The sequence below is a fragment of the Lynx canadensis genome, chromosome A2 (assembly GCF_007474595.2).
Source record: "Lynx canadensis isolate LIC74 chromosome A2, mLynCan4.pri.v2, whole genome shotgun sequence".
NCBI classification, from domain to species: Eukaryota; Metazoa; Chordata; class Mammalia; order Carnivora; family Felidae; genus Lynx; species Lynx canadensis.
The window spans coordinates 126056974-126200521 of NC_044304.2; the positions used below are offsets into that span (position 1 = coordinate 126056974).

Here is a 143548-nt window from a genome sequence, read left to right on the forward strand (position 1 = left end):
CTGGCCTCTCTGCTCTGGGAATAGAGAAATCGTGTATCTTCCTCATCAACATGTTTCTAGTGCCATGCATGTTGAAATTTTAAATTGAAAACTTCTCTCCCTTCTTCCCTTCCATCACCTCTCCCTTCCCCTGAAGCGCCATTTCCCTTTGAAACTGCTGACTCAGAAGCAGGCCAGCGACCTCCCTCACTCTGTCTCTCTGGCCAAAGCCCCAGGTGAGATCTCTGTTGTAAGGAGCAGTGGCCACGGGACGTGGCACTCAGAGGGGATGATGTGACCCTTGCTCTTTGACATACTCAGGTAACACAGGTGTCAGCCAGGTCCGCACTTCCTGTCCTTCTGACAGGAAAATGACACTGGCTCAAACTTCCATTCTTTGTGGAGCAGGACCTCTCTCCCCACCAGCCAAGCTGCCAGTCTCAGTAGGGATTCTTGAAAGTCAGACATGTCACCAGGTCACTCAGGCTGTGAGTTTTGCTTGCAATGAATCCTGGATCTTTCATCTGACAGCTTGCCACTGGCCCCTTCTCACTATCCCATATCTCTCCAGAGAGACTCAGCTTCTCTACCTTATGTCCCTGATAGCACTCATTCGAGGCCATTACATTTCTTATTAAAGATTCTGGGTGTGGGGGCCCCTGGTTGGCTCAGTCAGTAGAGCGTATGACTCTTGACCTCAGGGTCATGAGTTCAAGCCCTATGTTGGGAGTAGAGCCTACTTAAAAAAAAAAAAAAAAGATTCAGAGTATAAGTGTGGGGTTATATCAGAGAATAGCACATTGGATAAAATAGACTGTCAGACATGATTAGTCTTTTTTTAAGTTTATTTATTTATTTATTTATTTTGAGAGAGAGCACACGCATGAGCAGGGGAGGGGCAGGGAGAGAGGGAGAGAGAGAGAAGGAATCCCAGGCAGGCTCTGTAGTGTGAGATCACGGCCTGAGCTGGATGCTTAACTGACTGAGCCACCCAGATGCCCTGAGACATCATTAGTCTTAAAGCCTTCAGGTGTCCCCTCTCCTGGGGCCCCGCCTTTAACTGGGACTGTTCACTGGTCTTCTGTTGGCTCCAGACTCAACTCCTTCCTGGGTCCCTTTGTTCCCCTTCACCTCCCTCCTCGTCACCCTGGCTCACCTACTGCTTCTCCCAAAATAATCCCATCTTCTTCTTCCTCTTATTTTCCAACTTCTCCTCCTCTTCCTCCTCCTCTTTCTTCTTCTAGTTCAAGCAGCATTTCTTTTTATCTTTTGAGGATTTTTTTCAGTTTTATCAAGGTGTAATTGAAGTACATTAAACATCACAAAAAGTGTGTGAGTCTCTGTTTTGACTTACATACACCCATGAAACCATGACCTCTCAAACATTTCCATCATTCCAATGGTTTCCTTGTGCTCTTTGGCCAGTTTCATCCACTCCTCCATGCATCACAACCCCAAGCAACTGTTGAGCTGCTTTCTCGGTATATAGATTAACTTGTATTTTCTAGAGTTTAGTATAAATGGAATCAAGCATCATATTCTCTCACTTTTTTTGCCAGGCTTCTTTCATTCGGTGTGATGATTTCAAGATTCTTCAATCTTGTGTGTATTAATAGTTTGTCTTTATGGCTGAGTAGTATTCCGTTGTATGGATATGCCACTATTTGTTTATCCATTCACCTACTGGTGGATTTGGGTTGTTTGTGATTTGGGGCTATAACAAACTCCTAGAACATTCACTACACATCTTTGGGTTTCATGCTCTCATTTCTCTTTGGTAAATACCTAAGTGGAGTGGTTTGGTGATCCGGTAGATGAGTGTTGAACTTTTTAGGAAACTGCCTAACTGATTTCCAAAGTGGTTACACTGCCTTGCATTCCCACCATCAGTATCTGAGAGTTTCAGTTGCTCCATACCTCACCAACATGTGGTGTGCCGGTCACTTTCAATTTAGTCATGTTATTGTGGTTTTGTTAGTTTGTTTCAACACCCAGGGGTTTAGCTACCTCTTGGCTTCATTTCTACTAAGGGGGAGCATATGCTTCGATTTACAGAGAATAAAACCAGGTTATGCCTCTTGTGCCAGTAAAGTTGGCAGTGACCTTCTTACCCTCCCATGTGTCCTGGTTTGTATTATAAAATATGTAGTTTCTCTGCTTCTAATCCCACTGGCCGTGCCCCCAGGCTCTTCGAGGCATTCTGCTCAACAAAGACTTTTCCTTCCTCTACAAGGGATTTTCCTGCTTTTCTTGAACATGTTTTTCCTTATCACAACAGGATTTCAGGAGGAAAGGAATGGCATAATGTAGTTTAGTACTGGGGTTGGGGAGTAGGGTGGCAAGTGAAGGGGATAGAGGGAGGGAGTCAGATTAGGTCCTGATGACATCATTTGAGCTGGGTGCAGCCATTCTTGACATAAGCTCTCTTCCTTAGTTTTAGCACATAAGAACCTGGAAATCCCTCCGTCCCTTCTTTTCGTCTAAGCTAGTGTGACTGGGATTTCTGTCACTTGCAATTAAGTCCTGACCCGTATACACAGTAGGGGAATGTGCCTCAGAAAGGCAATAGCATTTTGCCAAGCCCTGGCTGCCTCTTACTTCACATCTGAAGTACTTTGTGCCTTCCCTGAGAGTTACTGTTTTTGCTGACCTAGCCCTGGGAAATTTAAAGCAGGAACATTGGTCACAATGGTTGGGACGAAACTTCAGAGCACACCAAATGCCCAGGGTCAAAGTATTCAAAACCATCACCACATGGTTTGTTTAATCAAATACTCTAGCTCCATGTATCTGCTGTACTTCAGCAGGTTCTTTAATCGTTAACTGAGTTGTCATTTAGTGGTTATGATCCAAGGACTGTTCTGAATTTTGGTAAGCAATCTTCATTTCCAAGCAGCATTTCCTGTCTCTTTAATGACTAGATTTAATACTTATAGAAACATATCGATATATACTCAGAGCGCTATACGTGCCAAAGAGCAACCCTATTAAGTGTTGTGTGCGAACATATCTCTGAATAATCGGTGGTGCGTGACCTCTCCCAGCAGCAGGAGTTACTAGCATTGTTTGAGGACATCTCTGTGATCGCAGCGCAAAGGCAATACTCCAGTGAAAGAAAAGAGGAGGCCAGAAGTGGGGGGCAGAAGTAAAAAAGATCCCATTCAGTCCCCTCTGGGAACGTTCTCAGACTTGACCGCAGAGCTGAGCGAGACCCTTGACACGCAGGGGTGCCCCCCCCCCCCCACAACTTGGAGTGCCGGGACCTTAAGCCACGCCCCAAAGATGATCTAAACTCAGACTGGTGGCCTGGTAGTATTTGCGCCCATGGGCGCCTTCTCTTCTTTCGGGCTCCTCCTGCGGAAAAGCAGCTCGGCAGGTCTCGCCTCGGTCAAGACCAAACACTCTCCACCTCACACATATAGCCTTAAGTCTTTGGTAGTATCTCCACTCAGGAGCTGCAGGCCCCAGGGCAGGCTCTTCAGGACCCGACACTGCAGCAGCGATATCGGCCCCGCCCATTCACTCCCTAAATCCCGCCTCCGCGCCTCCGTGGCCCGCCCCCTTCCGCCATGGCCCCGCCCCTGCGCTCCTGCATTCCATCTCCACGCCCACGCGCTCGGGGCCCTCCCCCCGCGCAGCAGGGCCCCGCCTCTCAGATTTGCCGGCCCCGCACTCCACCCTCTCGCGTTCTGGCCCCGCCCCCGCGCTCCGTGGCCCCGCCCCCCGCACTCCAGGGCCCCGCCCCAACGCTCTCTGGTTCCGCTCTCCCGGGCTCTGGTCTGGCGCTCGGCCCCGCCTCCACGTTCCCTCTGGAGTCCCCGGAGGAGTTGCCGCGCGGGGGGAGGCGTGGCCGTGGTGCCGGCGGAGGCGCGGGCCGAGCCGCCAGGACTTTGGCTTTGACACGGACGGCGAACTGGAGTCGTGGCTTTGGTACTCGGCACCGACGCGGTCCTGGCGGATCCCGCGTCCGAGTCGGGCGCAGGACTTTTTGCTTCCATCAACGCAACTGCGGCGACGCCGCAAGTCCTGGTGCAGCCTCGGCGGCCGGATTTCACCGCCGCTGCCGCCTCCGCGCAGCCCTGCAGCTCTTGCTGGCTCTGGGAGAGCGACTCTAAGAGTTTCTCCCGCAGAAAGAGCCGGGACGCGCGGCTCGAGGCGGCCCAGCCACTGACCCACACCTGCGCGGGCACCAGAACTGGAGGCAGGGGGCCCGCGCAGTCGCGGGTTGAGCTCAGGCTTCCGAGCCGCAGGTGGAAGGACGCCCCGGGGGAGCAGCGGAGAGGTGGGGCGCGGGGCCGGCGGCGGGTCTGGTGGGGGTCCGTAAACCCCTTCTTGGTGCCTATACTAGTGAGGACGGGATTCCCAAGTTGCAGGTGGTGCTGAATGTCCGGCGGCGGGGTGGGCGTGGGAGATACACCCTCTCTGCTGCCCGAGCCCTGGTAGGGGCGACCTAAGGGGGGATGGTGGTGAGAGGAGAGTAGAGGCAGGGATCAGAGGTGTGGGCTGATGAGGATAGGTCTCTTTCCAAGAGAAGAAGCTCATAGCCTTTTTGGACCCGAATGTGATAAAAACCAGACCTCTTCAGAGGGAAATCCATACGGGCCAGCCTCGCTGTGTGTTCAGGGGTTCACGGACAGCCATTAGCCTGAGACTCCTGGTTAAGAACTCCTGCTCTAGGTAGGGAATGCTAATGCAAACTGATTAACTGATCCAATCGATTTGTGTGTTTATTAATTTGTTTTCCAGGTGGCCAAGTGAAAGGTACTTTTGGACACCCTGGGCATGGAGATTTAGTGTTTGTCTTTGGTAACCGTTTCATTCCCTGCATCGTGCACCTTCCCTCCTTCTGTGCCTGTAAGGTTTGTTGGGCTTCCTCCCTAGCCAGAGAGTTCTTCTGCGGTGGTGAGGCCTCCCTGGGCCACTGACCCTGGCCGGCATGGGGAGCACCCTGGGCTGCCACCGCTCCATACCGCGGGACCCCTCGGATCTATCCCATAGCCGCAAGTTCAGCGCGGCCTGCAACTTCAGCAACATCCTGGTGAATCAGGAGCGGCTCAACATCAACACGGCCACAGAGGAGGAGCTGATGACCCTGCCTGGTGTGACGCGTGCGGTGGCACGCAGCATCGTGGAGTACCGCGAGTACATTGGTGGCTTCAAAAAGGTGGAGGACCTGGCGCTGGTCAGCGGCGTGGGTGCCACCAAACTGGAGCAGGTCAAGTTTGAGATCTGCGTGAGCAGCAAGGGCAGCTCCGCGCAGCACTCTCCCAGTTCCCTGCGGCGGGACCTGCTGGCCGAGCAGCAGCCTCACCATCTCGCCACCACTGTGCCCCTCACCCCACGGGTCAACATCAACACGGCCACCCCTGCTCAGCTCATGAGCATACGAGGCCTCACGGAGAAGATGGCTGTGAACATCGTGGACTACCGCCGCGAGCATGGGCCCTTCCGCAGCGTTGAGGACCTGGTGAGGATGGGCGGTATCAACGCCGCCTTCCTCGACAGGATCCGGCACCAGGTGTTCGCGGAGCGGTCCAGGCCCCCCTCTACCCACACCAATGGGGGCCTGACCTTCACCGCCAAGCCTCACCCCAGCCCAACCTCGCTGAGCCTGCAGAGTGAGGACCTGGACCTCCCGCCAGGGGGGCCCACCCAGATTATCTCCACTCGTCCTTCCGTGGAGGCCTTTGGAGGCACAAGGGATGGGCGGCCGGTGCTGAGGCTGGCCACCTGGAACTTGCAGGGCTGCTCAGTGGAGAAGGCCAACAACCCCGGGGTGCGAGAAGTGGTGTGCATGACACTCCTGGAAAACAGGTGAGGACAGGAACCATGGAGGGGGTGGGGTGTGAAGACAGTTCTTGCGTGGCCTCATCTGTACACGCAAATGAGTGGACTTTTGGGGGGTAGGGAGAGGGCAAGATTATTTAATCAGTGTTCTTGAGGCCCCAGCCAACATTGTCACCTGCAGCTGAGCTCTCTCTCCTGCTCCAGAATTTTCTGAATACAGCTATCTGGGCTTGTGGCCCATGTCTTAAACCTGGCGTATCTGAGATCAATTCATAATTTTGGGGTAAGTTGAGATTGTGTTGGTGTTATTGTTCTGGAAAATGTTGTTGGACTTAGAGGACTTCATGGGGTTTACACCAGATCAGACACTCAGAACCTGGGAAGCGTCGCACAGTTTTGCATATGAGAAAGAGCTAGTTGGGATTTTTTAAAAAATGAGACACAAAGTCACTTTTGTTTCACCAAATATGCCTATTTGTGTGCACAAAATCAACTTAAAGGCCACGTATTTGCAAACACATACACGCTATATATTCACCAAAATGCTGTGAATGAATCACTCCTCATTCTTTTTCCTTATTTAGCCTGAAGTTGGTGTTCAGGCCCACAACTGCAACCCCAAATGTATGTAACCTCTCCTGTCCCATAGCCAGGAAAGGTCAGGCTGACATGTGGTGACTGTTGGCCAGATTTTCCCATTTTGAACCACAGGAGAAGAGACTTGTAGGATGGGCTCTTATCGCAGCGTGTTTACATTATTCACAACACTGCTTTCTGTAGGAGCTTCCATTAACCCCCTGTGAAACAAAACAATATTATTGTAGCAGTAACTCCTGCTGTTAGTAAAACAGTGTGGTGTATAATGTAATCAGCTTGGGGAAGGAAAGAAATATCTTTAATGGTCTCTTCTTGGCCAGAAATCCTCTGGTCCTGGTGTTGAGGGATTACGCCCTGCCACCCACCAGACAGACATGTAGTGTATCTGTGGCCACTAGCTACTTTCCTTTGCACTGGATTGTTGGTGAGCCTGACAGTTCAGTAGCAGCAGTTTAGTGACGCGAAGTGAGTTCTCAGCGGGCAATCACAGTGCATTGTGGCAGAGCATCAGGATAAATGAGTGAGGAGAAAACCAGGTCACACCGTTTCCCTGGCACTGTCCCCGTGGCACACTCTGATCACAGGACTGAGGGATCACGCACCAGGTCAGAGAACTGGACCGGGAGAGCTCCCCAGCACTCTGCCTGCGCTGCTGTGTCCTCTGTTTTGCACTGTAACTCACTCCTTTTGCAAAATCATCTTGTTCACAGGTGAGAACTGAACTTGATGCTGGGTGATATTTATCAGGAATGGCTTGATAGTTGTTTCTCTTCATCCATAGCAACTTGGGTGCATGTATGGGAAAGGGGAAGGGAGGGTAAAGGACGGATGGCTGTTTAATTCTTATCCTCAGTTTTCTTTTTTTTCTTTTTAAATTTTTTTTTTTAACGTTTATTCATTTTTGAGACAGAGAGAGACAAAGCATGAACGGGGGAAGGTCAGAGAGCGAGGGAGACACAGAATCTGAAACAGGCTCCAGGCTCTGAGCCGTCAGCACAGAGCCTGACGCGGGGCTCGAACTCACGGACCGCGAGATCATGACCTGAGCCGAAGTCGGACGCCCAACCGACTGAGCCACCCAGGCGCCCCTCCTCAGTTTTCTTAAGGCTCAATTTGCGGGGATGAATCAAGATCTGAAATTGCCCAGGGGGAGTGACAGATCGGGCAGCTCTTGTCCATTTACTGTGACAGTGGTTTTTAAAGTGTGCTGTCTGGACCAGCATCAGCGTCAGCTACTGACTCAGAAACTCTGGGTTTCTGTGTGTTCACGCATCCTCCTGGTGGTTCCGATGCTCACTGAAGTTTGAGTCCCATTGTACTATGTGCTGGGTGATCAGCTGCCCCCTGGTTTAGTCTGTAAAGCACCACCTCCCCCTTACTGGCTTTTCTGACAAGGCCAGTGAATCCATGCAGAGCCTTCCAGGTATTATGTTTTCTTGGATTGTTCTGATCATCCCTATAGTTGTCCAACGTAAGATGTTCTTTCTGGCCAGAGTTAAAGGGCTTATTCCGCTTTTAGAACAGGTGAATGTGAAGGCTAGAAAATGGGAGAGAGAGCAGGGGACAGCTGGCCTCAGAGAGGGCTCTGCTCTGCAGTGTGGACCTGGGTCAGCCAGGGAAAGCACTAGCAAGTCGAATCCAGCATGGGGTTAGGGTTTGTCCTAGAAGGATGATGATTTGTTGAAGACATTTAATTGTTGTCCTCAAGTGAGAGTGCTAGAGCTTACCCAGACCTAGTAGGGTGTAGAAGTAGCCAGGGCGGTGACCTAGGTCCTCGTCACATATCTCACATTTGGCCCCCTGTGTCGTCCTGTGTCTTGGTTTCTTTTGCGTGTTCACAATGTGTTCGGAGTGTTCTTGGCACTCGTACCACCTTATTAGCATCTGGTAAACATATAGTAATGGGCTTAGGGCTTGATCCCCTATAGAGCTGGAGTGGATCCATTTGCCTTGTGTGGCTGTCCTAGGGTACCAAAAGATGGCTGGCTGTTCCAGAGTGGCTCACATGTCCTCAGAACAGCAGTGCACATTCTCCAAGGGCTGTGTGTTCATCCTGATTCACAGAAATCTCTCACCATCCAATTGATGCCTTCATTAGCAAGAGGAAATACATTTAGTGTGGGCAAGAATGGATGCAGGAGATTTTCTAGGTGATTCTTATTTTCACACCTGTGTGTGTGTGTGTGTGTGTGTGTGTGTGTGTGTATGTATGTATATATGTGTATATATATGTATATATGTATACATACATATATATAACACAAGTATTCTGGCTATGTCTTTTTTTTTTTAATTTTTTTTCAACGTTTATTTATTTTTGGGACAGAGAGAAACAGAGCATGAACGGGGGAGGGGCAGAGAGAGAGGGAGACACAGAATCGGAAACAGGCTCCAGGCTCTGAGCCATCAGCCCAGAGCCTGACGCGGGGCTCGAACTCCCGGACCGCAAGATCGTGACCTGGCTGAAGTCGGACGCTTAACCGACTGCGCCACCCAGGCGCCCCTCTGGCTATGTCTTCACAGTGTCTAACGCTTCCATATTCATTTCATTTCCCCATTAACCTTGGATGTAGGTAATGCTTGCTTTTAGCAATGATTCTCCATCTCTGTGTGAGGAAACTAAAACCAAAGAAGTTAAATGACTTGCCTTCATCCCATAGCTCATTAGTGACTCGGCTGGGACTAGAACCCAGACCTTCTGACTTCAGTCCCGTGCTCTTTGCAAGCGTGCTGTGTTTTGTAAGCAAGCCACGTTGATCCTACCTCTTGTTCAGGCATCCCGCCCTCTGCCCAATCAGGGGCACTTGCTGATTTGTGTGCTAGTCACATTTAAGAAAATAAGTCCATTGTAAGGGCATTTAAAAAACCCATGGCTCCACCTTTTTCGGTGTAAAATTGGTGAAATTCCTTAACATTTCCAAGCCTCAGTTTTTCCATCTGTTAAATGTAGCTAATGAAAGAAAAAAAAAAGAACCCTTGAAAAAACATAAGAAAAAAATACTTCTTTTGCAAAGAGAATAACTAACTGGCTCTTCGTTTTCCTTTCTGTGGGTTTGCTTTAGCAGGTGTGTTTTCTTAGGCCAAAGGGTACCTGTGTGGGACCCTAAAGAGTTAGAGTCCCTTTTTGCCTTGAGATGCTACTGCTGGGTGGATAAGAATGTGTGAGTAATAAGAAACCGTGTTTTGCAGGAAACTGAGGTAGGACAGCCGAAAACTAGATAATCATCCAGTCACCAGTAGCCTTCAGGGACATCACCCTATGGCACAGAACAGATGGGTTTCATCAGATTCCTTTGCCAAATCTCAGTCTTGGGCAATGTTTTCCCTTGTTCAGTGTTTATGGAGCAAGGCAGAAAGAGGAATACTTCTGCTAAACATCCTTACAAAATCTGGTGGCAGCCCACATATGGAATGAAGATTAATTTTTAATTTTTGGTTTTTGCTGAGTAGTTGTCCTATTTTGAAAAGTCCCTTTGGTTTGTGACAATATAAGCCCTGGAGGCGCTGACTTTGGTAATCTCCAAAAAAAAATTAATTAATAAATAAAGAGATTTAATATCCCACTGCACACTGGGGCGCCTGGGTGGCTCATGTGTTTGAGTGTTTGACTTCAGCTCAGGTCATGATCTCACGGTCTGGGGGTTTGAGCCCCACGTCAGGCTCTGGGCTGACAGCTCAGAGCCTGGAGCCTGCTTTGGATTCTGAGTCTCCCTCTGTCTCTTTGCCCCTCCCCCACTTGTGCACACATGCATGCTCTCTCTCTGTCTCTCTCTCTCTCTCTGTCAAAAAAGAAATAAACATTAAGAAAATATCCCACTTGCAAATTCCCCCCATGGCCTCTATCAGAAAGGAACATGTCAAAGTCTTCGGCCTTATAATGGTCTCAGTCTGTTTTCTTGCTACATGTCTGTCTGCAGTATCCAAGCACAAGGTGAATTAGTGCCTGGCAACATGTACTGATTGTGAGAAATGGGATTTTAGTTGATCTGACTTGATTAGTAAGATCAATATAGACACAAGCCATCTTGTCATTTGATTCATTCATTGAAAAATACGTATTGAGTAGCTGCTGTGTACATGCATATGCTAAATCCAGGAATCAGCCTGGCCTATTATTTAACACAGTTAAGTAAATGTGAATCAGCTTGTGCGGCTCAGCCTCAGAATAGTCTGAGAAACCCAGATTTTGGGGGGAAAGTGACTGAATGTGATTGATTTCTGGTTATATTTTTCCTGTATGAATAATGGGCTGATCCTGGGAGATTGAAGGGTGGGGAGATGCAGCCGGACATAACGTCTGGGGCAAAACGCCCAGCAGTCTTCTTGCAGTAGAAATTGGGAGAACTGTTTTGACTATGGAAACCGAGGCTCAGAGAGATTAAATAGCGTCTGTGTGGCCTTCAGAAATGTTGATCGGAGTCAGGATTTGAAGCCAGGCGTTTGTCTGATTTTCGAGTGGGGAGTGTGAGTGTCTCTTCCCAAACACCATGTCCTTTCACTGACCCCTGGCACACCTGCTTTTTCCTCTCCGTCTTGGGTCTTAGGCTGGCCAGGCATCAGGGCTTCACCTAGACTCCTAGGACCATGTCAAGCCTCCCGAGGCCTCTGCTCCCTTCCTGTTTTTGTTCCTCTGAAGGACAGGGCTTATGGCCAGAGGTAGAGCAATCCGGAGGGCGTCAGGGCCTCTCCACCCGGCCCCTCAACTCTGAGTCTGTGACCTTGGCTCAACTCCAAGGTAGAGTTCCGGTTTTGTGAGCCAACGAGCTCTGGGTGGTTTCCAGAGGGAAAGGTGGTCAGTAACAAGACTGCTGTGTATTAATAAGAGAAGATAGCGTGAATGAAGGGAAATCCTGGTGTGTGCACCATGCAGACTTTATTTCACCAAAGGGGAAGATGTTAGTTTATCTTCCAAGAAAGATGGGCCCATTTGGGATCTGATTTTGGAGGCTTGATAGTATTGCTTCTCCCAAGGGACATTCATTCCTTTATTATCTGTTCATTCGGCAGATATTTTTTGAGCTCTTACCAGGGTACTAGGTTCTGTGTCTGACTCCTAATAACAAGACACGGTCCTTGCTCTCATGGAGCTTCCATGTAAGGTGGGGAAATGGACAAGTCAATGCATAATAGATAATTACAGATAGTGGTAAATGCTGAGGAGGATGGTGGCCAGTTGAAGAGAAGCCTGCTGAGGTGGATGGGGGTCAAGGAAGGCCTCATCTAAAGCTGATGGATGAGAAGGAGGCATAGGAAAAGTTGGGCGAAAGGGTACTCCCCTAGAGGAACCAGCAAGTGCAAAGGCCCTGAGCATGCTTGCTCCAGACAGAAACCAGAGTTCTGGGAGCGGTGGGTGGCTGGGGGTGCAGGGGGAGGCAGGGACAGATGGGTGGGGCCTCCAGGGCTCTTATTTTCCCAGGAGGAGGCCACAGAAGATTAGAAGCAGAGGTTAGCGACTTAACCTGTTACCAGCCTGTTCTAGCTGCTGGGGTTGGGGGAGGCACTTGGAGCAGGTCCTGGAAGGTGGGTAGTGGGTACAGATTGAGAAAGTTAGATTTCAGAAGAAAGGCTACAGAGGATAGTGAGTGGGAGAAGGGAGAGTGGGGTGGAGATGAGAGCATCCTTTAGTGGCAAAGACTGGAAAGCCTTGCGTGTATTCAAGATATTGTGGGGATTAACCATGTGGATCCCTAGAAAACAGGCTCAGAGGTGAGGAATCCCGGGCTAGCTCACACACCTCTATGTTGTGATGACATGATGCAACTTGCCGGCCTCACCCCTCCCCTCTATTCTTGCCTCACTCTGGACAGGTACACAGTGCTGCTTCTGGACAAGGCAGGTCTCAGTCCATAGTGGATAGAGGAAGAGGTCTTGTGGTCTGTCCTCTGTTCAGACCAGGTGTCTAATGGGGCCACTTTCTTTTTACTATCAATTATACATGTAACAAGGGCATATTTGGCGGGTTTTGGGTAGCTATTTGTATTAAGAGACATTTAAATGAGTTTAATTCAATATTGATTGAACACCTACTCCTTGTCTCTTCCCCAGTTGGGTTGGGGACACAGGGAGAGCCTACCCTGTCATCAAGCCTACCCTCACAGTCTTACAAGGGGATGCATTCACTGGCACTTACCAGGGTGCCACGTGCTAGAAGGGAGGAGGTGAAGCTTAATCACAGGGATCTGGTACCTGTCTGCTCGGCTCTGGAGGTTATGTGAAGTCCTCAGTAGAGAGGAAAGATGAGGGGATAGAACCAAGGCAGGTGGTTGGGAGGGAGGGTGGTTGAGAGGAGGGTGGGATCTGAGGTGTAAGAGCGTCATGGCCCTCAGGGTGAAAGTCAGCAGCCCCCCCCCCACCCCCCCGCAGTTCCTGACACTCAGGGGTCCAGGCTGGCTCACTGGCCAGGCTTATAATCTGAAATATTCAGGCGGGGAACACAGCAGGTTTCCATGAACGGTGCCTCACAGCAGAGAATCGTATTGAGGTATGTGTTATTTGCAGAGTGTTATTTTTATCTCAGAATTCCCCTACTTTACAAAAAGATTTTATCTCAGAATTCCTTAATAACGGTCTCTGCCAATAACAAAATGATGCGTTTCATTCAAATTTGATGTGCTCATCACAGACACCCGGTCTGAGTGCAGGGATGAACAGTTGAGTGGAAATTTCACACCAGTGACTGCCAGCATCGAAACATCCCACAGATGCCACAAAGATGCCCTGCTCTGCTTTCAGGCACGTGGTCCTCAACAAATACTTAGGAGGCTCGGAAGCTCCCTGACTGTTGCCTGTGACTGTACATAGGTGTGGTCTGGACAACAGCTCTTATTGTAATATTTGGATTGACAGCTGTCAAACAGCCGGATAGGAACCCTGGGGAGGTATGCTCAGAGTAAACGTTTCATTTTAAAGACAAGGCTTGAATTCTTCCACCAAATTCCTGGGTAGAGAAACCCTGGGTTTTCTTTACTGAGCACAGATCCCTGCCTGTGTTGCTTTGTCATTTGTTTCCAGCAGCCTTGTTTCCTGGGAATTCTATTTTGGCTCAGCCATTACCTGATTAAGCTGTTAAGTTGGGCCTTCAATGGTTTTATCTAGAGGCCACCATAAACTCCCGAAACATAGTGGTTCAGCCAAGAGAATATCGTTGCCGCATTGAAGGCTGTGTGCATTTTGAGCGTGGTTTTATCACATTCCAGGGATCTGAATCCTGTTTGCTCACCCAGAAGTCAGTGAGTGAAATCTGTACTTTATCTTTCTCAGCCTGTGCTAAAAAACACGGTGCCTTTTCAAAAAAAATTTTTTATGTTTATTTATTTTTGAGAGAGAGAGCAAGTGAGCACGGAGAGGGGCAGAGAGATAGGGACACACGGAATCCGAAGCAGGCTTCAAGCTCTGAGCTCCAATGCAGGGCTCGAACTCGTGCACTGCAAGATCGTGACCTGAGTCGAAGGGGGACACTTAACTGACTGAGCCACCCAGGCGCCCTCACGATGTCTTTTAAAGCAGGAGATCTCATCGGATGGATTGTTGTGGGTTGTTTTGTTTTACTTTGTTTTTGGACTGTTGTTTTTAAAAATACTGATCCAATACTCTGTTAAAAAAATATAACTTCAGAATATATTTTCACTAAGCAAATCTAGTCTGAATTAAAATTGTTTGCAGTATTCTTTTAATTAAGTGGCGAGAAAGTAAGCATTTTAGTGGCCTTGAAGTACCATGAGTGGCATTAGGCTGTGGACTCTTCTGCCAGTAGACCCAGGGCGCTGACCTTCTGTGCTTGGCGGGCAGCCTCTGCAATGTCAGGTCACTGTGTCACGTTACCGGTCAGTTCTTTGCAAAGTGGTTCCCCGTTGTTTTTAATTTGAAGACTCATTGTTTTTTGTTTTTAAAAAACAGCAAAATACTGCATGTCCCTCCTATCACCCAATGATGGCTGTACTTAGTGTCCATGTGGTAGTGGTCATTGTACCAAGAACAGAAACAATGATAACTAACGCTGACGACTCCTGGGACTGAGGTCACAAATGGGTATCATCACTACCCCTCTTGTACAGATATAGAGAGGTGATTCAGAGAAGCTGAGTGATTTTTTCCAAGATCGTACAGCTTTTAAGTGGTAGAGCTTGGATTATAACCCAAGAAATTAGACTCTAAAGTTTAATGATAAAAACAAGTCTGAGTTCACTAATGCTTTTCCATGTACCTGTATTTCATTCATTGCCCTAGCCTGCCTGCCTGCATCCTAGACTAGACGTTCTCCTTCACCAACTTGGTTTGAATTCCCTAGGTCATGATCTTTCATAAATATACTGATCTATAATGATACCTGTGTGTGTGTCTTATATTTGTTTCTTCAGAATGGAGCGAGGATATTTGCAAAGCAATCTGAGTGCAGGATACTGTATTTTTATGACTTTTCAGTCTTTAACAGTTGTCTTGCCCACACCTATTATGACAACAGTTTCTTTAAACGACTTGCTCTTATGCAAGCTTCCCAAGCATTTGTCTTAGTTTTCTTAGAAACCACTTCTCGTTCTGCTTACACCCCTGTGTCATCAGTTGATGTCACATTTTAGAAGACCACAGTAACACATACAGCTGACATAAACAAATCTGGGGACGGATACAGATGACCCTGGGTAAACACATGATGCACAGTTGATCTAGCCAGGAGTACTCCATGTGCCATGGGCATCCGTCCCTTGGCATGTTTTCCAAAGGGACTAAGGATAGTCTGGTGGGTCCCCTCGAGTAGAAGTTGGTTAGGAGAATACTTGTGTTGTTTTAAAAAATACTGGTATCTGGGCACCTGGGCCCAAGTTACATTATTTATGTAGCCTAGAGACAATATTTGCACTGTATGTATATTGCAGATCTCTGGCAGTGACTACAGGTTGTTACTGACCCACTATTCTTTTCTCTAGAAGATGGACTCAAAAACCGTTACTAGTTATAAGGTCAAGGGCTCATCATCCCCAAATTCCCACACCCCCCAAAACTCTCTTGCAACTTTTAGAAATAAAAGAGGTGAAGAAGTAATGAGCTTTTTTTTTTTTTTTTTGACTTAAGACCTGTACTAGTCAGCATTTTCTTCTGTGACATAGATGGGCTGCTTATGAAATTCATGAATAACAGCAAGCTGGGAGGGATTTAAGCAAATGGACTGGACTAGATAAAGTATCTTATAAAGTAAAAAAAAAAAAAAGTACCTTATAAAGTTAAATACATGTCCATACATGTGAACCTGTGTAAGAGACCGTTGTATTGCAGTACCCACGTGCTGACCTCAGTTAAATGCCAGGCAAGACTGTTTGGGGTTGACTTGTAATCTTCAATTATGTTACTATTAATGCTTCCAACATTTCTAATAAAAATGCAAGTAGTTGTTAGGTATCGTTAGAACTTCAACTTAGAAAGAGAAGTTGCTTCTGTCTTTTAAACTCTTGACTAAATTTAATTGAAGAGTTTCTGAGATCATGAGATGGTTGTTCAAAACGGCCATTCTCAACCGTTTATCAAATCTTTGAAAATCAGGCATTTCTTGTCACTGATCTACCAAAACAAGGTATAGAAATAAACTAGGTGATGGGAACTCCCCTCTGCTTGCTAGATGGGGTACTGCCCAATTCACAGATAGATAGATCTTCAGGAAAAAAAGAGAAATAAACTGGATGGAGAGTGAGAGGTGATGACAAGATCACCCATAACCCCCGATTTCAAATGCAATGTTTGCATTCATCAAAGCAGCTGCAGTGTTTTTATTGATTGGTTGTATAGGTAAAGGTTATCCATTTAAATGTATACATTTCTTCTAAATCACAATGATCTCTTCCAATCCTGAGGCTTTTTCCACAGAGAGGGAAAATGATCACCATTTCCGCCAAATGTGCCCTTCAATTCTGAGAAGAAAAAGTGGTTGTTCCTATGGGTAAGATGTATATTGGTTTGCGAGGGCTGTCCTAACAAACTACCACAGACTGGGTAGCCTAAACAACTGAAATTTACTTTCTCCCTATTTGGGAGGTTGTAAGTCCAAAATCAAGGTGTTGGCAGCTGTTTACTTACCCCCTGAGGTCTTTCTCTTTGGTTTGTAGATGACACCATCTTCTGACTGTGTCTCAAAGGGTCATCCCTCTGTACCTGTGTGTGTCCAAATTTCCTCTTCTTATAAGGATGCCAGCCATATTGGATTGGGGCCACGCTAATGGGCCTCTTTTAATTACTTCTTTAAAGACCCTGCTTCTAAATACAGTCACATTCTGAGGTGCTGGGCGTTAGCATTTCAACGTATGACTTGTGGAGACACAATTCAGCCTATTACAACAAAGTGATGTAAGATATATTGCCCAGGGATTCCTTCTTGGCTATTTGTGAGGAACCCACACCTCTGGGTTTTTCCTGGAGAGATGATGATTCAAGGTAGTTGTTTAACCATTTAAATGCTAGAGATCATTGTATTAGAGTTTCCCGATGACAGTCTGCTCTATTAGAGAGATGGCTTTCTTGCCAGCCACAATCAGCATGGATCAGCTCCTGTGGGCTGTGATCTTTCTCTCTTTGCAACTTGACAATGCTTGGTTTTCTCCTGAAACGCAGCAGTGACCTGAAACCCTTTACCCACCCTACCGAGGCAGCAGCTCCACTTTGCCGAGTTCCTTGCTTGCCCTTGGCCCGCGAGTTTACCCCTTAGAATGTAGCGCCCTTTAGAATTGTTGAGGGAAGGTGAGATTCAGAGGGACCACCGTGAAGCCAACTCAAGTTCAGCTCTCCTTGGCTTGTGTTGTTAAGCGCTGCAGCTGTGGACTCCCCTGGCTCATGTTTCCCTCCAAAGTGGCCATTCTGTTGTAGTTGCCCGTGTGATGCCATCTGCACGCCTGGACTATATGAACAGCCTGCTTTCAGCACAGTAACAATCAGGAATTTGTGGAAAGAAGAGACCACCCCTGACATTTATTGACCTATTTACTTTGCCCCAAGTGTGATTGCTAAGCCTTTTACCTTCACACCATCCCAGTGAGGTAGGTAGAGTGTCCCCATCTTACATATAAGGAAACGTATCTTAAGGAATTTAAGTAAACTTGCTTAAGGTCAGATGGTTGGTGAGCATGGAGCAGAAATTCAAAGCCAGGAAGAATTGCTCAGAGCCCAATGTCTTTCATATTCACAGGCAGAGAGTCCATAAACTTGGAGATTTCCTAGATTTTTTATATCTAGAAAGCATGAAGAGACAAGTTTAATCGGAGGGTACTCCCCGGAGTGGGTCCCAGCTGGTATTGAGGAAATCATCCCATTCTGTCATCTGGTGAAGTCAGGAATGTGGGACTTTGGCGTGCTGGATTTTTTTTTAAATGAGATGTAATTTACATGCCATACAATTTAGCCTTCTGAAGTGTACAATTCAGTGGCTTTTTGGTATATTCACAAAGTTATTCAACCCTTACCACTATACTGGAACATTTTCATCACCCCCGAAGAAAACTCCATATTAGTGATGCATTAGCAGTCACTCCCCTCCCTCCCTCAGCCCCTGGTAACCAGCCAGCTACTTTCCGTATCTTTGGATTTCCTATTCTGGATAGGTTATATAAATGGGATTATATAATATGTGGCCTTTTGTGTCTGGCTTCTTTTACTTACTAGCATGTTTCAAGGTTCATCCATGTTGTAGAATGTATATTTCTTTTTTTTAATGGCCAAATAATATTCCATTATGCGGATACACCACATTTTCTTTATCCAGTTGTAACTGATGGACAGTGGGTTGTTTCTGCTTTTTGGCCATTATGAATAATGCTGTGAATATTCATGTGCAAGTTTTCATGTGGGCCTGTGTTTTAATTTCCCTTGGGTATATATGTAGGAGTGGAGCTGCTGAGTCATGCGGTAATTCTATGTCTAACGTTTTGAGGAACCGCTGGACTGTTTTCCAGAATGGCTGTACCATTTTATATTCCCCTCAGCAATATATGAGGTCTCCTATTTTGCCACATCCTCTCCAGTACTTGTTATTCTCTTTTTGGTCATAGCCATCATGGTGGGCATGAAGTAGTGTATCATTAGGGGTTTGAGTTATATTTCCCTAATGACTAATGATGTTGAGCATCTTCTTGTGTGTTTATTGCCATTTGTAGATCTTCTTGGAGAAATGTCTGTGCAGATCTGGGTGGGATGTTTTCACACCTGTTTCCAAGCTGATAAAATACAAGATATTTTTATACTGACTCCCTTTTTATTCCGTATTCCCCCCTCTTCTTTGCCCCTTAATCATGGGGTCATTATACTGGAACCTAAACTAGAATAATTCCTCTGTAATATGAAAAAGTGCTTGCCATCCTACAGGAATAAATATCTCTCGCCCTATTCCTGCCCCCCACCCCCACCCCCATCCTCCTGCTCAATCTGGGAAGGAACCTTGGAGAATTTCACTTTGTGCTTCATTATTCTGGCTGGAGCAGTCTGTCTACACTGGACTTTTAATACTGTCCTTGGGAAGTACTTGGTGTCCTCTGATTTTTATATTTAAGGTATGTGTTTTGGATGAAACTTTAGCTCTTTTTATCTAAAGCCAAATACAGTACGCCAGGATCTGCAATGAGAGGCGAGCTTTGGATAGTTCATAACAATATCTGCAAATCACATTCCTGAGCCAGGAAAGAACCTTGAAGGAGCACTGTCCATGGGAGTCTGCCTAAGTCATCACAGACAAATGAAATTTTATATATAATATTTCTATAATTCCTTATTCTTTTGAACCTGGCTGCGGAGATTTCAGTCATGCTCTTCAGTTTATGGCACTCTGTCACCAGTCAATGCTAGGCCCCACTGCCATTTTGTTTTATTTGTCAAATGTCTTCTTCATCCCCTTCCCCATTCATCCCCTTCCATAGATCTCCAGTACGAAGTGTTAAATATATAGCCTGAGACGTAGATTTTAAAAATGGAGTGTTTTTAATCTGAAGAAACCTTGTATTTTTATGGTTGCCAGCTAGTCCTTTGCTCCTGACTACTGCTTAGTCATTGGCCGTGCGTGAGGGCGGGGACCACACATACTTATCCATCTCCAGATGGGGACAAACCAGTCTGCCTTGGGCTCCCTGCCACCAGCGAGGCCAGCATGTCCTTCACATACTTTTCAACCATTTGGATTTCCTCTTTGGGGAACAACTTTTCTCAAGTTTTGCTCACTTAATAAATTTTACAATTTCCTTAAAATTTTTATTGTTATTATTATTGTTATTAGCTGTTTGGAAGTGTTTGTGCACGTTCTAGATGCCAGTCCGCAGAGATTGCAAAGCTCTTCGCCTGGTCCATCACCCCCTGTCAACTTTGTCTTTGGTAGCCTTCAAGCAACAGAAACTCTTTATTTTGATATGGTTGAACCTGTAGCTTCCCTTTTGGCTGCTGTTTCACAAACCCATCTCACCCCGAGTTCATGTCTACATTGTCCTCTCCGCCTCAGTTCATAGTGTTCTTTTGCATCTAAGTTTTTAATCTATCTGGAGAACATCTCTGTGTAGGCATTAGGTGGAGAATCCACTCTTACTCTTTCCAGTTTTCCTAATACCATCTGCAAACAAGTTATCCTTTCCCCACTGATTTGGGATGCCGCCATTAGCATCACATTTAATGACCCATTTGTGTGCTCCTATGTTGTTCCCACACTGATACTGTGGCATCTGGTCGGGTGAGTCCCCTCTGTTCTCCTACTAAAAAGTTTCCCTAACCATGTAAATTTTAGAATCACTTTGCATCTCAAACATCCTGTTGGGGATTTGGGAATTTTGACTGGGATTGCACTGACTTTATAAATGAAGTTTGAGAAAATCTGACGTCAGTGCGACGTTAAGTCCCCCTTTCTTTGAACATCTGTATTTCATTTATTTAAATCTTCTTTTGGAACATTTCATGGATCTTAACATATTTCTCCATGGAGGTCCTATGCATTCTTTGTTAGGTCAGATCGTAGATACTTTGATTCCCTGTTTTTAAAATCCCCAGAGAATGAAGTTCTACAGTTTTGTTCTGTTATTCATTCTAGTGTTTAACTGTCCTTGTTACCACAATGCTCTTCCTCCACTTGCTGTACATCCTTAATTTGTCGTTTAGGCCTATTTTGCTGACTGTTTCCTGGTAGAAGTAAAAACCAGCCAGTCAGAAGCTCTGTGACATTTGGAAGGCTCGATTTAATCGCCTTTCACCTTATCCTCTCACCCTAAATAATGTTACTTCATTTTGCCTTTCTCTATGATTCATATTTTTCAAGGATAAATCAATTCTCTGACTATATTCTAGACTTAAGATTGTCCTCTTTTTTTTTTTAAGTTTATTTATGTTTTAAGGTAATCTCTACACCCAGCTTGGGTCCTGAACCCACAACCCTGAGGACAAGAGAGTGGCAGGCTCTTCCAAATGAGCCAGCCAGGCGCTCTAGAGTGCCCTTCCTGTATGAGTAGATCTACAAATATGAGTGGACTCAGTGGGAGAGCCAAAACACGTTCCACTGGCTTAAACCAAAAGAAAAAAAAAAGTAGTGACCCTAAATTATAAATGTTTAAGTTTAAAATTAACGGATTAATGTTATTTGTGCAGAACAACTCTAGCCGCGAGTCGCATTTGGTCAAATTTGAGATCAAAGACCCTAGAATTATTTTTAATAGTTCAAACATCATTTATGGAGTCTCATTTTTATAAATCTTATTTGCTTCTCACGTGTCCGTGGATTCCTGTGTGTCTGACCACAGACATATGTCTGTACATGCCTCCACCCACAGAGTGTCTGGGTATGTGTGAGTTATAAATATACCCATCGTTTTAAATAGATCTTTATCTTTAGTGTTAATTGCTTCTTTCTTCTTCCACTTTCTCAGTAAGTCAAGTTGGGAGGACCTGTATGCAGTTGGCTGTGCACTGCCTTCTAACTAATTACTTGTAAGTTCTCCTCTGTAGTTGGTTTCAGCCAAGCCCAATAGTACCTGGTGTCTGATTTTACCTAAAAGAACCCAGGTGAAAATGAGAAATTTCTTTTTCTATCAGGTTTCCAAATGGCCTGGTGGCTGCTAAAGTCAATGTCAGGTGCCATGACCTAGGTCATTTGCATAGTTCAAGGCCAAACTGTAGTTTGTGTTTGGTGTCCAAGTAGGCGCCTTTAATTTTGATGTGAAACATTTAAAACATGCAAAAAATATATATAAATGGTACTTAAGCCTTTCCCCCCTCTTGTCAATGCATTTTACTTCCTTGAGAACCCAGAGCCCTTTTATCCCACGGTCATTCTTTTAGATCTGTTCCACCCCACCCCATTGGTGCTTGGAATATTACCTTCCTTCTAAGGACTTGGGAATGCAGACGTTCACTTTCCCAGCATCCTTTGCAGCTAGGGCCTAGCTGCTCTGCAGGCTCTGCAGGTGGATGCGTCCATCCTAATCTTTGAGTTGGGAGCCTGTGGCACTGACAGCTCAGGGACGTGAAGAGCTCGCTCTGGCCGTGGGGACAGTTTACACAGGATCGTGTCTCTGGGACGGCAGAGGGTGTGGCTGCTGGCAGTTAGTGATGTGCAAGGGTGGTGCTGTTGGCTGCACAGGCTGCAACTTCGAGTTTGGAATTGTGGCAGAGGGCTTCTTGATATGCTGTCAGTGAAGTACTTTTCTGCTTAAATCAGTCACTGTTGGTGTCTGTTGCTTGCAATCAAGAATCTTGACTGATACACTCTGATATATAGGCCCTCACAGTGGTTTTAAAACTCTTTGTAACCAACAAAACCTTCTCTTAAATGAAGTCACACACATGGGGAAGCCAATGAAAGGAGAGCTTCTCTGGGTGAGGGGCCTGGGAGGGGCCTCCACTGTACAAATCACAGTTGAAATCCATGGCCCTGGATATTAACTGTCCCTGGATCAGTCACTGCCTCTTTGCCCACATTACCCAAGCCCTGTTTTCTCTGCCAGGCAGCCTCTGGATGAGCCGAGGGTGGCATTTGCTACCGGTTGTTCATTGTTTTATGTGTCCAGGCCCCTTCACGTGCCGTCCATTTCCTCTAAGACTCTGGCCTTCTCTCTGATGGCTTTCACCAGGTGAATGGTTACAAACCTGGCCCACATCCAGACCCTATGCAAGTGTGGATACCTGGATCAAAGGACATTTGTTACACATCTCTCTTAGAATCTTCTTCGAAACACACACCCATTTTTAAGATAAAAAACTTAATAGTCAACTACTCAGTGAATTTTGCCCTCACATGTAATGAAGGATGTGCCTTAGAATTGACGTCTCTCAGCCTTAGCAATTTTGACTTAAAAATTTTTTTCATTTTGAGGTTATGATAGATTCACATTCTGACATTTTGAACTAGATAATTCTTGGTTGTGGGGACTGGCCTGTGCATTGTGGGATGTTTAGTGACATTCCTGGCCTCTACCCACTAGATGCCAGGAGCACCCTCCTTCTCCAGGTGTGACAACCAAAAATGTCTGCAAACATTCATTGCCAAATGAATGTCCCCTGGGAGGCAAAATTGTCCCCTCTGGAGCCATTTGTAAAGAAGGCACAGAGAACAGTGTAACTACTGTGGGGACAAGGGCTCAGCCTGGCTGGTTTTCCTTGGCTTTGGTAGAAGTGCTGGACCCTGGGGCACGGGCTGGAAAGGGAAGGAGGGAAGCCAGAGGGGCTGACAAGAAGACCACTTTTTTCCAGTGAGGTTGAAGAAGGGGCGTGGGTGATTTCTCACAGCCGGAGAACTGGGGGATGGGGCAGAGGCTGGGGCATATACAGTTTCCACCATGGAGCATGTGGTGTGGATGGAGCCGGTGGGATTTGCGTGGACTAGAAAGCCGGGATGAGGAGGTGAGGCCTGATAACCCTTCTGCACCCCCGACCCATGCTGGGACTGCTGAGTAAAGAAGGAACTTGGGAGCCACAAACTGACCCACCTGCCTGGTGATGGGGGTGAACCTGGGATGTGGGAAGGGCAGGAAGGCTGAGCAAAGGCCCCTCCCTAAAGAGGACAAAGCAAGGCCTTCCCAAGGGAGATCGATGCACCTGCTGGACTGCAAATCAGTGCAGGAGTGGCCTGGAGAGAATCCCTTCCCTCACACAGTCTGGGGCAGAGCAGAAACCTGGAAGGGAAGAAGAGGTAGATCTAATTATCTCTGGGCCCCATTTTACAATAGAAAAATTGGGTCTCATGGGAGCTTAGGGACTTCAACAAGTTCTCTTATGCAATGGCTATTTGAATAAAATTATTTCTGTCCTCCAGTGCTGAGAAACATCACTATTACAGTTGTGGATGTGTAGGGAAAATATTAGCAGGGTTTCAGATACTCAAGCATTAGTGTTCATACTTCTATGGGGGATGTTATCATTTTCACTTATTAATGACCCTCCCTTAAAATAAACACAAAAGCCCAGTTGAAATAAAGTATTGTTTTTTGTGTGTGCAGAGCAACCTCTCAAATTAAGAAGATAATCGTATATGACTTTAGGTCATGCTAATTTGATATGTGCTTGGCTGTATTATAAATACAATCCTAAATAAATTGCTAATGCCAAAAAGCAGACTAAATCATTTTCAGTAAGGAAGAAGATGTGGGAGGGAAATAGCATATGGTATAAAGTTGTACAACCTAAAAATAAAGCTACTTGGTTCTCCTCAAGACACCTTGAGTGTCTTCTGTGGAAAGAAAAATAATGAATCGAAAAATGATAAAGCATATTTTGGCTTATATTGTTAATGCTTAAATTTTTAGGGAGAGAAAGTGGGGCTGGTATGATGGCAAATGGGCACAAGGAAGCTTTCGGGGAGGATTGACGTGCTCTAAAACTGGGTTGTGATGATTGCGTGACTGTAAATTTCCTAAAAATCGTTGAATTGTACATTTGCAATTGAAGGATTTTATGGCATGTAAATTGTACCTCACTAAAGTGATCAAAGAGTTATCGCTCTGTGCTTTAGGTAATATCTTATTTGACTTCTCAGCAGTTTTTCTGTGTCTGTATTTCATCGGCCTTTTTAACAAGTATCTCACTTAAGGTAAATCTTAAACCCTTTATCCCTCATCCTTTTCTCCTGGAAAATGGGGGGGGGGGGATAGTGCACCTCCTCGGAGGTTGTTGGGACATGTAACTGAATTAGTGAGTATAAAGCACGTACAGCATCCTCTCATCCTGGTGTTATCGTAACCACCATCATTATCATCATCGGTATTCAAGGCACTTGTCATTTCCTTCTCTGTCTTGGCCCAGGCCTGCCTCTGAGCTTCCCGCACCTTCATTTCCACATGCTGCAATTAGGCTGCAGCTTCTAAAAGGACAACTTGATCTTTCTGAAAACCCCGTGGTGGGTGGTTCCCCACAGCTCTTTGGGTAGAGTCCAGACTCCCTGTAGTAATAGGGACCCCCACCCCAACTGGGTCCCCTTTGTCTCTGGCCTCACCTTAAGCTCTCCAGCCATCTCTCAGCTCTCTGTGCTTCTGCCAGTCAGGAATGCTTCCCCTTCCCCATCTGGGCTCTTCCTGGGAGGGTCTCTCCACCATTTTCTCTTTCTGTAGGTGCTTGTATCCCTGTGGCTCCGGGAGAAGCCAGCCTGGAGCCTGTATCAGGCCCTTCCCAAGCCCTTCAGCACTCGTCATTACTTTCTACCTGCCATGAGCCCCACAAAGTAGGGCGTGCCCACCTATGCCACCTATATCACTTACGCCAGCACCGTGCCTGGCACTTGATCACCAACCCTTGAAGAACAGCTGTGTCTTTCAAGTGCTGGCTTGCCTTCCTGGTTCAGTTGCCCCAGGGAAATAGCCTGCTAAGTGTTTGTTCTGTTCATCTTGGGAGGCCTCACGTCTGGAACCCTTTCTCTTTGGGTCTTTGTTCCAGAGAAAGCTCTGTTTTGTCTTCCGTAGGTTTGACTTAAACTGGAAAAGACATATGACCTTAGCATTTTACAGGATGGTACCTTTCCAAGGCAAAGATCTTTCTCCATCTGATCTCCTGGGATCTTAAAGCCCTAAATTAGAAATGCTTTCTTTGCATGGAATAAAAGAGCTTACCCATTAGCCATCTGCTCACCTGTACATCAACTTTTTCCTGTGGAGATGCTCTTCAGTTTTTCTACGCATGTATTTTAAAAATGTAATTAAACAAAGCAATGTTTCCATTTTAATCTGAGGGATTCTGTTGTTTAGCTCCTACTCTGGTAATCAGCCTTTCCCCCCCCCCCCCCCCCCGCCACTGCTGGGCCAGCGGGGGCTGGCAATTCCCTGGAGTTTTATTGATGTGAATTTTATCTCATCCTTTTAGCATTACTATATATAGAAATGCCATATAGAAATTCTATACATGTATGTGTATATATGTACATACGGTAACTATATATACAGTAAAACCTTGGATCAAGTAACTTGTTCTGCAAGTGGTGTTTTGCAAGACAAACAAACATTTCTAATAAATTTTAACTTGGTAAATGAGCGATGTCTTGCAATATGAGTTCTATGTGACACCAAACGTTGCATGATCACAGCTGAACCAGTGGTTCATCTCTCCTTCTCCTTCTCTCACTCCCTCTCTCTCTCTCTCTCTCCCCTCCCTCTCCCTCTCCCTCTATCTCTTGTTGCGGGATTGTGGCTGATCGGCTCCCATGCTCGGATGCTCGGTCTCAGGCTGCGGTGTTTGGCTGAAACCAGTGATTCTTCCGAACGTTGGAAGGTGCCCACCACTGGCACTAGTGTATTTTTGGTCACTTCAGAGCACCTATGGACGGTCCTTTGATTGTCCAAACAAGAGTAAGGAATGCTTTGCTTCATTCTAGGCCGTTGGATAGGTTCCTTGTTAAAGTTGCACAAAAAGAAAAAGATTCCATTGAGCCAACAGAGAGCAGTGATTCTGTTAGTGATGGTGAAAGTCGTCCTACGCGATAACCTTTCTCTCTCTTGTCTCCCTCACATCAGCCACAAAGGTTTATCAGAGATAAGTGTGGGTCAATTTGTTTATTTTACTTTATAGTTTGTGTTTTCTTCATCGTTTTGTGTTATATTACAGTATTGTAATCATTTTTATATGAATATTTCTGGGTTGTGGAATGAATCCTCCGAATTTCTGTTATTTCTTATGGGGAAATTCACTCTGATATACAAGTGCTTTGGATTACAAGTGTGTTTCCAGAACGAATTATGCTCGCAACCAAGGTGTTACTGTATATAACCAAGAATATACGATATCAAGAATATCGGTGGTGCTCTAAGGATGGTGGCGGTAGGGATGCATTATTTTAAAATTAGAAACAGGATTGCAACCACGTAGAAGCTTATCTACGTGCAGTGGTTTGCAGACTTGCACAATCAGCAGAAGCTTTTCCTGAAAGGAACTTGTAGGTGGGACTCCACAATGTGCATAGTACACACCCCCGTGTGAGCATGAAGGGCTGGGGCCTGGAGTCTTGCCCACGTAACTTCCCCTCGCAGTGCTGCTCAGCCCTCTTTGTGCTTCACAACTACCTAAAGGAGCTTTGAGGATGTGTTCCCACGCCCGCTTCCACCCCAAGATGCCCCTGTGCTGGCCCGGGGTGGGGCGGGGCGTGGGAGTTTTCCTCAGGGCTCGCTCCTGGTGCTGAGGGCAGCAGGTTGAGAACTGTCCCTCCCAGCAAGTGAGCAACGACTCCAAGAGGCGCTCGGGTACGGAACTATAGAGCAGTACGAAAGGCTCTCTGAAGACTCTTCTCCACAAAACCAGATTCACGGATAAAGGAATTGGGTAACTGGCAGGGCATGATATGCTCAGAATAATTGTGCAACCACAGCAGGAAGTGCCATGGGATAATTCTCCACTTGTGCAGTAGGCGTGACAGTCTTCTGTCTGATTTACCATTTGTCTCATCATTAGCAGATGGCACGGCCCATTGTAGCCCTTCACCGCTTGGCCCGACAGGGGGTTTTAAAGATAAAGGTGGCAGGGGAGGGGAGAGGTGATGGGACCACAGCTATTTGCTGCCTTCTCCTCTTGCGCTGCCCACTCTCCTTTCCCATTATGGGCTAGTGGAAGAAAGGTGTCCAGAAAGGCTCAGGTCTACCCTGATGTCCCTTCTGAGAAACCAGGGCCATGGTGCCTCTGCCTGGCACTGCTTTTGGAGTCTCGGGGAGCATGTGACTGTCTTCATAGTTGTAGCTTGTCCTCAACCATAGAAATAGGGAGGAGAAATGACCCCCTCGGGACACAGGCATGGTGGCTCACAGGCAGGGTGAGAAGCACCTTGGGTTGGTTTGTATCTTGAGGATCTTTCCTATTCTTAGTCCCCAACCACCCCCCTCGTTTTAGATGGAAATGTGGGTACATTCAGAAAGACTTTGGTGTAGGAGGTAAATAATTATGGCAACACAGTTAGAAAACATCCAAGTTTCTCTTGGTGCCCCTGAGACCTCAGCACCTTAGACCAGCAGGGAAATGGAGCGCATGGCGTCCCTTTTCAGATACTTGTTTGGTGCATTTACTTTTATGTCCCACATGCTCAGTTGTTCTTTCTCCAACTCTTTGTAGTATGAACAAGAAGGAGGAGGAGGAGAAGGGGCAGGGCACCCGGACAGCCTTGCCACAGAATATTATCCCCTCTCTAGTGTTGCCAACAAAAGCACGGATTCCTAAGACTCCCTACCCCAATTGTCATCTCTTATGTTTTTTACCATTGACTAATTGACTAAAGCCATCGATAAAAATAAAGATGATTTATAAAATGGTAGACTGGGGGGTGCGTGGGATTAAAATCTGTGATCTGCTGCTGGGAGTTTATCTTGCAAACAAACCTAAACACATCTGAGGGAAGTCTGGATAAGGTTGCATGTTGTTTGTGACAACAAAGCCTAGAAATAGCTTGTGTTTCTACTGTTAACAGACTAGGCCCAGCCACACAAAGAGGACTCTCTGCAGCTGTCACAGAAGAAACAGAAGGTCCGTGCAAAAAGCTAGCCATTCTGTATTGTAGAGATCCAATAAAATGGTAATCCATGGTGAGGGACACATAGGGGTAGGGACAGAGTGTGGAAGGGACAGGGGACAGGTGGGGGAAGCCAGATCTCTCAGCGTGTGTCTCTATTAGCACCTTGATTTTTTGAAGTATGTGAATGTATTTCCTTTAAAAAATTATATACAGATAAAAATGTCTCCAATATGGTTTTATGTAATGCTAAATCAGCAGACTGCTTATTATTTTGTAATTAAAACCAGACTGGTTTCAACAGCTTTTTCCTTGCCTAAGTTCCCATCAAGCTTTCATATTCCTTCCATTGGGTCTTTACAAGGAAGTTATGGACTTTCTCAGGGGCATGTGGCCGGAAGTGGGCAGGCAGGCTGGAAATTTCTGGAACTCAGTCTGCACCATCATAGAATAGAAGCAAAGAGCTTCCTTCCCTTCAGCAGATGGACATGGGACCGCCATGCAGATGCAGGCATTAAAATGGCACCCTTGAAGTAAAATCCAGTATCCTGGGTGTTTTCACCCTTTTAAAAAAGTTTTTTTAATGTTTATTTATTTTTGAGAGAGAGAGACAGAGCATGAGGGGGCTGGCAGAGAGAGAGGGAGACACAGGATCCGAAGCAGGCTCCAGGCTCCGAGCTGTCAGCACAGAGCTCAATGTGGGGCTCAAACTCATGAACCACGAGATCATGACCTGAGCTGAGGTCGGACACTTAACGAACTGAGCCACCCAGGTGCCCCTCTTTTCACCCTTTTAAAGTTCTGCTTCACTTCTATAAGTGCTCTTTAGGGTGTCCGTGTCCGGTTATGCTCCACTGTTCATGTGTTGATGACCTTTGACCTCTTGCCTTATCCTTTCTCCGTGGACAGCAGTAACCACGGCTGCCCCTAAGTTCTGGTGTTGGTGAGTCAGGGCTTCTTAGGTGGATGGGGTCAGGCAGGCCTCAGAGAGGAGGGCCCAGAAGGGTGCCAGTCCTTCTCTGTAATCCCCTGCTTCTAAGCCAGCTCACATTCCAGTTTGTAGAACTGTTCTCAAATTTGAGCAGCTGACTGTGGGCTGTTCCTGAGTGTCTTCGGATGTGCAGATGGCACGCACACATCATCGTGTTCTCCACAGAGACTGGAACCTGGCTTGCTTGGCACAGGTTTTGTGCTTGGTACAGGTTTTGTACTTGGCTAACACACAGTCAAGTTGTGCTCTTGGGAGGAGATGATGAAGACCCAGTAAGGCTGAGCATGGTCTCTGTTTGAAAAATCTGATCACATCTACCTACTAGACCATCCTGACCGAGGGCTCTGCGGAATTGTACACTTGCCTTCTGTCGCCGGAAGCTCACTGTGGGGATGTTGTCAGGACACAGCCAGTCAGTGCAGTGGCTTCACCCCAATGGGGGAGCAGCTTTGCTCCAAGTAACTTACATTTTTGTTTGTTTTCCTCCAACTTTGTGAGTTTTCCCACAATACTTTGGCTGTTCGAGGCACAGATTGGTATTCCGTTATCAATAATTGTGTAGATCTCATAACCTGGATGATCTGTCTCTCTGGGCCTGTCTCCCCATTCTCGTCAGATTATTCCCAGCCCTTATTTTTAAAATCTATATTCTACTTTATTGTATAGTTTCACAAAAGCCATAAATTCTTTATGGAATAAGGCTGAATATAAGCAAAGAAGCAAATTTTGTGTCTTAGGTTCTTCTCAACTTGACCTGAGCATTTTTTTAACCTTTCTCTGGGATGAGGGTTGGGAGATTTTTTTTCTGCAAAGGGTCAGGGAGTAAATATTTTTGGCTTTTTGGGCCATACCATTTCTGTTGCGGATTACTCTGTTCACTGTCATGGAGTGAAAGCAGCCACAGACAACACACCAAAGGTAGTTGTGTTCCAGTAAAACTTTATAGATACTAACATTTGAATTTTATATAATTTTCTCATGTTAAAGAATATTCTTCTTCTTTTGCTATTTTTCAACCATAAAAAAATGTCAAAACCATTCTTCGTTTACAAGCTGTACAGAGACAAGTGGCAGACTGGATATGGCCTGTGGGTGTGCAGTTTGCTGATGCCTGCTCTAAATCACTGATGTCTTTTGATCACTTCTAAGAAAAAGGAGGCCTCACATACACTCAGCTGCTCACAGTGTTGAACCCACAGCCCATCTTATCCAAGTGACCATCACAGAGTCAAGAATCAAGTGGACCCTGGGAATATCAGACCTGGGAGTGCGTGAGGGCAGGAGATACCTCTGGAAGGACAAATCTATATTTCTTCCTTCCCCTGGAGAATTCCAGTCCCTTCAGTTTGAAGCAAGAATTACACTATAGTTCTCTCCCATAACCAGGAGGCAGGCTGTTGACTCCCTTTGCTTTTTAAAATAGCATTTTTTGTAAAACCACAAAAACTTTCATAAAATATCGATAAGAGGTAAAGAATTAGTGATACGATGAATACCCATAGGCTACCGCCCAATGTAAGAAAGAGAACACCATTATTTTAAAGTTTCTTTTGTGCCCTCCACACACAGAGATGACTCCTTGGGGAATTTGTGTTCATCGTTTCATTTCTTTTCTGGAGAGTTTTGCCACATGTGTCTGTGTCCATAAACAGATGCATTGTTGAGTTTTATATCATGGAGTAAAGTGCCACGTTATTTGTAGCTCAATTTTTGTTGCGCTCAGCCTCACGCTCCCGAGGTTCATCCATGCCTGTAGCCGTAACTTATTCAGCTCCACCGCTGTGCTGTTCCATTGTGTGGGTGTACCACAGTCTACTTATCCATTCTACTGTTGATGGGCATTTAGACTGTTTCCAGTCTTCTGTTATCACAGGCAGTATTGCTGCAAACATTCTTATATTTGTCTCTTGGTGCATGTGGGCAAGAATTTCTCTTGGGAGTAGATTAGAAGTAGACTGGCCGGCTTTTGGCGTCTGATTAATAAATTTTTATCTTATTGATCATGCTAGCATCAAGCATCCCTTTGCCAGACAGGATTTAACAGTAATTGGTGAACACGTAGATTCCCAGATCCCGTGCTCCCAACTCCTGTGAGCTGTGGCCCCGCACATTATTACCCTAGAAAGATGTTGCGCTTTCCAACTGATGAAGGTCGCTGGTAAGATACGAGCCTCCTGAGTTGGAGATGGCTTCTGTAAGGGAGGCAGAATCACGCCTCTGCATCTGTTCATGGTTCCTAAGCAGCCTTGATGTTTCACTGGGTGCCCTTTGTGTTAGTGGCAGTGTGTTTGTTTGGCGTGTTGTTAGGCTTTGTAGGGATCATATGCTCTATATCAAGTTTCTTTTAAGCTCCATAGAAGGCCTTTACCTTGGCATAAAAGTGTACAGCATAAATCAGAATATCCCTTTACCAACTGGCAAAAGGGATTTAACACAAGGACCATTTAACACAAGCTGTGATAAGTATAGATACTTGAGGTGCATTTACTCCCCTTTTCCTTTCCAGAGATTAGATTTATTTTGCTTGGTGGGTTTCTTATTTTTCCTGGCATTTGTAGGAAATCAGCAGCATGTGATCCTGTCTTTGCATTCCCCAGGGTTCCAGAGGCCAGGTGGCCGAGACTCTGTTGGCACCCAGACCCCACTGTAACACCTCTCCAGGCCCTCCCTCCCTCGAGTAGTAGGACACTGATTTCTCCTGCCACTTTCCTTCCTTTTGTCTTTTACACTCCTCTTCCTCAAAAATCTAGCTGTCTCATCTTTAGCTTCCTCAGGGTTCACAATAAAGGGTGCTAATGGCCAGTGGGGAAGGGGCTGTCGGGCAGATTGGCTCTTCTGATCCCAGAAAGTTTATCCCAAGTGGGATCAGCCTGAAGTTCTGACCGTGCTTTCCAGAGGGGGAAGCAGGGCTCATTCCCCTGGCTTCAACTCCAGACCTTCACTAGGAGTCTTAGAGTGTTCTGTCAGCCTCATTTAAGGACATAAGAAACACATCCCCACATCTTCCTATTGGATTATGAAAATATAGCTGCAGCCTACTGGAAGGACCCAAATAATTGTCTGTTTTTCCCTTCACAACTTCATAAATCAGAATTTCTGCATTAAGCTAAGGGGAATAGCGTGAATCAAGGCAAGCAATTAAAAATAATTCAAAATAAATGGACATTTAGGGATGCATAAATGTGTACTTGTGGGTGGAAGTATAGGCAGGGTCATTGCTGTGGCAGGGGTATATACAAAATTTGGACCGATTAAAAGTTTGCAAGCTAACCATTCTTTTAGCAGTGTTAGGAACTATTATTCGAAATGTTAGATACCAAACTCCTGCCGCATCACGTGTTTCTATAATGTAGGCTAGCTCCTATACTGTTATGATGGTAAATATGGCAGTGATATCAGTATATTATGGAAGTCATTTGTTCCACATTAATATGTTCCAGTGTATTAATATTTTCCAGCAGTGCACAAATCGAGCAGAACTCTGCAAGCCAAGGAGGAACCCATTCACCTTGTTCTTGGTTTGTTTTGGCTGTGCACTCTGTTCCGGAAGTGACTTTGCCGGATCTGAGTGCTGTGCAGTTTGCCCTTGTCATTAGAACTTAACACCTCCAACTCCCCCATCTTTCAATCAAGCCACCTTACCTCTTAGAATTTTAGGCGAAGCCTTCTTTTTAAAAATTTTTTAAAGTTGTGGTAAGACATACATAACATGAAATTTACAGTTTCACCATCTTTAAGTATATAGTCCATTGGCATTAAGAACATTCACATTTTTATGCAAACATCACCACAAGGCATCTCTAGAACTCTTTTTTATCTTGCCAGACTGAAATGACGTGCCTGTGAAACACTAATTCCCCATTCCCCTTTCTTCCCCCGACCCCTGGCAACCTCCGTGCTGATTTCCATCTCCGTGAATTTGACTACTCTTAAGTACCTCAGATAGTGGAAATATACAGTATTTGTCCTTTTGTGACCGGCTAGTTTCACTTAGCTTAATGTCCTCAAGGTTTATCCATGTTGTAGCATGTGTCCAAATTTCTTTCCTTTTTAAAGCTTAAGAATATTCTACTGTATGTATATGACACATTTGGTTTATCTATTCACCTGTCTGTAGACACTTGGGTTGTTTCTACCTTTTGGCTGTTGTGAATAATCCTGCTATAATACAGGTGTACAAATAACTGTCTGTAAGTCCTGTTGCTCTACTTCCTAGTGATAACATTTACTTTTAACTGTGCTGATAATTTTTTAAATTGTAATTGCTAGTTTCTTTCCTTCTCTGGGTACAAATTTGCATCAGTTTTGAATGGTATCTTTCTCTTTTTTCCATAAGTGCTGTTATTTTTACTATGGGATTTTTAGAACACGTACTTTTTTTGATAATCAGTATAGCAATAATGATTGCATGTGATGATGAGGCCAGAAAGGAGTAGGAAGAGGCACTTCCTATTCTACCAACATCGGTTATGGTGACATAACTTTATCAGTCATTCCGCGTGTCTGGCACCTGCCAGCACAGTGCAGAGATCAGTCTAGATGGTGTGGTAATGGCCTTCGATCCCTGCAACACTGTTGAGAGGTAGGACGCTGCAGCCGGCAGCGTTGTGACTGTAATTAAGATGGGGGGCTGGATGGCTGTCATCTGGATCCTGCAAGAACCCAGTGGCTATGAATCAATAATCAGCTTCGATGAAAAGCAAAATTTCCATCAGGCCTTTCCTTCACGCAGGTGAGATCTCCAGTAAATAGTTGATGAGAGTTAATTCAACATCCTTTTCCTCTTGTCCTGATTTCTAGTTATCTGCTGACACGAGTGGTTTGTGTTAGAGAAAAAACAAAACAAAAAAAAACCCCAAAAAACCAGATTGGTGATAACCAGAGAGGTGGGGGTGAAATGGGTGAAGGGGATCGAGAAGTACAAACTTGCAGGTGTAAAATAAATATGTCATGGCGATGTGCTGTGCAGCATGGGGAATCTACTCGGTAGCATTATATTTACTATGTGCAGTGACAAATGGTAACTAGACTTATCGTGGGGATCATTGGATGGTGTACACAAATGTCAAATCACTATGTAGCACACCTGAAATGAATATATTGTGTGTCAGATAAAAAAAAAAAAAGAGCCTAAAAAAAACCATCAAGCTCTGAAGTATATAAATGGCTGACTATAGATATTTATTTTAAATGAGTTGGAGAAATGAGTAGATGAATTCTTATGAAGCTCATTGGTGGACTTTGTTACGGAACTGCCAAACATTATCAAGGATTTATATGATTTCGTATTTGGAAATGCTTTGTAAGAATATACTAGCAAATATTGACATCCACATTTAAAACATATCTGCTTAATGCATGACATGTTGACTGTCCTTTACTGGGTTCAATTGGACAGATACTGTGGACATATGAATTGTAGCCAATGCCACTGAGGCATTCCTGCCCTTCACCCTGGCCTCTGCAGTTGTCATTAGTAGGTGTCTGACCATTTCCCCTGTGCCAGCCTCCACAGGACGAGAGATGCAGTGACGACAGCCATTGTGGAGGCTCCAAAGCATCGAGCCCAACACGTGGTGTGGTGTGGTCCTCAAAAACATATTTGCTGACTGGTTAACCCAATTTATAAAAATTTCAAGATGAGCACTAATCTGAATTCTGAAGGGTGGAACATTTGTCAGTTTGAAAAATAGGGATTTTTTTTTTTTTTTAGTGCCAAGTCCCAGAAAAAAAAAATAATGAATGGTTTTATTCAGTCTTGAAATATTAATACTGATGTGACTATTAAATATTCAGTAACTGTGGTGTAACATAGTCAACTTCTTTATGTTATCAGCGGACATTAATTTTCCTAAATCTTTTGGAAGGTCTTTGCTTCTGTTATCTTCTTGAGGTAGATTTTTGTTGGATGTGAGACTCTGGAAATCCAGCCAGTACCTGCTGTGGGTAAAGAGCTCCAGTAGCGTAGGTGCTTAAGAGACGGAAGAAAGTGCGTACCCAACCACTCCCTAAGATGACTGAGAAGGAAGGCTTCCCCAAAATTCATTATTGTCATTCCCTTGCTGAGGTTATTTAATGCTGTGGTTAAGGGATCTGTGAATAGTTCAAATTCTATGCCTGATGTTTGCTGCATCTGACGTGTTAGATTACCTAACCTTCCCGTGTCTCAGTTTCCCCATCTATGAAATAAAAATAACAACATGGGCCTCTTTGATTTTGATAACATGTAGATGAGAAATGCACCTAAGGCTCCCATAGCCCAGGGCCGGATCAATGCCGACCCTTATTTTTAGCTTGGGTGACTCTTGACTTGGCTCCTATGTCAATCTCCCATTCTTAATTCCTGGGCATAAGCAGACAAAAATCATTATAATGGTGACCAAGAAGTGATTCTTGTTTGATTTTTCAAAGCTGCACATTTGATCCTTAAGCACAGGCCACTCTTGAAGGTGAAGCTGGGCAGGCAACAGCACACAGGTTGGCCTTCGTGGACTCACCGAGAGAAAAACATCTGGCAGCTTCCACTGGTTTCCTTTGTTCTCTGCGTTTATTTTAGTTCTCTGAGTCTGATACCTAATGGAAGCCTGACACACAAAAATAACACTAATCCGAGTACAGATGTAAAACAGCCCTCTCTTTGAAGGTGGGGGAGTTGGGGATGAAAGCCTTGTAGCTTGATGGTCCCCAGGTTATTTTCAGAGAGGAGAAACCCACCGTCAAGTAAATTGCATATCCATCCTGGTCTCTGCCTTCTGGGGTTGTGTGGGAGCTTCTGAGCCTGGCTGGGAGCGTGACTTGTGCCCACCACACCCAGAATGTTCGGGCTTCCTCATTCTGGTCTCTTGCCAGCCGTCTTCTCTTAAGTCATTACTGGTCATTACCGGTCATTGACCTCTTCCCCAGAAAAATGATTAAGAGGTTTCTGAACTTGAAAAGATTTCTACATTCGATTTTACTCAGAAACTTTGCAGTTTCCTCATTTGGGCCAGGTGGTGTAAAATCAGATAGGACCAGGAGACAGGTTCCTGAGGCCAGCCAGTCTGAGATGGCTTTCGTTTAGAACCTGAAATTGGCGTTTCAGCCCTTAATGCTCCGCTGTGGGTGAGGTCTTTCTGGCACAGCTGTATAGGTAAGCATGAAAGAGGGTGTTTTCCGAGCACCCAGGAGATGGGGAGAGGGACACAGGACTAGCCTGAAAGCAGCTGCTCTCCAGCCTGCTGAGTCCTCCCCATTATGGCCGAGACCAGTGGTGGTACTGGCCAGGGCTGTCATTTGCTTCCCATGGTAAGACTTCCAGCCCACATGGAATAAGAGAGAGGAACACTCGGATCGGGAATGATTTGTGACCCATTCAGTTGCCTGATCAAGTGTGAGCCATCTCAGGTGATATACACGTGGGCATTTCTGATTGAAACCAGATGCACACTCGTGTCCTGTCCATCCCGGACGGCAACACAGGGTCTCCAACCAGACACCCTTCATGTTGTGACTCAAGGGTGCTCTGTTTTGTTAGTCTGAGGGAATATATCCCATTGAGTTGATGGCTAGAGACCACAGCCTTTTCTGGAGTCTGGGATCGTGAGGCTGATTGGGACCCCTGCCATGTGCTTTTGAGATTGAATGGGCAGGTCTGGGAGGCCACAGTTTGGGGGCACAGAGGCGCTCTCAGGTTGTCGGAACCCTGCAGGTTAAATTCTGTACAGGCTCTGCACAGGCACATAAGGGCCTGAGTCGGATTGACAAGAAGGCTCTGGGCACCCAAGTCTTTCATCCTTTTCTAAAAGTGGAAGGCCTGAGCGTTACATTGCAGATGCAGTTTTTATTTTTAAACACCGAGAGTGATGGTGTATGTGCAGTGACGCATCCCCAGCCAGCTAATCTGTATTGTGTAAAAACACACAAACCACAAATTATTTTTAAAAGGGAAGAAGGCCAGAGAACAGATGCAGAGAACTCCTCACGTCACGTGAATCAAGGGAAAAACTCGGCAGGAGGCATTTCTGAGCAGCGGCAGAGGGAAGACCAGCTTGACCAGAACGAACAGGCAGCAAATTATCTGCTTGTCTTCTAGGGGGTAGCGGATACCTTTCTTTGTGATGTTCAGAGCACTGATGGTGTCCATCTTTATGTGGAAGGATCCCTTCTTTCTCTTAAAATGAATTTGAATAGCTTTTGTATACACGCTGCAAAATGCAGAAATCGGAAGTATAGAGTGTGCAGTATTACCACAACATGAACAAACCTGGGCACTCAAGCAGTAGAACCTCACCGGTCGAAGGGCTGCATCTCCACACTGGGTAATACCGGGCAGACCTGGTTTACTGAAGTCAGACTGTCCTATCACCCAGCTCCTCTTATATTACCAAAAAAAAAAAAAAAAAAAAAAAAAAAAAAAAGGTTTAAAATCTGAGGCTAGAAATGATACTTTTTGGATCAATAACTAAATTGTGTTTCCATGAATGAATTAGAGACCTTCTGGATAGAGTAGAAAGAATTCCTTCTTCCCCATTCCTAGGTAAGGGGGCTGGTTGTTCTGATGTTCTCCCTGAGGATGAGTGGCACCCAGATGCCCCTGGGCGGGAACAGAAGGCTATGGCACAAGGTTCCTTCTGTCCCTCGGTCTCCTGTGTGGGGCTCAGGACATTGGAGGGGGCTAAGGAGGAACAGCCCAGCCAAGACCCTTCACTGCTGCTCTCCAGTCACAGCCTGACCCTACTGGACTCTGGCCTGTGTCTGTATGAAGCAACTCGCGGGCCAGTGGAGGAGGCAAGCAGGGCACAGAGTGGGACGTTCACGGCATGGAAGCTAACCCGTCTTGGGGTGAATGGGGTGTTGTGGAAGGCTTCCAGAAGACTTGATGATGAATTATAAGATCCAAAGTGCCAACCAGAAGTTTGATGGAGGAGGAGGAGGAGGCTCAGGGAACAAAGTTCCAGAGAGAGGGAAAGGGTGGAGGCCCGGAGCCAGAAGAGGAGAGGATGCTTGTAGAGTAACGAAGGCAGAGTATGGCGATTTACAGGAAGAATCCCACAGGGGAAATGAGGGAGAGATGAGGCTGGACAGGAAGGGAGGGACCCCCTCAGACCTTGGAAGGCCACTCAGAGGTCCAGGGTGACCAAGGGCAGAGGGAAGCTGTGGAAAGAGCAAAGGAGGGCTCAGGAAGCTCTGGAGTTTTAATTATTTGTGTTGATGGAGTTGTGCCCAGAGATGGCCAGATACCCTCTCCTAGTGGTGACGTAGGGCTAGAAAAGCTCCAGGGACCACAGCTTCCAGAAGGGCCAGCCTTTGTACACTGTTGGCTGTTGTTCCATGTTCGGTGAGGGGCAATCTTATTTAAGGATGTGCTCAGGACTGTGTTTTTTAAGGAATTCAGGAATCCAGACCATCAGTAGGTGACCAGTAAGCGACTAGTAGCAAACCAGCTGCACCCCTCCAGGCATACACTCTTCTTAAGGCTTTTTCCAGAATAATCGTCACCTCCCTCTAAGGTGGCCTTTGGGGCCATATCACCGTGCTGTGGCAGAGCTGGCCGTAATCTAGACTTGGACCGGATGTGAGGAGTTTGGAGACTTTTGCCTAGAGCCTCTCATCTCGGCTTGAGTCCTTAGGGCCAGGCAGACCCCTGTCAATCCTGAGATGCGCCAGTCCTGGGTTTATTCTGTGTGGCCTTTTGAACCCCATGTTTTGAGTCTTTTTCATTCCAGAAGAACGATGGCTACTTCTGTTGGGAGGTGAAAACAAGGTCTGAGTTTAAATGTGAGGGACCTTGGGATGCCTGGGTGGCTCAGTTGGTTAAGTGTCCGACTTCGGCTCAGGTCACGATCTCATAGTTCATGGGTTCCAGCCCTCATTGGGCTCTGTGCTGAGAGCTCAGAGCCTGGAGCCTGCTTCATATTCTGTGTCTCCCTCTCTCTCTGCCCCTCCTCTGCTCACATTCTATCTCTCAATAAATAAACAAACATTTATTTAAATGTGAGGGACATTTTGGATTTCTCATTCCATGTGGTAAGGAGGATTTTACCGTCTGAAGTAGTGGACTCAGGAGGCCACCGCTTGTAGTGGCTGTCCTCTCATTCGTCATGTCCTCTAGACCTCAGGGACCTCCTTTGCAACAACTTGAACATATGTGGAGCCAGATTCATGCTTTAGGTTCAGACCCATATCCCGGCACATTAAGTGCATGTTGGTGGAAGAAATCTTGGAATTTATGAATGAGTGAGTCAATAAATCAGTGAATGAATTCCAGGTCCAAACTGGCAGTATTTTCAAGTTGGTAATCGTTACCCAGTAGTTCTTTTGACATCCTGCCCCGTCCATTCCCTGTGCCTCCCCCTCCATGATGAGTATCCCCTAGGGGTGGGGGCATCTTACAGGACTTCCCGAGTCCTGGTCCCTCCCGCTGCCACCTTCTTTCTGAGGCTTGTTACCTCCGCATTCCCCTTGCTTCACAACCCGAGTGTTATGAATTGAATCTTCTGCTTGTGCACACTCCTCTCAGGTCTTAGTCTCATAGGAAAAGCCCCCCACGCACGTGGACATCCGGGGATGCTACTCTAGTCCAGGGAGGCCAAATAGGATGGACTCTAAGTGATTGTTAGTTCTTGCTAGACAGTGGTCCTCAAATGCCCCCCTACTGAAAGCTCACCTGGACATCATTTTAGAGATGCAGATTCCCTGACCCCAGTCCCAGTGAGTTTGACTTAGGAAGCATGGGACGCGAGCTGGCCATCATGATCTCTAACAGAGCCCCAGATACTTCTGAGGCAGGTAGCAGTGGGGGTGAACGGTACGGTTAGTGTGCACTGGGTGAAGGAGTCCCAGGCTAGGTCTGGGCTGGCCCCAGAAGAATGGAGGGATCGATTATGGGGGTCTGCCGTGAGAGACGTAGACGGGAGAGGCAGCACTGGATCCTAAATCAGCCCTTGTCATTGCAGCCTGCCTGACTCATTAGTCTGGCGGTGTACGTTTTTAAAATGTGGGCAGTGTATCGGAAATCCACGTGTCCCTCTGTGTGTTAAGATTGGTTATTTGGTTCCGGTGCTGACTTGGGTGTGTCTTTACCTAGTCTCCAAATACCAGACACTCAAACTTATGCCCTTAGAGACTATGAAAATCTTTATTATTATTCTTTTTAATTATTATGTTTATTTTGAGAGAGAGAGAGAGAGAGAGAGAGAGAGAGAGGTGGAGTGCAAGCAGGGGAGGGGCAGAGAGAGGGAGACACAGAATCCGAAGCAGGCTCCAGGCTCCGAGCTGTCAGCACAGAGCCCGACGTGGGGCTCGAACCCACGAACCGTGAGATCATGACCTGAGCTGGTTGGACGCTCAACCGACTGAGCCACCCAAGCACCCCTAAAATCTTTATTTTTGAAGCGAATCCTTCATTGTGCAGTTGGTCTCCTTCTAACTCATTTCTTGTTGTGTTCCTTTCTGTATTCCCTTGATGATCAGGTATTATTGAGTGCTTTTTTGGCAGGTACCTGACCGGGACCTGGTGATACAGTGGGAAGCCAGAGGCAGGCTTCCTGTCCCAGTGCCACAAGTAGATACCCTATTAGCGTGGAGTGTGGGGCCAAGAGGGCTAACAGGGCCGAAGACCTGACAGACTGTGAGGTAGGAGAAAGGTGAGAGAAGCAGGTCTGGTTTGCTCGTGGGAGAAGTGAGGGACTTAGAGCTGCCAGGCTCAGAGGAAGGCTTCCCTGATGGTGGAACCCTGCTGGCAGAGATTCCATTACCTGCCCATCCCCAGGAAATCAAGGGTGGGTCTGAAAAATGGTTCCCTTCCTAATAATTCATAAAAGAAGCCAAGAAAGCCATCAAGAAAGTCCTGATGCCTTTATGCACTGGGAGTGTAGTGACTTCTCCAGGTTTAGTTGAGGACTCTGACAAAATGTGCAAAGGTGAGCAGGGTCTGCATACGACACGTAGAGCACTTAAATGCCAGAATGTCCAGGACCTTCTTCCCTGAAGATAAAAGAGAGAGTTTTAAAAGATGACACATTCTGCATTCCTTAGTTTGTGGGAACAGGATGAGTGCTATCTTAAATCAAGGCACAATGTATGGCACATGCTTTGGTCACGATTGCCCTTTGCCCAGAGGCTCCAGCCAGCGCTGTCTCCCCACGCCTCTGTTCACGGTCACTGGGGTGGAGCCCACCTGTGCCATCCATCCCTGTCTTTGGGGGAGGTCTGACTTACTGATGCCTTGTGGCCTGAGCAGTGAGGCTGGTGGGATGAACTAGATGTGCCAGGGCTCCTGTACAGTGAGGGGAGGGCCACAGGGAGGCCCGGGAGAGTCTCCCTGCTGCTCCTGTGAGGTCGAAGAGCACCTTCAACCCTGGGGCGGAGGCGGGGGGCGGGAGGGTCCTCCGGACTGCATACCACCCAGCCAGCCCAGGCAGGATGCAAGCTTTGTATAATGCCTTCTGCTGGATCCAGACCGAGAGATGCAGATTTGTCCTTGTGAGATAGGAGATAGGTACTCTTTTTCTGTCTGAGAAATCTGAGAACAGTTCTCTGAAAGTTGCAGTGTCTCTCCAGCGCTTAGCACGTTTTGCCTTAGACCCATTTATTTAGGATGCTGCCCTCACTAGCACTTTCTCCCTTGGGTGTCAAGAAATGCCTTGGTTTTCCAGGGACTGTCTAGATGATAAGTATTTTCTAGGAAGGGGGATTTATCACTAATGTCATAATCATTATTATTATCGTTAGCAGTAGTATTATTAAAAGCTCTTTATCCCCTCCCTTAAGAATTTTAACTTTTCTAACTATTGGCATGGCCCTCAGAAGCAGGGAGGGTGGGAGCTTGCTAAGAGGTGGCAGGACATGGTGTTTGTGGGAAGTGAGGCCTCATGCCCAGGTTTAATAAGAATCCATAATAATCGTAATGTCTGGGATTAATATGTCCACGACTTTTGAAACTTTGAGGACACCTCGGAGGAGCTTGGCAGAGGCTTAGGAGAAATAGGTGCCATTGGATGGGCCTGGGTTTGGACCCCTGTTTTCCCTCTGAGGCCTGGATGATGGTATCCCCCAGAGTCTTAGCTGCTTCTTAAAATATTCTGTCTCCAGAAATTGTGGTGCCCGCTGCATCTGGGGTGGGAGGAATACTTGCCCTGGAGGCTGGGAGGTTCCAGTAAATCTTGAATTCTTCCTGTTCTTTCCTAAGATTTCTGGGTATTTTCTCCCACATCACATTCCTTTAAGTACTCCCAGTTTTGCTCCAGATGAGCCCAGTTCTAGAAAAACAAACAAACAAACAAAAAACTTACTTTAAGGGAATCATTACCTGCACCTTCCGATTTTTTTTAGCAAGGATGCTTTAGGGGGCTAAATATGCCCTTGAGAACATTCCTCCTGGGAAGATGACACCAAGGGATTTGTTTGTGTTTTCGTTTTTTTCTGTCACTGAGATTACCAAATTTCCCAGGCTGGATTCATGCCCAAGGCTGTCACTGCAGAGATTTGCTGGAGTCTCTCAGGTTGTCTGTTGTGCGAACTGGCTGCTAACAGCCATATAACCAGGTTTCCCAGAGTCCTGCAGCTTTAGCCCCGAGGCATCCACATGTGATGCCGTTTGGACATTCTGGTGGCCCCCAAGTCTCCCCACAGGATACTTACTAATTACAAAGGGAAAGGTGGAGACTTTCCAGTGGAGACACCTGAGGATGCCACCCTAACATGACCTAGGTAGCTCCTCATCCATCTCCTGATACGAGCCCATAGCCCTGGGAAGAGCACAACCTCACTCCTGGGGAACTTTTGCCAAAAGTGCACAGTCCGCATTTAATCACGAGGACACAGCAAGCGGACACAATTGAGACCTATTGTACAAATTCCAGGCCAGTACTCTTAAAATATGTCAGCGTCATGAAAGACAAAGAAAGAAGGGCAGCGGAAAGAAGGGCTGTTCTGTCCTAGGTTGCAGGGGACCAAGGAGACGTGGTGACTCAGTGCAGTATGGGATCCTGGATTGATCCTGGAGCAGGAAGAGAACCCTAGTGGACAATTGGTGAGATGTGAATATCGTCTTTAGAGTAGTTAATAATAGTAGTGTGTCACCATGACTTCCTTGATTTTGATAATTATACTGTTTTGCAAGATGCTGACCTTTTTTTTTTTTTTTAACACTTATTTCTTATTGTGAGAGAGAGAGAGAGAGAGAGAGCGAGCATGAGTGGGGAGGGGTAGAGAGAGAGGGAGACACAGAATCCAAAGCAGGCTCCAGGCTCGGAGCTGTCAGCACAGAGCCCGATGCGGGACTTGCACTCACAAACCGCGAGATCATGACCCGAGCCGAAGTTGGACGTTTAACCAACTGAGCCACCCAGGCACCCCAAGATGCTAACCTTTTAAGGGAAGCTGGAATGAGGGGTCCTGCGTCTTTCCCACACCGGGCTATGGAGAAAGGTGCTCAGGTTTTGGAGCCCAAAAGGCCTGGTGTGGGTTCAAATCTTGCCTTTGATAGTGACGTGCTAAGTGACACTGGTCAGAGCCTCTGTTTCCTTGGCTGCTGGTCTCCCAGTGTTACTGTGAGCATAGAGGAGTGTATGCAGCCCACAGTGTACAATGTTCCCTTCCCCGGGTAAGCCAGGGATTCGTCTTCTTTCCCACCTTCCAGCCCCTCCCAACCTGCCCCTTATCTCTGCCAGCCTCCACCATGCACCCTCTCGTGCAGAATTTTCAGAAACCTGAACATGCCCGTATGCCCAAGGTCTAGAAAGCTGGTTCTACAGGTGAGAAATTCTCTCTGTGGCTCTTGCCCGAAGAAGACTGAAGTGGGATTAAGCCCCGGTCCATCCTGCCTCAGCTGCCCTTGTGGCCGCTCTGGCTTCCTGTAGGATTCTCCTTCAAAGGCTTCTAGCCCCTGCAGCGGACCAGCAGCATCAGCGTCACCTGAGAGCTTGTGAGAGCTGCAGAGGCTCAGGTGCAAAGGCTGTAGCAGGGGCTTCATGACACAAGCTCCAGAAGTCCTTTACCTGAGGACTTGACATGGAAGTAGATCCCGAGCCCGGAGCAGTTTGCCTTCCTGTGTGTGTCTCTGCAGGAAGGGACTAGGCGAGGGTTGATGGGAGAGCTGAGAAATGTGAACACAGAAAAATCTTCAGGATGCATCGTTTTAGGCCAGGCCCTTGTGTGGAATTCTCCCCCCCCCCCCCCCCCGGAGACTTCAGAGGCATGAGATCCTGCCAGCAGCCTGGAATTTCAGCCAGGGCCTCTGTGTGGGGTGGCCTGGCCAGGGTCTTGCTGGGGAAGGGCTGTTTATTTTCTGCGGAGACTTGGGTTTCTCACCCTGTTTGCTAGCCTGTGCCAAGCACGCCTGGGGCCTCCACACACAGAGCTAGTAGCATCCAACTGCCCTGAGGGTATCCACAGGAAATGGATAATGACACAGGTTGCTTTTCAATGCTAGGCTTTGTGGCAAGACTTGATAACCCACAGCTTGACTCGGGTACTGCACGGCTTGTCATTTAAACTGAGCTCACATTTCTTAGATGATCCGGTGTGCCCAAGAACTGAGCCATGTGCTTTTATGTGCCTTGTGTTTAACTCTCACCATGCCCCTACAAGGCAGGACCACTACTAGCGCCATTTTATGGCCCTGGACATCAGGATTTAGAAAGGCTAATAGGGCTCGAGGTCATGTAGCTGGTAAGTGGAACTAGGATTTGAACCCAGAGCCCGGTTCCTGAACCCTCTGTTGTTCCCTTCTAGTGTCTGAAGCGAGACAGCCACACCAGTGCTTTCCTTCATGCGGGGCAGGAGCGAGACCTTGCAGCCTCCTTCCTGTGATTCTGTGCTTGCCCCGACACCACGGGCCAGGACCCCATACCCCTGCTCTCTGGTGAGGTGCAGGGCATATTGGTTTCAAGTGTTGAGTTCTGGGTTTGGGTTAGAAGGGAGAGCTGCAGGCTGGGAGACCAGGCAGAATGTATGGGTAAACGATGCCTTTCCTGGTGGCCAGACCTGGGCCAGCGTCCGGGCTTCTTTGCACCGTGGTTGTGAAGTGTGGCCATTTAGGTTGGGCCTGGAGCATTCACTGAATGGGCTGCGCCTGGACAGAAAGTAGCTCAGGAGGGTTCCGCGGTTCGTGCGCCACACCACCCAGGCTCGTCCCCGTTCTGTGGGCATTTTCCTTCCTTTCCCTTCCCTTTTGAACAGATGAGCAGCAGAAAGCAGAAAACCACCAGAAACTAAATTAATACCCAGCCAGTTTGGTTTCTCCCCGGGACTCCAGCTCAGGAGAGGCTGGTGGTTTTGAAACTGGTTCTCTTTTAGAATCATCTGAAAGGCTCAGAGGTAATTAGCCGTTATAGGAAGACTGGATCGTCATTTAAAAAAGCTGCCTGGTGGGAGTAATCGTTATTTGTGATGGGGTGGGAACATGGCGGTAAAAATAGACCCCGGACCTCACTTGCAGGAGCTAAAAGAAACCGGCCAATTGGCTTCATGAAAATTAGGCAGTGGGCCTAAAGTTGTCACTCTCTTGCTTTTTAACGTGAAAAAGAAAAAGTCATGAAAAGAATACATTTTACTGTGAAAATTTCGAGGAGTCAGAAAAGAACAAATAATGAAGAAAAATCACCCCTAATCCTACCATTTGACATAACTGCTATTATTCCTGCTGTATTTCCTTTGCTCACAGGTCCATGCTTGTTTGCACAAAATTGGGATCCATTGATGTATGTCTTCTAAAGTACTTTTTTCACCAAATGTATTTCAGGTGTCCCCCATGTCATTAAATGTTCTTTGTCATAGTAAAATGACTGCATTAGATGAAGGCATTGTAACTCACCTAGAAACAGCAGCAACTGCAGTGATGAGGAGGGACAGGAGGTTTTGTGTGGAACTCACTCTGTGCCAGGCACTGTTCTAGGCTTTACATACGAATCCACTTTATCGTCACACAGCCTGTGAGATGGGTCCTGTTGCGCTCCCCATTTAATCTGTGTTGTTTGACATTTAAACTTTTCTCTTTTAAAAAAAATTTTTTTTAATGTTTATTTTTGAGAGAGAGAGGGACAGCATGAGTGGGGAAGGGCAGAGAGAGAGAGACATATACACAGAATATGAAGCAGGCTCCAGGCTCCGAGCTGTCAGCACAGAGCCTGATGCCAGGCTCGAAATCACGAATCGTGAGATCATGACCTGAGCTGAAGTCGGATGCTTAACCGACTGAGCCACCCAGGTGCCCCTAAATTTTTCTCTTTAAAACAAAAATGTGTGTTAAACAACTTCATAATAAGCACACATCTTTAAACACACCCGTGTTTTCCCATGGGTTTCTGCTGGGTCAAAGGGTCTGCACATTTTACAGCTTTCATGCCCTTTCCCTTTGTCCTAGAGAGTGAGTCTTCACTCCTGTCTCATTTCTTCTTCCTTTCCATTTGGTCTGGAGGTGGCCTCATAGTGGCCTGTGAGTTAAGTGAGGGCAACCATCTGGTGTCTGCTGAGCATTGCAGCTTGTGACCAAGGGGTCTGGACAGGGAGCATTGTCTTTAGTCCTGATTCTTTAGGACTCATTGCCCTGATCATTTGCTTGCCCCTTTATTGCCTCATAATGTCGGTGAGCTCCAGTGCCTTGATTTGGTGTCTCCCAATCAGATGGAAAATTCTTTGTGGGCAGAACCTTGTCTCACGTGATTTCTCAAAGCTCAGTGTCCCCCACAGGGTACTTGTTCGGTAAACATTTACTGACTGAGCAGAGAGGAAGAGAATAGTGGTAGTAAATATGGGTGGATTTTACTAGTGGCTGAAATAGATTTAAGAGGGGGTGAAATGTGATCGCTCCTCCAGGCCAGATCTCTAGTGAGCAGGCCTCCTTTGGAAAGCCCTTTGAGTTGTGTGAGTGTGGATCATAGAGCCTTGAGTCTTAGAGCCCCCATGCAGGTGAGGGCTGTCTGGCCCTCTGGGATTTGTAGCTGCCCCAGAACAGATTGGGAGTGAAGTCTGGGTGTCCAAGGCCTGGCAAAGAGATGGGGCCACCTGGGCTACAGAAGTTGGGCTGCCGCTCTTCTAGGTGCGTCTCCCTTTCTACCCAGTTTTGGAGAGCCTACATGGAGTTCCTGAAGTGGCTAGAGATTACTGGGCAGGAGTGGTTTAGAAAGAAAGGTGTGCCTTGGGACAGTGTAGCAAATATCCGTTGATTACTTCCTGGGTGCCAGGTCCTGTGCTGGACACTAGGGGTATAGGAATGAATCAATCATGGCTCTTATCCTCTAGGAAGTGGGGGGAAAACCATCCTGTAATGGCTTTAAGACAGGATAAAGCTTAGCGGTGCATGAAGCTGGGAGCAGTTTCTGTTCCCATCAGTGGCCTACAGACACAGGCCATACCCCCCCCCGCCCCCCCCCCCCCGATGATTCTCCATTGGGGGAGGGGTGGCTGTGCCTGAAACCTTGGCCTTCAAGGCAGTGCTGATGGGCAGGGGAGTGGGGGCCAGCAAGCAGACAGGACAAGCAGACGTTGAGTTGCATGGGGAACAAAAGCTGAGAACAAAGTCCTGGAGGTGGCAGTTGTGTGGACTTTGTGTCACTCTCGCTTCTGTATTTTGGGGATTATTTTCACAATGAGGATGCAGCCATGTGTTATTTGTATAAATAACATAATTTAGAAGGTAAACAAGAGAAAAGAAAATTATTCTTTGACTCCAGACTCTCCAAGACTCCTCGCCTTTCAAAACTGTATCGTATCTGAGTCACTGCCCTTTGATTGGCTTGTTCTATATCTCAGATGGGGGAGGGAGGAGCTGCCTGCAAAATACTTCTGGCCTCTGGTGAGCTTTGTAAATGGTTTCAAGTTTCAGGGCCCAAGCAGCCCCGGTCCTTCTTGGTCCCAGTGCTGCGTGGGGAAGGGGAAAAGCGTTTGTCTCAAGTGTGGTTTATAAAAACTGAGCTGCAGGTGAAAAGCACAGAATGTGATTCTTTTCCCCCAAATGAAATGGCACTAGATTTTGAATGATAGATTTAAGTTTTGAAAACAGTAACACATTCCCAGAGTGCCTAGGCCATTTTATCAGGAAGGGTTATAGTGAGTAGCACGTGGAAACCAGATCTCTGGCTCTTGTGAAAATAAAAGTTTTAGTGCCTCCGCAACACGGTATTTTCTGCAAAGAGGGGACAAGGGTGGCCAAGAATGGCAAAGACAAAACCCCATAGAAACTCTCTCTCTCGGACTCTGGGGTAATGGGGCCACTGACCTAAATAAGGGCAGGAACCCGCTGGGTACAATGAGCTCACGCTGCCAGAATGGGCTGAATTGAGGCCGCCGCATCCTCCATTCACACACCGGCCCCATGTGCATTCAAGCCCCAGACGACATGTGGGCTGCCTTCCCGAGTCAGCCAGACTGTCCCAGCACCACCCACACGAGGTCTCAGGGCTCCAGGAGCCTGGCTGAAGGCTGAGTGATAACAGTGCTAAATCCCTGGACAGAGACACTAAGGAACAGGATTTTTCTCCCAAGAACCCCAAGAAATGAATGGACCGTGTTGCACTCTAGGGCTGGGTCAGTGAGAACAGTTCTTGGTGGACTCTCTAGAACACACCGTCCTGCTGAGACGCAGTGTGAGACACATACGCAGTTTGAATCTTCTGACAGTGTAAAAAGGGAAGACAAAACAAGTGGCATTAATTTTAATATTTTTTATTGAAGTCAGCATTTCCAAAATATTTACATTGAACGCTTATGTGCACAATCAACTTGAAAAGTACTCACGAAATGGTTTACATTCTTTTTGTGTCTTGGCTGCTGTATTGGAGAGTAGAGGTCTAGAAGACATATCCTTCAGCATTTTACAGAGTGAGAGGGTGGAAAGCCGCCCGGCTGCTGTCGGGGCCCGTGAGATCAATATAGTGTTTGATGTAGGGTTCTTCTAGTATTCTTTTGCCATTAAAACTAAAAACCTTTAGACCTTAATAACTTAAGTTATAAATAATAATTCTTTACATTTTCATTTTCATGGGGCTTTTCCATTAGAGGATGCTTTTGTATGTTCTTTCTTGCAGGTACCGTTCCTTTGGCAGATGTTTCTGGAGGGTGTTCTGGGTGGTAGGCCCTGATTCACATACAACTCCTGCCAATGATCATAGCATTGTAGCACCCCAATGTTTATAGCAGTACTATCAACAGTAGCTAGATTATGGAAAGAGCGCAAATGTCCACTGACTGATAAATGGATAAAGAAGATGTGGTATATCTAGACAATGGAATACTACTCAGCAGTGAAAAAGTATGAAATCTTGCCATTTGCAACAACACAGATGGAACTAGAGTGTGTTATGCTACGTGAAATTAGTCAGAGAAAGAGATGTCCTATGATTTCACTCAGATGTGGCATTTGAGAAACTTAACACGTGAACTTAGGGGAAGGGAAGGAAAAATAAGATAAAAGCAGAGAGGTAAACCGTAAGAGACTCTTAACTACAGAGAACAAACTGAGGGTTGCTGGAGGGGAGTCGGGCGGGGGATGGGCTAGATGGGTGACGGGCATTGAGGAAGGCACTTGTTGGGATGAGCACTGGGTGTTATATGTAAAGTAACGAATCACTGGGTTCTACTGCTGAAACCAGTACTGCGCTGCATGTTAACTAACTTGAGAATAAACAAAAAGAAAAACAACAACCACCTGCCTTCTTGGAGCTCAGATTCCAGTGGAGGAGAAAAACTCATCATTGTGTCAGTATGATTGGAACTGTAGTGAGAATGTGAGCAGGGGCTATAGGAAACACAGAAGCAACACCTAAATTCTGTCTGAGACATCAGAGGACAGATATTTGAGTAGAAAAATGCAGAATGAGGAGGCCTTTTTTTCTGGCAGAGGGAGTGAAGGGGACAGACATTCTGAACGTGATCCATTTGGGTTAGAACTTCCAAGACTGGTGTGTCCGTTTTACCGTGCAGACAGGGTGGGCCACCTGCTTGAAGTCCTACTGGCTATCTATAAGGCAAGGGTTCTGGAGCCCAGGAGTTTGGCTTAGCCATGCCTAAAGCTGCTATTCATCTGGAAAAAAGTGGTTTCTGGGCAAGTTCTTTAGGGAGTAAGTGATGGGAAGGGCCTTACCCTGAAACTTGATGATCTGATAACCTCTATTCCAGGGCCTTTCCTGCCCGTAGCCACCATGTCTTGTTTTGAGATCTGCAATAAGAACATCCTGCATAGGGGGCACCTGGATGGCTTAGTGGGTTGAGCATCTGACTTTGGCTCAGATCATGAACTTGCAGTTCGTGAGTTTGAGCCCTGCCTCAGGCTCTGTGCTGATAGCTCAGAGCCTGGAGCCTGCTTCAGATTCTGTGTCTCCCTTTCTCTCTGCCCCTCCCCTACTTGCACTCTGTCTCTCTCTGTCTCTCAAAAAATAAAAATAAAAAAAACATTAAAAAAAAGAATATTCGGTATATAATTTTGTATTGACATTACGTTCAAAATCAGTAAGGGTGTATGCTTTAAATACTGCTTGCTCTATTTCTGTTGTCGTTATTGAGGAGTCTTGGGAGAGAAATCACTCTTTCTGGATGATTCCATCCCCATGTGAACTGACTGCCCATCTGGAATCTCAGTTCACGGATCTTAAGCCAGACAGGGATCTGGGCTCTTGCCTTTTGTGGACAAAAGGCCCTTGGCCACCACTGGGGCGGGACAGAGACAGCACCCACATGCCTGCCTGAGGCCTGCTGCCCTCCAGGAACGGCAGCCTCCTCTATACTCAGCAGGTTTTATTTTTATCTCATCAGCGTGTTCCTCCTTTTAAAGTGTGAATCCTAGTGACCCGAATGAGCTGTCTGCCTGGGCCTGGGCCAGCGGGACCAGGTTACTCCAGTTCAGAGGCGGCCCTGGGCTGGGATTGCAGGGATGGGGGTTTCCTGTGTGACTAGCTGGGAACAGGGCAGGGTGGGCTCACCCTGGCCAGGAGCGAAAGTGGCCTGCCAGCCTGACCAGTTTCCAAACTGGGAAAACGGTAAGCTAAATGTAAATTGGGGCCTTTCCCCCTTCCACACCCCCTTTATAGCAGCCCTTTTAAAAGAGCAAGTAGAGTTTGCAGAATTCAGATGTTAATATTTAGAAACACAAAGTCAAGTGTGGGTACCTCTCAGAGTTTGGCTGTAGATAAAATTCAGGCCCGTTGACTTTGACGTTCACGCTGAAGCTGTGCTGAGATTTTATCCATGCTGATGCATCAGAACGACATGGTTTCCTATTCAGAGGTTGGGCATCGGGGGTGTGCTTCCCCTGAAAATGAGTACTCCACAGCAGCTGCCCCAGGCTCTCAGGGGAGGCTATGGTAGAATTTTAGAAACGGGAAGGTGGATGGTCTGCGCTGCCCCTCTCTTGGCTGACGCCTGAAACTCACTTGAAATCAGGGGGAGGAAAAATAGTATTTGTGGGCCCCGTGTGCTATACCAGGACCTGTGTTAAGCACTCTTCCCGTGTTGGCCCGGGAGTTCTACACAACTGTTCTGTGAGCTTATCATCATTAGAGGGAGTTTTCCTTCCATAGGGCAGTGGTTCTCCAAGTGTGGTCTCTATACCAGCAGTGTCAGCCTCAGCTGGGAGCTTGTTAGAAATGCAGATTCTCAGGCCCCATCCATGATCTCCAGAAATGAGGACACTGGGGAGGGGCGCAGCTAGCTGTGTTTTAGCAAGTCCTCCAGGCAATCCTGAGACACTCTGAAGCTTGGGAACCCCCACCGGCAAGGTGAAGAGCACAGATTTCACCTAGTGAAGGCTAGTCTGGGCTCAGATCTCAGATCTGGCTTTGGGAGAGTTGGGCCACCACTCTGTGCCTCAGTGTCCTTATCTGTAGATTGTGGGGCAGTGTTAATAGTGGATTATGCAAATGCGTGAATTACATTAAGTCATTTATGTTAAAACTAGGAACAGTTTCCCTAGTGCTCAGCATACCCTAAGTGTTTGCTTTAGCTATCTCACATTCGGCCTTGATCCTAGGTCTGATTAAACGAAAGGCCATTTACTCATTTATTATACTGGCTGTTTTGTAGAAACCTAATTCATGTAGCTGTTACAGCATCTCGTTCTATAGAAAGATGCTCTGTAAGCCCACGGTGCCTTTCTCATTGCCAGCTCTAGTTCCTTCCTGGGAGCTGCTTGAACACTGAGAGAAGGATTTTAAGACCAAGCCTGATCTTAGCATATTTGTGTCATTGTTGATTGGTGATGTCTGTCCTGGGTGCCCATGGCAGGATTCTTCCTTCCTGCTGTTGGTGGTTTTCAAGCCACCTAGTGTCAGTTTCTGATCCTTTCCTGTTACTGCATTTTAATGCAAGGCTGTTAAGAGTCACCACTAAATGCCGCAGGCCGGAGGAATTATTGTGGGCTACGTGTGTTCAGGGTGGGTTTGTAGGAGGCTGCATGTGGTTTGTGGGTCATGCCTGGCCCAGGAATTAATGTACTCCTTGGGCTGGTGCTGTCCCTTTTGGGACTTGTGGGTGGCTGTGGCCACAGGAAAGGACTGGTTAAGGATCTGGATGTTCTGGATCCTGGCCAAATAACTTTCTATTTTATCATGAGTAACGGGAGTGTTTAGTCCCATTTTGCAGATATGGTAAGGGCTGTCACAGCAAAGTACCACAGACTGGGCAGCTTAAACAACAGAAATTTATTTTCTCACAGTTCCAGGGGCTAAAAGTCTGAGATCAAGGTGTTCCCAGGGTTGGTTTCTTCTAAGGCCTGTCTCCAAGGTTTGTAGATGACTGTCATCTCCCTGTGTCTTCACATGGTCTTCCCTCTGTAGCTGTCTGTATCCAAATTTCTTCTTCTTATAAGGAACCCCCCCTCCCATATTGGATTAGGGCTACACTATGACCTCCTTATAACTTAATCCCCTTATTGGGGATCAATATTTAGATTTTGAGGGGCACAATTCAACCCATAACACCTGCCTTAGATTATCCATATGGATCTTTTTTTTTTAAGTTTATTTATTTTATTTTGAGAGAGAGAGAGAGTGTGTGAGCAGGGGAGGGGCAGAGAGAGAGTAAGAGAAAAGAGGTAATCCCAAGCAGACTCCACACTGTCAGTGAGGAACCCAACTTGGGGATCAATCCCATGGACCGTGAGATCATGACCTGAGTTGGAATCAAGACTCAGGTGCCCAACTGACTGAGCCACCCCGGTGCCCCTCAGTGTGGGTCTTTCATAAAAAGGAATCTTCTGAGGGACTCACCAGTGTAGCAGTCTACTGTATATGTTCATACTATGATTGCCATTTCTAAATATAAGACATACAAAACCACATGCACATGTGGAAATAAGAATGTTATGGGTGGTTATTTTCTAATTTCTTTCTGTGTATTTTCAAAATTTTCTATAATGAGTATGTGTTTTATTATAAGCAAAAAATATACATTGAATTAGGAAAGTATGGTTATGGCTTTGGAGAACCTAACATATGACAGGAGATGAATTCAGAAGATGGTTGGATGGACAGAGTTAGCCTGTATTGGTGGGCTTTTTAGGTGGTGGACGTGGCAGGGAGTAGGCGGGTTCAAGAATAATGACGCGCAGGCCTTGATTGGATATGTCTAAGATGGGGGAAGGGGATGTAGAGCGGCTTGGCTGGCGAACATCTCATTTAACGTGTTGAGTCTGAGGTCCCGCTGGGACATTGTAGTGAGAGTCCAGCAGATGTTGGAAATACAGAAGTGGAATGAAGAGGGGAAGTGGGTACTGGAGAGAGAAATATTTTTTTTTTTTTAAATCACTGCTAGTCACTGTGAGAGAGAAAATATGATTAGGATCCTTGAAAATATGTTTAGACCCAACATTTAAGGCCCTGGAAGACAAGTGCCAGGCCAGTTCCAATTCCAGACACTGTTCAGTGTGGCTTCACTCAGGAGGCCTTCCCTGCCCTGGCCCCAGACTAGGTTACCCACCCCCCTGCACCCCTTTGTAAGTACTTTCAGCACTCTGTGCTTTTCTTTTGGAGCACTTGGCATGTTTGTAGTGAAACGACCACTGGTATAGTCAGTTTGTCCGTGGGAGTGGCCCCACTGAATTGTCAACTGCATGACAGCAGAGCAAAGCCCCATCTTGCCCACTGCTGTTAATCACTGTGGTCTGGCCCCGGGTTTTCTGGGAGGATGAGTGAGTGAAAGCATACGCTGCAAGCAAGCCAGAGAATAAATGTGTAAGAAGGATTCAGAGAAGGTGTTGGGGGTCCAGCAGCATTTCTGGAGAAGGGTTTCAAGGAGGGAGCAGGCACCAGTACCATGCAGTGGCTAGAGGTGGAGAAAGATGGGTTCTAGAAAGAGTGGAAGCAGATCCGGGGAAAGAGAATGTGATTGGTCTTTTAAGAGCACAGGTGAGTGAATTGGTTTTGGAAAAGTGGCCTAGGAGCTCTTCTGACTGGCAAGGATAGGAAAGAAGATGGAATGAACCATAAGAAAGAGGAGGCCATGCAGTAAATGGGCATCATGGCTCAAGGTCAGCTGGGCTTTGGTTTTTCAAACTGAGTGTCCACAGAAAACAGATATCCGACTTTGAGAAACAAAGTGATAGTCCTATTTTGCATCCCCACCAAGCCACCCAAGAGTCTCCCCGGAGAGCCCTCCTCGCTGAGTCCAGTTAAGGAAACCTCAGATGTCTGCCATGTAAAGTTGAAGTCTTCACCTAAGTGGCATTCCTCGTCAGATATCATGTTCTGATTCAGTGCTTCTTAAAGTAAGGTTCCCAGTCTGGCAGCACCTGCCTCTCCTGGGAACTTGTTGGAAATGCAAATTCTCAGGCTCCCTCTCAGACCTACTTAAATGGAAAACTCCAGGCTGGGGTCCCAGTCTGTTTTAACACTACAGCTCAAGAACTACTGTGCTAACTGCAAAACACAAGCCAGCGCTTCTTGGAAATTAACTCACTCCACTGACATTTATGCAGGAACCTCCAAGAGCAGGGATGTCTGTTTTCTTCCTGCCTGCTCCCTGGAAGAGATTTTGAAGTTGTCAACTTAAAACCTACTTTGGAATTCCCTGAGAACTGGGCTGATAAAGTCCAAGTTATCCAGCAGTTTCTGCAGGGATCCCAGGCAGCTTTCTGGGCCTGACTCCACCACACAGGAGGCTCTGAGCCAGCTAGTAAGGGGTGAGGGGAAGAGAGAGGGCAGGGGAGGGGACCTCTCGGTCTCCCTGAATTCAGCATTTTAAATTAAAGACAGTTAAGAACTGGAGGGGCCTGAATTGCAGGCTGGAGGATAAGGTTTCACACTCAGCAGCTGGAATTCATAGTGGTGGTGTCTGGGACCTATTGCTTTGAAGATACAGGGTGAGATGCTGTTGTTTAACAAAAACCAGTCGCAGCCCACTAGCCGCTGTCCTCACTGTGACTCGGCACCCTGCTGGGACACCAAGCTCCTAGTGCATCTTGGGATTCCTGGGAGATAAAAGTTCAGCAGTGGTGGCTGCTGCTGTTACTTTTAAGGGACTTAACTTTTTAGCTGCAGTTTGTAGAACGGACACCCAGCAGAAAACATTAATTGCTAGAGAGATAGAGGGGGTTTTCTCCCCTTCATAATTCAGAGGGACAGATATCCAGAGACCAGCCAGATCCCCGCACATCTGAAGCTGAATCTAGAAACCAGAGGTTGAAGTTTTACAGGGAACCAAGGCTCTCAGCAAAGAGTAAGTGCCATTTGTCCCTGCATTGCGATACTCAACTTTTGAAGGCTTGTAGATGTGACATTTTGGGAGCCTGGGATTTGTGTTCCAGTTTGTTCTGCCCTGTTGAGTGCAGTGTTGTGGTTAGATCCTGGGGAGCCATGACTGGCTCCATTCCCTGATGTTGGGGTTATTCCCAGGTGGGAGGCCAGAGCAGTACGTGTGATGCCCCTCAGGAGCACCCTCTCCCCTTCTGGAAAACCGGTGGCTTCCCCGCAGACTGCAGACCTATGTCCAATCTAACTAAATTTTTTGCATTTCGCACACTTGTATAGCTACCTCTTCTGCTGCTTCCAAAACCATGGGGAAGATGGGAGCCCTCAGTTCTGGTTCTGGTTTACCCATATGATTTTGAGCCAACAAGTAAATGTTTCCAAATACACTTTTTATACTCTTTCTCCAGTAAGTAGGCTTTCATCATACTTCTTCCAGCTGTTATGCCCCTATGCAAAACTTTTTTTGGGCAAAATATTGATAGTAGTTATTTACCAAGAATTTTTGGGAATTTAAAATCCCTGTATATTCCTGTCCTAGTGTCTCCAGAGAAATAGATCCAATTAACAAAGGAGAGGAAGGAGAGAAATGGTTTCAGAACTTCCACTAGGGTCTAGAGGTTTGGTTGTTCCTTGATTACCCTGCACAGGGCTGCTGAGCCCCACCCCCCATCCCTATACCAGGCCTTCCAATGTGACTCACAGGTGCTGGAAGACATTTCCTTGGGACTGCCCCCCTCCCTCGCCATCACTCACTGGCTCTGATGAAAGAAAATTAAAATGTTCAGTTTCTCTGATAGTCAAATAAATGTAAATTTAAACAGCTTAATAACAGCTTTTCCATCTATTGGATTAGGGAGTTTTTACATAAATTATACAGGGTAAGGGAGTGGGTCATAAAACTGCTAGTAGAAGTCTAAATCTGCCAAGCAATTTTGCAAAAGTTATTTAAAATCTTAAAAATACACATAGCCCTTGACCTCCTGGAAATTTATTGTTTGAAACAGCTAAAGTTATGCAGAAAGTAGTATGTTCAGAATTGTTCACCAAGTGATAATTAGAATAGTGAAAAAAATTGAAACAGCTGCTGGGGTGGAAAAAATTTTATTCTACCCTTCTAGGTTCTTCAGCTGATCTAATAATTAAGTTGACATAAAATAGATTAATAGGAGAAAAACAACATTTTAATTTCACACCAATGAGAGCCCCATAAAAATACGAGACCCAAGGGCAAGTCTGGCAATTGAGGCTTATATGCCATCCTGAGCTAAGGAATGGGCTAGGGACCTGGGGCTTCAAAGGGGAGGAGAGTGATTCACAGACCAAAGGATGCAGGACAAAAACAGGTGTTTGATAATTAGCTGTTTGCTCTGCCCTACAGATGGGTCATTCACATGAAAAGTTATCTGCGGTAATAACTCTCTTTCTGGACCAGGCTCCATATCTAAATTCTTTTTGGTAGTTAAGGGAAAAGTAAAAGTTTTTCTTGAATCTGCTGACTCTTGATAGCCTTTAGCTCAAAACAATCCACATGCCAAAGTGGCACACTGTAGGCCAAGCTATTCTCACTGTGACAGCTTTTATGTCCAGCAAAAATTATTAAGTATAGCATATATATATTTATATCTCTTTATATGTCTCCATTAAAATTACATCAAATAATACTTAATGATATGAAATCATGGCAATTCATAATAATGACAATAATTTATAATGTAAGGGTAATTTAAAAATAATAGAAACAGCATGGACAATATAGTCCCAATTTCACAAAATGTATGTATTCATTTTGCTCAAGTCTAAATGGATATACATGAAGAAATTAATGGTAATTCCTAGGTAGTAGGATTATGGTTATTGTTTCTTTTCTCTCTCTCTTTTTGTATTTTTCTAAATTTTTTCAATAAATATGTGCTTTGTAAATGACTTCTTTAAAAACATAAAATAAAAGATTCCTGTGAAATATGCCCTCATAATTGCTGCTTTAAACAACTCCCTGCTCAAAGAATCTTACTGGCTGGTTTGCATTACAAGGAGGGATGACTGTTTGCTTTTTAAGCTGATTAATGAGGCCATTGCTTCTGACAAAACCCAGGGGTGAATTTTGTCTGGCCTAAAAGGAAGAGGAGCCTTGCTAAGAGGTGAAAGGTTAACACTGAAGCCAGATGAAAAATTTTGGCTGGAGCCTTAAGTTGGAATCACAGACCCTGCATTGTGTTAGATGATTTTCTAATTTCTAGTATGTTCTTGAAAGGGGAATTTTTTTTCTCTTGAACATTCAGTTAAGCACTCTTTCTTTTTCCCAGTAACTAAGTTCTTATGACGATGCCAGTGCATAGTTGAAAACAGCAGCAAATAAGCCTCCTTGGGCATACCACTCTGGTGGGTTCTAAGACATTGTCAGTGGGCTGACACGGCCATGAGAAAAGCCCGTGTCCTTTGGTTTTGAAGTGCACCAAGAGGAATCATTTATACTGAGTACTGTGTGAAGATAGCACTCTTTTCCTGGCTGAAAATATGTGATCAAATGTGAAGTTGAGCTTTAGAAATATTCATTTCATGGTGGCTTGATGGAAACATTAAAAGGTGGAGGAGTTGAAGCTGGGGTGGGCGGGGACAGTGGTGATTTAACCCAGGGTGAGAGGGCCTTTGGTTAATGAAAGCTTCCCAGGGAGCCTTGAGAAAGGCCTGGAGAGCAGGCCTTCATACCAAGGGATCTTCAGTAGAGTCCAAGGGTGGGCTTTCACACTGGGCTCTAGGAGTCTGCAGGGAGTGGTTCAGTTGAAAATGAGAGGAATTACTTTGAAGCCAGCCTTTGTGTGAAATACCAGACAAATCATGGGGTGGTAGCTTACTTTGAAATGTGTTAAAAAATAATAATAAAAGGTAGGTGGGTGGATGGTTGGAAGGACAGATGTGTGATAAAGCGAATAGAGTGAAAATGCTAACAATTATAAAATGTGGGTGATAGGTGTTTGCTGTAGAGTTCTCTGAATATTCCTGAAGGTTCGAAAATTTTCATAATGAAAATATAGGAGCAAAAAGAGCAACTAGTTGGCAAAACCTAAACTTGTGGGCATTTACAGAAAAAACTAGGTAACAAGGAATCCCCCGTGAATCCCAAAATACAAGAAGGGTGGGGACCAAAAAAAAAAACCCCAAACCTATAATTATTGACATGATAGCTGGCCAGTAATAATAAAAAAAAAAAAAAAAAAAAGAAAAGAAAAGAAAAAGAAAAGTGTGTGTGTGTGTGTGTGTGTGTGTGTGTGTGTGTGTTGCTTACTTCCATCCTCACAGGATTTGATTCATATAAGGAAATACATATAATGCAAAAAAGATTATGGGGCCCCTGGGTGGCTCAGTTGGTTAAGCATCTGACTTTGGCTTAGGTCATGATCTCGCAGTTCGTGGGTTTGAGCCCTGTGTCAGACTCTGCTGTCAGCTCAGAGACTGGAGCCTGCATTGTTCAGATTCTGTGTCTCCCTCTCTCTCTGTTCCTCCTCCACTCACACTCTGTCTGTCTGTCTCTCTGTCTCTCAAAAATAAAACATTAAAAAAAAAATTTAAATGTTGGAAGGAAGCTTTGTGAATGGAAAGGGAAGACAAGATCACCCTTCAAAGTATATCCCACATGCTTCTGAAGGAGCTGCTAGGGGAAGACTGCAGGAAACTCATTTTATCTGATTACTGCTTTTACCTTCCCCCAGTGAAAGCCAAGGAGCAACCAAAGAGGATTTAGGAAAAGCAACTGGAGAGGAGTGTGGTGAAAGTACTTCTTTCTGAAGGAAAACCTCTTCAAATGATATCTGCAGCATTTTCTGAATGGTCTTGGTCAGATGGCTCCTTCTTGGGCAGAAGTGTATTGAAATAAATTAAGGAGGAAGGTATGAGTTCCAAGAAATCCCCAGGTCATTTGGATTAGAGAAGGAACAGTACCAATTTGAGAGCTCCCTTGGTTTAGGGACATCTGGGCCTGCATTATCATAACCACGTGGGGTAAGAATGACCCAACAAGAACCTCATCCAAGTTCTAAGGCTCCATCATTAACCAGTTGGATGTGACACCAGTGTGGGAATTTGGAATGAAATCAAGAGGTACCAGTCAGGGCCCCGAGCCCTGGGTTTGAATGATGGCTTCGCTCCAGCAGAGCTCTAAAGCAGAGCTTATGACGCCAGGTCTTTGCGATGGGCAGACAAACTGGGGGTGTTTGTGGGGCACCTGGCTCTGTGCACGACAGATGGCAGGCTAAGAAGAAAGTTTTTTTCCTTTCTCCTTTAATCCTCTGTCCTGATAATGAACCTATTACTGTACCTCAGTTCTTAAAGAAATGATAAAAGTAGTTGATAATTTTTCTCAGTTTGAGGGAAAAGTTTCACTCTTCAATTTAAAATAACTTAACATTTAATTTCTTTTCAACATTTTTATACAATTTTATCTTTGCGGGGGGGGGGTTCTAGTCTTTACCCTTTTGTCAAGAGACTTGCATCCTATGTGACTGTTAGGGCTTTGAGCAAGTTTAAGAGCCAATTCTATAGTATATGTTTTACTTATTATCTGTGTATCTTTTTGTTTTCGGTTTAGAGGATGAAGGAGAACAAAACTATGTGGTCTACTCAGCTCAAGAAGAGTTATGGCGTCCTTTGTACTTCTTTGAGGGAGAGTGGCCTGGATTGATCTGGAATTATAGTGCTATTAAAGAATTTTATCAAATTGTTCAATAATAACAATAGGGAAACTGCAATGGCAGTGTTAAAGGGCCTCGCATTATTAAATCCGAATTTAGCAACTCCATCTTTATGGGAACATTTCCAGGTTGTTGCTCAATCATTTAGAACTTGTTTAAGTGGCTAAAATACCAGTTTGGTTTTTAGGAATGAAATGAAAGCTTTAGATTCGTATTAGTTCTAAGGAAGATGAGAATTGTGTACTAGGTCATCTCCATCTCAGTTCAGATCAATATTAATAGCTTTCATTTATCGAGTACCTATTATATACTAGAAGGCAACATTTTACAATCGCTGCCATTTCATTGAATCCTTGTGATGACCCCATTAACTAGTTAGAATCATTATCCCGATTTTACAGATGAGAAAAAATCCAGTGTCTGATCCAGGTCATCTCATGGGATAAGTGTTCCTGATTTCCTCACAGCACCCTGGCCACTTGCTACTCCTTTACCCCCGTTTAATTTTTATAAACTCATCACCACTAGGCACATTACATAATTATGTAATTTATTACATATTCAATCTATCATAAATATAATAGAAATACTGATTTGTTGCAGATCCCTCCTCACCAATGATGTGCCGGAGCTGGTGTGAGATGGTGTGCCCTTCCCGTCTCTGTGTTTAGTCATGTCAAGTTGGTGGCCTGAAATGGGCTCTGATGGTAGTATTTACACCATGGAAATTGGCAAATGCTATGGCTCCCCAGGCCCCACTCCCCTAGGGCCAGGGGCTAAACATATGCCAGCAGACCACCACTCCTTACCCCTCAGTAGATGGAAGCATCACGAGAGTAAAGATTTTGTTTTGTTCATTGCTCTATCTCTGCTGCCCAGAAACGTGCCTGGCACACAGTAGGTGCTCAGTAAACATTTGTCGAATGAATAAAAAGTGGAGAGCACTTTTAAATCATACAGACCTGGGTGCAATTCCCTGCCCTCGTGTGGATTTTTCACAAGACACTGAATCTCTCTGAAGCTATAAAATAGGAGTTGAAATCCCTGAGTCTTCAGTTGAGGGTAAAACATCCCAAAGCCAGGAGTAAAAAAACATAATATTGTAGCATTACAAGCCAAGTCAATCCCTGAATACTCTTTAGCTTTGGAGTCTACAGTTTGTCACAGCTATGGCTACCATAGCTTTGAGGTCTAAGGAAACTTTGAGGTCTAAGGAAAATAACGTGGTAAAGGCTTAGTGCCATACCTGACGTCTGGAAGACATTCCATTAACGACATCCCTTTCTCCTGTTCATTGATTCTGTCAACATTTCAGTCTGTTCCTGTGTCTTTTCTTCCAAATTCCCCATGAATAAAATTGCCCAGTCTACTGTAGCTTTTTCTCGTGCCGTGAAACCATGCTATTAACTTTCTAATGTGCTCTCCTGTGGGGCTTCAGACCTTAGATAGGTTAAATGTTTCAACCTTTTAAAAAGTGGCATTAAGTAGGCAGTTTGCTGCTGAGAAAAAAGCGCAGGTATGGAAAAGTGATTCCCAGTCTCCAGTTGGGAGCCAACCTCACTTCCACTGTTAGCTTGTCCAGTCTTGGGTTTGATCATCTTCAGCTGTTTTCAGTTAAAATCAGGCTTCCTCACTTCTGGCCATCCCACTGGTTTGTGCTTGAAGAGATTTCTGGAAGGTACTATCCTGATTCTATCCTGTGGGCACCCTGCCAGGTTCTCAGAAGCCCTGAAGCCTGAAGCTCTGGGAGCCCTGAAGAGCCAGATCTGACTGAGGGAGATGGGTGTCTTTTGAATATTTTTCCCCACGCGGGGCATGAAGAACCCTGCAGTTTGAGGAAGAGCCAGTCTTTCCATTTACTGAGCAAGCCAATTGCTAAAAACAAGAGACTAGACATTATCCTGCCCTTCAGAGACCCATCTCTGGAAGGTTTGGCTGAGACAGCCATTATGACACAGAAAAATAACAAAAACTCGCAGGCCAGCAAAAACTGAGAAGGACTGACAAATGGCAGAATCTTGGAGGCCTCAACCAATGACAGTGATGAGGCAGACAGTGCTGGTCTCAGGGAGCCTTTCTGGGACATTGCTTATGACACAAAGGGTCACCAAGAGGAGACCCCTCCTCACCACCCCCCCACCCCTGCCTGAAAAAAAGTGAGAAAGTAATTTATACCTTTTTCATCATTAGTTCCTGACTCATGCACTCAAAGCAAATTCCAACTGGTTAGCCTTTCTTTGCCATCCTCAGTTACTGGCCTCGTATGTGGGCCCTTGTAGAGCCATCTCTTTGGGTTTTTTTCCCCCATTGCCAAGTAGAGAAAGAAAACATCAGACTATGACCAGATGGGAAATAGGGGGAAACTGGCGTGAATTCAGTGCATTCTAGTAAATCTACTCCCCAAAAGCAAAGTGCTACAGGCAAGGTGCCCTGACAGCTGCACATGCTGGCAGACAGGATGCTTCCGATCTTGGATTGATTGAGAGTCTCAGAGGAGGAGGTGAACCTCACTAGAGTGAAGGTTCTGAGGTGGCTGGGAGCTATGCCCTCAGCCAGTCCCCTTCCATAGCAGGTCTGAGGAGGAGATTCATCCTTTACACAGAGGGGCAGAAAACAGAACCATTGTCAGTCTGCTCATAATGTCTGTTGAAAATCAATCACCGGTCAGGACAAACTTCTCCTTATTTATGGATGAATAAGACAAAAAAGGACTTTGTGGAGAAGTCCGGCAGAACAGAATAAAGACAGCAGCTTCGGAAGACCCAGAAAATCATCTATAGCAGGCCACAAAATACAGTTTTGGGGAAATGTGTGGCATCCTTAGCATACTCCAAAAAGACATGGCCTCTCTCGAACAGGGGCAGAAAAACATAAGGAAAGTATGTGTTGATGGGAAAGGGCAACAGAAATAAAGTTTTAAAAAGTGATGGAGTAAATAAGGAAAGGGTTTGGAGGAAACAAAATCCAACAACAGGAGTATAAAGAGTATTAATGTGTGGTAGGCTGCATAAGGACCCCCAAAAGATATCCATGTCCTAATTCCTGGAACCTGTAAATGTTATTACCTTATGGGGCAAAAAAAGACTTTCCAGATGTGATTAAGTTAAGGATCTTGAAAGATGGGGAGATTACACTGAATTGTCCTAAGTGCAGTCACAAATGTCCTTAAGAGACAAGCAGGGGGACATTTGATAGAAGAGAAGGCAAGTGGTCATGGAGATGGAGACACATCACGGACGCTGGCGACCATCGGAAGCTGGAAGAGGCAAAGAATACATGCCCCTCTAGAGCCTCCAGAGGGATTGGGGCTGCTCTGACCCCTTGATTTCTGTTTAGTAATACTGATTTGAGATTTCTGGCCTCCAGAATGGTGAGAGAAGAAATGTGTGTGGTGTTAAGTCACTAACTTCGTGACAATTTGTTAGAGCAGCCCCAGAAAACTAATACAAGTGCTATGGGAAATCAAATCAGTGATGTGAGTTATGGGGGGGAAAAACTTTGAGAAATCATTCTGGAAAATACAAGAAAGAAAAAGAAAAAGAAGAGACAAGGTTATAGATGTGGAAAACCAAACCGATAGCCCATATTTAGATTGTTGGTGTTGGTGATTACAGAGATCAGTGATCTGGCATTAGCTACCTCCCAGAGCTACGTAGAGACTGGGTGTGAGAATTAGGCGCTGGCTCACCACATTCTGAACATTGTCATGGAAAAGAGGCCCCCATCTGGGCATAGCCTGGGAAACACAGGGAATAACAAGGATGAAGGAGGATGGGGAAGTTAACAAGAATCCAAACAGGGAAAAGGGTAACAAAAATCAGGTTGACTTTAGGCTTGTTCTTTGTAATAGAGAATCTATGTCTATGGAAGCTGTTGGAAGATTAGAACGCTGAGAGTTTTGTTTTGTCTTGTTTTGAATTCAGGTATTTTCCCAGCCCCTCTATCACTCCTCCCCAGGTGGGTTCTGTAAATAGGACACATTAAAAGTTCTTCTGATTATCAAGTAAGTGTGCAAACCATCTATGCAGTTTGGGTAGTTATGTTGTAACCCAACAATTTCACACTCAGCTGAGTTGTCTTTTGTGTATGAAGCTGATCAGAAAGACATTCTCGGACATGCAGGGGCTTGGAAAACATATAAACACGTTCCTTTATTATTTTTTTAAATTTATTTTTATTTTAGAAAGAGAAGAGCATGAGTGGGAGAGAGGGGCAGAGGGAGAGAGAGAGAGAGAGAGCGCGCGCGCGTCCAAAGCAGGCTGCATGCTCAGTGCAGAGCCCAACGTGGGCTTGATCCCACAACCCTGGGATCATGACCTGAGCCTAAATCAAGAGCCAAACGCTCAATTGACTGAGCCACCCAGGGGCTCCTACTTTAAAATTTACTTTAAAGATACGTTGTAGAAGTTCGGGAGATAAAACAAAATACTGCTCAGGAAGAGGTAGCACAAGCCCAGGAATCAGTAGACGTAGAGAGCAATTTAAATTATTATTTTAAGTCTGGTTATCAAGCAAATATGAGTGTCAGAAATTGTCCTTAAGAAGAGCTATAGAATGGAACAATGACAAAGTGACCTTGCCTGAGAAGTAAACTGTAGCCTATTGTTAAATGACATCAAAAGGAGAGCAGGAGATAAAGGTTTGTTGCGCTTGTCTGGAAATGGGTTGGTAGCACAAAAAAGCTGTTTCTTTCTTTATTCTGATCTTTAGAGGAGTATTAATAGCTAAAGAAAGGCTCTGAACAATATTAGTACCAATATCCACCACTGATGGTAGTTTACCCTGAGCTAAGCAGTGTGCTAAATACTTCTCCTGTGTCATCTCTGGTCAAGGTCACAGGGGTGGATGCCAGGTCCCTTCCCTGCCTCCCACTTACTATTCTTAAAGTTCCTTAAGCTTGTACACCAGGGAGACTGACTGCAGAGCCCTTCCCTAATCCCCCACACTAATATGAAAACTTAAAGGTACACACTGGGAGATCCAAAAAAAAAAAAAAAAAAAAAGTTCTAGAACTACTCAAACCTAGGAAGTAGAAAAGGATCATAAAATAGACCCTGCAAAAATTATCAAGAGATTTTAAAAAACAGAAAATGTACAGGGTGCTTCCTTTAACTTCAGTGCAGTAGAATTATAGAAAATACAAAATGATAAAATTTGAATCCCAATTACTTAGAGATAGAAAAATACAATCCAAAGAACCGTGGGCTCCAATAAGAGACCCAAATTGCAACTGTAGATTTGGTGGAAGGTAACAAGGAAGGTACATAATGAAATTTGAAACAAAGATGAATATTTACATAGAGAAAAATTCATGGCTTTTATATAAGAAATATAAATATGAATACCCCACTCAAGAAGGTAAATAGAGAAACAAAAGAAAACAGTAGACATTTGGAGAAAGGAATTAATGAAGGTAAATGTTGACCTACTTAATTAGGAAAAAAAAAAAGGTAGGATTGATGAATCCTGGAGGTATTTTTTCCAGAAGACCAACAAAGTAGACTGATTTCTCACAAATCTAATTTTTTTAAATGAGAAAAAATATTTACATGCATTAAAGAACCAGGAAGAGGACATAAGCACAGAAGCAGAGGTTGTTTTTAAGTTAAGAGTGATGGTTGGTACCATTCTGTGCTCAAAATCTGAAAATCTGAATGGTTTGGTCAATATTCTAAGAAATTGGTAAGAAATAGAAATTACTGTAATTGATTCAAGCAGTTGAAAACCTAAATAGCACAGAAACCATGAGACTGTCATCAGAGAAGTTTCCTGCCCACCGTTTGGCAGACCACTTTTTTCAGACCTGCCAAGAACAGCTACCCAAGCTAAATACCACATAGATTGATCTGGTGCTGATGTTCTAGTTCAGCGCCTGGCTTTGGAAAGGAAGGATGAGATGGCGAGCAGGTGCTTGGCGGCGATGTGAGGAGATGCTGAAGAGGACATATCTGAGAAAAGCAGTGCCTTCCCTGAGAGCCTGCCTTCTCCCTGTGGCCTGTTCTCACTAATATCCAGAGGCGGATGTCTGCTGTGTTTGCCCAGCCCTGAGCTAATGGTGGAAGAAAATAAAGCATCAGGGAAAACAAGTCTGCATCTAACATCCATGGCCTCTTCTAAAATTTGATGACCAAGAGAGAGCTCTCCCTTACTTTGTTCAGGGGAAGTTAGTGTGGAGCCTTCCTTCAAAGAAAAAGGAGAAGCATTCAGACAACTGGGTTGACATAGTTTCTGTTCCTAAGTGGCTCCCATGTCCTGTGGGGGGACATGTGGATAGTGAGTCGTCATCACCTGTGGCCACTGGCTGCGATTCCACCTCCTCTCCCGATTCTGCTCTTGGGACCCCTGTCCCTTGCTGGAAGGCCGCCTGCAGTGTCCTTTCTGCTGTCACGGAGATTCAGATGCTGAAGACGCAAGCGGAAACCCGTCCTTCACTTGTCTGGCTCCCTGTCCCAGAGACAATTTGGGCTGGTATGCCGGGTGCAGAGCTCAGGTCTCACTGCCTCCACTCTTGTCCCCACCCTGACCTGACCCGACCCCAAGTCATTCACACCAGAGCCATTTTTATACCTTTATTGGGCATCTTGAGTGTCTTGGGCCCTCTACAACACCACTGCCCTAGCTCATCCCAGGGGCACCTGGTTGGCTCAGTCAGTTAAGCAACTGACTGTTGATATTGGCTCAGGTGGTGATCTCACAGTGGTGGGATTGAGGCCCAAGTCGGGCTCTGCACTGAGCATGGAGCCTGCTTGGAATTCTCTCTCTCCCTCTGCCCCTCCTCTGCTTGCGCTCTGTCTCTCTCTTTCTCTCTCAAACTAAAAAAAAAAAAGGTGTGGTCCAAACTCCTTAAGTGGCTTAACAAACCCTCTAAGCAGGCCTGGTCTCACTTGTTTCTGCAGAATCATCTTTCAGCATCTATCCCACCCTCCCTGCCCCTGTGTTCCCTGGTCTGTGTTCAGTCTTGGGGTGGCGGTGGGCCATGTTCACTCTGTCCCCCGGTTCCTTGGCTCATGCTTTTCCTCCCACTCGACCTCTCAGCCTTGCAAGCCTGTAGGCGTTGGTCTAGAAGTCACTTCCCAGGGACCTGCCAGCTTTGTGTAATGCCCTTCCAAAGGGCCTTCTGGCATCCTTGAGAGTGCTCGTCTCGTGGCTGATGTACATACCTGGTTCCTCCATTACACTCAGGAGTTTGAAGGCAGATGCTGCGCTTGCTCATCACGGAATCCCCAGCGCCCAATAGTGCCTGGTGCATAATACATAACCCTTAAATATTTTATCCATGTGGTGGGTGGATGGCTCCACCATATTATATATCCATCCTTTATGCATTTATCGAATGCTGCTGTGTCTCGTGCACTATCATGTGTCACTTCACAAATGCAGTGGAAACTCAGTGCCAAAATCCTCAGAGAAAGGGAGCTGGAGTGAGTTCTTGATTCTGATGCCCCTTCAGGCTATAATCTGTTCTGGCTGTATGAGTTTCTGCATAGTTGGGAGCTGTCCTTTAAGTGTTTTTATAGCACCCATAGAGCTATCTGTCTTTTATCTTATCTGCCTCTTATCTGCCTTTTCGGGACCATCAAGGTTCATTCTGCAGTCCTAAGCCACCCGAGACTGCAGAGGTGCCCTCCAGCTTCTGTCTCTTCAACTTTACTGCTTTTCTTCCCTGCTTTTGGTGTCACCTGGCACTTTCCCCATTGCCACCTCTAGTTCCTTGATAGACCGCACTGTACGAGGCTCTATCCAGCTGAATAAGACCTTGCCCTCAATTACCTTACTCCTCATAGCTTAGTTAAACAAACATTAATTGCATTCATTCTAGGTCTAAGTGTCGTCTATTTAGACTTCAGAACTTGTCCATAAAGTTGTCATTTTTCTAAGTAAATCGCCACTGCCAGCTGCATTTGTTATTTACCTCTGTTCTCAATGGAGTGCAGAAAAAGAAATTGTATGTCATTCCATCTGATGGGAGCCCTTTTGTTTTCAGAGGATGCTGGCCAAGCCCCAGGCAGCCCAACAGATATGTCCTCTTTAGTCCAGCTCTGCCGGTCCACAGAAGCAGGAGAGTCTCAGGGACACATCTCCCCAGCACATGCCCAAGCAGAATCCTAGCCTCTTTGAGGGCAGAGACAGTATGTGTTCATCTCTGTCACTGTGGTGCCTGGCAGTTTCTGAAATATAGGAGGTATTCAATATACATTCATGGAAGTAGCAAAAGGATAGAAGGAGGGAGAGGAGGAAGAAGGGAGAGAGGGAGGGAGGAATAAAACAGACTGAGAGGGGCACCTAGGTGGCTCAGTCGGTTAAGCATCTGACTTCAGCTCAGGTCATGATCTTGGGATTCGTGGGTTAGAGCCCAGTGTCAGGCTCTGTGCTGACAGCTCGGAGCTTGGAGCCTGCTTCTGATTCTGTGTCTCCCTCTCTCTGCCCCTTCCAAATAAATAAACATTAAGAAAAATTAAAAAAAAAAACAGACTGAGAGATGAGGCTAAGAAATGCCAGTTGGAGGATTTGGTAAAAGGGTTTGTTGCTCCTTGGTATGAATGACATTTCATCCCAGGGACTATCTGATGTGTTAGAAGAATCTGATACCATAAATACTGAAATAAATACCCCAAACTTGGAGAGTTTCCAATAAAGTAAGAAAAAACATTAGGAATAGTTATATAACAGGAAGCATCTCATATACTCTTAAAGACTACAGCTCTAAGGAGGAAAAAAGCCCCACAGCTCCCTGAAGAAATCCCATGTTACAAGCCGCTGTAGCATTCACTTACTAGCATGTGTTCTTTCCATTTTGAAACTCAAGCCGTATGGATTTGAGTGTCCTTTCACCTTCTCTCCATCTTTTCTCCCCCTGCCCGTAAAGCAATCTCATCTCACAGTGCTGCATTTTAGTAGTGTGGGGATGCCCCTGTTTTTTTCCTGACCCGTCCATATGTTAATACCCTTTGGTATTAGTTTTAGAGTAGATGTTAAATCAGTGTAATCTCATGTGCCAACCTGAGTAGATTGGTTGTGCCTCACTGGAGTGTTGAGAAGGATCCTGAACCTGTGTCTAAGTTAAATGGGGCAGAGTTTATGGAAAGAGGTGGAGAGGGTTGGGGAGGGGCAATAGGCATGCCACATACTTGCCACCCCCATTCAAGAGCAAAGGAAGGCAATGAGAACAGGAATCCTTCAGGCTTTGACTTAAATGAGAATCCATTGATTTTTTTTTTTTTTTTTTGAGCGAGAGTGGTGGGGGAGGGGCAGAGGGAGAGAGAGAGAAACTTAAGCAGACTCCACACTCATTGCAGAGCCCAATGCAGGACTTGATCCCATGACCCTGGGATTATGACCTGAGCTGAAATCAAGAGTTGGACACTCAACTGACTGAGCCACCCGGGCGCCCCTGTTTTAATTTCATTTTCCTGTAGAGCCTGAAACTGTTGATTTTCAGCTCATGTTCTACAGTTGCTTGAGGGCAGTATCTTTGCAAGCAGAGAGGAAAAGAGAGCTGAAGATCTTAACAGTATTTAAACCTTTCCTCTACTCGGTGGATGTCTGATATCTGATCTGGAGTCAGACTTCATAGCCAGGGATAAGGGCAGGAACAAGAGACCACTGAAAAATTTCCTCTGGTAGAAATATTTTCCAGTGCTTATTTCAGAAGCAATTTAAGCTTCTGAAACTTGAGCTGCAACTGGAAATCCCTAACCCAGCATGTAAGTCGCCATCCAAATTGGTGGCCTGGAATTTAGATTCATGTGTTGGGAATCAGAATGTGCTGAGGAGTAGCCAGTGACTTTGACCGGCCACCAGGCACGTCCCATTAATGGCAGGCATTTGCACAGGAATGTTGTGCCTGTCACCAAGGGAAAACACACACAGTATTCTTGTTTGAGGCATTCTGTTTCAGAGGGAGAAACTAAGGCCTGGCCAGTAGATCCAAGCTGGAATGGGTCAGCTGTAATATCGACTGGGCCCTGCTAGTCGGTCAGTGAATGTTCCTTGAGTGCTTTCCACGTGCCAGTGATAGACATTGCAAATGTAGTAGTGAGAAAACCCTCGAGCCCCCAGGTGCCAGGAGCTTCCATGCTGCTTGGAAAGAGACAAGCAAGCGCACCCCAAGAAATAAATGCTTTAAGAGATCAGCAAGTGCACTGAAGAAAATAAAATGTGATCATCAGGGACACTGCTTGACCTCGGTGTCCAGAGAATGCTGCTTAGAGGACGTGGCCTTCACATCTGGCCCGGAATGACACAATATACCAGCGTCAGTGTTGGAAAGATCTTGCGCAAGACCCAAGCCAGACAAACAACAAAACTAATGTCCAAGAGATGAAGGAGAGTCAGTGTGGTTGGAGCAGAGGGAATGCCCAGAGTCCTCTGAGCTCCTATATTTGCTAAATTGTTAGCAGTGGTCACAGTGTCTTATAAGCTTTAAAACTTTTATTGTGCTTCTTGGAGTTGCTTTTATGTAAACCATTGCATTTGGTTGGATGTGCTTGCTTAGTCATATGGAGATACTGTAAAGAATTCTGGGGGCGCCTGGGTGGCTCAGTCAGTTAAGCATCCGACTTCAGCTCAGGTCATGATCTCACAGCTCCTGGGTTTGAGCCCCGCATCAGGCCTCTGTGCTGACAGCTCAGAGCCTGGAGCCTGCTTCAGGTTCTGTGTCTCCCTCGCTCTCTGCCCCATCCCCCACTTGCACTCTCTATTTCTCTGTCTCTCAAAAATGAATAAATGTTAAAAAAAAAGAATTCTGTAAATTAAGGTGAATCTTAACATGAGCATGACCCCCTTGGAGGGAGGCTCCTGGTATAGGTGGGCAGTGGGGACATTTCTACTCCGGAGAACCCGTGCAGGTTGGCTGGAGGTAGAGAACACAGTGGCCAGTGGCCATAAACAGATGAGCTCAGTGGGGAGGGAGCGTCATGTACCATCGGAAGCTGGCCCACTCCCTGAACAATCTCAGTGAGCTCTCATGCTTCCTTCCATGTACTGATGAGTCCATGTACTGATGAGTCCTTCCATGTGTCCACAGACATGTCAAAAGCAGCATGCCATGAGGGGAAGATATCTTCCCTGTAAATCCTGCATCCACTTCTGAATTCTCTCATCTGAGTTGCTGGCTAGAGCTCTGGCCCCTAAACTGGAAACGGGCGGGTTGTGTACACTCCACACCCCTACTCTATGCTTGGTGCCTTTGCCTCTGCTGTCCCTCTGTGGGTCGCCTTTCTCCCAGGTCAAGGCTAGCCAGACCCTCCTCCAGAAAGCCTTCCTTGTTCTCTGCCAGGGCCAGGCTTCTCTCTGCATCTTGGCCTGTCTACTTGGTACCCTGCACATTGTATTCTGACTGTGGTCTGACTGTGGCCTCCAAGAGGCTGTGAGCTCCTCCTGGGCTGGGACCATGTCCCAGTCCTGGGTACCCTCGGCCACCCACATACTGTAGGGCTTGATCACTGTGTGGTAAACAGATGAGCAGCTGAGCCGTCCATGTTTATAAGCAGCGAATTTAGCTGTTGGCTTGTTATCATCAAAAGGACATCGAGGGAAGACTAATTCTAAACATGGGCAACTGTTTTCTTCTTTATATTCCTCTGAATTTGTTCATATTCCTTACATGAAGCCGCTATCATGATTTTTAGATTTTTTTTGGTGAAATGTACATAACGTAAAATTTATTAATTTAACCATGTATAGGCATGCATCTTAGTACATTTATATCAACGTGCAGCCATCACCGCCATCGATCTTCAGAACTTTTTGGACATCCCCGACTGAAACCCTGTACCCACTAAACAACAGCTCCCCTTTCCCTCCTCCCCGGTCCCTGGTAACCACCATTCTACTTTCTGTCTTTTTGAATTTGACTACTCTAGGTATCTGATATAAGTGGAATCATACAATACTTGTCCTTCTGTGTCTGGCTTTTCATTTAGCATAATGTCTTCAAGGTTCCTCTATGTTATAGCATGGGCCAGAATTTCCTTCTTTTTAAGGCTGAATAATAATTCCATTGCATGCAGGGTCACCTGGGTAACTCAGTCAGTTGAGCATCTGACTTCAGCTTAGGTCATGATCTCAAAGTTCATGAGTTTGAGCCCCACATCAGGCTCACTGCTGTCAGCTCAGAGCCTACTTCGGATCTTTCTGCCCCTCCCCTGCTCACATTTGCTCTTAAAAATAGAATAAACATTAAAAAGAAATAATCCTATTGCATGTATACACCATATTTGTTTATCCATGCATCCATTGATGGACATTTCAGTTGTTTCTACCTTTTGGCTGTTGTGACTAATGCCTCTATGAACATGGGTGTGCAAGTATCTGTTCCAGTTCCTATTTTCAACTCTTTTGGGTATGTGCCCAGAAGTGAAATTTCTGGATCATATGATGAAATCAGCTGTACAATTTAGAAATATTTTTAATAGTTCTGAATTGGTTATTTCAATTCAAAGCAGAGGTTGATTTTAGATGGGACTAAGCAGAAATGCAGGCTGACACGTCAAACTTTTGTTCTCGGGACTTGGCTGATGCTTGGTGACGTGAAATGATTTGTTCTCAAGTGTGGTTTCCATTTTTTCTTGCAGCATCAAGCTTCTAGCTGTGCAGGAACTACTTGACAGAGAGGCCCTGGAAAAGGTAAATACTTTGTTCTTTCTACCCCACGTTCACTAACTTAGAGCGGAGTGCCACACGCAGGAAAAATTCAGCTTCCTGTCACCAGAGACAGCACTTACTGCAGAGTGGCTCTGTTAGTTTGTGTTCTTAACAGTCAGAGAACCATGCAGAATTTTCACCAAAACTCCTCACATTGCTCACATCCTGTTACAAACTCAGCCTTGCAAGGCTCCTTCAGGGTTGTGTGACAGCAGGGACTCGCCATGCAGGCTTTCTGTTCCTCTTAACACCGTGCAATGGGCCAGACTCCATGCTGGCCGCCGCACATCATTTCTGCTTGTGGCTGTTGCCATCTGGGCTTGCGGACGGTAGAATGGAGGCCCAGCGAAGTTAGGTAACTTGCCCAAGGAAAATTAGCTAAGTGGCAGAGTAAAGATTTGAACCTCTTGGTTCCATTTCCGAAGTCAGTGCTTCTGTTCGGCAGGCAAGTTCACGAGTTTGATCTTTCTAGGCTGTTTGTGAAGATTAGCAAATTCCCTCCCCACCTGAAACTTCGGTTTCACTATGTTCTGGAAGAGATATCCAGTGTCTCAGCTTTCTGTGATCAAGCCAAGCACACATCTGGGGATCCTTTGCCAGTTATGAGTTCAAGTTCTATGCACATGGTGGTGCAGGCTCTGGAAAACAGATTGGGCAAGGCCAAGGGCCAGCCCATGGGCCTCCCAACTCATACCAAGCGGCTCTCCTGGGGCACCTCAGACTCTTCCTCAGTATGTAGCTATGTGCAGTAATTAGAATCTATAATGTTAACATAAAAGAAAGTGGTTAGAGATATAAACAGTGAAGCAATATTATTGTATTTATAGAATTTTAAATATTTGGATTGGCGGTCAGTCTGCTGGTTGGCATGAAAACAAAGTGTTTAAGCACCAAGCAGTGATGTGAGGGGAGGGGATGCTGAGCTCTGGCTCTGAATATAACATTCCTTCAGCCTCATTTTCATCACAGGGATAATGCTGCCTGCCTGACCTCAGAGAGGCACCACGAGAACCAAATGAGTTGGTGTCGTGGAAGGGCTTTCTAAATGCCAAAGCACTCGACTCATATTAATTCTTAATTACTTGTATTAATTCTTAATAGACATCCAGCCATTAAAACGTATGAGGTCCAGCTCGAAAAGGCATCCTTGGGCCAAATGACAATGTTGGATGTGGATTGTAGATTAGATTAAAGTATTAGATCAACGTGAACTTTTCCCGGAGTCGATGACTAGTACGTGTAAGAGAATGGACTTATTCTTAGGAATTATACACTGGGGTATTTTGGAATCAAGGGGCATGCTGTTTATAACTTATTCTCCAATGATTCAGAACAAAATAGTGGAGACCTATGTGTGCATATGTGAGCCAGAGGGAGAAAGAGCAAGCATAAATGATAAAGCAAATGGGGCAGAGTGCAGGCGGGTGGCCCTTCCGGGTGAAGGAGTATATGAAGATTCTTTGTATGTTCTTGAAACCTTGTAAAAGTGCGCTCTCCAAAAACAGTTTTTCTTCTCAGTATTCTCTACAGTTTTTTGTTTGTTTGTTTGTTTGTTTGTTTTGCTCTTCAGTTAGGGAAACTGCAGAAACCATCCGACAAAGCTCATAAACATGTGGAGTCTGTGTGCTAAGGTGTATCAGTATAATAAAAACACAGGCAACGATTAGGTCTTTAATGCTGTGTTAATATTCAGTTTGGAGAAGCTGCACGGGCAAGCCAATTTGGGGTGCTAACTGCTTGTGGAATATAGCAGAGAAGGGGGTCAGGGCTTGCTGTGGGGGGTAGCAGTGCTGCCCTGAAGGTTAAGTGTTGAGGCTGCTGTGAAGAGGGGTGTATAATGTGCAGCTCAAGCAGCCTGGGCCCAGAGCCTGCCTCCTCCTTCCTCACTGGGGTGTCTTGGGTTAGTAACCCTCTTGTGCTTCAGTTTCTCAGTCTATAACGTGGAAATCTTTATAATCCCCAGTTCACAGAGGTTTTGAAAAGATGAAGTTATGTCAATGTGAAGGACTTAACTCTGCGCCCGGGGCTCAGTGATCCCCATAAGTTACTGGCTACACGCATTATTTCCCCATCTCCTCCTCCTTCCCGTTTCTCACCAAGGCTGATGATGGTTTTGAATTGTTCCCCTATCTCCATACATGACAAGTAGAAAGATTTACAAGATGGTCCAAATATGCACAGAGGCAGGGCGGGAGCCAAGTTCACTTAGTGTCCTTCTTCCTTCCTTCTTTCCTTTGTTCATTCGTTCATTCATTCATTTATACTACGGGCCTCTGTTGAGCTTTCTATGTGCCAGACAAGTAGGAAAGAAACATTGTAAGTTTATTTATTTTTGAGAGAGAGAGAGCCAGAGTGCCAGCCGAGGAGGGCAGAGAGAAGGAGACAGAATCTGAAGCAGGCTCCGGGCTCTGAGCTGTCAGCACAGAGCCCGACGCAGGGCTCGAGCCCATGAACTATGAGATCGTGATCTGAGCCAAAGTGGGACGCTTAACTGACTGAGCCACCCAGGTGCCCCCAAGTAGGAAACATTTTGAGGAAAGTCCAGAAACAGCCAGTTGACACGAGCTTGGTAGTCAGTGGCATTTTGAGTGACACATGGTATATTACCTGCCATGGTACCACCTTGTGCAGCAAGATTGGCCCAGTTCATATGCTGGAATAAGATACGTTCCCAAAGAGCCTTGTGACGTATGGATTCTCATCCACCTGGATAAGTTAAAGAACCACCAAGAAGAGTTCTTAGTAAGCGGGAGAGCTTTGCTACTCCAAGTGTGATCTGTAGATCAGCAGCATCTGAAGCTTATTAGAAAGGCAGAATCTCAGTCTCTACCCAGACACCGGAATCAGTCTGCATTCTTTTTTTTTCGTGTTTATTCCTTTTGAGAGAGAGAGAAAGAGAGAGAGAGCGCGTGAACAGGGGGGAGGGGCAGAGAGAGAAGAGAGAGAATCCCAAGCAGTTTCTGTGCTATCAGTGTGGAGCCCGACATGGGGCTAGATCTCACAACTGTGGTACCATGATCCGAGCTGAAATCGAGAGTCAGACACTTCACTGAGCCACCCAGGCGCCCCCAGAATCAGTCTGCATTCGAACAAGACCCATTGAGTTGTGCGCACTGAAGTCCAAGAAGTTGTCCTGAGGAGAATCATTCATTGTCACCATCTCTGCTATTGACTAGTCCATCTTAATAGAGAACTTCTGAGGTGTCAGACTTTTGCTTCTGTGGCCAATTAAGCTCTGTTTTTTCTTTTCACACCAAAAGAGAATTAAACATCATTCTATTGGTAAGAACCCAGTTTTTATCTTTAGTTTTCCTGCTTCTTCCTTTCATTTAGAAAATAGTCTTATTTATTTTTATTTTTTTTAAGTGTTTATTTTTTGAGAGAGAGAGAGAGAGAGAGAGTGAGCAGAGGAGGAGTACAGAGAGAAGGGGACACAGAATCGGAAGCAGGCTCCAGGCTCTGAGCTGTCAGCACAGAGCCCGACGTGGGGCTCGAGCCCACGAATTGGGGGATCATGACCTGAGCTGAAGTCAGATGCTTAACTGACTGAGCCACCCAGGCGCCCTGTCTTATTTAATTTAATAGGTAGAGCCAGAAAGACCTCAGTGAGACACATCCTACAAACCTCAAACTTCTTCGACTATCTTCACCGCTGGGCTTCCAGTGGCAATCTGCTTTTGGGGTTTGCGATTACTGGACTCCTGAGATCCCGCCATGGTGGAACTAGTCACCTCCAGGCACAGTCCCAAGAATGGGAACCCGTTACCTGAATGCCTTTCTCTTGTAAGATATAAGCTATTGAGGGGTCATTTCCGTCACAGGTACTTGCAGGTTCAATATGACCAGTAAAATAATCATATTATGTAAAACATAATATAAAAGGCAGAAGAGAAGCAGCAGTGTTTTGGAGTGTCCTAGCCAGTAAGATTTCTAGTGCTTTTTCTCCCCAATAGTAGGCATTATGGTCTTTGTATTTTAGCTTCAAATTTGCCTGACTTCTACTTCCCCTGGTTTCAGGTAGAAAGCCTGTCTGTCGTAAAAGTGCCAAGGCTTTCCTGGCTTCTGCAGCACACAGGGCCAGCTCAGGGGAGGCTCTCTTATGGGAGAGCTGAGGTCCCCTCCCAGCCTCGCCCCTGTTTGGCTGTTGGACCTGGCAGAGGACCTTCTTTGGATCCCCTTTCTTTACATAAAACTGATCTCTCTGGTTCCTTCCCACCCTAAAACTCTTGGGTTTTATTTTCTCAGTTGATCCCTGATCCCATTGTGAAGAGGGGAAATTCTTTTTCTCATACCCTGTTTTCTAGTATTTTCTCTACTTCCTAGTGGGTTTCGGGGCCTCTATGTTTCATGTGCCCTACTCACCATTAAAACACACTTTCTGGGGAGAAGTGATGGTGAGTTCATGCCCAGTGACCCTTGCACACAGATCAGTAGGCTTCTAGTTTTTGCTTCTTCTAATATTGTCTTAAGTGCAGTAGATTGGGGTGGAGGTTGGGGACCCTGGGTAGGATAAGGTCTCTCAATTTCTCTTCTCTAAAGATACTACATTAAGCCATTTCCTGGACAAGTGACAGTCATTTGTCATTTATGTAGAAAATAAGCTATTGGGGCACTTGGGTGACTCACTTGGTTAAGCGTCTGACTCTTGGTTTCAGCTCAGGCCATGATCTCACAGTTTCATGTGTTCAAACCCTGTATCAGGCTCTGTGCTGACAGTGCAGAGCCTGCTTGGGATCTCTCTCCCTCTCTCTCTGCCCCTCCCCTGCTCACACTGTCTCTGTCTCTCTCAAAATTAAATAAATAAATTTAAAACTTAAAAATAAACTTAAAAAAAATCTATAAGCCATACAATTAATAAGCTAAGTTTCTCTACCAATTTTTTGTCTTAAAAAACCTTGGAACCATGGGAAGATTATTTAATTTGCATAAATGTCAGGACATGTGACATTTCTCTGATAAATGTTTTGGATTTAGATGGGCTTTGTCATCGAGCATCTATCGGGTGCTAAGAGCAAGGACTTGCTCTGAGAAGGATGCACACCATCCCAAGTTCTCTGTGTTCTCTTTGCTTTAAGTGTGAGATGCTTTTGTTTTTCTGAACTTAAGGCACACAGATTTGTTTCCCAGACTCTATAAACAGGCCCATCTAATGCCTTTCAATGTGGCATTGCAGGAAAGGAAATAAAAATATTGGTACAGCTTGATTTAGTAAGATCATTTTTCAATGACCCTTTCAAATAGCTTCCTGCAAAGTTGCAAACAATAGCTTGGCCGTTTGCTCCAGCTGGAGTCACCCTCTTACTGGACGGGCCAGAGGGCAGAGCACCGGCCGACCCAACCCAGGATCCAAGTCTGCCTGAAAAGCTGCCTGTGTGAGGCTCAGGCCACCCAGCTCATGACCATTGCCCGTGTTATCCCCATCCCAGCCTCTACAGGCCATGACTCAGCCATTAATCACAAGCTGACCGAGTCCGTGCTGTGTCTCCTGGAACCCTGGTTCCGAGGGTCCATAGACTGGGGTTGAATCCAGCTCTGACATTTACCAGCTAGGAGATCTCTTGGGCAAGTTATTGATCAGACTTGGTTTCTTTTTTAACATGAGTGGAGATCACAGTAATACCTACCTCACTGAGATTTTTTTATGAGAATTAAACAAGACAGTATATGAGTTAAAAGAGATTTTGTAGGGAGTAAGCATCAGAGCAATGGTAGCTAATGCTGTCCCTGCTACTGATGTCATCCCTGGTGTCGTCGTCGTGATCATCATCATCATCACTGATACCTCTTTCTCCTCCTTTTTGGAGAAGCCCGACTTGAGATTGAGCTGATGGCATTAGAGGATGTTAAAAAAAGGAATTCCCACCTCTGCCCTCTCCCTGTTTGCCAGATTGACCAGGACAAAATGCCTGCTGCTGGATATTTTTCATAGAATTTCAGCTTTGCAGCCTGACTCTGAGTCTAGTTTTCTTACAGGTGCTGTGGATGATCCCCTGGACCTCTTTTGGTACCTTACATGCGAGATGAAGCGCATACATTTCACTAGCAAGCCTGAATGCAGAAAACTTGAACTTGATATTTGCACGGGGTGGTCAGGGACTTTTGCAGCTGAACCCTAGGGGTGGGCGACATTGGAATTGGAAGTTAGTAGCTTCCCGGGAATTCTCAGAAAGAAAAAGGACACAAATAACAGTCACATCAATGTGTGTCTGTGACCTAAGGATGCTAAATGCTTAGATCTATAACCGGTGCTGGTGTTTTCTGAACACGCACACAGGTACATACATAAGTTCTAGCTCTGCCATTCCATGCATTTGGAGGTTTTTTTTACTGTGATTTGGACTTCCACTTAATTTAGTTTGTGCAACAATTGAGTACTTAACATTGTGCCTAAGTTGCACTGCATACCAAAGAGGGTAGAGTTGTCTTTGCATTTCTTTCGAATGCACTCGCAAATGCATTCGAATGGCATATATAACATCTCAGAATGCCAGGGCTGAGAGAGACTGTTCAAACCATGGAATCTTACCCTGCCATTTTGCGGATAGGACATGGAGACCAAAGGAGCTGAAATGTCCTCCTGGCCCAGGGCCCATAGCGGTTGTGTTGTAGAACCAAGAGTGGACCCCAGTGGATGGGACTCCATTCCAGAGCTCCCTTCCAGCCACTGCCTATCTCCCGTGATCTCCTTTAATCTGGACATTAGCTTTAGCGGACTTTGTGGAAGCTTCTATCTCTGCATATCGCAGGAGTGGGAGCAGACCCACAGGCTCAGGCCCTGGCCAGACGAGGGAGAGCTGAGACTCAGGTCTTTGAACAGCATGACTTGTAGCAAAACAGACACAAGCATATAATGTTTGTCTCCCCCGAGGACCCTTTGGTCCAGCAGGGGAAACAGAATGTGGGCTGGGGTTGAAGGAGGAGGCAGCTAGAGGTTCAGGGCTCCGGATGTGGACAGTACCAGGGGAGCATCCAAGAGTGGAGGAACTCGCAGCTGTGTGAAGGCCACGGGGGTCCAAGGACCTGCCAAGGAGGCAGTAGAGAACATGCAGCAGACACCCCCTTCATTTAGGTTCAGCGTCAACATGAATAGCTTCGAGAATCTTCACGTAAAGTCTACTTAAAAATACCTTTTAAAAAATAGCACTCTGTCTTCATTTAAAAATATCAGAATGAGATTCTTCAGCTCTCTGGGTTTATTTTTTCTCCCCTGCCTGGTCCTTCATGTAGTCTGAGCTTAATCTGAATGCCATCTTGAATGGTCTGTATTCATGTATCTGTTAGTTGTTTTTTTGTTTGTTTGTTTTTTTTAAGTGGGTTGAGCCATACCAGTGTCTAAGCATGATTAAACTCACGGTAGTCATGTTTCTGGCCAAATCCCTTCCAGCAGGCAGCTTTTTACCTTCCTTGAGGGGCCGGGAAGCAGAAACGGAGGCCTCTGTGAGTGAAGCACAGGCTGCCCCTGTTCGCCGCGTGGAGTCTGGCTCAGGCCCACTGCCCGGCTGCCACAACCACCCCCTCACCGGCTCTGCTTCAACAACTGCACACTTGGGCCCCACCCCCATTCCGCAAAGGGCTGTTGGCTGGGGTCCCCCCAGGCACCCTCGCTGCCAGAAAACGGAGCATCTTGGTGAATTATGGGCCAGACTTCACAGTTCATTTAAAAAAAAGAGAGAGATGTATTTTCTCTCTTTTTTTTTTTTTAGAATCACAAGATACCGTGTACGTTTCGGGGCTCCCACTACCTTTCTGTCTTTATGAAAAGCTTTTGTATGGAGTGAGCAAAATGTAGAGTCCCAAATAAGATTCTTACATCCCCTTTAGCTTTATTAGCTATCAAAGATATGCAAATTAAACAAGAGATTCTTTCACATTTAGTACATTAGCAAAGTATTTTAGGCAATGCTGTAAGATGTTGAAAGTGCCGATAAAACCAGTGTCGGCATTCATTGCTGGGGAGGGGTGGTGATGAGGCACTGTCCTTCCATAAGCTCTTGGGCAGTGTATTTTGTCAGCCTTTGAGATGCCCCTGCCCTGTGCCAGTGATCTCGTTCGTGGAAGCGTTTCTTAAGGAAATGATCCATAAAAACAGAAAATAGCAAGCGTGTTCTGTCATGCTTTCTAATTACGAATAATGAACGGCAGTTCAGTGCTCAGTGGGAAGGGAGGGGTTAAACAATCTGTGGTAGCAGGTCCCCAAACCTGAAATGTGTCCCTACTTGTCCTACTTTCCTCTTTGCTACTGTCCTATTTCTCTTCTTTCGTGTGCTGGTAGTTTTCTTGGATGTAAACTCTCCCCCCTCCACGGTCAGCCTTCACACTTCCTCATCTCTCCTGCACCCTTAGGAACCTGGCCTCTGGCCCAGTTCATCTAACAAATCATAGCTTACCCTGGCCGGCTTCTAAGCCAAAGCATTTTCATGTAAGCCGCCTTCTTCTTCTTCTTCTTCTTCTTCTTCTTCTTCTTCTTCTTTTTTTTTTTTTGCTTTTCTTAAAAAAAAAAAAACTATGAATTGGTTTGATATAGAACTTAAGAATTTTATAGGCACTTACCCATTTTTAGTAATTTCTGTACAACAGTTCTGTTTTTATAATGAATGCGTAATGGTTTTATGTTAACAAACATTTCATAGCATTTTGAAGCCATTTAGATACAACGCTAGGAATTTGGGAGTGGGAAAAGGAAAGAGATTGTATCAGAAGCTTGTCTTATCTAGGTGCGTCTGAACCCACTATTGCCTTCTACCCACGGTTGTCCCTGGGGCTGTTCTTCTGGGTGGTTCCGTTACTTTCGCTTCATACTCTAAGTTCATTATTTCTTAGTCTCCTAATTGATTATATATTTATATAGGAAAAGAGAAGAAATCTTAGCATGTCTGTTTGGATCTCAAGCTCAGGCAGAGGCCAACACGAGGCCTATAACAAAAGCAGAAAGATGATTTCATTCAGGCTTCAAAGTGAAGAGGGCCTTGAAAAATCACCACTCTGTGTTTTGCTAAGAATTGTATTATTAAGTAGAGAGCCTTTTGCTGGCCTCTTCTAGTGGCTTATAAATGATGGGCTGGTCTTGTACACTTATCCAGCCCATGATTTAAACATAGCGTGTCCATGTTAATATTTTTCCTGTGCTAACTCTTTGCTTGAGATGCCCTCTTTCCTCTTCAAGAAGGTATCTGGAGTCTCCAGTTCTGGAAATGGCAGCGCAGCTTATATCAGTATAAACTTCCCTCAAATAACAATTATAAACTCTGGGTAAAATGCAAACAACTATTTGAAAGCACTAAGAGCTACCAAAAGCAGGCAGAAACTGGAGAGCAGTCAACCCTGGAAACAAGAAACCAGCGCTGGGCGAGATCCACATCTGTTTAGCTTTTCCCCCTGATCGCATTGCCCAGTCTGTGTGAGCAGCTAGAGTTCAGGCAGGAAATCACGAGTCTTCTCTCTCTTTTTTTTTCCCCCTTCGTCAGACTACCTAAAGGTTTCTCATTTTTTTGTTGTGCTTTTCAAAGAACTTTTGAGTTTTTAATTTGCTCTATTGTGTTTTATCTTCTATTTCATTCATTTCTGCTCTGATCTTTCTTATTTCTTTCCTTCTCCTTGCTTTGGGTTTGATTTTCTTCCCCCGCCCACCATCCCGTGTCTGCAAGTAGAAGCTTAAGTTATTGATTTGAGACCTTTCTTCCTTACTGATATAAACATCTACAGCTATAAATTTTTCTTCTAAGTGCTGTTTTTGATTACTCCCGTAAGTTTGGGTATGTTGCATCTTTATTTTTATTAATCTCAGAGTTTTTAGTTTCCCTTGTGATTTCTTCTTTCTTTCCATGGTAATTTACAAGTGTGTTGTTTAATTTCCATTTATTTGTGGATTTCCCAAAATTCTTTCTGCTGTTGACTTCTAATTTTATTCCATTCCACCGCAGTCAGAGAACAGGCTTTACTTGACGTCAGTCCTTTTGTTTTTTCTTTCCTTTTTTTAGATGTTTATTTATTTTGAGACAGAGGGCATGAGCACAAGTGGGGGAGGGAGAGAGAGGGAGAGAGAGAGAGACTCTTAATGCAGGGCTTGAACCCATGTACCCTGAGATCATGACCTAAGTTGAAATCAAGAGTTGGCCACTTAACTGACTGAGCCTGACTTCAGTCCTTTCAAATGCATCAAAGCCTGTTTTATGGCCTAGAATGTGGTCTCTTCTGGAGAATGTCCTATGTACACTTGAGAAGAATGTGTATCTGGGGTTGTTTGGCTGAGTGTTCTGTAAATGTTTATAGGTCTGTTTGGTTGATATTATTGCCTAAGTCTTTTATTTTCTGTTGATCTTATGTTTAATTGTTCTAACCATTACTGAAAGTGGAGTATTGAAGTTCCCAACTATTGTTCCTTCCTTCAGTTCTGTCAGTTTTTGTCTCATGTATTTGGGAGTTTTTTTATTTGTTTCATATATATTTATAATGGTTATGTCTTTCTGATTGAATGATCCTTTCGTTAATATAAAATGTCCCTCTTTATCTCTTGTAACAGCCTTCATTTTAAAGTCAATTTTTCTAACATTAGTTTAGCCACTCCAGCTTCCTTATGGTTGCTGTTTGCATCATGTGTCTTCTTCTGTCTTTTTACTTTCAACCTACTCATATCTTTGAATCTTATCTGTATCTCCTGTTCCCAGGATAAGTTTGATATTGTTTTTTTACCCAATTTGATAGTCTCTGCCTTTTGATTAGGTTATTTAATCCATTCACATTTAATGTTATTATTGATACAGTCACATTTACAGCTCCCATTTTACTTTTTGTTTTCTATATCTTATGTCTTTTTGTTCCTTTTTTCCCTCTTTCACTGCTTTCGTTTGCATAAAGTGCATACTTTCTACTGTAGCATTTTAATTTCCATAATGATTTTTTTCACTATGCTTTCTGAGTTATTTTCTTAGTAGTTGCTGTTGAATTTGCCATATAAATGTTAATTTATTAGATTTATACTAACTTATTTCAGATTTGTACTAACTTAATTTCAGTAAGAGATAAAACATTATTTCTATATAGCTGAATTCCCTCTTCCCCCTTTGGGAGCTGTTGCTACTACACATGTTACATCTAACTACTATGCTACAGACCCAACTAGACATTATTATAGTCATTACTTTATATACTATTATGTCTTTTAAAGAAGATGAGAGAAGAAAGGAGAACAAGTATCTATTTATAGCAGTAGCTCCATTAACCTTATTATTTACTATTTCCAGTTTTCTTCATTTGTTCCTGTGGGTTCACATTACTATTCGGCATCATTATCTTACATGCATATACAAATGGGTGGAGGGGTGAGTGGGTGGATGGATGGATGAATGGATAGATGGATAGGTACATGGATACATACATACTTCCATGCATACATACACAGTTGGTAGGCAGACAAATAGAATATACCAGATTGCCATATAAAAATGTATTTATTGCTATGGCTCATGGTCAAAAATGTTTAAAAACTGCTGTCCTAGACCATCTGTTGGCTGGGAAGAGGGGAAGAGGCTTGCTCTGGGATTTTTTTCAGTACTTGAAAGGCTCTGTTTGTCCTTCAGTATATCCTAAGCACTTTCCCCTCTGATCATGTTGGTCTCTTGACTCTATTTTCTTTTCTTGTTTATTTATTTATTTTTTTAATTTTTAAAAATATTTATTTATTTTTGAGAGACAGAGTGAGACAAAGTGAGAGTGGGGGAGGGGCAGAGAGAGAGGGAGACACAGGATTGGAAACAGGCTCCAGACTCTGAGCTGTCAGCACAGAGCCTGACGTGGGGCTTGAACCCACAGACTGTGAGATCATGACCTGAGGTGAAGCCGGATGCTCAACCGACTGAGCCACCCAGGCGCCCCTCTATTTTCTTTTCAACAGAGAGAAAATGTGCTCTACTCACTGCACTCCCTTCAAAATTGTTGCATGTAGCCACCACCTTGTACAAACATTCACTTAGCCATGTGACAGGAGTTACATGCAATTTCCTGTCTTATTAGTCCACCCTCAAATGCTTCTGTTATCAGGAAATGCTAACAATGAGTTGGTACTGAGAGAACTTTCAATTCACTTCTTTAGAGAATTCTGAGACTTTTCACGAATGATTCATTCATTCATTTAAGAGCATGACTGCGTACTTAGTAAAGTTAGGGTTAGTTTGTCATTTAAAATGAAACAGAAGGGCAGGCAGGTAAAACTGTTTTGCTCTGTCGCTAAAAACATTTATTCTCGTGTTCTCAGCAGGTAAAATTGTCCTCATTGAGCTGGTCACTAAGGCTTGAATTAATTCAGTGGAGAAATCTATCAGATTGTTAACTACCCATTTAGAATGAGTAATTCCTACAGCTGATAAAATATTTTTTTTTTATTAACCTTCAGGAGGCACTGAAATGGTGAGCTTGGGCCTTAACAAGATTCCAAACTTCTGGGAAAGCATCCAACCTGCTTTCAGAGACTTTGATCTATCTTGGTAGAATTTCAGAAAAGTGTACTGACATCCCTTGTGAACACAATCCAAGACCTCTTTCTAGACCCTAGACTTGGTTCCTCCTCTGCATTCTGAGTCTGCTGTCCTACACTCCTTGCCTCACCCCCAGCCTGTCCTACCTAACTCTGGTCCATGAAATGCAGACCCGTTTTCACAGACAGAATTAACTAGGTTCAAAAAAGGCAGCCAGAGAAAACAAAGTAGCTCCCCATATATGCATTATTCTAAAATCACCTGCTTTCCTAGTTATCTGTTGGTGGCTTCCTACACCACTAGCCAGTCAAGAGATATTTTTAAGTGGCTCTGTAGTGTCATTATTGAGACACCGAGCATCTTCCTGATGTGTCCAGCCCTGGGGATCCACAGGAATCAGAAGTGCCCAGGACTAAAGCAAGATCCCCAGAGCTTTGGCTTTACAAGCCAAAGAGCTGAACTTGGAAGGGAAAGTGACAAGTTCTGTTTTTTTGCCTGAATTTTCAGCATTTGCACCAGTTCTGGAGAGGCGGGTGGGAGCAGTGGAGGGAGATTAAAGCCTTTCCCCATGTTGATTACAAAACTGTGACTGTATTACTGCAAATCTTCTGTATCAAGCAAGATTTGTCTTCCCTTCTTCTGTCCACCTGGCTGAAACCTCTAGTTGAAGAATAAATTGCTACATATCGATTGTTCATTTTATTTGTCCTTACCAGACATCCTTGCCATGCACTTCATTTGTGTGGCTATATTTGAAAATAAGAGGGGAAGAAGTAACATGTATTTTTAGGCTTCATTTCAGGATGTGGCCGGGACATTTTTTTAATGTTGTTTTTGGTACTTAATTTATTTAGTAACAGCACTTAATTTGCTTTTATTTATGAAAAAACGCAACGTGTGTGTGTGCATGCACTTGCATAGCTTCTACCTGAATGAAGTTCAAGTCAGTTGATCAGTATTTATACCATGGCTAGAGAAGTGAGATTTCTAGAAAGCTTGGAAGCAGAAAGAAAAATTAAAGTACATAAAAGGGGGCTCCTGGGTGGCTCAGTCAGTTAAGCATCCGACTCTTGATTTAGGCTCAGTTTATGATTTCACGGTTCGTGAGATCAAGCCCTGCATCGGGCTCCACGCTGACAGTGCAGAGCCTGCTTGGGATTCTCTCTCTGTCTCTCTCTCTCTCTCTCTCCCCCCCCCACCCTTCCTCCCTCTCTCCATCCCTCCCTCTCTCTCTGTCCCTCCCCTGCTCCCTGCTCATGCTTTCTCTCTCTTTCTCTCTCTCTCAAAAGAAAACAAAACAACAAAAAAAACACCACTTTTGAAAAAACATATAAAAGGATGATTTGGTCTCTGTAATTTAATTTTGTTTCAGTTCCTCATTTGTAAGCTTACCGGATAACCCTTCTAAAACACAAGATGGATCATGTGAGCAGGAAGCTGAAGGGCACAATGGGGTCAGATAGACATGGATTTGGGTCCTGGCTCAGCCCCTTGCCCTCTGGGTGATCCTAATCCCTCCAGCCCCACATTCCCCATTTGTCGAGCCATGGCGTGGGTCCGAGCCAGTGGTAGTGTTTGCCCCGTGGTGAGCTGTCTAGTACCAAGCGCTGTTGTGGTTACAACTCATTACCGTGGACTTCTCTTTGTGCCCTGCAGAACAGTGTTCTGGCATCCAGGACACGGCCCTTGCCAGGTGTGCAACTTGATTTTTGTAACGCTTCGCAGTGCCCCGTTTGCTTGTACTCAACCCACTCCCAGTAGTTTGAAAGGAGCTCTAGAGCCTGTGAAACTAACCCCCGGCAGTTAGGCTATTTTTAAGTGCCTCTGGCCAAAAACGTAATGGGAAGGGAGGTTGACTAAAAGAGAGTTTGGGGATTTGGCTTTCCATTTCTCCCATTAGCACAGAAAACTGAGAAGTGATGAGTCTCAGGACATTCTCCAAAATGAGAATGCTATTTCATGAACTGCCACCTATATAGTTCTTGCTGTCATCACGTGCCTGGGAGTGAAAAAATCACAGGTCTCTCCATCCCTTGCTGCCCACACGGAAAAGAACAATCAAATCTGTGTGGTTTGCCCTGAAATAATTTAGGAAATATGAAGGCTTTAAAGCGTAGGATTTGGCATAATGCAAATCAAAATAAAATAAGTCATGAATCAGTAATACTTTCACCCACGGCTTTGAAGTCTTTATTTTTATGATTATGGCTGCTAAGGACGGCAGGCTGCATAAACACCATTTAGAATAGCTGAAGGCTGGCATTCTGTAAGAAAAATGGCAACCAGAGCGATTTCCCTGGGGGTCCATAAGAACTAATTTTGTGTTTAATGTAACGGTTCCTAAATAACTCTGGATGCTTCACAGGAACACACAGGAAAGTGCTGGGAGCTCTGCAGCCTAGAGTGAGTCTAAGAGTGAATGAGTCTTCAGTGTTTATGGGCTGAGAAAATCTATCTCTGGGGCTGAAAAAAAAGTGGGTGTTCTCATAGGAGGGTAGGGATGGGAGCTAATGTAAACCATGGGCTTTGTTCTGCTTCTCTTTGGATTATTTTCTTTGAATGTAAGTACCTACCCTCTTGTCTCGGCTTTTCCTCTCCTCCCATCTTCCTTTTCTGTGTCCCCAACCCTTTCTGTTGTCATATCTGAAACCTCAGAAGTAAAAATACTCGCCTGGGTGGCTCAGTCGGTTAAGCGTCTGACTTCAGCTCGGGTCATGATCTCACAGTCTGTGAGTGTGAGCCCCGCGTCGGACTCTGTGCTGACGGCTCAGAGCCTGGAGCCTGCTTTGGATTCGGTGTCTCCCTCTCTCTCTGCCCCTCACCTGCTCATGGTCTGTCTCTCTCTCTCTCAAAAATAAATAAACATTAAAGATTTAAAAAAAAAAAAAACTCTTATTAATACATTGTACTGTTGGATGTTTTTTTTTGGGGGAGGGGGGTTTAGAAACACTGTTTCCCCAATTGGTACCCATCTTACCCATTCTTTGAGCCTGTCACCTGAAAATATCTAAAACGGAAGAAAATTCTAGAAAGGGAAGAGCTCCGGTAGGCTAAACCAACATGGTTTGTCTTAGGAAATGTTACTGTCACCTTACAAGCTTGGGTCAGGTGCCTTTTTGCTTACAAGTAAAACATCGTAACATGTATGGTTGACATCTCACAGCAAAATTTCAGTTCAGCATTTCATTAGGAAGTGACAAATGAAACTCTGTTTCAACCTTCGTCCTTGGCATGTTTCTCGAGCCAGGTAAAAATGTTAGAATCTACGGAGCGGCATATTCAGGGCAAACCCTGGCATGGCCATCGCGGTGTTTCTGCTCTGACTTGGGGTCCTTCACTCTGCCTGCAGCTTTCCTACACTCTCCTAAAATAGCTGCAAAATCCTCCAAAACTCATTGCTATTTTCAGACCTGCTTTCCACTTAGAATAATTAGTTTCAATCATTACTCACAAGTTTAGTGCTAATTTGGGACAAAGTATTTATTTTATTTGCCCTAAAAATGTCTTTTTTGAGCTTCAGAGAGCCTCTATTCCAGGAATTACTGGGTGGTGTTCTCCTCTTCCAGGTGCTCAGTGGCCATGTGGTGAAACACTGGATTGTCCCTGTGCAGAGGTGGCCTCCCTGGGGGTGGAACTGACACCCTGATGGAGGGCTCCTGAGGGACAGCCAGCAGGCACAGCTGTAGCCTGGTGTAGCGCCTGGTGTGTGTTGAATGAACAGAGTGGTTCCTCTGCTTTACTTTCAACATCCAATTCATTGTCCAAGTCACTTTCTTTAGTATTGTTTTAAATGTGTCATTTATTTTGAGAGAGAGAGAGAGAGAAAGAGAGAGAGAGAGCAGGGGAAGGGCAGAGAGGGAGGGGGACAGAGGATCCAAAGTGAGCTCTGCGCTGACAACAGTGAGCCCGATGTGGGGCTCGAACTCATGAACCACAAGATCATGACCTGAGCTGAAGTTGGACCCTCAACCGACTGAGCCACCCAGGTGCCCTCACTTTCTTTATTATTGATGTAAAATTCACACACCAAAAAAGTAACCATTGCAGAGTTCACTTGAAAGTGTGTCATCCGATGGCATTTACTGCATTCACAGTATTGTGCAACCATCACATCCGTCTCGTTCGAGACATTTTCGTCATCCAGAAGGAAACCTAGTATCCTCTTCCTCTCGTCCCCTGGCAACCACCGGTCTGCTTTCCGTCTCTATGGATTTGCCTATTCAGGGCATTTCATGTACATGGAATCCTACGATTTGGGGCCTTTTGTGTCTGGCTTTGTCACTCAGTGTATTTTTGAGGTTCACCCATGTCGTAGCAGGTATTAATAGGTCATCCCTTTCCTGTGGGTCGCTGGTGGTGCATTGTATGGATACAGCACGTTCTGTTTATTGTTCATCGGTTGACAGACATTTGAGCTGGTTCTATCTTTTGGCTGTTGTGAACAGTGCTGCTGTGAATATTCCCGTACTCGGTCGTATTGGTTTAAGTACCTGTTTTCATGTTTTTAAAGCCAAGTTATGCTTCCTTCTTAATTATCTTTCAGACTGTGATTACTTTCCTTTTAGTCAAGCTGTCCCCATGTCTTACGGGCTGTCGGCCCTTCTCCAGCCCACACTGTATACTACAGCTCTACACCCGTGTAAAAATGCAGATCTCTTTGTGCCCTCCGTCAATTTTAGGATTGCTCACAGGAGGAGGAACAAACTCCCTTCAGGGCAGACAGAGCTCTGCATGGTCAGGCTCTGACATCCCTTGAGGCTCATTCCACCATTCTGCCCCTCATCCTCTGTGCTGTAGCCACATTCACCTTTCTGTCCTACAAATTCTCCATGCCTGTCCCACCACAGGCCCTTTGCATGTGCTGTCCGGCTGCCTGGGTTGCTCTCCCCTCCTCTTTAACCAGTTAACTCTGACTCATCCTTGGGTTCTGAGCTCAAGCATCACCTCTTCAGGGAAGCCGTCCATGACTAAGTCAAACCCCTCTTACCCCCACCCCCACTGCCACTGTCATGGATGCCACAGTCTCCTAGAACCACTCCTTTGTGGCCCACGTCTCAGCCACAGTTTTGTGTGTGGATGATTATTTGATTAATAACTGCGTCGACAGAGACAAAAGAAGGCTATACACAGAACACGGGTTCTGGAGTCAGACTGCCTGGGTTCAAATGCTAGCACTGCCTCTTACTGGCTGTGTGATCTTGGGCAAGTTAATTAGCCTCTCTGTGCCTCTGTTTTCTCATCCATCAAATGAGGATCATAATAACACCTACCTTAGGAAGCTATTTTGAGAACAAAATGAATTCATGTGTGTTCAGTACTTGGCACTAGAATGACCTCAATAAAAGTATCATAAATATAATTATTTTTTTAAAGTGTGCTTACATCACCCCCTGCCCCTCATACATAGACTGCAAGCTCAGGGAGGGCAGGGGACCATGCTTCTAATGCTCACCATTATAGCTCCAGAGCCTGACCTAGGATACACACACAGTTAATGCTTGTTACATTTTTATTGAATGCTTGCATGAATCCTCTTTCCTCTTCACCAGAGAAGAATATTAGCAACTAGTTTCCTGTCTTTCTGTCCATATCTGCAGGGCTGTATTTCAGTGGTCTCTATGTCCCAGCTTGCGATGTGTTGGCTTTTGGCCCTGGCCCCTGCCCCTGCTCACTTCCTCAGCTGGTTTGCTTTGAGAATTGTGCCATCGTGTGTGGAAAGTTGAAGGCGGGGACCCTCCTTCCATGGCCTTGTCATGGTGGAGTGGCCCAATCTTAGAACAGCCACAAGAACACACAGGAGACTTGCTGTGTGCCAAGCCCTGTGCTACCTGCTTTAGAAATGGCAAGGACACCTGGGTGGCTCAGTTGGTTAAGCATCTGACTTCAGCTCAGGTCATGATCTCGTGGTTTGTGGGTTTGAGCCCCGTATCAGGCTCTGTGCTGACAGCTCAGAGCCTGGAGCCTGCCTCTCTCTCTACCCCTCCCCAGTTTACTCTCTGTCTCTCAAAAATGAATAAATGTTTAAAAAAAATTAAGAAATAGCAAACTGGTAAGGCAGGAACAATTTGTGTCCTCTTGTTACAGATGGGGAAACTGAGGTGTGGAGCAGGTGAATAGTCATTTGCCCAGAGTCAAACCTCTTGATAAGTGGTAGAGCCGAAGTCTGGATGTATGCAGCCTTTTTCTAGAGTCTGTGTTCCTAACCTCATCCTTGAATAATGAACATGACCCCGTTTAACATCACAGCTTAGGTTAAGGCACCGGAGCGGAGTAGACATCCCATTGAGTTCTGACCTGGCGATCGCCCCCACCTTCTGTACACGCCTGAGGGTCCTAACAGATAGACGGACAGCAGGACAAATTCTCTAGAGAGACATTTTATTAAAAAACAAAGCTAGAGGGAAAAAATAAAGGTGAAAGTTATTTATCTTAAGATGAAAGAAACTATTTTTAAAAACTCCCATCTCTTATATCAGGGGGTTAAAAAAAGAAAGTGTCACTTCCCTTCTGATTGTACATTTCAGGGGTTTAATGCACTCTGGGGCCCTGTACTGCTGTGTGTTTATCACAGGTATATATATTTAAATAAACAAAGACCTCCTGATGCATTTTCAAAAATGAACACATTATAATTTTAAATGCTAACTTACTCGGGATTTTTATTTACACCTGTGGATGAAATCATTTTGAGCAGGTGAGGGTAGAATCGGTCTTACAACTACTTTGTTAGGTGATTTTAAGATGTTGACAGTGAAATGAAATGAGCCTCAAGCAGAAATTTCTTCCAACTAATGAAACCTCCACCACCGTGGTATGGCTTGCCCTGTCCATATCATAGCATGTCAGATGGCTCATGGCGTGAATTTAGAAGGTGTTGTAATCCTGTGGCACAGTGGTAAGCAGGAAAAGCAGAACGCAAAACCGTGTGCATCTATACGGACAGACAGATGTAGTAACAAACTCCATAGGAAATAGCCTGCAGGGAAATCCACAAAAGGTTGGCAGTGCTTGTCCTGCCCAGCGGTATTCTGCTTAGATTTTTCTGTGTTTCTCTACTTTACAAATTATCCTATAATGAGCTTGTGTTCGTTTATATCCAGACATAAGCCTCAATTTAAAGAGAAGGGGGAAAAAAGCCACAAAACTATCACAGTCTTCGCTCCTAGCTGAGATGAAGAGTCTTCACATCCGAAGACCTTTGGAGAAGACGAGAACCTTTGGAAGTGTCCCTGAAGGGCGACAGTGAGGGATGATGAGGATGGTGGTGAGGGTAGTGGCAGTGTGGCAGTGTGGGACCCCGTGCCCCGTGTGGCTCCGTCTCCTCCTAACCTAACTTCCACCTCTATGAAGTCTCCCCCTCCCTCTGCTCTCCATTTTACACTTCCCCTTGCAGAAAAATGTTTTGATTGTCCTTGAAAGGCTTTTTAGCCCTTTGTTATTTTTTATTATTATTAAAAAAAATTTTTTTTAACATTTATTTATTTTTTGAGAGACGGAAACAGAGCATGAGCAGAGGACGGGCAGAGAGAGAGGGAGACGCAGAATCCGAAGCAGGCTCCAGGCTCTGAGCTGTCAGCACAGAGCCCAAGGTGGGGCTGGAACCCACGAACCACGAGATCGTGACCTGAGCTGAAGTCGTACGCTTAACTGACTGAGCCACCCAGGCACCCCCCCCCCCACACCTTTGTCATTTTCAACCATCTTGTTCAGGAAACCCATGATAAGTAACTTGGGAGAACACAGAGGAGAGGTTACCAGAACCAGCAGCCGTTCTGTTGACAGGAGTGCCTGTGGGTGTCCCTTCCCTTGACTCTGTAAAAGCAGCTAATGATTAGCTGTTTGTGGAGGCTGAGGAAATGTCTCTGTTTGCTTTTGATCTTCCTCAGCATGATAATGTTTAAACAAGGATGAACACTCGCCCAGAATTCCTTTCGGGTGCCCGTGGAAAGAGCGTGTTCATGGAGCTGATCTGGAAGTGGCCCCTGGGCCGAGTGATGAAGGGGCTGTAAGTTCACTGCCTCTCCCCGCTGATGAGGAAGGATGGGGCCTGAGCTTTAGAGCAGGGGCTGCCTTATGAAGCTCTGAGTGCTTGGCTCTAGGTTACAGAATGGGCACGTCCCGCCAGTGCCTGGTCCCTGCCAGGAGGTAAGCCGTGGTCTGATGTGGTGACCTCTCCAGAACTCTGTGTCCCCTGGACCCCAGGGCACTGATGATGAAACTGACTCAGTTCCAGAGAACCCCAGATGTGGAACGCGTGTGGTATGGTGCCTGCACCACATACACCATCGCCTAGATCGGTTGGCAGGCTTGTGTTTTCTGAGCTTTCTCCCCTCTGTGAGTTTCGGCATTAGAGCTGGCCAGACCCGGTTCCCATCCCACGTGGCCCACTTGCTGGCAGTGAGTGACCTTGCCATGGTGCCTGGTTTCCTCAGGGGTCAAACGGGAGCATTATTACCTGCCTCGCGAGGTTATCAGTAGGAGTAAATGTGATAATCTGTGAAAAGTGTCTGTCAAATTATTGGCACTTACTTCCCCTGCCCTTCCCTTCCCCCTCCGGCTCTTACTTTTTTACAGGTTTCAGAAGCTGACTGGGCTGTAGGTTACTGGCCACCTGTGTTTCTGACTATTGTTGGACTTAGCCAAACTTAACCTATTAGAATTACTACCTATTAGGAGTATGCTCTTATTCCAGGCAGTTTAGCGAGGGGTCTTCCGGGTGGAGCCAAGGGGACATGAAAGAAAGCTGATGCCGTTTTTTGGAAGAGTGGAATCCACTCTCATGGTTTGGGGGAAAGGCCTTTGGATAGTTCAGTGTCCTCTCAACGCAATCAGCTTCTCCGTGGAGTTCATACAGCAATTATCACAGAGAAAGAGGGAGAGAGGGGTTTATGAGAATCTTATATTTCCTCTCCCTACGCTTTCTTCACCCCTCTTTTCTCATCCCCGCCTCCTAGAATTCCAGAATCGTGTGGTTTTGGAGCTGGAAATGCCCTTGAACGGGGTCATCTCCTCCCGTCCCTGCACTTGATGGATAGGGAGACCAAGACCTAGGGTCTCAAAGCTCCTCCTCTTCTTCTAGCCCATGAAGGTGGCCCACTGAGGAAACTTGCGAAGCTAGAAGAAACCAAGGCCAGTTCTTCCTTTTAATGTTGGAATATGGTAGTTGCTCAATGAGCCCCCAAGGAGCAGAGAGAATGACCGACCCTCCCCCTCTGCGGATTCCTGACCCTGTAGGGAAGGCCCTGTAGGCAGTGCTGTAGCAGTAAAGTCAGAGGTGCTCAGAGCCCTGGAGAACCCTCACCCTATACTGCTCTCTGTCCCACATTGCACCTGTCTCCCCTCAGGGATACATGCCTGTGTTTGCATTGACCTAAGACAGGGGCTTCTTTCTTCTATGATAATCCTGGCTCTTTGGGAACATAGGGCATAAGCCACCGAGCAAACTTTATCTCTTCTGGACAGATTGAGACAAAGAGGAGGTTGAAAGACTTTTCGCTTTTGCTTTGTGTCTGTGTTACACTGTGTGTGTGAGCCCTTGCTCTGCAAAGAGGCGTGCCAGGGCCATTAAGACCGCTGATAACCATTAAGGCACTTAGCTCCTAGGAGAACCAAGCAATGTAACTGAGTACTTGGCTGCCCCATCGACCTTCAAAATATCAACATTCTAAAGGCTAAACAAATATCCCAGAAAAACTTTGCAATAGGCTTGTTACACTTAGAAGGCCAAACATGGTTCTTATTGAGTTGATACTGAGATGTAATTTGCTTTCACGTTGGTGTTTTCTTTTAGAGTACAGTGACGTTTTTTAATGACCTCAACTATTCTTTGGTTCCACTCCAAATGGGATCATTTACAGATACCCATAGATGTGCTGGCTCCTATTATTGTCCATGGCATTTCCGCCCTTGAAGATGCTGGCAAAGATAAGCCCTTGCTTACAATTAACGGTACAGAAACTGTTGTCTCTGTCATTTGCACCCATGCCTGTGGCATAGTTCAGTCTCTTGACCTTGCATGGTCTGAGTCAGGGACTTCTTTATTTTATGATGGCAATTTATCTTTTTTAAGGAAGCTCACCTGTGCTGCTTTATCCATCATATACTGCGTTTTCAGAAGCTGTCTTGAGTGTGCAGAGAAAACTAGCGGTTCACATGTGGAAAACTCACTGTCCAGGAGGTCACCTCCAGAATCCATAAAGCAAGCAAAAACAACCAACTCAAAGCAAAGCAACTTTATCTGGAAATTTGACCCAGAGGGTTCCAAGTGAGGACACCCCTCCCCCACCATCCAGGATGCAGGATAAGGGTGGCCATTTGGAGTTTGCTTTTGAAAATGCCTGCCAGTAGTCCTAAAAGTCTGTCTCCAGCTAACTCTGTGGGCGCCGCTGAAACACATCTTAATACCTAGCTCACAGGTATTTTAAGTTAACTGAACGGGGAAGACGAAAGGACCACTGAGCTTGGTGGTGGCTGGACAGGCCACCGAGTGAAATTAGATTGCTTTTCCTATTTGTGTTTCTCACTCAGGACCGGATGAGCAAGGAATATTTGTTTCAGGAAGGGGGAGGAGTAGAAAGAAAGAAAAAAAAAAAAAAGTCCAAAGGTCCACAAACAAATCGCGGTTGGTCTCAAGCCTTGGAAGCCTTCTGTCACTGCAGAGACAAGCTGAGTCAGCTGATCCAGGGCAGACCCAGGGCGCAGCACATCTGAAACATAGCCAAGAGTCTTTTCTCTTAGGACTTGGCATTTCTGAATGCCTGTGCCTTGGGCATCTTGTAGATTGGAGTTAAAATCTCTGACATGAGTCCCATGATTGCTGAGCCAAAGAGCAGAGGGGATTTGGTGTTGATGAAGCTGGCAGTGGGGTGGGTGCGAAAGAATGACGGTATCACCCATGTTTGGTCTGAAGGTAGAGAAACAAGTCCAGCCTACGGTCGTTCTTGTAACTCATCTTGGGAGAGAGAAGCCATAAGGTGGGATCCTCAGGAGACCTCTCTGATTCATCCATTCAGCGAGTATCTGTCACATGCCTCCTGTGCGCTGGGCTCCCTTCATGTGTCACCTCATGGGATTATCTGAGAAGAGGCTCAGTCAGATGCTTGCACGGTGTGGGGGTGATAGCTGAAATGGTAGGTTTGTTTTGAATAATGAAAACTGTCTCTCCAGACCACAGGTATGAAAAATATGAAGGCTGAGTTCAAAATAAGCAATTGCAGAGCCTTGTCTGAGTTGCTCACGCTTCAAAGCTGATCGGGGATCCTGTGAGAAATGCACAGATTGGCCCTAACCTCAGAGATTCCGATTCTGTGAGGGATGGAGTTCACAAATCTGTGCTTTTAAAAAACAAGAACCAGTGTGATTTTGATGGAGGCAGATGGTGGGCTAGCCCCCAGGATTCTAGAAATACATTTGTAGGGTCGTAGTTTTGGGTTGTGCAGGTCAGCTCCCTGGGAGATTTTGTCCCAACCCTACACACCCCCCATTTCCACCCTTTCTGCCCCGGTGAGCCTCTTTTACTTAGAAGAGTGTTGTTTCTACCTGCTGATATGTGGACGAAGCAGAAAATTTGAGAACCAGCTGTTCTAAATAAAACAATTTCAGGCAGAGTTCAGAGGGAGGGCTCTCAGAGGTTGCTTTTGTTTTCCTGTGAAGTTTTCAGGAGGAAGGACCCAAGGATCCGTCCAGTAAGGCGGGCTGGCCTCATCTGGGAGCCTGCCCTACTCCATCTCTTATACCTGCCTGGCCAGGAGATAGAGCAGTGGGAAGCAGACCTCAGTTCAGACCCTCCTCTAACTCTTCTCCACCGTGTGATCTTGACTGGAAACTCACATATGGCTTAACCTTTCTGTGCTTATTCTGTGCTTAAGCCACGAATAACTGGTAGGGTGTTCGCCTCACGCAGGCCGGCTGGGGCAGGTAATAGGGACGATGTCTACAAAACAAGGAAGGCTCCGAAGCAGCCTTCTCAAACTTGCCAAGCTTGTAAATCACTCTGAGGTCCTGAGAAAATGCTGATTTCAAGGCAGTAGGTCTGGGGTGAGCCTGAGACTTTGCATTTCTGACAGACTCCCAAGTGAGGTCAGTGCTGACGGTCCACGGACCGCACTCTGAGTAGCAGGAATCTAAAAGGTGCTCTTCAGTGTTGCTGTGAACTGGTAGTGCAGTCAACTAAGTTACCACACTGGCAATTCTTTTTCAGCCCTAGAAATAGAAGACAGTCCTACCCCTTACCTAGCACTGAGGTCTGTGCGTGCAGATGTGGGCATAGAACGCTTCTAGCCATAAATAATTTTCCCCTGGTTCCTTAAACTATTAATTGTCTCTGATAATATGAGATACTGAATAAGAGGGCATAGCGGGGGGATCGTCTACTCTGTGGGCTGAGAGAGGTTATCAAGATCAAGGCTTCAGATGTACAAAATATAGGTAGCCCTTAAAGGTCAGGAATTAGGGTTCCTTAAATCTCCTAGAGTTTACCCACGAAAGAAAAGCTTTTAGATAGAAAACAAAAGGAGAATGTCTTTCCCTCATCTGATAACACCAGCTTTAAAATTGTATCCAAGGCACCTGGAGGGGCCGTTTAAATGCAGATCACCTGGCCCCCGCCTGGAGTTACTAACTCAGTAGGTTGAGAGGGGCCTGGGAATATGCATGTTTCATGAATTCCCAGACGATACCGATGATGACACTTTGACTAGCTGACTTGAGGCTCCAAAGGCCTTCTCTGAGAGTCATAAGCATGGAGAGCAATGGAAGCCTGTGTCCCTTCTTCCTTTGCATGCTAACCCTTCCAATCACAGTGGCGTTGCCTGGAATGGGAGTGTTTAAGTGGGGCTGGCGTTTACAGCGTGAACGGGAGATTCACCTGTCTTCAGGTATCTGAAGGCTCTCTGAGGGTTAGGAAAGATGTGATTTGTGGCTCCTACATGTTGCAGTTCCCAGCACAGCAGGGTCCTGCGGGTTCTCTAATCTGGGTGGCTGGCTGATCACCGGAGGGGGTATCTAAAAATAGAGCCTCCCCAGGGTGCATCCTGAGAGATTTGGGTGAGCAGCCAGGTGCGGGACTCCCTGCGTGGAGAAGAGCGAAGCACCAGATGGGCTTTCGGAGCTTCTCTCCTTTTTAATGATTCTCAGATTCAGCTCTAATGATCACTCAGCAAGCAAATGATTCCCTGGCAGGAAATCGGACCCTTTGTGGAGTCCATTTCCTCGCTAGATTCCCTAAAGTTATAGTCAATACATTCCGGCTGCATTTTCCAAAGTGCTTCATTTCCCATCCAAGGATGGCTTCCAGCCAAGACCATCTGGCCAAGGGGATTCATCTGGGGTGAAGGCCCTCATTAGGAATAGCACACTGTCCACGGTCGGGAACCGATAAAAGCCCTAATGATCAAATCCCAAAGAGAACACTTCTCAGGCAAACTCAAAGTGAGGTTAAAATTGAGGCAATTATTTAGATAATCAGCTGCAAGGAGCAGTCCCCCCGCCCCCAATTTGTGTGTCATACACGGACGGACTGGGGAGTGCCGTCTTCCCTGGCGTTTCCTGGTTCACCAGCAGAGGCTTGGTGAGTGTCAGGGGGCACCGTGCTCAGCGTCAGCTGAGCTTTATAAAGGCGACTCTGGGAGGTGCCGGGTGGCTCAGTCGGTTGAGAGCTTGATTCTTGATTTTGGCTCAGGTCATGACCTCACAGTTCGTGAGTTGAGCCCTGCATCAGGCTCTGCACTGACATTGCCGAGGCTGCTTGGGATTCTCTCTCTCTCTCTCTCTCTCTCTCTCTCTCTCTCTCTCTCTCTCTCTCTCTCTCAAAATAAATAAACTTAATAAAACAATTTTTTTAAAGGTGACTTGGGTACAGTGTCTGTTCTTTATGTTATCTGCTAATAGGGAAAGGCAGACACTTAACCGTCTAACTGGAAAGGCAGAACCCCAAGAACAGCACATCTCTTTTTTGTTTCTTTAAGATTTTTGAAAGTTTATCTATTTTGAGATAGAGCGTGCAAGCACGAGCTGGGGAGGGGCAGAGAGAGACCGAATCCCAAGCAGGCTCTGCCCACTGTCACCACAGAGTGCAATGCGGGGCTTGATCTCATGAACCGTGAGATCATGACCTGAGCCGAAATCAAGAGTAGGATGCTTAACCAATGGAGCCACCCAGGCGCCCCTGCTCTTCTTTTTTTTTTTTTTTCTTTAAGTTTATTTATTTTGAGAGAGAATGGCACGTATCTAAAGTAGACCTCCTGCCATGCTTCCTCCCTTGCCCAGGGAGGGATGCTCATCTTCCCTCCTAAAGCTAAGCAGTGTGAGGCCTCGCCCAGGAGGGGCCAGGAATGCAGCTCTCTGCAGCTGAGGTGCTCCTACAGAGGGCTGGCAGCTGACAGCTGTTTGCCCACAGCACTGCCTGCCTCTGGGGCAGAGGCTTGTGATGAGGGTCTGGCCAGCTGCAGTTCTCCAACCTTCGAAGGGATCAGAATCACCTGCAGGGGGGGCTCGTTAACAACAGGTCACCGGGCCTCACTCGCCTTTCTGATCCAGTCGGTCTAGGATCAGACCCTGGCCGGAGGCTTTCTAACAAACTCCCAGGTGATGTTGAAGCTCCTGGGCCCCGGGCCGTACTTTAGGAACCACAGGGATAGCAGCTGTCAGCATGGCCATCACAACTTAGCCAGAGGACACATGGAGGGTGACTGAATGACAGAGAGGCAGGAAGACTTCACGGCTCTGCTGGTGACCCAGGTGAGAGAAGATGGGGCTCCGAAACAGGCCACGGCCAGGGGACTAGAGAACAAAAAGAGGGAGCTCCGGACCCATGAGGCGGTGGAATCAGTGGGCCAGGCCGGAGGAGGAGAGGGACGAGTCAGAGCAGCTCTAAGGATGGAAATACCAGGAACTGAGATAGACATGGGGGGAGGGGAATGGCAGGTCCCTTTGTGACCCCGTTGGGCTTGTGGTTCTGTGGAGACATTCAGGTAGAAATGTTAAAAAAGTTGTCGAAATGCCGTTCACACCTTGGGAGAGAAATCTGAGCCGCGGGTACAGGTTTGGGGGCCTTCGGGACAGAGGTGTAAGCTGAAGCACTGGAGCGAAGTGAGGTTAGTTGAGGACAGCTCACGGGGGAGGGGGTGGAGAGGCGCCCAGGGGAGCCAGAAGACTCACTTTGTAGGGCCGGACACAGAAACGGGTGACTGGCATGCTCCGACTTGCATGACACACGGTGTCCCCCCAGAAGGGGCAGAATCCGATGCTGGAGCATCTCACAAACGAAACCCAAATATGACAAACGCTGGGGCCCCCTCAAAGGAACCGTCGTCAAGGGGCTGGCTTGTGACTGAGGCGTGAGTTCGAGGAGCTGGTCCACCTCTTTGGGAGCACGTAGTTTGTTAACCCTTCATTTACTTGGCCGGTGCAGTTGTCTTTTGCCTTGGTGATCAAGTCCCTCTGTGGTTCCCATGCCATTTTGGAGGAGCCGCGCAAGCGAAAAGAAGCACAGCCTATAAACACACGTGGGGTGTCGGAGCCACGACAGCGGGGCTTTCTTCTCGGAAGAGCATCAAAGCGAACATATGGTGGTTCTAGATGGAGCGGGGCGGGGCGGGGGGGGGGCGGCTTTTCCACCTGTGAGCTAGGCTCGGGGGAGAAAAGACCCCCACGTATTCCTCTTCCTTCCTCCACGTTTGGTATCTAGACCCTCCTGGGACCTTGAAACCACCGGTTTTACAAGGATCGAAAGGATTCTGACAGCTTGTTTTGAGCTATCTATGCTAGAATGCTACAAAGCGAATTGATTACTATGAACTGAGAGCCCCCCCCCCCAGGTGATAATTGTGCGTTTATAGGTAGTTTGCTTTTTAATTTGTGGGGCTTTTTTAGTCCTCTGCGTCTTCACGAACCCTAAGAACAGAGATGAAGTCCGACAAGCCTCTGAATAAGGCTGATGAGTCAGGCTCAGGCATTTCCTGGCTCCTCCGGCTGCCCCCAGCTGGGTGTGCTTTCGGTACGAACACACACCAACTTGTGCTCTGTCTTTGCAGTTCTGTACGGAGCTAAACCAGCCTCTCCTGCCCAACATCCGCAAGTGGAAGCAGCCCCGGGGATGCTGGAAGGCCGTTGTCGCCGAGATGCCCTCCACGCCGCTCCAGAAGGTACCTTCGTCTGCAAAACTTGGATTTTATCTCCGTTTTGTGGAAACCTTTCTTTTCCCTAATCACAGACATTTAAAACTTTCCTTTGCCAACATCCCTGGTGCAATTTTGTGTTTCTGCACATTTCTTAGCTCTTTGCTATTCGTTGCAAAATGCCCTGGTTCTTGCTTCATGTTTCGATCGGGAATGGACAGCTGCCCAGGCGGAAACGGGGGTTTGGGGTATTGGGAGGAGAGGAGAAATCCTGTCTGGAGCCAAGGCTGCAAATGGGGTATTTCTGTCCTTTGTCCTCTTAATCCTGTCGCCACAGTTCTATCCTCTGCCAAGTTTGTGGAGAGCCCATTGTTCATTGACTGAAAACTTCAAATTCACTTAATTCATAGGCGAAGCATTTGCCTTTGGTGGTAGAAATTGTGCACATGGAAATGTTCTGTGGACATTTTGAGCAGATTTTAATTTTGAGTCTTCTTTCGTTGGTATTTCCCCTGTGGCTGTAGGTAAATCACTGTAAGGGTATGTTTTCACTCTGACAGATCTATTCAAGACTGAGGTTTTTACTCATTTGGAATGTTTGATATTAGTGGGGTTTTAGATTTTAAAATAGAGTTCTGGTAGCTAATCTTGAGTTGGAAATTGTGTCATCACATAGTTTTTCTATAAATGCAGATGTTGTATTTCTTTCTCTCTAGTATATCCAACATGTTGATAAACACACAAATAGCATTTATGTGAGGGATATTGAGATTTGGAACTTTTAAATTATAAATATATACTGGCTTAAAGTTATCTGATTAATTATTGACAATAAGCTCTCTTTTTTAGCCACGACTTAAAAAGGTGATATAAATCTTATTTCTCCGGGATTTATGTTTTGGAGTGTAAATTGTTACTGTAGGCGATGGCCAGTGTACTTTCCCCATAGGCTGGAAATTAAGCCAACTTGGAACGTGTCTAGTCTTTACCTCTGTAGCCCTTGGTTGTTCCTACTCAGTCTACATAGAAATAACACTACCACCTTGCCTTTTTCTTTAATGTTATTTATTTTGAGAGAGAGCGAGAGAGTGAGCATGAGTGGGTGAGGGGCAGAGAGAGGGAGAGCGAGAATCCCAAGCAGGCTCCACACTGTCCGCACAGAGCCTGATGTGGGACTTGAAATCATGAAACCGTGGGATCACTACCTGAGCCGAAACTAAGAGTCAGACGCTTAACCGACTGAGCCACCCAGGCGCAACCCCCCTTGCCCCACCCACACCTTGCCTTTTTTAAAAAAACAGTATCTTTTAGGTGGGTTCATTAGGATCTTATAGTCCATTTAACACTCTTTATTTGTCCGCTGAAAAATTAGAAAGGTTACTGCATGCCAGGCACTTTGCTACATGCCAGATAGACATCGGTAAGAAAAACAGACCTGGTGACACAGCCCTGCCTGTTTTCACTCATTGTGAGCCCAGGGCAGGGATTCAACCTGAGCTGATGGAGCCCCTCCCTCCAGGAGCTCACAGCCTGTTGGAGGGACGAGGCAGGAAACCCTGCTCCAGCTTGGGGCATCAAGGCCATTGGAGAACAGTGTGCCGTTGCAAGGAGACCCGAGTTCAAGCCACTTAACCTTCTCAGCCTCCGTTCCTTCATTTCTAAAATGGGAGCAGTAGCCCCTTCCTTAAGTCACTGGGTGGCTGTAGGATTTAAAAAGATAATGTGCATTGAAATGCTTTATTAACTGCACACAAGCCAGGGCCTGGCAGCGTCCACCTGAGGCGGCAGGCTGTGCCAGGCTGCAAGGCTGTGCCCACGCACTTGTTGCTGTGGAGGGTTGTGGGCCTCGTGTGGACAAATCTTCTGGTCTCTCAAAAGATGCACGTACCTGGATTTTAATGCAACATTTACTGAATCTTAAATATGGGCAGATAACCTAAAAATTCTTTAAACACTGTTTGATAAATTGTATCTGTGAGTGGCACACGTTCGATCTCTACCCGAGACGGAGATGGGAGAGGGGTAGCTGCACCTGCCGTCTGCCCCATGCGTGCAGTGACGTCCACGCGCCTCTCTTCAGTTCTCGGGTCCTCGCCCCACAGCTGGAGGGACAGCTGCACATGAGAAATTGCGATCTGTAAAGACAAAACGATGCCCCAAAGTCCTCTAGCCACCGCCAGGTGGAGTCAGCCCCGAACCCCATTTTAGGGCTCTGGCTCTAACACCTGATCTCCCGTGACCCGGCTTGGAGGCACAGCAGTTCTTCTGGAGGTGGGGCCTCCTGGGTCCCGGGGCTGGGAGACGCTCCCAGGAACACCCGGTCCTGCTGGGAACGTGGGTGAGCAGGTGTGAAGGGCCGCATTGAACACGAAGGTGCCTACCGGGAGGGCCCCTCGGGCAGTGGGTCGTGCACACTGGGGAGCCACTGAAGGTTCTTCAGCAGAGCTGACCACCTGAACGGTACTTTAGGAAGGTTACTCTGGCACCACTGCTTGAGAAGCAGTAAAGGGGGGATAACCCTCCCAAACCAAAAGGGCAAATCCCGTTTCCCTCACTTTGTACCCAAGGAAACAGGTTTAGAAAAGTGTGGGGGGGGGCTCCCGTAGTCCCGCAGCTGAGTGACACGGGTGGCCCTGAGATCCGGCTCTTCCGATTCTTAAGCTGGTGCTCTCTCCAGTGGGCGGGCAGGCCTATGGTTCTATAAATACCAAAGCATGCAGAACACAGTTCCCTGTTCGCCCCTTCCCTCCTCCTCAACACAAGTTGGTCTAGTTGAGGTGCGGAGCCCAGCAAGGCGTGCGGCTGGAATCCAGCCGATGTTGGGGACTCAGCAGAGGCCACTTAGGTTGTGCAGAGTCACTTCCTCTCTTTTCGCAACGAGCACCACCGGCCCCTCCAGCGATGCCACGGGTCCCGCTGCCAATCTCGGGCGGCAGAGCCTCTAGATGCTGGAGTGGGGTGGGAGAGGAAGCTTTTCCTCTTTGCAGAAGGCCCCCAGGGATAGCAGTGAGAAGCTGGCAGATTCTGAAGCCGGAGATGGCAGCGTTTAGCACCAAGCCCTGGGACACTCCTGACACGACTCTCTGGCCCTCATGGGGCCCTGCACTGGGGCTGCAGACCTGTCCACCCACAGAGGGCCCTTGACCACTTCTAAACCACTGTGACTCTTAGCACTGACCTCCATTCATCCAGCAAATACTGAGGATTTGCTAGGTGCTGATTGTTGTATGCAGCCACTAATTGGTAAGCAAAGCCTACCGCTGAGAGTCTTCTATTTGATTCTCAGCATTGCTGCTTACCAGCTGTGGGATTTTAGGGAAGTTACTTGACCTCTCTGAGCAGCTGAGCCCCTGCCTGGTAGACAGGGATATGAGTGTCTGTCATAGGGATGTGATGATTAAAAAGATAATTCTGTGCTTAGTTGGAGCCTCCCTTCACTTCACCCCAAAGAGATAACAGCCTAGGCCCCTCTGGCTCCACATAAAACTCTGAAATTGGCAGCATGGGAAATTTGGGGCTGGGGGCAAGGAGGAATGTGCTGTGGCTTTAGGGGTGTGCTTTTGTTTCTGAAACAGTCCCTGTGCATGTGATCTTAGGACCCAGTGCAGAACCAACCACTGCCCCCCCACCCCAAATCTTCTCCTGGCTTCCCCTGCCTCTTCCCCCAGCGTGGGGCTGAATCCTGATTCAGACTGATAGCTGTTCCTCTCCCGCAGGGGGCTGGATTCTCTGGATTCCTGTGGGACTCTGCGGCCGGGGTGGAGCTGAGAGACGCCACCTCGCAGGAAAGTTCACCTGGCAACGGGCATGGGAAGCCCACGGGTCCCAGCCCGTACCTTGCGAGGTTCAAGGTACCATTCCATGTTTCTGTGAAGGTCTACTTCTAAAAGCTGGGGGGTGGGGTGGGGGGTCCCTTTCTAAACTGAGATCCAGAGCGGCCTCACCTTTTTGTCTTGATTTCATTCTCTTTGAGGGTCAGGTCAGCATGTCCTCCTGGGGTTCCCTTGGCCGGTGAACTTGTCCAGAACAGGAATGAGAGGGATTGGGGGCGGGGGGTGGGGGGCGGTGAGGACTCCAGCTCTGATAACTCTGGCATCTGGGCACAGAAGATCAAATGGCTGGCTCCCAAACCTAACGCGCGTCAGAATCACCTGGGGGGCTTGTCTTAAAATCAGGGATTCCTGGACCGTCCCCCACACACACAGAATTTCTGGGACAGGGCCCAGGACTGCCTGTTTTTCAAAGGGACCTTCAGTGCTTCTTCATTCCTCTGGCATTTGGAGATCACTGGATTAGAGGACAGCAGAATGGGTTCTGAGGACATGCTTCTCCTTACCAGGAGGTGGAAGGGTGGGGTGGGGGGTTGGGGGTGGGGAGGGGAAGACCCTCAAGGGGTCATCTGGGTTTGGAGGGGTTCAAGAGGAGCTTCTGGGTTGTGGAGTCAGGGCAGCCCCACCACTGACCTCTCCAGATGAGCCCTTCCCTACGTGAGCATCGATAGGAGCAGGGGGACTGATCTGAGCTGTCTCTTTGATTCCTCCGGATGCACCTGGGATACGTCATGAACAACAGTCAGAAGCTGGGCATTAGGAGGAAAAAAGAAGCCAGCAGCCAAAATAGATCTCCCAGTCGGCACTCAATTGACCTTATCCCCATGGCACTTACCTGTGAAATGCAGGGTCAGGCAAGAGTGGTCCCTTGCCACAGAGCCTAGCAAGCTACCTGCTGGGTGTTTGAGCACCCCCCCCCCCCCCCCCCCCACTTCTGTGTGCTCCAGAGCAGTTCTGGAGCCTGAGAGTTGCCTCAAATCACAGCACGGTCTCTGGCGGCATGTGGCAGGGGCAGCCTCTGTGCTGGGAGCTGTGTTGGTTGCAGCCGGGATCTGGACCAGGCTCTGCCCCCGGCTGCAAAGTTGCTGGGGTTCTGTGTGCACACGCACGCCTGGGGGTGCCTGTGGTTGTGCTTAGGAGATTGGTGTGCAAAATCTGCCAGATTTTTTAAAACCTCCTAGTGCTGCCCTGGATTTCTGTTTTATGTAGTGGCCGCACTTGCTTTGACCTAGCAGGGCAACAGCCAGACCAACCGGTGTCTCCAATTTTCTTTATTTATTTTTTAACGTTTATTCATTTTTGAGAGAGAGAGAGAGAGAGAGAGAGAGTGCGAGTGGGGGAGGGGCAGAGCGAGGGAGACACAGAATCTGGAGCAGGCTCCAGGTTCTCCTCCTAGGCAGCGTTTCCCTGCCTGTGGCCTTAAGGTGGTTTCTCTGTGGTCGGAGCCACAGCTGCAGAGGGCTCTCCAGGCTGGGTGGTGGTGATGGTGAACTGGGGTCATGTCTGTAAGATGAAATGAAGTGAAGCCTTCACTTCCTGGGGGCTCCCCCTGCACCCCTGTCCTTCCTGGCAGTATTTAGCGTTTGCCACCATGACAAATGGAAGGGCAGGATTGCCAAAACCCGAGCAGCTGAGCAAAGCTGCCGTGCCCAGGAGACCCATCTCTGTGTGTTTCTGTACCTGCCCACCACGACACCTGCCCTGGGGACCCAGGGCTGCGACGTATCCGATGCTGCCAGGCTTCAGCCAGCTTTCCTGTTCCCTTGAAATCTGGTGAAAGTGAGCAGCAGGGCACAGTGGTCTCCAGAGAGAAGAGAACACAAAGGGGGCGGGTAGGTGGGATGTGTGTGGGGTGGGGAAGGAAGTGGGTCCCAGCGGTGGGTCCTGGCAGAGGGATCACGGTCTGGCCCTAGAGTGTAAGACCCCAGTCTTGCTTAACCACCAGCTGCGGGAACCACCGCCTCCTGTTTTGTGGTTGCTTACAAGGAAAAAACAAAAAACAAAACCTGACCTTTCCAGATGCACCTGGTTTTCCAGACCCTAAGTTGGAATGGGGGTGTGATGTCCTACAGGGGCCTCAAAAGAATCCAAGCGCGATCTGTCTTGCATTATCTCTTGGAGTGTGAGCTTGCCTTGTTTGTGTTTGCTGTTGTCAACATCGTGCAGGAAGCTGTTCCTAAGTCAGAAGCAACGAATACAGGAAATATGAGCATCTGAGCCTGTCCCTCTTGCTTTGTTTCTTCTTGCCTAGGTGGGAAGCAATGACTTGACCCTTGTGAACCTTCACCTGGCATCCATGATCCTCCCAGGGGGCGACAATCCAAGCAGGAATCACAGTGACAGCCACCGCTTGGCTACCTTTGCACAGACCTTGCAGGAAACCCTGAAAGGTAGGAGATTGTCTTTATCCTCGGCTGGGCCGACAAGTCCCACTTCTGCAGGGGGCAGGCAGGGGACTGCCTCTTCGGAGCATCCCTCCGATCCCTTAGGCTGACAGGGCTGTCAGCAGCAGTGTATGCTGGGGGCACAGAAGACCGTCTGTCACAGCCCCTGCATCTCGTGGAGCCCAGCCACCCCTGTGCATGGTGACACCTCCGTCTCTGGGCCTACCATGCACGCTCCACACTGTCAGCTTTGGGGCTTTTCAGCCTCTCTTTGATGGAAAGGATTAAGGGGGAAAAAAGTGACGACACCCTCCCCCGTGACAAGTCCTCCTGCGTTCAGCTGCTGCTGTGGTGATGCCACCTGCAGATTGGCACGTGCTCGTCTTGTGAAGGAAAGACAGTTGGTGACTGGGAAAGTCCTGATTAGCACAAGGTAGATTTTTTCTCCCTGCTGGGATGCAGATCAGCCCGGAGCTCTCAGAAAACCCACACTTAATCTTGGCTCCTTCAGTCGCTGTAGGACCTCAGGGAAATCACCACACTACTTGTAGCCCGTCCAGTCAGGGACTGGCCAGTGCTCGCCTCAACCGGGGCGGCTGGGGAGGCGTGGTGGTGATCTGTGGATGTACCGGGCACACAGTGAGGGCTCAGCGGACACGAGCTGACTCAAAACATACCAGAGGATTAAGAGAGCAGTGAAAAGAGCAGAGCTTCAGTAGGAAGTGGGCTCTCTGTTTCCAGGCTCTGCCCCACCAATACAGAAATTTTCCCGTGTGCAGGTTGACCAGAAGGAAGAGTTAACACTGCTGTAAAGACTGGGCTTTTTGGCTGGACTTTTCAGAGCCCTGCCCTTCTCTAGGTGGGCGTTTACAGCCGGAGGCCCAGAATTGTCTTAACGTGTTCTTGAGTTTTCACCAATAATCTCTAGTTTTCTAAGCCTTGTCCATGTTAGATTGGCCCCTCACAGGGGTGACTCGTGAGAATTTGGCTATAAAAATAATTTGGTCAAATTAGAGCTTTACATTTGAAAAAGACTTTTTGATTGTAGTAAAACATACGTAACAGACACCATTTACCGTTTTTTTTAAGCGTTTGGTGGCAGTACGTACATTTACATGGTTTTACAACCATGATGTCCATCCGTCTGCAAGACTTCTTCATCTTCCCAAACCGAAACTCTGTGCCCGTTCAACACGAGCTCCCCACCGCCTCCTTCCCCAGCCCCCAGCAGCCACCCTTCTACTTTCTGTCTCTAGGGATTGGAGCACTCTAGGTACCTTGTACAAATGGAGTCATGCGGTATTTGTCCTCTCGCGGCTGGCTTACTTCACTTACATCGTGTCTTTGTGGTTCATCCATGTTGTAGTATGTGTCACAATTTCCTTCCATTTTGGGCGCCTGGGGGGCTCGGTCGTTAAGCATCTGACTTTGGCTCGGGTCATGATCTCACTGTTCGTGAGTTTGGGCCCCACATCAGGTGAGTGTGAGCCCCGCTTCAGGCGAGCCCCTAATAGAAAAGCTTCTCTATCTCTTTCTCTTTCTCTCTCTCTCTCTCTCTCTGCCCCTTGCTCACATGCACATGCTCTCTCTTTCTCTCTCTCTCTCTCTCTCTCAAAAAAAATTCCTTCCTTTTTAAGGCCAAATACTGTTCTGTTGTGTATATATACTGCGTTTTGTTTATCCATTCATTGGTCGGTGAATACCTGGTTTCCATCTTTTGGCTGTTGTGAAAAATGCTGCTGTGGATGTCGATAGGCAACTTGCATTGTGAGCCAGGATGTGCTGTGACTAGCATTCTACTTAAATCAGGGGTCTTCAGGCTAAAAAAAAAAAAAGTCACTAAGATGTCTAAGCTGAGATACTCCATCCAAGAAGCAGCTCTGTGGGAAATCGGTCACCCACAGCTTGTCTCTAGCCTATTAAAAAGATGACTTCATAGCATTTAAAATCTGTGGACGTTTCTGTTCTCGACCTCAAGCTTTTCCTTGTCTGTACACGGAAGCAGAAAAAAAAAAAAGATGCCAGTTCATAACTTCTCTGATAACGTCTCACTGTTTTTTCTGACATCCAGAGCGCGGTCAGGTTTTCATTCCAAGTTGCCAAGGGACTGTTGACCCATAGCCCGGCTCGCCTTGACTTGTCCGGGTATGGACAGTGACTCATGTTCCCAGTGCCCTTGTGCTTATAACTAATATCCAGTTGTTAACTGGTGACACAGCAGACCCAAGGGTTCAGGAAGTTCTCGAGCGTGCCCAAGGTGCAAGGGCAAATTGATTATTAGCAGAGGTGGCTGAGCTAAAACAAAGACTAAGCTTTTATTCCACAGCTATCAGAGCAAACAGAGCCAATTTGATTAGCGAACTCTGGGCCTTTCTGCCTTTGTCTGGAATGCGCATCTGGGTTGACCTCAGCGTGTGGTGTGCCAGTCCTCTGATGGGATGGCTTTCTTTCAGACCCCCCTGGGGCTCTCTCTGTGAACTCAGCGTGAAACAGGGTGCATAGTATGGCTTGGCATCTGGGTAGGACTATCCCTCAGTGGAGACCAGCTCCTGCTATTGTCACTGGCGTCCTATAATTCTAGGAACTATCTGAGGAAGTCAGCCCCAAGCATCCTCCCTGCCGCTCCTGGGAACTAAGGATCCCATCCCAGGAGGATGGCTTTTTAGGAGAACTCAGGCCTCTGTGCACCTGTGGATTCTCGGAGGCAACGACTGTGCTTGCTGCCAGCACAGAGCCCAACGTGGTGCTTGAACCCACAAAGCCGAGAGACCTGAGCCGAAACGCAAGAGTCAGATGTGTAACTGTCCGAGCCACCCAGACGCCCCATCACGGAGAGCAATTTAACCAAAAGCAGATGAGTTGTGAGAGACCTGGATGTGCGCATTCAGAAAGAGCTGTGGTGTTGTCGTTCCTGAAGTCACACGGAGCTGTGTCTGCTGACCTCTGACACCAGCATCTCTCCTGGTTTCAGAATCGCTTTTGACCCAAACTTTTTCGGGTCTGCGTCCCAATGAAAACGTGTCTCGTTATATGGGAACGTCCTGCCTCATTTCTCCTAACCTTCGGCTTTTCTTGTTATTTAGTAAACGTAGCATCCTTGTCTTTTCTCCTTTCAAAAAGTACACCTTAATTCTGGGGGCTTTCCTCGTGCCTCATTCACCCATTTGTTCCATACGTGCTTATCGAGAGTCTGCCGTGCAGCAGGCACTGTTCCAGGCACATGGGGTTTTGTGATGAACAGCCGCCCACGTCCTCATGGCTCTCGCATTCTAGCCCTTTATGAAGAGCCGTGAGCTTGAGGGCTGGCAAGCCACTCAGCCTCTCAGAGACTTAGCTTCTTACCTGTGGAGAAGGCCCAATACCAGGTGAAGGCTCATGGATGGCCAGGATGAAGGCTCATGGATGGCCTTAGCACTGGCCAGGTAGGAGTTGTTCATTTTATTCTCAAGTCTGCTTTCCTGTTGAAGTTGGCACTGATTTCTCAAGTCATGTTGAGATGTTGTTGACATACAGCCTAGGGGTACCATTACATCTCTGTAGGCCACAGGTGGAACCCCAGGAGGGTCTTACATCACACCCCCTTTTGTCCCTCATGGTTCCCAGAGCGGGTGTCATCTGCAGTGCACGAGTGCCCTCTGCTGGTGGCTTTTGTCATTTCACTTCAGATGTCTTTGCCTCTAGCCATTATTGCTGAAACACGTTGGTCTCCCGGAGAAAGACTTCCAGCAGGTCTCGGATACCTTGGGCTCTCGTTTATGAACTGCCTTTCTTAAAGACTCCCTTGAAAGCTAGGACAGACACCCTGCTAGCCACGATAATGTGGCTGCCCTGAAGGGAATCTCGAGACGGCAGAAGTATGGGAATCCCAGAGCCTAGCTGGGGTCCACTGTCCTCTCAGAATGTCTGCTCCCTCCGGGAAGTACTTTGTGATGACTCAGTACTTCGTGATGATTAAGTTGCTTTAGTGAACATCAAACAATGGTAGAAATGTTGAAAATAAGGGGAAGAACCTCTCACTCTGGCCCTGTATTAGTCTGCTAGCGCTGCCATGACAAAATACTATATTCTGGGTGGCTTAGACAATAGGAATGTATTTCTTCACAGTTCTGGAGGTTGGAAGTCTGAGATGAAGGTGTCAGAGGGATGATTTCCTTGACTTGTAGATGGCCACCCTCTTGTATTATTTGCATGTTTTTTCCCCCCCACTGTGCCCAATAAATGTTTTTTCCAGCTCTTGTTAAATATCTGGACAAGACCCTCAGGCTTTTTCTGCCATGAGATTTGGGACACCTGAGCTGGAACAGAGGCGATCTCTGCTTCACGTATCTTTCCTTTTCCAAACGGGTTACAAACCTACTCTTAAACTTTTGCGCATATTTTGGTTTTATGTTTGTTTGTTGTACGTGGTATTGGGAAAAATTGGAAGAATGAGAACCATATGCATTCCTAACCCTGGGGAGTCCAATCAGAGAATCAGGATCCCACTTAGTGGGTTATAGTCAATATTGGGTTTACCTCCCACGACCTCTTAAATACCTGATTTTCTTTGTTCTACCTCCAGGAGAAAAAGACATGATTGTTTTAGGAGATTTTGGCCAGGGACCTGACAGCAGTGACTATGATATCTTAAGGAAAGAAAAATTCTACCACCTGGTCCCTGCACACACCTTCACCAACATCAGCACCAAGAACCCCCAAGGCTCAAAGTCTTTGGACAACATCTGGATCAGTAAAAGCTTAAAGAAGGTTTTCACAGGTAAAGCAGAAGTCACTCGTTCTTTTTCCTGTTCAGAAATGGTGTAAGAGAGACCCGTCTGAACTGATAGTTCCAGGTCCTTTGCTTTGGTAACTCTGGTCAGGAGTTCTTACCGCCTCCATGGGCATTGACAGGATTATGTATCGTTTAGGTGCCTGTATAATTATCATTCAAACAGAGCCGCTTTTAAGGGCTAAGAGAGGCTGTGAAAAATAATGAAGAGTCATTCACTGATCTTCAGGAGTGGCAAACTGACTGTGTCTCAGGCAAACCTGGTTCTAGGCCAACAGGGTACCGATTCAGAGATGAGCTGATAGCTTACTTTAATTTAAGGACACTCAGTCATTTAGCAGACACTCCTTAAGCACCATAACATTCAGGCACCGTGCTGTGGCCCGAGGCTTCCTGCCGCACTGTCTGGGCGAGGGACAGCCACTGAGGATGAGCAGACATGTCTCAGAGCCTCACAGTAGGACAGGGGACATGCTTCTCACAGACTGTATGAGGATCAGGGTGCGGTGGGGAATCTGAGCGCCGCAACGCAGCCCCCGACCGAGTCTGCTGAGCAGACTTTGCGTCAGGAAGCAATCGGTCGGAAATACGACAGTGACGGTAAGGTTTTTTGATGAATGGCGAGAACAGTGGCCCTCAATCCTGCCTGGTTGTTTCACTCAGTCCCAACGTGTTGCACATATTATACTTCAGGGAGACATTCCACATTGGTGAAAGTGCAATTCTGGAGTCGCCTCTGTAGAAGCCTAACGGGCAGCCAGGGCTGAGATCTTCTCACCAGTCCAGACTGTGTGACCAGCTTCTACCTCTGTCTGGGTGACGGTTGCCTATTGGACTGTGTCGGGGAGGATCGGAAGGACGAGGGAAGCGGGTCTCAGGGGGAGTGACCGTCCTCACACTAGGCGAGATGCAGCTTGCAGAAAATGCGCGGTGGGCCGGAGAGCGGCCACAGCCTGCCCAGCTGCCAGGAGGTGCCTGCAGAGAGCGGCTCTCATCAGGAGAGCTGGACGGTTGAGAACACAGGGCCAGAAGGAAGGTAGGAATCATTTCATCCGTCCCCTTGCTGCGAAGCTAGAGACGAAGGTACAGGGAAGAGTGGCCACCATCATGGAAATGTCACGTGGGCAGGCCGTGGCTCAGCCCAGGCCTGTTCGCGCTTCCACTAACGTGACCTCGCTTCTCACTGGAGGTCTCTGGCCGTGCTCCCTCACTATGCTCGCTTCTGTAACTATTCTGTTAACTATTCTGTTACTGTTTGTGTTTTGTTTTTTTAGTTTTTTTGTAATGTTTGAGAGAGAGAGACAGGGCACGAGCGGAGGAGGGGAAGAGAGAGGAAGACACAGAATCCAGAGGAAGCTCCAGGCTCGAGCTGTCAGCACAGCTCAAACTCACGAACCGCCCTGAGATCACGACCTGAACCGAAGTTGGACGCTTAACCGGCTGAGCCACCCAGGCGCCCCTCACTGTTTTTTAAATATACTTGTGCTTTATATGTTTCTAAAGCATTAGAGTTTTTTTTTTTAATTTTTTTTTTAATGTTTATTTATTTTTGAGAGAAAGAGACAAGGGCGAGCAGGGGAGGGGCAGAGAAACACAGAATCTGAAGCAGGTTCCAGGCTCTGAGCTGTCTGCACAGAGCCTGATGCGGGGCTTGAACTCATGAACCATGAGATCATGACCTGAACGAAAGTCGGACGCTTAACTGACTGAGCCACCCAGGCACCCCCTAAAGCATTATTTTAAGATACTTCTACTTGCTCATAAGCCTCTGTAAGAACTTTTTCCTTTTTACTCTTTCCTGTAGAACTCCTTCACCTCCTTCCCCCACTTACTGCCTTTGCTTTGTGAAATACAACTTTCACTTTGGACATCTTTGAGAGATATTTGACCTTACGTCAAATATATTTACTCTTGCTGCTCAGATTAGAAAAGGTGTATAGTGAGGAGGAGGTCAACCATAGGCCGATACGTGAATGGGCGGGAGGCCTAGACTCGGAGGGTGGGGGGAGTGTTCAGTACCTACATGGTAAGCCCTCACTTGTCCAGGAAACCAAATTGGCTGGAACATTTTGTTTGCACAGGCAAGCTGGTTATCTGAGGAGTATCGCCAGGGAATCCTGACTTTGCAGACATTGAACAGAGGCCTCTTCTTGCCAGCCGGGACCCCACCCAGCCCCAGGCCTCATCTCTGCGTCTCTTTTCCCTCTGTCTCTCCAGGTCACTGGGCTGTAGTGAGAGAAGGCCTCACGAACCCTTGGATTCCAGATAACTGGTCCTGGGGAGGAGTGGCTTCTGAGCACTGCCCCGTGCTAGCCGAATTTTACACTGAAAAGGATTGGAACAAGAAGGAATGCCCTCGGAATGGCAACGGGGTCACTTTGGAGCGAAGCGAAGCCAACATTAAACACGAGCGATGATGGCACCAAATCTGTTTTTTCACCTGTGACCCGGAAGGCCCGGGCAGGGAGTTCGCCCTTCCAGGTGAAGACGAGGACTCAGAACTTTGTCTCAGTCTTCATCCTGACGACACTAGCACCTGGGCCTCGACCTGCCTGCCTTCTTTGTGGACATTTTTGGACCCCTAATGGGGGAGGGAGGTACCGGATGGTCAAATCGGAAGCACAGTGGGGAACTAAGATGGCTTCTAACGTGTGGATGCCATCCACCTCAGCAGACTCGGGCTGGCCAGCTGCCGCCCTGGGTGGCAGCATACAGAGGACAGTAGTGGGGCTGACAGGGCAAGAGAGGGCCGTCTCAGGCTGCGAGGCCCTGTCCGAGCAATGCCAGAAGCTCTCCTTTCTGACCACCAGTCCATGATGCTCTGGCTGCAAATTACATAAAGCTTTTAACTGTGATTGAGCTGAGCACTCTCCTCAAATATTTTGAGTGGTGATTTTTAGTTTTGTTCTGAAAAAAATAAACAGAGATGAACATGCCTGGTTGCAGTGAGAGTCCTGGGGGAAGGGGCCGGGTGCCCCTGGCCCGGGTGTTTTGTGCCCACTCCCGTGCCTCTGTGACACCGTCATCCGGGGAGCCTGCTCCTTTACACCCCACGTTGCAGCGATGCCTCTCGCATCCCTGTCGACCCCCTGAGATCACCATAAAATTCATTCTGTGACCTTCTCCCTCCCAGCCTGTTCTTCGTCTTCTGAGCCCTTGGTTAGACTGTCCTGTACACTGAGCCCCACTTGTGCCTCTGGACGCTCGGCAGAGGTTCCTGTGCTGGACAAGAATTCTATCAGGGTGATATCATTTCCTCCCTCCCCGCCCTCGTCACTTTTCAATCAGATCCCTAGCCTAGAGCTGCCTGATAGTGCTTCTGAGGAATATCTGTTGATTCTGGGTCCGCAGGAAGCTCAGCCTGGGAGTATTGAGGGAGGGTCTATTTTGGGGGGCGGTCGGGCAGGGGGGCAAGCACATGTTAACCGCCACCAGGGGCCCTCCCCTTAGATGGCGTGGTTCTCCCTGAGGTCTCCCGTGAGACCAGGATTATAACACCCACTTCACAGCCAAAGGAACGAAGGCTTAGAGAGCTTAACCTTCTGCAGCTTACACAACCGGTAAGTAAATAGATGGAATCCAAACCCAGCCCAAAGTCCAGGCCCACATATCAACTCTACACTTGCCAACAGCAGTGCTGTGTAAGTAGCACGGTTGATAGTGAATGTGTGAGTCATGAGCCTGGATCACCTGGGTTATTCCAGGTCACCATGGGAGCTGAGGGTTTATTCTTCTTCCTCACTGAAAACCTGATGCAGACCAGCACCCAGAAACTGTTGTCACCACACAGTGTGGTCCCTGTGACTTGGGTCTGGGGCTGGATGCAGTGAAAGAGGCCCATTTTCCACCAGAGACCATCTTTGGGACTGCGCAACTCCAAGGAGCATCACTGATCATGGGCCCAGGAAGGAAGGCCTTCCTTGGGGCCTCTGAGCATCCTTGGGCCTCAGCCATGCCCGCTCCGAGGGACCGTCTCTCCAGTAGGAGGGTGAGTAGTGCCTCTCCCTTGGACTCAGACTGGACCACTGGAGGCACGGAGTCTGTGATGGCTGAGCCTTGACCCAAAGAGCTCTAGTTAGAAGGAAACAACATGGCAGGGAGGAAAGGGTGAGCTCAGCTTCCCAGCTGAGCAAACCTTTTTTGGTGCCTCATCTAGAGTGCAAACCTCCACCAGCCATTTGCCAGCCAGCTGCCCCAATCCTTTTAGCCAGGCTGACTTTTGCACCAAAACTATGGAAAGAAAGGCTTCTTAAGTGAGAGGAAGGGAAAAGAAAGCCAGTTAAATGGCCCTGATGAAGGCCATTCTGTTTGAGCTGGAGGCAGACTCAGCAGCCACACCTCATATGTAGAGTGGCCTCAGCTTTAGCTCCTAAGGTCCAAGCCATTGCTCAGGAAGCTGTGTGCTGAGGCAGCTCTTCTAGTTCGAGACCCAGCCCTCCTGGTTTTTGCTTTGGGGGATGGTTTGGGCTTGGGTTTTGCTTTGCTTTGTTTTCTTTCTTCTCGTTTTTGCTGTCTTCAATAGATTTTATTTTTAATTTTTTTAATGCTTATTTATTTTGAGAGAGCGAGAGAGCAAGCAGGGGAGGGGCTGAGAGGAAGATAGAATCCCAAGCAGGCTGTACACCATCAGCACAGAGTCCAATATAGGGCCTGAACCCATGAACAGTGAGATCATGACCTGAGCCGAAATCACGAGTCGGATGCTTAACCAACTGAGCTACCCGGGTGCCTTAATAGATTTTATTTTTAAGAGTAGTTTTAGGTTTGTAGGAAACCAGAGCAGAAAACACAAGAGTTCCCGTACTCCCCCGGAAGAGTTTCCCAAGTTGTTAACATCACTGTGGTATATTTGTTACCACTGACGAAACAGTATTGTACATTATTATTAACCGAGGTCCAGAGTTTACATTAGGGTTCACTCTGTACATTCCATGGGTTTTGACAAATGTATAAAGACATCCATCTACTTCGATCCAAAACTCCTTTGTGCTCTGCCTGTTCATCCCCTCCCCCTGGCAACCACTGGTCTTTCTACTGTCTCCACAGTTTTGCCTTTTCCAGACGCCATATAGTTGGAATCATACAGTCTGTAGCCTTATCGGGTTGGTTTCTTCTCTTAGCAACCCGTGTTTAAATTTCCTCTCTGTCTCCTCATGGCCTGACAGCTCATTTCTTGTTATTGCTGAATGAGAGTCCGTTGGATGGAATGTATCTGTCCCCCGCTGCCCCCGTGGATTGTTGCTAAGCCCTACCCTTCTCCAGAGTTTCCTTCCACCCCATCTCCAGCTCTGTGCACAAATGTAACATTTCCATCAGATTCTTCCTTCCCTCCCCATTCTTTTCTTTCTTCTCCCACCAGGATTGTTGGAGAAGGGACCCCACTGCGAAGCCACTTTGTTGGAAAAGCCAAGAGGATTTTTAAGAGGATTAAGCACTAGGGAACCGGAAAGCCCCAGGCACCAAGCAGAAGCCCTGGCATCCTCCCTGGGCCTCGCTCACAGGAGCACTGCAGGCGACCAGAGCCCCTCCTCTCCTGCCCCAATGGAACCTTCCTCTCCTGACAACTGTCCCACAGAGGTCCTGTTATCCGAAAGCTCTCGTCCTCTCTCTGTGCAGGAGCCGGTCAGTAGGGCTGCCTCTCTCAGTTCTGCCCCACCAGCCTTGTCCTTTACTGTCAGCAGACTTAGTGGGACTGACTAGGAGGCTAGCCAGAAGCCCTCCTGTGCCACAAATAATTGGGCCCAAGCTATGACTCCCTCACTACTGCTTGGAAGATGTCAAGGGAAGCAAAAAGGGCGTGGCCCTCAAGAGAGGGCTGCATTCTTTCAAAGCCAGAGGGAGGTGGTTTTCTTTGTGTTTCTTTGGATCTAACGGTTGGAGTTCTCCTCCCCTGCTCCCACACAGACACCGTCCCACTCGAGGGAGAACCCAGCCTGGCATATGTCTCCACCATTGTGCGATGGGAGGTAAGTGCGCATCACAGGTGACTGTCACAGGGTTTGCTTTCAAAGAAAAGGAATTAATGGCTTCCGCACTGCTCGCTTATCTTAAATAATCCTTGCCCTCGCTTATTGGCTCCTTCCTGTCCTAAGCACCTTACACTTTTAATTGCTTTTATTCCTCAGAAGAGTCCAGTGAAGTTGGTACTATTGTTTGTGTGTTCTTTTACAGATGAAGAAACTGAGGCACAGAGTAGGTAAGAGACAAGGGACTCTGGTTTCACAGTGATTAAGGACTACAGTTGGCCTGGGACATGTCAAGCAGACAAGGAAGATTATGGAAAGAAAACAAGTGGCCTTGACAAAGGCAGGTTGAAGTAATGCAAAAGGGACAGGCCAAGGAGCTTCTGCTGTGACATCCTGCTTTCCAGAAACCTCTTGGGAGGCCGAGTAGCCGAGAGTGACTCAGCGATGGTCTTGCCCCAGCAGAACACAGACTGAGGAAAACAGGTGGGAGAGAGTCAGGGGTGGCTGGGTCCCTCAGCCATCACAGCCCCAAACAGCAAGGACAAGATCTGAAGGCAGCAGGGAGGTGTGGTCTGGGGGGACCCTGGGGCCTCTGGCTGTTGCCTCCAAGGGTGTCTCCAGCTCCTCCCCTTTTATCTGAGCATCTGGGTGGCCAGCTAGGGTTTGGTAACTTGGACAATTCAGGCCCATGGGAGCAGTGAAGTTCAAAGGCCTGTAAAAGAGAGCAGCAGAAAAAAAAGTGCGTGCTACTTCGTCTCTGGAGAGTTCTGTCCTTGTGTGACGGTGGTTGCCTATGGCTGGGGAAGGAGGGAAAAGCGAGACAGAGATACAGCCTCAGACCTTTCCCATCTGCTTGTGTTTTCCTGAGTTTGGGGTCAAATCACACGAGGCAGGCTTCACTTGCTGCTTTGGGTTGTGGGGATGCTTAATAATAGTGTCTGCTGGGGCGCGTGGCTGAGTCGGTTAAGCAGCCGACTCTTGATTTTGGCTCAGGTCGTGATCTCATGGTTTGTGAGTTTATGCCCCCAGTCGGGCTCTACACTGACAGCATGGAGCCTGCTTGGGATTCTCTCCCTCTCTCTCTCTACCCCTCCCCTGCTTATATTCTGTCTCTCTCCCTCTCTCAAAATAAACTTAAAAAAAAAAAGTGTCTGCTGAGCAAGCTGGGTTCCAGTTAATAGTCTGTGTTGGAATATGGACTTGCCCAGGCACCCTGCTGACTTCCGTTATGATGAATTATTTAATTAAGTGATTATTGTGGAGGGCAGGGAGCAGAAAGGACTCTGGTTTTACTGTGATGAGGGAGTGCAACTGGCTGGCATTGCGTGATAGCATCAGAACCGGTAGCCTTGGACAGAGCCTGACTTGGCAGCTGGAGGAAGGTGTCAGGCTACTGGGCCCAGGCCCGCTGTGTTTCCTGTGGTAGTTTCTTTCTTCTGGGTTCTGAGATGTGCTGAGGTGGCATTTTTAAACAGAGATTCCAGAGATGGCTTTCTCTGGAAAGAAGGGCCAACAGGACACTATCCCTATTCTTTGCTTTAAAAATAGCTAATGAATCCTGGCTAACCATCCCCCCGCGCCCCCCTCCACATAACCCCTGCTCCATTCACTGACTTGAAAAGCCCAAGGCCAGGAAGCAAGGAAATGCCAGGATGAGGCCAGCCACAAGCACAGATTTGCTGGGGGGCACCTTGTATACTGCATTTCCCATGCCGTCACCTTACCTTCTTCTCTAAAGTGTTATGTCTGACCAAGCTATCAAGCAAGGGGAAATTCTTTCCAGGTCAGTGGGCCTCCCACTCCATTGCATGGAAGAAGCACCCAGGAGCTTTCTGGCAAGCAGGCTCCTAATCTGTAGTCCAGAGAGTCTGATGATAGAGCACTGAGCCCAGCAGGATCCATGAAGGTGGATCCCACCTTAAGAAATAGCAATGAAGGAGGGTCTTTAAGTGCCTAGAAACACAGCTGAGCCTACTATAAATAATACTAAAGCTAGCGATGGGGGTGGGGGGGTGACTAAAGGATCAAGAAGGAATGTGGCAGTTTATTAGAATTTTAGTGTGGCTTTTAATGAGTAGGTAAGAGATTCCTTCGGTGGGGACAGTAACTATGAATAGTCCTGGAATCTATGTCAGAGATCAACAGTTACTGAACAAGTGAAGGATCAAAGTTGACAGGCGTTGGAAGCATTATTACTGTGACTGCCGGATTAAGTGTCTGAGCCCTTGGCTTGCTGATGCCAACGGGGTCTCTTCATTACTTTAATTACCAAACCCAAGACCAGGTTTCAAAGACTGATGTCGAGTAAATGCCCACTATTTGTAGAACTGGTAAACAACTGGAGCTCTAGAATTTGTTTAATTTTCCTTCTGAATTTTTCTGAACGTCATGGTTCACCACTTATTTATCCAAGTTTAAATTACCAGAGACTCTTTTAGAAGTCCAATCTTTTCATGTTTATCACACTAAGGAGTCTCATGGGCCTACATGCAAGCAGCAGTTGGACTGAGTAGTGTCGGTGATGAGGCCAGCTAGACCCAGTGAATTTATGGGATCAGACCTGAGAGCCTTTGCAGGCAGCTTCCAGACAGACCCTGGAGGCAAGGGCTCTAATTCCTATCCTCAACATACAGTATGCTCATGTTCTCAAAGCCTAGGCGTGTCCCTGACAAATCTAGTCACTTATGTAACCCCTAAATGCCTCAGTTGCCCTCCCACAGACCCTCCAGAATCCCGGTTTTCAGGACCCTATTTACCTGGGGGTATGGAGTTAGGGAGGTGAAGGCCTTTGTCTGCTTTCCACTGTTTCATTTGAAGACAGTCCAGAATCTTAAAGGGTTTGAAGGGTGCACTGTTACTGGGTATCTGGGGTCTGGGACAGAAGATCTAAAGATGCCACAGAGGTGTGGTACATCAAGGTGGGGCTTGAGGTCAGAAATCGTGAATTCCCTAACCTTGTCTGTGATCCAGAAACAATGGGGACCTCAGTTTGTGGGCCACTGTTAGCTGTTGAGCTGAGAAATCTCTTTGACTGGAGGATCTGGTATATTCTCTCTCATTTCTCTAAAAGGAAAACACTGGTTTTTCTAGGAAGTGTCTTAGGTAGTTGTGTTAGGAAGCAGTGGTAAGGTAAAATAGCATCTGAATTTCAAATTGCTCTTATTTCACATAGGTGTTGCTTTTTTTAAATAGACATATTGAAATACTACTGAAGATATCCCTCAAGACTGTAAATAGTATTTAATATACTGTAGCATACAATATACTTCATATATTTGTACACAGTATGAATATTGGCTTTTAGCCCAACTCAAGGAACTTTTATGAAAACTTATTAGAGATTTAGATTGGACAGAAGAAGGCACCCAATTTTGGAATAGGCCTGCAGGAGACTTTAGTAACTACTTCTCTTGAGCTCTTTAAAGGGATATACAAATATTTCCTAGGAGAATTATGCTTGCTTAAAGTTAGAGTGTAGGTCTGGGCTTAAATTTAAGGGTTAACCAGCAAGATTAATCATCTAGGGGGTCTCCAGCCTAAAATAAAATAAGGAAAGAAAGAGCCAGAGAGAAGGGAAAAGAGCTCGTCCTCCCTCAAGTGGACAGCTGTGGAGTGGCACTCAAATTTCACTCCACTCCCACTACTGCTCAAATAACTCACTAGAGAGAAAATTAGGTCTTCCTAAATCCAGGAAGACCCATTTACCTGTAAGATCCAAGATACTTAATTTCCTGGGAGATAATACAGTAATTAACAAAGAAGAATAGTAAACATGATAGTGGTTATTTTTTTAAATGTTTATTTATTTATGAAACAGAGACAGAGAGATAGAGGGTGAGCAGGGGAGGGGCAGAGAGAGAAGGAGACAGAATCTGAAGCAGGCTCCAGGCTCTGAGTTGTCAGCACTGAGCCCGATGGCGGAGCTCAAACTCACGGACCATGAGATCATGACCTGAGCCGAAGTCAGACCGCTTAACCAACTGAGCTACCCAGGTGCCCCTGATAGAGTTTATTTTTAAAGGGAAAGAGAAACAAACATCTGTTTTATCTAAATTTGAGATATTTACACCTGAGATAACCACATACTTGCTGCTGTTAAGAACTTTGATATAAATGGTGTTTGTGATTTTTTCAGGTTTATCTCATCCCCATATTGGAAAAAATAATGTCCAGCATTCCACAATCTCTTGAAGTTATCACCCACTGAAATTCCACCTATTTTTTTTAAAAGAACAAACCCCCAAAACTTTATTTGAAGAGTTCATGTGTTAGAATAATCTGATATATAAAATGGAAAAATCAAAATACAGAAAAATATGTGTATTAATTTACCATTTGTGCTAAAAAATAAGGCAAAGTGTTTTTACATATTTGGTATCACATTTGATAGATATGCATAAAATATCTCAGGGATACAACACACATACACACACACAAACTAGTGAAGCTGGTTGTCTTGTTTTCCCCAGATTTTTTTTTTAATTTTTTTAATGTTTATTTTTGAGAGAGAAAACATGAGCGGGGGAGGGCAGAGAGAGAGAGAGGGAGACACAGAATCTGAAGCAGGCTCCAGGCTCTGAGCTGTCAGCACAGAGCCCGACGCGGGGCTCGAACTCACGAATGGTGAGATCATGACCTGGGCTGAAGTCGGACATTTAACCAACTGAGCCACCCAGGCGCCCCTCCCCAGATTTATTGAGATATGATTCACATATAATATTGAGGTATACAGTGTGATTGATGACTTAATACATTTATATATTATGAAATAATTACCACAGTAAGATTCTTAACACCTCAATCACCTTACATAATTACCATTTCTTTTTTGTGGTGAGAACATTTAAGGTCTGTTCTCTCAGCACCTTTCAAGTATACAGTATTGTTTACTATAGTCACCATGCTATACTTTAGACCTTTCAGAACTAAATGGAAGTTTGTATCCTTTAATATCTCCCCACCCCCATTCCTGGTAACCATCGTTCTGTTTCCATGAGTTTAGCTTTTTTAGATTCTACATATAAGTGATAATCATAGAATATTTTCTTTCTTTGATTTATTTCACTTGGCATAATGCCCTCAGGGCTCATCCATGTTGTTGCAAATGACAGGATTTTCTTCTTCCTCCTAGCTGAATAGTATTCCAGTGTGTGTGTGTGTGTGTGTGTGTGTGTGTGTGTGTGTGTGTGTGTGTGTATCACATCTTTATTCATTCATCTTTTGACAGATACTTAGGTTATTTGCATATCTTGGCTATTATGAAAAATGCTTCAGTACTTGCTGAACTGATTTATGTTCTCACCAACATTGTACAAGTCTCTTTTCTCCATATCCTTGCCAGCTTGTTACCTCTTGTCTTTCTGATAACAGTCATTCTAACAGGTAGGTGGTGGTATCTCATTGTGGTTTTGATTTGCATTTCCCTGATGATTAGTGATATTGAACGCCTTTTCATTTACATGTTGTCAATTTGTATGTCTTCTTTGGAAAAAAATGTTCAGTTCTTTTGTTCATTTTAAAATCAGATTGTATTTTTTGCCACTGAGTTGTGTGAGCTCCTTGTGTATTTTGGACATTATCCCCTTATCAGATATATGATGTGCAGAGATTTTCTCCCATTCCATAGGTTGCTGTTTCATTTTGTTGTCTCTTGTTGTGCAGGAGCTTTTCAGTTGGATGCAGACCCGCTTATTTTTTCTCTTGTTTCTACTTTTGGTGTCCTATCCAAAAAAATTAGTGCCAAGACCAGTGTCAAGGAGCTTTTTCCCTACATTTTTGTTTAGAATTTTTTTGGTTTCAAGACTTGTGTTTAAGTGTTTAATCCATTCTGAGTTAATTTTTGTGAGTGGTTTAAGAAAGAAAGACATCCAATTTTATTCTTCTGCATGTGGATATCCAGTTTTCCCAACACTGTTTGTTGAAGAGACCACTCTTTTCCCATTGAGTATTCTGGGCTCTCCATTCTGTTCTATTGGTCCATGTGTCTATTTTTATGCCAGTACCATACTGTTTTGATTACTATAGCTTTGTAGTATAGATGGAAATCAGGAAGTGTGATGCTTCTGGCTTTTTGTTCTTCCTCAGTATTGCTTTGGCTATTCAGGGTCTTTTGTTGTTCTATGTGAACTTTAGGATTATTTTTTTTCTATTTCTGTGTGGGAAAAATACTCTGGGTCCTGGGCTTTTCACACTGGAATTTTGATAGGGATTGCATTGAATCTATAGATGGCTTTGGGTAATACAGACATTTTAACAATATAAATTTTTATGATCCATAAATATGAGCTGTTTTTCCATTTATTTGTGTCTCTTCAATTTCTTTCATGAAAGTCTTGTTGTTTTAGGTATATAGAACTCCTTGGTTAATCTATTCCTAAGTATTTTGTCATTTTTGACGATATTGTGAATGGGATTGCTTTCTTTTTTTCAGATATTTCATTGTTAGTGTATAGAGACACAACTGATTTCTGGTATCTTGCAACTTGACTGAATATGTTGATTAGTTGTAATAGTTTTTTGGTGGAGTCTTTAAGATTTTCTGTATATAAGATCATATCTACAAATAAAGACAGTTTTGTTTCTTCATTTCCAAGTTAGATGCTTTTTTTTTTCTTGCCTGATTGCTCTGGCTAGACTTCCAGTACTATGTTGAATGGGGGTGGTGAAACTGGACATTCTTGTCTTGTTCCTGATCTTAGAAGATAAGCTTTAAAAAGTTTTTTTAATGTTTATTTATTTTTGAGGGGGGGTGAACAGAGCATGAGTGGGGGAGGGTTAGAGAGAGAGAAACACAAAATCCGAAGCAGGCTCCAGGCTCTGAGCTGTCAGCACAGAGCCCAACATGGGGCTTGAACTTGGGAATGGCAAGAACATGACCTGAGCTGAAGTCAGATGCTTAACTGACTGAGCCACCCAGATGCCTCCTTAGAGGATAAACTTTTAAACTTTTCTCATGGAGTATGATGTTGACTTTGGGCTTCTCCTATGCGGCCTTTATAATGTTGAGATTCATTCCTTCTGTACCCTATTTTTTTAGTTTTTTATCACGAAGGATGTTGAAGTTAGTCAGATATTTTTTCTGAATCTATTGAGATGATCATATGATTTTTATCTTGTATTCTATTAATTTGGTATATCACATTTACTAATTTGTGTGTGTTGAACCATCCATCCCACTTGATGATGCATGTGTGATCCTTTTAATGTTATGTTGAATTTTCTTTGCTAATATTTTTTGAGAATTTTTGCAACTGTACTCATCAGGGAGATTGGCCTGTAGTTTTGTTCTTGAAGTATCCTTATCTGCCTTTGGTAGCAGAGTATTATTAGCCTTGCAGAATGAGTTTGGGAATGTTCCCTCTTCAATTTTTTGGAAGAGTTTGAGAAGGAATGGCATTAATTCTTCTTTAAATGTCTGGTAGAATTCACCAGGAAAATGATGTGGTCCTGGGCTTTTCTTTGTTAGATTTTTTTTATGACTTATTCAATCTCCTTAATTATTGTTCTATATTCAGATTTTCCATTTCTTGCTTATTCAGTCTTTGTGGGTTCTATGTCTCTAGGAATTTACCCATTTCTTCTAGGTTATCCAATCTGTTGGTATATAAGTGTTCATAATAGTCTCCTATGATCCTTTGTGTTTCTGTGGTATCAATTATGTGCCTTTCATTTCTGATTTTATTTGATTCTTCTTTTTTCTTAGTCTAGCTAAAAGTTTGTCAATTTTGTTTATCTTTTCAAAAAACCAGCTCTTAGTTTTGTTGGATTTTTTTCTACTGTTTTTTGGTGTCTAATTTATTTCTGCTCTGATCTTTGTTATTTCTTTCCTTTTGTTAACTTTGAGCTTAGTCTGTTGTTTTTCTAGTGCCTTGAGGTGGAAAATTAGGTTGTTCAAGATTTCTTTTCTATTAATGTAAGCATTTATCATTATACACATCTTTCCTAGAACTGCTTTTGCTGGATCCCATAAATTTTGGATCCAGCAAATTTTTTATGTTGTATTCCCATTTTCATTTGTTTGAAAGGTATTTTTTAAATTTCCCTTTGATTTCTTCTTAGACCCATTGGTTTTTCAGGAGCATGTTGTTGAATTTCCACATATTTGTGAATTTTCCAGTTTTCCTCCTCTTATTAATTTCTAATTTCATACCATTTTGGTTAGAAAAGTTACTTGGTATTATATCAGTGAACTTAACTTTGCTAAGATTTGTTTTGTGATCTATTATATGATCTATCCTGAAGAATGTTCTGTGTGCACTTGAGAAGAATGTGTATTCTATTGTTGTTGGATGGAATGTTCTGTATATGTCTTTTAGGCCAGTTCTCTCTAAGGTGTAGTTCAAGTCCAGTGTTTCCTTATTGATTTTCTGTCTGGATAATCTATCCATCGTTGCAAGTGGAATATTGAAAGTCCCCTACTGTTACTGTATTGTTGTCTATTTCTCTATTCATGTGTGTATTTGCCTAATATATTTAGGTGCTTCAATGTTGAGTTATGACTGTTAAATCCTCTTGAATTGACCCCTTTAGCAGTATATGATGATCTTTGTCTCATTACCATTTTGGGTTTAAAGTCTATTTCGTCTGATATTGGTTACCTCTGTTCTCTTTTGGTTTATAGTTACATGGAATATCTTTTTTTCCTTACCTTCACTTGGAGCCTATGTGTGTTCTTAAAGTTGGGGGAGCCTGGGTGGCTCAGTCAGTTAAGTGTCTGACTTCAGCTCAGGTAATATCTCATGGTCTATGAGTTTGAGCCCCGTGTTGGGGTCTGTAATGACAGCTCGGAGCCTGGAGCCTGCTTTGGATTCTGTGTCTCCCTCTCTGTCTCTGCCCCTCCCCCGTTCATGCTCTGTGTCAGTAAACCTGAAATAAGTTTCTTGTAGGCATCATATAGCTGGATGTTGTTTTTTTAATCTATCCTTAATCTTTCCTTAATCTATCCAAAAGGCCAGTCTGTGCCTTTTGTTTGGTGTGATTATTTATAGGTAAGGATGTATTAATGTCATTGTAATGTTTTCTAGCTGTTTTGTATTTTCCTTGTTTCTTATTCCCTCTCTTGCTTCCTTCCTTTGTAAATTGATAATTTACCATGGAGATATGCATTGATTCACTTCTCTTTTGTAAATCTTCTGTAGGCTTGTGCTTTGTGGTTACCATAAGGTTTACATAAAACATAGATGCAGCCACCTATGCTGATAACAACTTCAATTGCATACAAAAACTCTATCCTTTTTTCCTCCCACTTCTGAGTTTTTGATGCTACAATTTATCTCTTTTTATATTGTGTATTCATTAATAAGTTATTGTAGTTATAATTACTTTTAAATACTCTTGTCCTTTAACCTTTATACTAGTCTTATGTGATTAATACTTAACCATATTACAATGGGAGTATTCTGAATTTGGCTTTATACTTACTTTTACTAGTGTGTTACTAATTACTTTTATTTCAGCTTGAACTCCTTTCAGCATTTACAATTTTTTAAAATTTTCCAAATTATTTTTTTGTGTCTTCAAGTTGACTATAATTTTGATTAAGCAAGCCTGTTATAGAAAGACCTGCAGAGCAAAGTGTCAGGGACATGCAGGACAAAGGAATCCAAGCATTTTAGAGAAGGAGCCACCAGGTGGGCATAATTAGGAGAAGATGTGGGGTGGTAAGAATGCAGTAAAAGAGGGGTGAGACTTCCTAAGGATGGATGGAAATCTAATTTAGAGGGGAACAAATGCAGAAAAATGAAATACAGATGCTGCTGTTTAAAATTCATCTAGGGGTGCCTGGGTGGCTCAGTCAGTTAAGCATCTGACCCTTGATTTTGGCTCAGGTCATGATCTCATGGTTGTGAGACTGAGCCTTGTATCAGGCTCTGCACTTGCTGACAGCATGAAGCCTATTTGGGATTCTCTCTCTTCCTCTTTCTGCCCCTTCCCCACTCTTGTGCTCATTCTGGGTGCATTCTCTCTCTCTTTTTCTCTCTTTCTCTTTCTCAAATAGCATTTAAAAAAATAAAATTCATCTAAATTTATATGATACACCAGGATTCCTGTGATTTGGGGATAGACTTTAAAGCATCCTGTGTGAATCACAGAACCCATGTTAGTGGTGTAAAATCATGACAGACTCCATCTCTTGCTACGGTGGAACTACACTGGCAGCACAGAACAGCTACTCCATGATAATATAAGCTGAGACCAATTCTGCTATTAACATTTTACTGAGTCAGACTTTTAAAAATCAGTTTCTTGATTCCACCAGACTAAGTTCCTTGCAACAGGAATTGTTCTCTAAGTTGCACAACTATATCAAGTATGATACTTGGTATAATCAGACTCACCAAGTCCCAGTAGGATCAAATGAAATATCTTAGTTCAATTTCCAGTTAATGTTTCTTGAAGCACAGCTTTAATTTCTCATTCCTTAGTTAAAAAAACTACAAGGGATCCCTCCTAAATCTAAGATAAGCTTATTAAACTTGCTGACCTTTAAAAATCCTTCCACATTTCTACTCACTTTTTAAAAATTTTTATTCCAGTATACTTAACATACATTGTTATATTAGTTTTAGGTACACAATATGGTGATTCAACAATTCTATGTATTACTCAGGGCTCATTGTGGTAAAGAGTACTCTTAATACACCTTGCCTATTTCACTCATTCCCCTCTCCCAATTCTTCTCTAGTAACCATCAGTTTGTTCTCCATATTTAAAAGTCTTATTTTTGGTTTGTCTCTTTTGTTTCTTAAATTCCACATATGAGTGAAATAATATAGTATTTGTCTTTCTTTGATTTCACTTAACATTATATTCTCTAGATTCTTCCATGTTGTTGCAAATGGCAAGATTTCATTCTTTTTTATGGCTGAGCAATATTCCAGTGTGTGTATGTGTGAATGTGTATGTATATATGTCTCACATCTTCTTAATCCATTCATGTATCAGTAGACACTTGGGTGCTTCCATATTTGGCTATTGATAGTATGCATTTATTTCCATATTGTTACTTGTTTTATGGTTGTTTTTGTAGTTCTTCTGTTACTTTCTTCTCTTGCTTTCTTCTCTCACAGTTTGTTGGGTTTCTTCAATGATATACCTGGATTCCTTTCTCTTTATTTTTTGCATATCTGTTCCAGGTTTTGATTTGTGGTTACCAATAGGTTTATATATAACATCTTATGCACGTAGCAGTCTATATTAAGTTGATGGCCACTTAAGTTTGAACCCATTCTAAAAGCATTAAATTTTTACTCTTCTCCCTCCCCCCTCCCCCACATTTTAGGTATATGGTGTCACACTTTATGTTCTTTTATTTTGTGAATCCATTGACTGATTTTTACAAATATTCTTATTTTTCCTGTTTTTGTGCTTACTACTTTTCTTACTCCTGTTTATGGTCTTTCCATTCAAAAAGTCCCCTTTAACATTTCTTGGAAGGCTGGTTTAGTGCCAATGAATTCCTTTAACTTGTGTTTGGGAAACTCTCCATCTATTCTGAATGATACCTTGTTAGATAGGGTATTCTCAGTTGCAGGTTTTCTTTCAACGCCTTGAATATATCATGCCCTTCCTTTCTCACCTGCAAAGTTTCTGCTAAAAAATCATCTCATAGGGTTCCCCTGTATGTAACTGTTTTCTTTTCTCTTAGTGCTTTTAAATTTTTCTCTTGATCTCTACTTTTTTGCCATTTTAATTACTATGTGTCTTAGTGTGGACCTCCTTGGGTTTGTTTTATTGGAGGCTTTCCTTGCCATCTGGATCGGGATTTCTGTTTCCTCCCCCAGATTCATGAACTTTTCAGCTACTATTGCTTCAAATAAGATTTCTGCCCCCTTCTCTCTCTTTTTCTGGGATCCCTACAATGAGAAAGTTATTATGCATGATGGTGTCACTGGTTCCTTTAATCTATTTTCATTTTTCATTCTTTTTTCTCTCTCCTGTTCAGTTCACTTACTTTCCATTACTCTGTTGTTCAGGTCGCTGATCTATTCTGCTACCTCTAGTCTATTTATTTCCTCTAGTGTATTTTTAATATCAGTTATTGAGCTCTTCATCTATGATTGGTTCTTTGCAGAGCGTCTCAATGAGATCCTCCACTCTGTTCTCAAGGCCAATGAGAATTTTTATGACCAATACTTTAAATTCTCTATCAGGCATATTACTTATCTCCATTTCGTTTAGCTATCTTGCTGTGATTTGTTCTTGTTCTTTTATTTGGGACATATTCCTCTGTCTCCTCATTTTGTCTAACTCTATGTTTCTCTGTGTTAGGAAAGTCAATTACATCTCCGGCCCTTGAGAGTAGTGTACTTATGAGGAAGAGGTTCTGTAGTGCCCTATAGTTCAGTGTTCCTGTTTACCAGAACCTGGCACTTCAGGGGTGTCTCCTATTTATTTTGTGTATGCCCTAATGTTGTGACTGAGCTACATTTGCCTTCAGTTCAGTCATCTTAAATGGTTCTATTTGCCTGGTTGTGGGCAAGATTTGGTCCCTGTGTTGTTAGCGAGCCAATCTGGGGCAGCCTTGGATTTGAGTTGGGTCAGAGCAGGTGTTTGCCAGAGCGCTGGTAGCATCAAACTGCAGGGTGCTTTTCCTCTGTAGTCTCCTGTGAAGCTTTTGTTGGTAGGGCAGGGTCTGGAATCATACCAGTTACCTGTCCCCTGCCCATTGCCACAGCTGAATCTACAGTCTGATTGGTGACTGTGGTTATCTTACCTCTCTCCAGGGTAGGAGTCACTTTGGGTGGTGCTGGCCCTTGTTGGGATTGCTTGTACCCTGCTAGGCTTATGGCACTGCTTTGGATGGTCTCTTGCTTAAGAAGTGTTGAAGGGGGCAGATCTGCAGAGGAATGCAGGGGTGGGTAATACAATGCCAGCAAGATCTGCACCAGTCCACTGTGAAAGGGGACATGGAGCCACCCTGGAAAAACTCCTGCCCAGACCATGATGGAGGAGGGCAGATCCACAGAAGAGCACAGGAGTGGGACATGATGTTAGCGAGCTAGGTAAGAATATTCATGCTGTACTCGTTCCCATAAGTGTCTGTGTGTCAAGGTTAGGGTGCAGGGGAGGAAATGGTACCCACTAACTCTTTTGTTCTTGAAGAAGTCTCCCAAAAGTTCCTGCCCCTCCAGCACATGCTCTGAGATTAGTAAATAAATCTCTGTATACCGGAGGTACTTTGAAACTGTTTCTATGCTGTATCTCAGTGGGGTTGTTTATTGTGCTGTCTCTTTAAGGGTGAAGACTTAATTTCCTATTGCCCTCTGAGCCTGCTGATTTATAAATTTCCAGGTGTTAGGTCCCACTGATTATAAGAACTCATAAAGTTAGGCCCCTCTGGTTTTCAAAGACAAATGTTACTGGGATTCATCTTCCAGTATGGCTTCTTTGTGTCTGGTATGGGATCTGATCCTCTCCCCTCTCCACACCCAGGGTATCCCTCTCACCGGTGGACAGTCCCATAGGTCAGACACAGGTCCTGACTGTGTCTCTGCCCTTCCTACTATCTTTGATGTGGCCTCTTCTCTACATTTAGCTGTAGAGTCAGTTTTGCCAGTCTTCAGGTTGTTTTCTGGTTTATTTCCACTGATATGGCAGTTATTTGGTGTAATCCTAGGAGGAGGTGAGCTTGGGATCCTCCTACTCCAATGTCTTCTCTGGAAGTCAGAATTTTTTTTATTATTGAATTTTAAGAGGTCTTGATATGTTCTAGGTTACACGTCTCTTATCAGATTTATGATTTGCAAAAATTTTCTCCCATTCTGTGGGTTGTCTTTTCACTTTCTTCATGGCATACTTCAAAGCACAAGAGTATTTAATTTTTAAGATGTCTAGTCTACTTTTTGTGGGTTGTAATTTTCGTTCTAAGGTATGTTACTAAGTAAAAATATCCATTGTGCAGATTTGTTTATATAATAGTAATTTGTCTTTGTAAAAAAAAGGATGAAGGACAAGGAGAATATATGTGTTTGTATTTGCTTACATATGCATAAACTTGTATAGAAGAAACTGAATATAGTTATCTCTGGTGGGGGAGAACTATAGGGATAGGAGTCATGGGTAGGAAGAAGACTTTGCTGTATACCTTTTTTTATTTCATTTTTGAATGAAATAAAATATTGACTCTGCAAAACAATTAAAAAATAGTTATTGAATAAACCTAGGATTCTTATACTCATACTGAATAAAACAATATGCCCTCAAAAGGCAAGAATAATTGATTATGTGCATATGGCAGAAAAATCCACACAATGCAAGAGTATGCAGTAAAAATGAGTCTCTTTTTCACTCCTGATCCTCAGTCCTTCAGATGTCACCACTCTTACCAGTTTCTTGTGTAGCCTACCAGAGATATTATGTGACTATGCAAGTGTGTATATACCTGTATGTATATGTACCACCCATCTCCTCTCCTTAAGGGTTGATGGAGGAGTGGGGGAGAGGGGAAAATGGGTGATGGGCATGGAGGAGGGCCCTCGTTGGGATGAGCACTGGGGATTGTATCTAAGCGATGAACCATGGGAATCTATCCCAAAAACCAAGAGCAGACTTTACACACTGTAATTTAGCCAATTTAACAATAAATTATATTAAAAATAATAAAATAAAAATAGAAACAGACTATAAACATTTTTCTGCATACATGCCCTTTACTTAAAAGTAGATTTTGGAGATTGTTCTACAATGATGTAAAATTTGCATCAATACTTATCATCAGTCTACATAATGTTTAAATAGGCTATGTAGTTTTAACACATAAATATGTCACTTAACTAGTTCCTTGCTAATGAACTTTAAGGTTATTTTCTACTCTATTGTTACTACGGTGTTGCATTGAATATCCTTGTACATATATGCAATGTATGTGTGATGGATATGTGTATGTGATAGTATATACATTACATAAATTCCTGATATGGAACTCTTGGGTCGAAGTGTATATGCTCTGAATTTCTTCATGTATTTTTCTAACAGAATTCTAGAATCAAATTATCAAAACATCCTCTTATGATTGTGATTGGAAGCATTTCTTATAAGGCAGGTCTAGTGGTGATGAACTCCCTCAGTTTTTGTCTGGGAAAGTCTTTATCTCTTTCGTAGCTGAAGAACAACTTTGCCAGGTAGTATTCCTGGTTGGCATGTTCTTTTCTTTTATATAAAAAAATTTATTTTATTTTATTCATCATGATGTGTGTACTCTTTTATTTCAATTTCCTACTTCCCCTATTCCCCCACCCACCTCTCCTATGGTAACCATCAGTTCTCTATAGCTAAGAGTCTGTTTCTTGGTTTGTCTTTCTTTTGTTCCCTTTGCGTACCTTTTGTGTTGTTTCTTAAATTCCACATATGAGTGAGATCATATAGCATTTGTCTTTCTCTGACTTGTTTTGCTTAGTAGTATACGCTCTAGTTCTATTGATGTTGTTGCCAATGGCAAGATCTCATCCTTTCTTATGGCTAAATAATATTCCATTGTATATATGCCACATCTTCATCCATTTGTCTATCAATGGACACATGGGCTGCTTCCATAGTTCGGCTATGGTGAATGATGCTGCAATAAACATAGGGAGTATGTATCCCTGTGAATTAGTGTTTTTGTATTTTTTGGGTAAATGCCCAGTAGTGCAATTCCTGGATTGGAGGGTAGTTCTATTTTAAATTTTTTGAGGAACCTCCATACTGTTTTCCAGAGTGGTTGCCCCAGTTTGCATTCCCACCAGCAGTGCAACAGTATTTCTTTTTCTCCACATTCTCATCAACACTTGTTTCTTGTGTTTTTGATTGTAGCCATCCTGACAATGAGGTGATATCTCATTGTACTTTGATTTGTATCTCCCTGATAATGAGTGATGTTGAGCATTTTTTTTATGTGTCTGTTGTCCATCTGTCATCTTTGGAAAAATGTCTCTTCATGTCTTCTGTCCCTTTTTAATTGGATTATTTGTTTTTTGGGTATTGAGTTGTATAAATTCTTAAATTTTTTGGAAACTAATCCTTTATTGGATGTATCATTTGCAAATATCTCCTCCAATTCAGAAGGTTTTCTTTTAGTTTTGTTGATGGTTTCCTTTGCTGTGCAGAAACTTTTTATGTAGATATAATCCCAATAGTTTTTGCTTTTATTTCTCTTAACCTCAGGAGACATATCTAGGAAGATGTTGCTATGACCCATGTCAGATATTACTGTCTGTGCTCTCTTCAAGGATTTTTATGGTTTAAGGTTCTTAAATGATTTTGAGTTAATTTTTGTGTATGGTGAAAGAAAGTGGTCCAGTTTCATTCTTTTGCAAGTGGCTGTCCAGTTTCCCCAACACCACTTGTGTTTTTCCCATTGTATACTCTTGTCCCCTTTGTCAAAAGTTAATTAGCCATATAATTGTGGGTTTATTTCTGGGCTTTCTATTGTAGTACATTGATCTTTGTGTCTATTTGTATGCCACTACCACAGTGTGTGTTGTTGTTTTTTAAAGTGTATTATTATTATTATTATTATTATAGTAATCTTGATACCCACTCTGGGGCTCAAACTTATGATTCCAAGATCAAAAGTCACATGCTCTTCCAACTGAACTAGCCAGACACCCCATCATAATGTTTTAATTACTACTGCTTTGTAATATAATTTGAAATCTGGAATTGTGATACCTCCAGTTTTGTTTTTCTTTTTCAAAATTGCTTTTGCTATTCAGGGTCTTTTGTGGTTCCATACAAATTTAGGATTATCTTTTCTATTTTGTGTGAAAAATGCTATTGGTATTTTCATAAGAATTGTATTAAATCTGTAGGTTGCTTTGGGTAGTATAGACATTTTAACAATGTTTCTTCTTCCTTTTATTTATTTTTTGAAAGAGTGGGGAGGGGCAGAGACCGAGGGGGAGAGAGAGAGAGAGAGAGAGAGAGAGAGAGAGAGAGAGAGAGAATATGAATGAATATCCCAGGCAGGCTCTTCACCATCAATGCAGAACATGACATGGGGCTTAAACTCATGAACCATGAGATCATGACCTGAGCTGAAATCGGACACTTAACTCACTGAAGCACCCAGGTGCCCCTCAGTGTTTCTTCTTCCCATCCAAGAGCATGAAATGTCTTCCCATTTCTTTGCGTCATCTTCAATTTCTTTCATCAGTGTTTTCTAGTTTTCAGAGTATAGGTCTCTTAACTCTTTGGTTAAGTTTATTCCCACGTTATTGTTTTTGATGCAATTATAAATGGGATTGTTTTCTTAATTTCACTTTCTGCTGTTTCATTATTAGTGTATAGGAATGCAACAGATTTCTATACATGGATTTGTATCCTGTGACTTTACTGAATTAATTTATCAGTTCTACTAGTTTTTTTGGTGGTTTTAAAGGTTTTCTATATAAGGTATCATGTCACCTACAAACAGTGAAAGTTTGTAAGTGAAAGAAGAAAGTTACTTCTTCTTTACCAATATGGATGCCTTTTATTTCTTTTTCTTGTCTGAATGCTGTGGCTAGGACTTCCAGTACCATATTGAACAAAAGTGGTGAGAGTGGACCTCCTTGTCTTGTTCCCAATTTAAGAAAAGTGGGGGTGGGGGGTGTAGTTCTCAGTTCTCACAATTCTGATGTTAGCCATGGGTTTTTCATATAAAGCCTTCATTATGTTGAGATATGATTCCTCTACACCAACTTTGTGGGAGCGGGGAAGGGTTATTATGAATGGATGTTGTACTTGGTCAAATGCTTTTTCTGCATCTGTTCAAATGATCATATGGTTTTTAACCTTTCTCTTATTTATGTAATGTATCGAACTTATTGTTTTATGAATAATGAACTACACTTACATCCTGGAATAAGTCTGACTTGATCATGGTGTATGATTTTTTTTAATGTTTTGTTGGATTCAGTTTACCAATATTTTGTTGAGGATTTTTGCGTTTATATTCATGAGAGCTATTGGTGTGTAGTTCTCTTTTTTTATGGTGCCTTTATCTGGTTCTGGTATCAGGGTGATACTGGCCTCAAATTTCAATTGAAATTTTCATTCTTGTATTTTTTGGAATAGTTTGAGAAAAATGGATATTAGTATATTTTGGAATAGTTTGAGAAAAATGGATATTAAATCTTCTTTAAATGTTTGGTAGAATTTGCCTGTGAAGCCGTCTGGTCCTGGACTTTGTTTTTTTTGGGGTTTTTTTGATGACTGATTCAATTTTGTTGCTGGTAATTGGTCTGTTCAAATTTTCTATTTCTTCCTGCTTTAGCTTTGGTAGGTTATATGTTTAGGAATTTATCCATTTCTTCTAAGTTGTCCAATTTGTTGGCATATAGGTTTTTCATAATATTCTGTTACAATTGTTTGTATTTCTTTGTTATTGGTTGTTATTTTTCATCTTGCACTAGTAATTTATTTGGGTCCTCTTTCTTTTTCATGAGTCTTGCCAGAGGTTTATCAATTTTGTTGATCTTTTCAAAGAACCAGCTCCTGGCTTCATTGATCCCTTCTATTGTTTGTTTATTGTTTTTTGTTTTGTTTTTTAAGTTTCTATATCACTTATTTCTGCTCTGATCTTTATTATTTCCTTTCTTTTGCTGGATTTTGATTCCATTTGTTCTTCTTTTCTAGCTGCTTTAGATTTAAGGGTAAGTTGTTTGAGATTTTTCTTGCTTTTTAATATAGACCTGTATTGCTCTGAACTTCCCCTTAGAACCACTTTTGCTGTATCCCAAAGATTTTGGACTCTTGTGTTTTCATTTTCATTTGTCTTCATGTAACCTTTTTTCCATTTTTATTTTTTTTTCATTTTTATTTAAGTTCCAGTTAGTTGACATACACTGCAATATTGGTTTCAGGAGTAGAATTCAGTGATTCATCACTTACATACAAAACCCAGTGCTTATCATAAAAAGTGCTCTCCTTAATACCCATCATCCAACTAGAATATCCCCCAACAACGTCCCTCCATCAACCCTGTTTGTTGTCTATCTTTAAGAGTCTCTTGTGATTTGTTTCCCTCTCTCCTTTTCTTCTTTTCCCCCTCCCATATGTTCATATGTTCATTTATTTTATTTCTTAAATTCCACATACGAGTGAAATCATATGGTATTTGATTTCTCTTGTTTCACTTAGCATAATACACTCTAGCTCCATTGCAAATGGGAAGATTTTGTTCTTTTTGATGACATCTATGTCTATATCTATATATCTTTATCCATTCATCAGTCAATGAAAATTTGGGCTCTTTCCCTAATTTGGCTATTGTTGCTAATACTGCTATAAATATCGGGGTGCATGTGCCACTTTGAATCAGCATTTTTGTATCCTTTGGATAAATAACTAGTAGTGCAATTGCAGGGTCATAGGGTAGTTCTAATTTTAATTTTTTGAGGAACTTCCACACTGTCTTCCAGAGTGGCAGCACCAGTTTGCATTCCCACCAGCAGTGCAAGACGGTTTCCCTTTCTTCACATCCTTGCCAACACCTGTTGTTTCTTGTGTTGTTAATTTTAGCCATTCTTAGAGGTGTGAGGCGGTACCTCATTGTGGTTTTGATTTGTATTTCCCTGATGATGAGTGATGTTGAGCATCTTTTTATAAGTCTGTTAGCCATCTGGATGTCTTCTTTGGAAAAGTGTCTATTCATGTCTTTTGCCCATTTCCTAACTAGATTATGATTATGATTATGATTATGCTTATGATTATTTTGGGCATTGAGTTTGGTAATTTCTTCATAGATTTTGGATCCTAACCCTTTATCTGATATGTTGTTTGGAACTATCTTCTCCCATTCCTTAGGCTGCCTTTTAGTTGTGTTGTTTGTTTCCTTTGTTGTGCAGAAGCTTTTTATCTTGATGAAGTCCCAGTAGTTCATTTTTGCTTTTGTTTCCCTTGCCTCTGGAGATGTGTCTAGTAAGAAGTTCCTCCAGCTGAGGTTTAAGAGGTTGCTGCCTGTGTTCTCCTCTGGGATTTTGGTGGTTTCCTGTCTCACATTTAGCTCTTTCATTTATTTTGAATTTACTTTTGTGTATGGTGTAAGAAAGTGGTCCAGATTCATTCTTCTGCATGTTGCTGTCCAGTTTTCCCAACACCATTTGTTGAAGAGACCATCCTTTTTCCATTGGATATTCTTTCCTTTGTCAGAGGTTAGTTGACCGTGTAGTTGTGAGTCCATTTCTGCATTTTCTGTTCTGTTCCATTGATTTATGTGTCTGTTTTTGTGCCAGTACCATACTGTATTGATGCTACAGCTTTGTAATATAGCTTGAAGTCTGGAATTATGATGCCTCCAGCTTTTGTTTTTCTTTTTCAGCATTACTTAAGCTATTCAGGGTCTTTTGTAGTTCCATACAAATTTTAGGATTGTTTGTAATAGCTCTGTGAAAAATGCTGGTGGTATTTTAATAGGGATTGCATTAAATGTGTTGATTGCTTTGGGTAGTATAGTTATTTTAACAATGTTTGTTCTTCCAATCCATGAGCATGGAATGTTTTTGCATTTCTTTTTTGTTTTCTTCAATTTCTTTCATAAGTGTTCTATAGTTTTCAGAATATAGACCTTTTATCTCTGGTTAGGTTTATTCCTAGATATCTTATGGTTTTTGGTTCAATTGTAAATGGGATTGATTCTTTCATTTCTTTTTCTGCTGATTCATTGTTGGTGTATAGAAATGTGACAGATTTCTGTACGTTGATTTTGTATCCGGTGACTTTGCTGAATTCATGTATTAGTTGTAGCAATTTTTTTTTTTTTTGTAGAGTCTTTCAGGTTATCTGCATAGAGTATCATGTCTGCAAATAGTGATAGTTTGACCTCTTCCTTGCTATTTGGATGCCTTTTATTTCTTTTTGTTGTTTGATTGCTGAAGCTAAGACAAATAGTAATGGTGAGAGTGGACATCCTTGTCTTATTCCTGAGTATAGAGGACAAGCTCTCAGTTTTTCCTCATTAAGGATGATATTAGCTGTGGGTCTTTTTTTTATGCCCTTTATGATGTTGAGATATGTTCCATCTATCCCTTCTTTGTTGAGAGTTTTTATCAAGAATGGATGCTGTACTTTGTCAAAAGCTTTTTCTGCATCTATTGACAAAATCATATGGCTCTTATACTTTCTTTTATTAATTTGGTGTATCACATTTATTTGTGAATATTGAACCAGACTGCAGCCCCAGAATAAATCCCACTTGATCATGGTGAATAATTCTTTTACTGTACTGTTGGATTTGACTTGCTAGTATCTTATTGAGAATTTTTGCATCCATGTTCATCAGGGATACTGGCATGTAATTCCTCTTTATTGTGGGTCTTTGTCTGGTTTTGGAATCAAAGTAATACTGGTTTCATAGAAGGATTTTGCAAGTTTTACTTCCATTTGTATTTTTTGGAGCAATTTGAGAATAATAGGTATTAACTCTTTTATCCCTGGTAAGCCATCTGGCCCTGGACTTTTGTTTGTTGGGAGATTTTTGATTATTGATTCAATTTATTTGCTGGTTATGGGTCTGTTCACATTTTCTATTTCTTCCTGTTTCATTTTTGGTAATTTGTATGCTTCTATGAATTTATTTCTTCCAGATTGCCCAATTTGTTGGCATATGGTTTTTCATAATATTCTTATAATTCTTTGTATTTCTATGGTGTTGGTTGTTATTTCTCCTCTTTCATTCGTGATTTTATTTATTTGGGTCCTTTCTCTTTTCTTTTTGGTAAGTCTGGCTGGAGGGTTACCAATTTTATTAATTCTTTCAGAGAACTGACTCTTAGTTTTGTTGATCCATTCTACTGATTTTTTTGTTTCTATATTGTTTATTTATTCTCTAATCTTTATTTTTTCCCTTCTTCTGGATTTCAGATTTATTTGCTGTTTCTTTTCTAGCTCCTTAATATGTAAAGTTAAGTTGTGTATTTCAGACTTTTCTTCTTGAGGTAGGCCTATGTGGCAATATACTTCCTTTGCTGCATCCCAAAGGTTTGGACTGTCGTGTTTTTATTTTCATTTGCTTCCATTGTACTTTTAAAATTTTTCTTTAATTTCCTGGTTGACCCATTCATTCTTTTTTTTTTTTAATGTTTATTTTGAGAGAGATTGAGCAAGAGAGTGAAAGCAGGGGGGAGAGGGGCAGAGGGAGAAAGAGAATCTTAATCAGGCTCCATGCTCAACACAGAGCCTGACATGGGGCTCAATCTCATGATCTTGAGATCATAACCTGAGCTGAAGTCAAGAGTTGGACGCTTAACCAACTGAGCCACCTAGGTGCCCCACCTATTCATTCTTGAGTGGGGTGTTCTTTAACCTTTATGTTGTCTTTGCAATTTTTTTCTTGTGGTTGACTTCAAGTTTCATAGCTTTGTGATCTAAAAATATGTATAGTATGATCTTGATATTTTTGTACTTATTGAGGGCTAATTTGTGACCCAATATGTGTTCTATGCCGGAGAATGTTCAATGTGTACTCACAAAAAAAGTGTATTCTGCTACTTTAGGATGGGATGTTCTGAATACATCTGTTAAGTGCATTTGGTCCAATGTGTCATTCAAAGCCATTGTTTCCTTGTTGATTTTCTGCTTAGATGATCTGTCCATTGTTGTAAGTGGGGTGTTGAAGTCCCCTACTATTATGGTGTTATTATCAATGAGTTTCTTTACGTTTAATTGATTTATATATTTGTATTGTTTCACATTAGGGGTATAAGTACTTACAATTGTTAGATCTTCTTGATGGATAGACCACTCAGTTATGATACAATGCCTTTCTTCATCTATTGTTAGTTTTTGTTTTAAAATCTAGTTTGTCTGGGAGTGCCTGGGTGGCTCAGTCGGTTAAGCGTCTGACTTCGGCTCAGGTCATGATCTCACAGTCCATGAATTCGAGCCCCACGTTGGGCCCTGTGCTGACAGCTCAGAGCCTGGAGCCTGCTTCGGATTCTGTGTCTCCTTCTCTCTCTGACCCTCCCCTGTTCATGCTCTGTCTCTCCCTGTCTCAAAACTAAATAAACATTAAATAAATAAAATAAATAAATAAATAAATAAAATAAAATAAAATAAATAAATAAAATAAAATAAAATAAATCTAGTTTGTCTGATAGAAATAAGGTTACTCCACCTTTGTTGTCACATCCATTAACATGATAGATGGCTCTCCATCCCTCCAGTTTCAATGTGCAGGTGTCCTTAGGTCTAAAATGAGTCTCTTGCATGCAGCATATAGATGGGTCTCACTTTTTAATCCATTCTGATACCTTTTGATTGAAGTATTTAGTCCATTTACATTCAGAGTGATTATTGAAGGATATGAATTTAATGCCATTGTGTTACCTGTAAATTTGAAGTTTCTGGAGATGTTCTCTGTTTCTTTCTGGTGTTTGTTGCCTTTGATCTATTTTCCCCACTCAGAGATTCCCCTTCTTGCAGAGGTGGTTTAGTGGTCATGGACTCCTTTAGTTTTTGTCTGGGAAACTCTTTACCTATGCTTCTATTGTGAATGACCGTCTTGCTGGATAAAGTATTCTTGGCTGCATATTTTTCTCATTCAGCACATTGAATATATCCTGCAATTCCCTTCTGGCCTGCCAACTTTCTAGGGACAGATATGTGAATCTGATTGGTCTTCCCTTGTAGGTTAAGGACTTTTTTTCCATTGCTGCTTTCAGAATTCTTTCCTGTCGGTGTATTTTGTGAATTCGACTATGATAGGTCTATGTGATGGCCTTCTTTTGAAGAATTTTATGGGAGTTCTCTGTGCTTCATGGATTTTGATGTCTGAGTCCTTCCCCAGATTAGGGAGGTTTTCAGCTATAATTTGCTCAGATAAAGCTTCTTCCCCCTTTCGTCTCCATCTTCTGGGACTCCTATGATGCAAATGTTATTACATTTTAAGAAATCGCAGAGTTCCCTAAGTCTGCCTTCATGATCCAATACCTTTATTTCCCTCTTCTTTTCGGTTTAATTTTATCTTTATCTCCAGCTTAATTCCATAATTTTATCTTCTAGGTCACTGATTTGTTCCTCTGCTTTGTCCATCCTCTCTGTTATGGCATACATTCAGGTTTGCATCTTGATTATAGCATTGCAAATTTTGGCCTGACTAGATTTTAGTTCTTTTATCTCTCTAGTAGGGAATTCTCTAGTGTCTTCTGTACTTTTTTTCAAGTTCAGCTAGTAACCTTATAATTGTTGTTTTAAATTCTAGTTCAGACATCTTACTTATATCTGTATTGATGAAATCTCTGGCCATAAAATTTACTTTCTGTTCTTTCTTTTGCGGTTATTTCCTCCAACTTGTCATTTTGACTAGAAAACAAAACATTAAAAAAAAACCCTAGATCCTAGGTGTGTTTTGGTATGCTTGTTAAAAGAAGCTATATCCAAAGAATACAGTTAAAATAGTTACTATTTATAAATAAAAATATTTTTAAAATACAAATTAAAAAATTAAAAATTAAAGGGGCACCTGGGTGGCTCAGTTGGTTGAACATCTGACTTCCACTCGGGTCATGATCTCACAGCTCGTGAGTTTGAGCCCCGCATCAGGCTCTGTGCTGACAGCTCGGAGCTTGCAGCCTGCTTCAGATTCTGTGCCTCCTTCTCTCTCTCTGCCCCAACCCACTCGCATTCTGTCTCTGTCTCTCTCAAAAATAAATAAACATAAAAAAAAATGAAACATTAAATAATAAAAAGGAAGCTAGATTCTATTTCCCCTAAAGCTGAAGCTTTGCAGCATTCTATGATCAGACTTGGTGTGTACACGTGGTCTGTGCTGGTCTTCTGGACGAGGGGCCTGTTAAACTGATTCT

At 44.9% G+C, this 143548-nt stretch overlaps 1 protein-coding gene and 2 long non-coding RNA genes across 3 annotated transcripts in view; 2 read left to right on the forward strand and 1 right to left on the reverse strand.

The window, feature by feature from the left end:
* Positions 1 to 3764: 3764 nt before the first annotated feature.
* Positions 3765 to 115754, forward strand: EEPD1 (endonuclease/exonuclease/phosphatase family domain containing 1). Its single transcript, XM_030308221.1, has 8 exons — positions 3765 to 4261; positions 4726 to 5793; positions 73182 to 73233; positions 101753 to 101863; positions 105553 to 105687; positions 107918 to 108056; positions 112612 to 112806; positions 115036 to 115754. Exons 2-8 carry the CDS (start codon positions 4916 to 4918, stop codon positions 115233 to 115235), a joined length of 1710 nt encoding a protein of 569 aa, XP_030164081.1. The 5' UTR covers positions 3765 to 4261; positions 4726 to 4915; the 3' UTR covers positions 115236 to 115754.
* Positions 115755 to 118457: 2703 nt separating this feature from the next.
* On the forward strand, positions 118458 to 119533 carry LOC115500702. Its single transcript, XR_003964606.1, has 2 exons — positions 118458 to 118784; positions 118990 to 119533. It is a non-coding gene; the product is annotated as an uncharacterized LOC115500702 (long non-coding RNA).
* A 6450-nt stretch (positions 119534 to 125983) lies between these two features.
* Positions 125984 to 143548, reverse strand: part of LOC115509075 — an 18222-nt gene continuing 657 nt past the window's right edge. Inside the window, exons 2-3 of the long non-coding RNA XR_003967224.1 lie at positions 140668 to 140671; positions 125984 to 126070 (exon numbers count right to left, since the gene is read on the reverse strand). This is a non-coding gene — a long non-coding RNA (uncharacterized LOC115509075). The remainder of the gene's footprint in view (positions 126071 to 140667; positions 140672 to 143548) is intronic.

Excerpts from the sequence above, each read along its gene's own strand:
- EEPD1 (XM_030308221.1), top strand. The coding sequence starts at position 4,916 with ATGGGGAGCACCCTGGGCTGCCACCGCTCCATACCGCGGGACCCCTCG. Across the intron at positions 73,234-101,752 it reads ACAGAGAGGCCCTGGAAAAG|TTCTGTACGGAGCTAAACCA; the intron begins GTAAATACTTTG and ends CTGTCTTTGCAG. Across the intron at positions 108,057-112,611 it reads CTTGCAGGAAACCCTGAAAG|GAGAAAAAGACATGATTGTT; the intron begins GTAGGAGATTGT and ends TTCTACCTCCAG.